Consider the following 119,107-nt stretch of genomic DNA (forward strand, 5'->3'; position numbering starts at 1 on the left):
GGTCCTTATACCTTGTTTAAGCTTGTCTAGGAAGAGGCTGTCATCCTGCGATACTGTCTTGCCTTCACTGGCATCCTTGAAATCCAATTCAAGAACACGAATAGCATCCGCAGGTGTTACTTGTGGGTGCTCTTTCACGGCAACTCTATGACACAAGCTAGTGGTGGCGGGGGAGTCAATGCATGATAAGGAGGGTCCTACAATGCTCCATCCTAAATCAGTACGAATAACATAGGGCTCTTCATCCCCACCTAAAATTACCTGCCTTGGTGCCAAGGCCCTTGGACAGTTGCATCCTATCAAAAGGCCAGCCTCACAGTCCTGTAGTGGAGGAATTTCATCTGCCATCATGTTGAGGTGAGCCCATTGCTTTGCTGTGTCACATGTGGGAATATGTGCACGATTTACCGGGATACAGTCTTTAGCGTATGCATGAGGGAGGTCAACCAGGACTGTGGAATTATGGCCTCTCACACGGAGTCCTGAAACCTTTTGGCTCTCCACAACTTTGTCCTTTCCTAACATAGTTTTGGTGCTGTGTCAGCATGAAGAATGTGGCTCAGTTCCTGATCGACGAAAGCAGTGTCACTCTGAGTATCCAGCAGAGCATAAACAAGCTTTTCAGTTCTTGGATTGTTACTTGAGGACACCCACACTGGCACGGTCATGGATGTGTTCACAGCTTGTCCGTCTCTTGCTACATTCAGTGAAAGTGCAGTTGACACATTTGTGTTAGCTGAGGGCGCCATTACCTGAGAGACAGGTTTTTCCCTTTTTGCATGGTTATCATCGTGAATACATGTTGGGTGCTTTCCTTGGCAAGTGACGCAGGAATGGCGATGACAGCAGTCCCTTGCATTGTGCCCGATTTTCATGCATCCATAGCACAGCCTTTTTTCTTTCACAAATTGTCGATGCTCCTCCAGAGACTTTCTCATGAAATCAGAACAGCAGTAGAGCTGATGGTTTTTACTCTGACAAAACATACATTGAGGCTTTGCCTTCCTCTTGCCAATTTTAGACTCTTACTTTGTGTGACTGTTTGAGTGTTAAGAACACTGGCCTTGTTCCTTTTCATGTCCCTTTGATTTAGTTTTTCTGTGGATGCATCAGATAAGTGTAGTGCATGGAATGATGTGATCGGGTTGCAGGCAACACTTCTTCTACTGACATAAAGTGCATAAAATGCAAAGTCTAGGAAGCTGGGGAATTCATTCCTGTCATTGTCAATGTCATTGTTTGTTTAACCTGGCGGTTCCAGCAAGACGCTAACCAATCAGGCAATTTTTGAACTAATTTTTGATTCTCCTCACAATCGTTGAATATTTGGAGACCTGACATGTGAGGTATGGCCTCTTGGCAGGCGTTCAAGAAGTCAGAGAAATTCCCTCTGGATGATAAATGGCTGTCCATACCTGTGATTCAGTTTGTTCCAGGCATCCCGATATGCTTCATCATCATTCCTGTAAAAATCTCCATCTAGAGTCTTGTGAGCCCTACCACCAAAATACTTCTTGAGGTAGAAAAGCTTATCAGCAGCAGAAATATTCCTCTGATCAATGAGTGACAAGAATGATGCCTTCCACCCAATAGAATTAATGGGGTTACCATTAAATACAGATGGCTATGGTGTCGGTAGTCTGTTAACTGCTATACTGTCTTGAACAGCTTGAGCAAGAAGAGCAACATCTGTATGTGGAGCTGGTGCCATGGCATTGAGAGGAGGAAGAGTAAGAGGGGGAGGAGGAGTGGCATGCGGAGAGGGCGCTGTGACACTGAGAGGAGGGGGTGGAGGAGTGGCATGTGGAGACATGTAATTTTGCCCTATGGAATTTGAGACCACAGGCTGGGTGTTAGACTCTCTTGTTGCCTCCTGTTAAGTAGGCCTTTAGCCTGGCCTGGGCTGCCCTCAAGTCTTTCTCTGCCTGAATCCGCCTCAACTCTCGCCTTTGAGTTTCTATTTTTTCCTTTTGTTTTTCCTCTTCAAGCAGCACTTCATACTCAGCCTCCTTAGCTGCAAGATCGGCTGCTGCATCTGCATGTTTGGCTGCAACCAATGAGGCTATGCTTTGATGACTGGAGTGGATACTTGTGTGTGAGGCAGAGGATCCATATATGGACTTAGCATAAGCCCTAGCCCTTACTATAGCATCCCCAGAAAGATGATGGTCGGACTCTTTGACTGATGTTTCATGAATTTATTAAAATCCATTCCACACCGTAAGAGCTGAGTGAAACACACAACAAACAATTAATTGAATATAAATTCACAAGGATACCTCTATCAAAGAAAAATAACAAACCATGAAATAAAACTTTAATCACATTCGTACCTTGTTCACTCTCCAACTGAGGTGCTAAATCCTTATAGTGTGGACATCGTCTTCACAGTAGATTGTCGTCAGTTATGAGCAGCAAAATTACCTAAGATTATTAATATTATAATTACCTCTTCATGCACTTTAAGACCAAAGTTGTCATAATAAAACAATTGCAACTGCATTTACCACATTATGTTAAGACATTTATCCTAGTGCAAAAAATTTCTGCTTCCTGTGACCAACATGTCTGTGCAGACTGTATAGAAACCGGAGCAACTATTTAGGCAAGTTGTTGACTTCCACTAATGGAGTTTCAAAAATAAAAGCTCAACTTTCAAAATAAAATCTCCTCTGTGTTTTACATGCAAAAAAGAAAACCATATTGTAATAAACTAAAACATGTGCAAATGTGTGCAGTGCTTACAAATACAAAATAAAACAAATGACACTAAAATACAGAGTCATTTACAAACCCAGTCCTTTTAGATATGCTTGAGCCACTCACCACAATCTCTCCCCCCATCAGCGCTACTCTGTTTAGTGTTGCGGCAGAATGGCATCATCCTGAATACTCCTATCCGTGGCATATTTCCTCAAGGGAGTTTCATCCATCTCTTGATCACTGCCACTTCTCCCAGTCTCTGAGACAGCAGTCACATCCTTCTCCCCATCCTGCTTTTTCATCATCACTCAATATAAAGCCCTTCCCGTCCTCTTCTCCAACATCATTTACACATCAGCATAAGCTGGAATAATGCCCTTTTTTCTAAAGTGAAAACATTTGAAATCAGAATGTTCTCTGAGCACATGTCCATGTTGGACACATAATCTGCAAACTCGAATTTGTCTATCATGTGTAACACGGAACTACTCAGCCCCAGCAACAGTTTCAAATTTCGTGGAATATGGAAGCGACCTGACAGTCTCTCAGCTCATCATTCTTAATTTCTTTTCCCATGACCCACAAATTTTTTAATTTTTACTACATCCAGCTTTCTTTTGATGTCTTCATCTAAAACTGTCAGTTCATATTGTTTTGGTGTTTTATTTTGACATGCAGGGCTGGACTGGGACCCGGGCTGGACTGGGACAAAAAATCGACCCAGGAAATTTTGGCCCGGACCGGCCCCCTTTCAAGTGGTTGAACACCACCTATAACACCTCCTTTACAGTCCCTTAAATATGCGCACTGTACTACAGCTGTTTTTTTGTGCCATGGACAAGTGTACCAGTATACTAGACTTGCTGTTGACTGCCTCAAAAAGGATCAGTGTACTCATTCACTCTTGACTGACTCCATGGCAATGACGTGGCTGTGATATGATAGGATATGATATGATATATGATATATATTCTAACAATGCCAAAAAGCTGATGCTACACTATTCATGTGGTAGCTATTGCACTATTAGTAACATTAGCTGATGATGGTCTCACTTTATGATATTATTTTTTTATGATTATTATTATCATTCACCTGGAATTAATGTTATTCAGCATCATCATCATCAACACGTCCATTTATTTACTTCAACTGTCTTTCCTATCAGGAAAGCCTTAGTATCGTGTTTTGTGTGTATACTATTGGCAGTTTGTACTGAAAAAGTTTATGCGCTCATCTTACTGCTTCTCCTATCTGCAACAGTCCATTCGGAGTCATACATAACGTTAACATCAATAATATCACTTTATGCCTTTTTTCACTTTGCCTATCTTTTTTAACAGGAAAGCCTCAGAATGGTGTTTTCCGTTTGTACTAGTTGCAAATATTGGTAAAGTTTGCCCTCCACCGCTGGTAGATGTGTGTGTATGAAAGTTAACGTTACAGTGTTTTGTGGTTTATATTTTGTATATTTTGTCATTAAGTCCCAATAGTTTTGTAATTTGTTATTTTCTAACTGTGCAGTTAGTTAACGGAATATAACAGCTACAGCACGAGCCGCAGCTGATTAACAGCACAGCAGTTTACTGTTGCTAGACAACCAGAAAGCCCCTCAGGCTGTGGTGCTGCAGAAATAGGAAAAGGGAGATGTTCTTATAGATACAGTGCTTTCTGAAAGGATTCACACCCCTTCACTTTCCCCACATTTTGTTATATTACAGCCTTATTCCAAAATGGATTAAATTCCTTTTTTTCTCATCAATCTAGACACAATATCCCATAATGACAAAGCGAAAAAGACTTTTTAGAAATTCTTGCAAATTTATTAAAAATAAAAAACTGAAATATCGCATGTACATAAGTATTCACACCCTTTGCTGTGACACTCAAAAGTGAGCTTAGGTGTATCCTGTTTCCACTGATCATCCTTGAGATGTTTCTACAACTTGATTGGAGTCTACCTGTAGTAAATTCAATTGATTGGACATGATTTGGAAAGGCACACACTCGTCTATATAAGGTCCCGCTGTTGACAAATAATGATCAAACACCTTAAAGTAATGTTAAAAAACCTGTAACAGCACAATCTAAGTACAATATTTAATGATTCAGATCAATTTTCTTACATTTTCAAAATATAATATACTGAAGAAATGCAAATGAAATTGTTAAGTCTCTCTATGCAGCCCTTCAACTTAAGTGGGGCTGGAAACTTAATAACTTAATTACAAATAACATACACACCACTATTGACTTTATAACACTTTTATTTAATATATTCAGATGTAAATTTACAATATCAACCAATTATTCACAAATAGTTCTTCAGAGCCCCCAAGAATGATTTGAAATACTAAAACTAGCATTTCTCCATTGGTATATCATGCCTGTTAGGGTTACTATAATGAGGAGTTCATGATTTCACCTCTGAAAGAGGGGTGCTGTGGAGCTGAGGGGGTTGTGGTCTGCTGTTTCTTAGCTTGTATTTTCCAATTCAGTTTTATCTTGTTTTCCACAATATTCTCGATATAGTTCCAACAACATATGTGGACAAACATTATACTATCTTTTATGTCAGAATCCCAACTATACAGTGTATTAAAAAGTAAAATCAAAACATAGCACAAAGGTCACTGAATCTATACCAGAAGTGACAGTGCAACAAAGCAGATGAAGAAAAATACACCTTCAAATTGCCAGTAATCAGCTGGATCCTTGGTGCATCTGGGGGAAAAAAGAAATAACAGACACTAAGATTCACTGTAAAGTCCTGATAAAGTATGATTTCATTTTTTTTCACATTACTTTAATACAGCTTAAACAAATGTTATATAAATTATCTGTACCGACAAGGAATGCTCTGACCTTCTGTGGGTGAATTCTAATGTTCCACCTGACTAAATATCAAACATCTGAAGCTCATTTTCAGAACATTCTGCTTGTGCTAAACAGGCACGCTGAGAACCCACCTATGTAGGTGCATATTGACAATGTGCCCTTAAAATAATGGCGAAATATTGTGCCATTTACTTAAGACCAGGTTTTTGTTGGTCAATTGAAACAACTGGTTATTTAAACAATGTGTGCACTGGAAGGAAAAATTTCAACTTTCAAACTAGCAAAGACACTTGAGTTGCGCTTTATGCCAGGTGAAAGATAGGGCTCATACACTCCCTAGTCAGCTGCTTGGAAAAAATTAACCACAGAGGACAGAAAACTTCATTCAGCTGAACGGGGAGAAAACAGCAACAGAGACCCCTGATCTGTGGATATCTGGAGTCCAGACCAGTCACAACAAGTCAACAGACCAATGGTGTAACTTCATGACTACCGTCACATGGTATTCAGCTGACCAAAGGTTTAATGGTAAAACTCAACTCTATCACTCGGTCAGTGTCAGTACTGCTACGGTCCAGCCAAAAATCTGACCACATGACTCTCTTCTCTAAAACCTTCCCTGGCTACTTGTTGTTTTTAGAATACAATTTTAAAAAATCCTCCTCCTGGTCTATGCACTTACTGGTCTGGCTTCACAGTACGTCCCAGACAGTTTACAATCCCAGCAGATCACAAGTTGGAAATCTCCATGTGCCTAGAGCATTTTCAAAGTGTAGGAGATGGCTTTTAGCATCTATGCACCTAAAACAGTTTACCTCCTGATCTTAGATTTGCCCCATTAATGTGTTCTTTTAAAACCAACTGGAGGACAGGGCTTTTAACCCAGAAACACTTAATTCTGTACCCTACCATTTGGTGATATATTGTCACTCCTGGTTCACTCAGCATTATCATGATCTTGCGGGTCCTTGGCTGTGTTAAATACAGTTTGACACACCAAAAAATATCTCAGAGCTATTACCTTTGAGTAATTGCCATGCTTCTTACTAATAACTTCCATGCTGTTGAGATCAGTAACTGCACACCATACTTCCTGGGGAGGATTCTAGTACAGTGATTGCCATCTAACCTACAAACATCAATGTTTACATTAACTTCAGATCAAACCAAAGATATTTAGCACCAGTTAGTAAATCAGTCTCTTTATATCAAGTGTAAAATGTGTGTTTTGAAGAGTGCTACCTGCAAAGCTGAAGAAGGCCTGAAGTGAAGTTGTTGATACTAAAAACCCCAAAATGCACATCACAGCATCTCACCCGGCAGTTCTTGATCTCAGCAGCCTGGACAAAGACAAGTATGTCATGTTTATGTTCTTAATAAATTGTCAACTGAGTGTACATTAATAATTGTCAGCTGAAAGAGCCTGACTGGAATTAATTAATTGCTGTTGGTGCTGTTTTCACCTGGGAACTGATACTGGCTCCCTGGCAGCCTAAATACTGTATGTGTTTAATACTTTTATCATATATTATTATTATTATTATTATCACCATATAAGACGTTACACCCCTTCTCTTCCCCTTTAAAAATGTGGCGCAGTAACACCTTTACACAGGGTACATTACCTTTCATTAACAGCAGTGAGTGACCATTTACATGCCCAGTGTAGTGTCTCATCGCCAGTCTCTGGAGTTTCTGTTACCGGTAGAGTTTATTGCTGCTCTATCTGAACATAGTTAATGTTGTTGATTTCTTCATTATAGTGACTAATTACCTGCTGTACATTTAAACTCACCAGTTCTGCTCTAGCACCTACAGCTCTCTGCTACTTTTAGCGAATTTCACTGAATCAGCATTTGTTTATGTAACCCACTCGGTAGGTAAGTATATACACCGGACCAGAATTTTCTAGATTCACAGGGAGGAGTAATGATTTGGACACCACAACGAGTAAGAGGAGACATAGAGGTGAGTTAAAGCAAACACACTGTATTAAACACACATGGAAAATTAGTTTACAAATACTGCCGGCTTTAAATATTGTTTCTTTCAAATGTCTTTTAACCGGGTGCACCCTTCATAAAATGATTGTCTCTCTTTGTCAAAAAATAAAAAATTGTTCGCTTCAATGGTTCCTTTAAGTCTATTCCAAAAGTCCTACCACACTGATAGGACAAATGATGAAGAATGAAGAAGGTCCTGTTCAATCCAGATGCTCACACGGTTGGCTCTCCATCCCCCTCGTCAGGGAGAGAATCCACCTCAATCCAGAATCCAGGGTATCAAAAAACCCAGCCTGTATAATATAACAGATTTAAATGAATCTATTCAACTTCTTTTTAACTGTACAGTTTGTATTTTCTAAATATCACTGTATTATACAGCCTTTTACTGTTAACTTATAAAAAGATAAGTGCTGTATTGCATTATACTGTTACCACATGAATTGTTAACCTTACTGTTTTTTTTAAATGAAAACAAAGTCATTAAATGGCTGATAAACAATCAGGAGCTCATATGTAAATGATCTGGAAAACCATTCACAGTTCAATAAATCCTCACTTACACTGGATTAAGGTAAGTAATATAATGTAAAATAAATTCTTTGTTGATTATTTGTGAGGTTCTCACAATACTGACATCGCGCCCTCATATGCACGTTACACAGTACTATACAAAATCAAGCAGTCTCAAAACCCATGAAACTCATAAATGATAACTCTTATGTTTTCACCATGTAAGTAAGATGCTCACATACTCTTTATATACACATACATTCCCGTTTTTGTCTTTTGTCCGTTTTTTAAAAGTAACACAAGACTGTGGGTTTATGCTTCAGGTCGGTGGCTAAAATGCCACAAGGCTAGGCTAATTCAAGGAGCTAACTGCTGCTGCATCACAGTACTCACCGAGAAAAGAAAAGATTAAACACAGGTAAGGTCCCCGGGGTCGCTCACAGTGGTTCACCAGACATTTGCCGACTCGAACTGCTTCTCTTTTTAATAATGTAACACAATATTAAATGTTTTAACAATTTTTATGCATCTCCGTGTCGTCCGTGTCTCTGCTCTCTTCATGCTATCGCTCTGTGTACTTCTCACAGCGCGTCTCCCTAACCTGCGCCAGGGGCGGGACATGAACTACTTTACACCAATCACGATTCAGCTACCTCAGTATGAACCAATGGCATTACATTTTCTTCACAGGACCACTCTCTTAAGCAACTTGGACCTCTGGGATGAAATTAATTACTAAATTGAATGCAAAATGAAATAAGGAATGTTGTTATGAATTAAATGTTATTTTCATTTAATGCTCAATGAAATAAAAAGTATGTCTACTCATTGTAACAGTTTGGTTCGTTTTTTTCCCCCAACAGATTACACATCTAAATACCTAACTGTGTATTTAGTTTCTCAATTTCTTAACAGGTTACACTCTCCCCCCTTAAATGTATGCACGTCCCATTGCATGATTAAAGGGCTTTTGGGTAACTACTGGCTCTGTTACTTCCAGAGGAAGCTTTATCAACCAATCTCTACTGGCACTATCATTAAGAGAATTGGTGAGGGCAGTACTCAAACCCTGAAAAAAGGAAGTAACAATAGAGACTAGGGGGTTTCCCAACTCAGGATAATGGAACCTACGTGATGGCTCACGTTGTCTGAGTGATCTTCTGACAGGAATATCTGGTTCTGTCTTTTCTTGGGTTGGTATCTCTGCCTCTGTATGATATTTAGTTTCTGATTTCATAGGACTTCCTTCCACAGGTTCAGAACTAGTGTCAAGCTCTCCAGGTAGGTTTTCAATTTCCGTCTCAGGTAAGTTTTGTGTTTCCTTTTCACGTACGATTTATGTTTCCTTTTCAGGTAGGTTTCCTGTTTCCTCATCAGATGACTGTTTCATTTCCTTTTCAGGTAAGTTTCTGATTTCTCCAGATGTTAAGGTCTCAGAGTAACCAACTTCTCCTTCCTCCTCATCAGATGAACATAACTCTCTTTCAGACTGAAGGGCATCACTTGGTCTTACAGCTGCTGGAACTGAATCCACAGTGATGTGTGGATGAAGGTTTCCAGGGTTTTGCCTATGCTTGCCTGGAGCAGGTGCAAGCCTGTGCCTTGGCATTTCATACGCCTTGACAAACCTATTCTCTTGAACATCTGGCAAGGTAGCAGTTGCATACCAGCCTTCATAGGCACCATCATCTGAAACAAGGGGCTCCTCATCTTGCTGGATAGTGTCACGCGGTGAGGTCAAGTTGGGGTTTTGTCCTGTCTCCATGTCTTGTCATTTCCTGTTTTATTTTGAAAAGTAACTTTCCTCTCGTTTCAGGTCACTTGCCCTTCCTCATGTGTCACTTGTCGGAGTGTCTTCCCTGATTCCTGATTGTGTCCACTTGTTTCCCATTGCCCTCATGTGTCTTATAGTCTGCGTCTCCCTTTGTCTTGTGCCAGAGTGTTTCGTTCCGTTCGTGCACCCCAGCCAGTCATCACAGATCTTGCCTTGCATTGTCTCTGCCTTGTTCTATGCATTCTTTACCTCCATGTGAGTGATTTTTTGTTGGTATTTTCATAGTTTAGAGCCATCTGTTTTGTCAAGTTTATAGCAGTTTTTGTAGCCCCCTTGGAGTGAATTTTTGTTCTATTTGTTTTTGCCTAGTTGTAATTGTAGAGCCTCTGTTTTTTGAGAGCGTTTTAGTTGGTCATAGTGTACAGCTTTTGTCTTCATCCTTGTGGAGTGATTTCCTGTTGGTTTTTTCCTTTTTGTTTCTGCAGTTTTGTTCCTCCATTTGGAGTGGTTTTTGTTTATTAGTTTTTTTCCCTGATAAGTTTAGTTTGTGTTGATAGTATAAATTCCATAGCTGGTTTATTTTGGTCACTCACAGCCGAGGTTAGAATATATTAATAAAGTCTGCCTATTGAACACTCTGCATCTGAGTCCTCTTTATAGTCCAGGCCTGACAGTACACTCTGGCCAGTATGGACTCAGCAGAGAATAAACAACTGACAGAGTACCTGCGTGCCCAAGAGGCCCGTCTCTCCCATCAGGAGGAGTTTCAGACGGCTTTGGCTCATCAGTTGAGTCTCCTCACGGCTCAAATTCAGGTCCTGCAGGATCGTCCCACTCAGACGACCACAGCTCCCGAGCCTCCGGCAGCTGCTGCTGCTCCCGCCCCGGCTGTGCCCATCGTCGGGGCTGGCAGTAAATTAGCCCAACCAGAGAAATTCTCTGGGGAACCGGGACTATGTAAGACTTTTCTCATTGACTGTTCACTTCATTATGAACCATCTCCCCATGCTTTCCCCACTGACTGGTCCAAGATAGCATTCATGATGTCCCATCTGACCGGACGAGCCAAAGCTTGGGCCTCAGCAGAGTGGGCTCGGGACTCTCCACTCTGCAGCTCCCTCACAGACTTTCAGGCGGCTTTGCAAAAGACTTTTGACCCGGTTACGACTGAAAAGGCGCAGGAACTGAGCAGACTAAAACAAGGCAGCGACTTTGTCTGTGACTACGCCAAGATGTAACTGTGGCCAACCTTGCCTCTGCTAATCCTGCAACAGACTCCGAGTACCCGGACCTGAGCTCCGTGCCTTCCTGCTACCACCGCCTTCGGGAGGTATTAAGTAAAAATAAAGCCATGTCACTCCCTCCACATCGGCCATATGACTGCGCTATTGAACTGATTCCAGGCTCCACCATACCCAAGGGCCGACTGTACTCGGTCTCTGGGCCAGAGAGGGTGGCCATGCAGGAGTACATCGAAACCTCACTGAAGGCAGGGTTGATCCGCCCTTCATCATCACCAGCAGGTGCCGGCTTCTTCTTTGTGGGCAAGAAGGATGGTTCCCTAAGACCTTGTATAGACGACAGCCCTCTTAATGACATTACAATTAAGAACCGTTACCCACTTCCTCTCATGTCTTCTGTGTTTGACCAGCTCCAGCAGGCCAGAGTGTTCACAAAGCTAGACCTTCGCAATGCTTACCATTTGGTCAGAATAAGAGAGGGTGACGAGTGGAAAACAGGTTTTAACACACCAAACGGTCATTACGAGTACCTGGTCATGCCGTTCGGGTTAACCAATGCGCCTGCTGTGTTCCAAGCTATGATTAATGAGGTACTCAGGGATTTTCTCGACCATTTTGTTTATGTTTACATTGATGACATTCTCATTTACTCCCCTGACCTTGACTCACACCAAGACCATGTAACCAGAGTACTAAAAAGATTGTTGGAAAATGATCTCTACGTCAAAGCGGAAAAGAGTGAGTTCCATGCCGACACCGTCTCCTTCCTGGGCTTCATTGTAGCCCCTGGAAGAGTGCAGATGGACCCGGCTAAAATTAGCGCTGTAGCCGAGTGGCCTACACCTGATAGCTGCAAGAAGGTTCAGCAGTTTCTCGGTTTCGCTAACTTTTACAGGCGGTTTATCAAGGGCTTTAGCGCAATAGCTGCCCCTCTCCATGCTCTTACTTCCTCTCAGGTGCGTTTCCACTTGTCCCCAGAGGAGGAGACAGCCTTCCAGACCCTCAAGCGTCGCATTACCTCGGCTCCCATCCTCACCATGCCAGACCCCCAGCGACAGTTTGTGGTCGAGGTAGACGCCTCCAACGAAGGGATCGGGGCAGTTCTCTCTCAACGGTCGGAGCAGGATGGTAAGATGCATCCCTGCGCCTTTTTGTCACGGCGGCTGTCCAAAGCTGAGCGGAACTATGATTTGGGAAACCACGAAAACTGCTGGCGGTCAAGGTAGCTATGGAGGAGTGGAGACATTGGCTTGAAGGGGCTAACCATCCATTTATTGTCTGGACTGATCACAAGAACCTTGAATATATCAGATAGGCCAAGAGACTTAATTCTCGCCAGGCCAGGTGGGCTCTTTATTTTAAACGGTTTTCTTTTTCCCTCTCTTACAGGCCGGGGTCCCGAAACGTCAAACCAGACGCCCTGTCTCGACTATTTGACCCCGAGCCTGTTGCCAAGGAACCAGAAACTATCCTCCCACTAACCTATGTGGTTGGAGGGGTGACTTGGCAGATAGAAAATGAGGTCAAGCAGGCTAATGGTGAGGCACCGCCACCTAGTGGGTGCCCAGAGAATCGTTTGTTTGTCCCGGTTGAGTTGTGCCCACAGGTGATCCACTGGGCCCACAGCTTGTTGCTTTCCTGCCATCCGGGAGTTCGGAGGACAATGTTCACCATCTCTCGGAGGTTCTGGTGGCCATCCATGGAGCCGGAGGTCCGGGAGTACATACAGGCATGTTCAGTCTGCACCCGAAACAAGACGTCCTCCGGTTCACGTATGGGGCTCTTGCAGCCGCTCCCCATCCCCTCCAGACCATGGTCCGACATTTCCATGGACTTCGTCACGGGGCTCCCGGTCTCTCAAGGTAACACCACTGTCCTCACAGTGGTGGATAGATTTTCCAAGATGGCTAGGTTCATTGCTCTGCCGAAACTGCCCTCCACCAAGGAAACGGCGGAGATCATGATGAACAATGTTTTCAGTATTCAGGGATTTCCCAAGGACATTGTCTCTGACCGGGGGCCCCAGTTTGCTTCCCGGTTCTGGAGGGAGTTCTGTCGACTCATCGGAGCTAAGGCCAGCCTGACCTCAGGATACCACCTGGAGGCCAACGGCCAGACCGAACGCCTCAACCAGCAACTGGAAACCGGCCCCCGGTGTCTGGTCACCCAGAATCCCTCTTCCTGGAGCAAGCACCTGGTCTGGGTCGAGTATGCCCACAATTCACTACCCACCTCTGCCACAGGATTCTCACCATTTGAATGTGTATTTGGTTACCTGCCCCCTGTTTTTGCAGACAACGAGCCTGAGGTGTCAGTGCCCTCCGCCCATGCCGTGATTCGTCGCTGTCGTTGTATTTGGGCAGCCACCCGGCAGGTGTTAATTCGCCAAGGGGACTGGGTCAAGAAAGCTGCGCAAGAGACGACCCACCCCAGCCCATCAGCCAGGTCAGAGGGTGTGGCTGTCCGCTAAAGATCTCCACCTCAGGGTCCCCTCCAGGAAGCTGGCGCCACGATTCGTTGGTCCGTTCCCCATCACCAAGATCATCGGTCCTGCGGAAGTCCGCCTTCGCCTGCCTCGATCCCTTCGTGTCCACCCTACCTTCCACGTGAGCAAGATCAAACCTGCAAAGGAGAATGCCACACCTCCGCTGCCACCTGAAGTGGTAGACGGCGGTCCAGTGTACAAGGTCAAGCAGTTGTTGGCGGTACGCAGCCGGGGCCAGGGTAGACAATACCTGGCAGACTGGGAGGGATATGGACCTGAGGAAAGACAATGGATCCCTTCCCGCTACATTGTAGACCTGAGCCTCATAGAGGACTTTCAAAGGGACCACCCTGAACAGCCTGGGCCGTAAGGGGGGTACTGTCACGTGGTGAGGTCAAGTTGGGCTTTTGTCCTGTCTCCATGTTTTGTCATTTCCTGTTTTATTTTGAAAAGTAACTCTCCTCTCGTTTCAGGTCACTTGCCCTTCCTCATGTGTCACTTGTCAGAGTGTCTTCCCTGATTCCTGATTGTGTCCACCTGTTTCCCATTGCCCTCATTTGTCTTATAGTCTGCGTCTCCCTTTGTCTTGTGCCAGAGTGTTTCGTTCCGTTCGTGCACCCCAGCCAGTCATCAAAGATTTTGCCTTGCCTTGCCTTGTCTATGCATTCTTTACCTCCATGTGAGTGATTTTTTGTTGGTATTTCATAGTTTAGAGCCATCTGTTTTGTCAAGCAGTTTTTGTAGCTTCCTTTGGAGTGAATTTTTGTTCCATTTGTTTTTGCCTAGTTGTAATTGTAGAGCCTCTGTTTTTTGAGAGCGTTTTAGTTGGTCTTTATAGTATAGAGTTCATAGTGTTTAGCTTTTGTCTTCCTCCTTAAGTGATTTTCTGTTGGTTTATTCCTTTTTGTTTCTGCAGTCCCTCCATTTGGAGTGGTTTTTGTTTATTAGTTTTTTTCCCTGATAAATTTAGTCTTGTGTTGATAGTATAAATTCCATAGCTGGTTTATCTTGGTCACTCACAGCCGAGGTTAGAATATATTAATAAAGTCTGCCTATTGAACACTCTGCATCTGAGTACTCTTTATAGTCCAGGCCTGACAGATAGCAGTTTGCTGCCTTGTTCGAGGTCTCTTTGAACTGCTCTTTGTGTTTTGTTCCTCACTCTCAGTTTCAGGAAGAAATCCACAAGGAAGTAAAAGATCCCTTTGTAATGTTCGTGGTGGTCCTTCCTCCTTTTCCAGTTTTACAGAGTAGACAGGTAAGTCTCCCATTTGCTTGGTAACCACATATATTGTGGGCTCCCAGCGACCTGCCAGCTTATGTTTGTTGCGGAGACGAAGGTTACGGACAAGGAATCGATCCCCGGCAGCCAGTGTGGACTCTCTGACAACTCTATCAAATCGCCTCTTGTTCTTTTCTGCGATCTTGTGAGAGGCTAAGTCTATGGGTAACCTTGGTTGTCTCCCAAACATTAACTCATATGGGGAGAACCCAGTAACGTCACTCCTTGTGCATTTGTAAGCATGAGTGAGAGGTTTGACATGGTCTCACCACTGAGTCTTCTCTTTGTCTTTGAGAGTTCCTAACATGCTGAGGAGTGTTCGGTTATACCGCTCCACAGGGTTTCCCCTGGGATGGTACGGACTTGTTCTCACCTTGCGAATACCTGCGAATACACATAGCTCTTTGATGGCATGAGACTCAAAGTCTCGGCCCTGATCGCTGTGCAGGCGTTCAGGGAACCCATAATGGACCAAGAAGTGTTCCCACAAGGTTTTAGCAACTGTACTAGCTTTCTGGTCTCTGGTAGGGATGGCTACAGCATATTTGGTAAAGTGATCCGTTATGACGAGGATGTCCTTAGTGTTGTGACTGTCTGGCTCTAGTGAAAGAAAGTCCATACAGACCAACTCCATTGGTCTTATAGATTGGATGTTTACTAGTGGAGCAGCCTTGTCAGGTTGAGTCTTTCGTCGAACACATCGCTTACATGTTTTCACTTTCCTCTCCACATCTCCAGCCATCTTTGGCCAGTAGAATCGCGATCTGGTGAGGTCAAGTGTTCGTTCAATCCCTAAATGCCCCATATTGTCATGGAGATTTCTGAGTACAGTGGCCCGTAGGACATCTGGGAGTACTAACTGGAAAAGAGTTTGTCCTTCACACTCCTGTGTCCGGTATAACAGGCCTGTGTTCAAATGAAGCCGCTTCCACTCTCTCAGGATCGTCCGCTCTTCAGGATAATCTGCTGTTTGATCTGCAGGTAAGTTGTCAGATTCAACCAACTTGATAACTCTGCTGATGACGGGATCTTCTCTTTGCAGCTTCATTAGGTCAGACTCATTGTATTGTACTGCTAGGATCCCATCCTGTGACTCACTTTCTTCAAAGACAGGAGGGATTGCATCTGCGTGAATGGTAAGCGATTCAACATAGCCGAAGAAGGGTGAGAGCTCTTGAACCTGCTTCATGGAATGTCTTTGACAAGCAGCTTTGACAGTCTCTGGAGTCACCAGCTCACATTTGTTCATGGATGTTAATAGCCGAGACGTGAACTGGTCAATCCTTTGGCTCTCTTCCTGCGATGTGGCATCATTTTCCAGCACACCATCTGCGTTTTGCTTACCAGCTCGATACTTGATATCAAAAGTGAATGTTGAGAGTGCAGCTAACCAACGGTAGCTCACAGCATCAAGCTTGGCTGTGGTAAGTAGGTATGCCAGTGGATCTGTGATAACGGTGAAGACGTTTCTATACAGATAGTCATGAAACTTCTCTGTGATGGCCCATTTAAGGGCCAAGAATTCAAGTTTGCGTGCTGGATATTTTGCCTCGCTGCAGGAGAGTCCTCTACTGGCATAAGTGATCACATGCAGTTTCCCATCCTGCTCCTGATACAGAGCCGCTCCCAAGCCTGTCGTTCTGGCATCTGTGTGGAGCACATAAGGACCCTTAGGATCTGCATAACCAAGGACTGGGGACGATGTTAGCTTGTGTATGATCTCCTCAAAGGCTTGTTGACGCTCTTTTGGGATAAGGTATTTTCCATCACTGAAGCCAACCTTGACTCCCTTCCGTCGCGGTGGGTAGCCTGCGGTAAGGTTGGTCAAAGGCTTGACTATCCTTGAGTAATGCTTCACGAACCTCCGATAGTAACCAGAGAATCCGAGGAAGGATTGGAGCTCCTTTAAGTTCTGTGGTCTCGGCCAGGTTTTCAAAGCTTGAACCTTTTCCGGGTCAGTTTTCACTCCATCACTGGACACAATGTGCCCCAAGTAATGCACCAAAGTCTGAAAGAACTTACATTTATCAAGTGAAAGTTTCAAGCCATATTCCCTGAGACGGCTGAGCACGTGGTTGAGCCTGGTCTCATGTTCTTCAAGAGTGTCCGAAAACACTATTAGGTCATCAAGAAAAACCAGGACTTCCTTTAGATGGATGTCACTCATGCATTTCTCCATGAGCCGTTGGAATGTGCTCGGTGCATTTGTGATTCCCTGGGGCATTCGGTTGAATCCAAAGGGGCACACAAAAGCGGTTTTATGCTTGTCACTTTCATTCATCTCAATCTGATAGTATCCAGACTTCAGGTCCATCACTGAAAACCACTTGGATCCAGTTAGAGCGGAAAACGACTCCTGCAGGTTTGGCAATGCATAAGAGTCTTTTATTGTTTGCAGATTCAATTTTCTATAGTCCACGCATAGGCGCACATCGCCATTCTTCTTTCTCACCACCACAATTGGTGATGAAAATGGGGACTCTGATTCTCGGATTACGCCTGTGTCAAGAAGGGTTTGGAGGTGCTTCTTGACAGCTTCATAATCCAGAGGATGAATAAGACAAGGTCTCTGTTTGATTGGTGTCTCGTCCTTCAGCTTGATGTGGTGCTGGATTCTGGTCGCATGCCCAAAGTCAAGGTCATGTTGTGCAAAGACGTCAGAGAAGGTACTGAGCTTCATTGTAACTCTTTCCTTCCACTCCTCAGGGAGCGAAGGGCCAAAGTCAAAGCTTTTCCCAGGACACTTTTCATCTGTTTGGTGAGTAGAGCACTCAACAACATGCTTCTGATCATTGAGGAGAACATCTGCGACAGTCAGGTCTGCGATGACACAATTGGTACGTAGAATGATGTCATGCTCTGTTTCATTTCTAAGGAGAACAGGCAGCTTGTTGGAGCCATGCTCTGGCAAGGAAATGAGACAACAGTCTTCAAACACACCGCCTGGCAAAGTTGATCTGGATGGTTGCTCTAACAGGCCATATTTCTCTGTGTTAACTGGGTTGACACACGGACAGCCTTCAAGCAGCACTTTTTCTTTCGCTGGGAGGACTTCTTGTTCTCTCCCTCTGAGCTTCACAAAGCCAAGTTCTCCACTTGTCGCTTGCTTTTGTCTCAGTTGAAGTGTGCGAAGGACATGTGTATAGCCATGACAAGGTGAGTTTTGGGGAAATGACAATCCATCACAACACTGATCATAAAGGGGGTCTAAAGTGTTGGTGCCAATTAACAGTGGGACACCACTGTTGAAACGCAGATCAGGAACGATCAAAGCCAAGGTTGACATTTCAGGCTCAGACTCAAGGAGAGCTTTAGGGAACTTGAGGTCAACCTCAACATATCCCAGGTAAGGAACAGGTTGGCCATTTGCTCCCTCTACTTCAAGGATATCACTGATGGGTTTAATAGGATGATCAGAGAGATGGGTCTGATACTTGGCTTCCATTTGCCCCTCAATGGAAGCCCGTTCTAGTTTAACTGGGGAGCCATTCTGGGCTTCCCAAGCGCGCTGCTTCTCCCTGAGCTCCGCTTTCTTGGCCTGTATAAGGGTGGGATTAGGCATGTTGCTGCATGTGGATGCAATGTGGCCCTCCTCACCACATTTGAAGCAATACCATGGCTTTGGTTTCACCGTTTCAGTCATTTGTTGAAGCTGTCCCTCCGGCTGGGTATTTTTAATCTTTTGTTTCTGTTTTGTACTTACTGTTACTTTCTTTTTCACAGGCTTCTCTGAGCTGCATATTCTGAGTTTTGGCCGTCTGAACTTGAAGTTCAGCGATCTGCTTTTGGATGTCTTTGGTCATAGCTAAGAAGGTTTGCTCAGTTTCCTGTGGCATGCTAATGTCCTCTGTGTAGGACACGTTTACATATTTGACATGGCTTTTGGCTTGATGAACCCGAGGTGCTGCTTCATTCTGCTAGCTTTATTAGCCTGTTTGTCTTCCTCAGTTCGCAGTAAGAGAAGAAGCTCTGCGAAAGATGGCGGCTTCCCCTTGAGCTGTTCAAGTTGAAGACAGGTGATCAGAATACTGTTCCAACATCCTTGACAAAATTGTTTGAGGAGTTGTTAGTCAGCATTGTGAGCAGCAATCCCACCTTTATTGATCACATGACTTAATGCTGTGTGTAACCGCTGCAAGTAATCTGATACTTTCTCCCCAGCATTTTGATTGTTGTTCAAGAATCGTGCAAAGAGCTCATCCCCATCCTCAACAGTGGCATAAACAGAATCAAGTAAAGTCAAGTACTGGTTTGGTGAGGCTTGGGACCCTAATGACTTGATCATGTTTGCTGCTGGGGTTGAAAGGCTTTCAACAATTTTCCTTACCACTTGGGAGTCAGGGATTGATGGATCATTCAAGCAGAACTTGACACTGTTGTGTTGTGTCGTAGTCGACCTCGAAGCATGGCTGAGGAAATTGCCCAGAAAACTGTTTCAGCTTACATGGAGAATGAAGGTGAGCTGCAAGTTCACTGCTCTCGACAATATGCTCAACCACAACACGTTGCACTTCTGGGGTGCTGAGTTGATCTGAAGGTAAGTGGAAAGTGCTGGTTCTTTTCCCTCTTGGAGAAAGGAGATCTCTTACCTCAGTGCCCATCTGGGGTCTATAGGAGGCCTGACTCACCTCAATGGGGGCCTTGACAAAGCTAAGGGCAGCAGCTTGAATATCACTTTGTGTAGGAGGTGGCTCACTTTCTACAGTGTCTTCACTGTTTTCAACTGGGGTCTCAGTTCTAATGGATTCACTAATCCTAGCCAGCTCCTCATGGAGGATATCTCCAAACTCCCTGCCGCTCAACTTGGCTAAGTCTCTCAACCCAGAAAGGTAAGTATTTGTTGTACTGGTGCCTACATCACTAGAGTAAACACTAGCAAGGCTCTGAACATGATGGATAATAACTTCAGGTTTGGTAGTACATGGTCTTCGATAAGGTAAGATATCGGTTTCAAGTGCTTTTACAGCAGCACTATACTCAAACTGTATGATTACCTGGGTGTCAGAATCTGTGGTAAGTACTTCAATTATTCTAGTAATTGACCCATATTCCCTGAGAAAGTGAAAGATCTCATTGTCAATCTCTGTGTTAGTTAAACCGCTAACTAAGTCAGCATTAGGAATATTGACACCTTTTTGTCACAACAATGTTCATGTTTAACCAAGGTAAGTATGAAATGTCAATGAACTTGAAAATGAAATGAATCAATAAAATCAAAATGTCATAAATGTTAAGTTATCTTTCAAATACACTCAATTACTCAAAAGGTGTCAATTTAATTTAATTACAAATGGAAATTTAGGAATCAAATTTCTCCCTCCTGGCTGGCTCTGTCATGATGGATGGAGGTCTGGACCCACAATGCAGACAAGACACTGATTTGCTGTAGAAAACACAATTGTTTATTACACAAAGGTAGGAGCGGCTGGAGCAGGGCAGGGGTTGCTGGATCTTGGAAGGGTAGCTGGGCTGCTGGGCCTTGGAAGGGTAGCTTGGCTGCTGGGGCTCGGAAGGGTAGCTTGGCTGCTGGGGCTTGGAAGGGTAGCTGGGCTGCTGAGGTTTGGAAGGGTGGTGGCAGAAGCAGGACCTGGAAACAAGGGGAAAAAACACAGTCAGGAACGGAGCTATAAAGCTAGCAAGAGAACTAAAGAATGAGACACTGACTATTCTCTGAGCCGATATACTATACCACTTAGGTAAGCTGACAATCTGGCGAAGAGCTGTGAACTGGACCAGGGTTTTATGCAGACTGGAGTGAAGGTGACTTGATTGCAGATGGCTGGCAGGTGGCTTGATTACTGACAGCTGGCAGGTGTGTGGTGACTTCAGCTCCGCACAGCTCCAGACAGACAAACACTAGGATCCTGACAGTACCCCCCCCTTAATGGGAGCCCCCTGGCGACCCCCAGGCTTGGCAGGATGAGCTCTATGAAACTCCCTCACCATATCAGGGTCCAATATGAGGGACCGAGAGATCCAAGACCGCTCCTCTGGTCCATACCCCTCCCAATCGACCAAGTATTGCAGCCCCCGGCCCCTGCGGCAAACATCCAGGAGCCTGCGCACCGTAAACACCACATGATCATCAATGAGCCGGGGGGAGGAGGGGGAATGGCTGGAGGGCAAAGGTCACTGCTGTGGACAGGCTTTAACTGGAAAACATGAAAAGTGGGGTGGATACGGAGGGATTTGGGGAGCTCAAGGCGGACAGCAGAGGGATTGATTATCCTTACAATCTTGAATGGACCAAGGTAATGAGGAGACAGCTTCCAGGAATCGGTCTTGAGTGGAATATTTCTAGAAGATAGCCAAACTGACTGACCTGTGTGATATTGGGGAGCTGGGACACGGTGTTGGTCAGCTGCTTGTTTGTTCTTGGCAGAGGTTTGGAGGAGAATGGTTCGGGTCTTCTTCCAGATGTTTTGGCAACGACAGAGATGATGCTGGATAGAGGGAACTGAAAGCTCCTCTTCTAGAGAGGGAAACAGAGGAGGTTGATATCCAAGGGAAGCTTCAAAAGGTGACATACCTGAGGCAGAGCTGACAAGGAATTATGAGCGTATTCGATCCATGGGAGGAATGAGGTCCAAGCAGAGGGGTTGGATGCGGTGATACAGCGAAGAGAGGTCTCCAAATCTTGGTTGGCCCATTCTGTTTGTCCGTTGGTCTGGGGGTGATAACCAGAGGTTAAACTGACAGTGGCACCCAGGCCCCGACAGAAAGCTTGCCATACCTGCGATGTGAACTGGGGCCCTTGGTCAGAAACAATGTCTGTAGGAATAGCATGCAGGCGAAATACATGGGTGGTAAGTAATTCTGCAGTCTCCTTAGCTGAGGGCAGTTTGGGGATGGCAATGAAGTGTGCAGCCTTGGAGAAGCGGTCAACTATAGTAAGTATGGCGGTATTACCATGGGAAGCTGGGAGGCCTGTGACAAAGTCAACAGCAATGTTGGACCATGGGCGACCAGGAACAGGTAGAGCACGGAGCAGGCCAGCAGGGGGTGAGTGTGCTGCTTTGTCCCGGGCACAGATGGAGCAGGCCTGGACATAGTCTTGGGTGTCCCTGTCCATTGTTGGCCACCAGAAATGGCGCTTGAGGAGGGATAGGGTTCAGTTGATTCCCGCATGACAAGAGAATTTACTGGCATGCACCCATTGAAGAGCGGAAGACCGGACAGAATCAGGGACGAATAGACGGTTAAGGGGACCTCCACCAGGGTCTGGTTGAGTGCGTTGTGCTTCCTGGATCTGGGACTCAATCTCCCAGGTAATGGGAGCCACCACCTGGGAGGCTGGCAGCATGTTCTCAGGTTCAGTGGGGGTCTCCTCAGCGCTAAACTGCCATGACAGGGCATCAGGCTTAATGTTGCGGGAGCCAGGACGGTAAGTTAGTGTGAGGTTGAAACGGCTGAAGAAGAGGGACCAGCGGGCGTTGAGACTCTTAGCCGACTGGATGTAGGCCAGGTTTTTGTGGTCAGTCCAGACCACAAACGGCAGTTTGGATCCCTCTAGCCAATGTCGCCATTCTTCCAGTGCCATCTTCACTGCCAGCAACTCCCGATTCCCCACATCGTAGTTCCTCTCTGCAGGGGTCAACCGTCTGGAGAAATAGGCACAGGGATGGAGCTGTCTGCTTACTGTCCGGCTCTCGTCTCTGGGACAAAACTGCCCCAACGCCAGTCTCCGACGCATCCACTTCGACGATGAATTGCAGTGCGGGATTGGGATGGACAAGGACTGATGCTGAGGTGAACAGCTGTTTCAGCTTGGAGAAGGCTGAGTCCGCTTTGGGGGTCCAACAGAACTGTACAGAAGGGGAGGTGAGGCAAGTTAGAGGAGCAACCACATGGCTGTAATCCCGGATGAATCGTCTATAGAAATTTGCAAACCCCAAAAACCTCTGACGCTGCTTCCTGTTTTCTGGAACTGGCCACTCTGCCACCACTCTCACCTTCTCCAGATCAGTCCTACGTTGTCCCTCCTCAATAATGAAGCCCAAAAAAACTGACCTTCTTGGCATGAAAGTCACACTTCTCCGCCTTGACGAATAACTTGTTCTCCAACAACCTTTGTAAAACGAGATGGACGTGATCCTGGTGTTCCTCTAGGGACTGAGAAAAAATGAGAATGTCATCCAAATAAACATACACAAATTGATTCAGAAAGTCTCTCAGAACATCATTAATGAGGGCTTGAAATACGGCTGGGGCGTTGGTAAGGCCGAAAGGCATTACTAAATACTCAAAGTGCCCTAAAGGGGTGTTAAAAGCCGTCTTCCACTCGTCCCCCTCCTTAATTCTCACCAAATGATAGGCATTACGGAGATCCAGCTTAGAGAAAACAGTGGCTCCTTGTAGGGGGGTGAAAGCTGCGTCAATCAGAGGTAGGGGGTATTTATTCTTTACAGTTATATTATTCAGGCCACCATAATCAATACAGGGTCTCAGACTAGCATCTTTCTTGGACACAAAGAAAAACCCAGCGGCCACCGGAGAAGAAGAAGGCCGAATTATCCCAGCTGCAAGGGAGTCTCTGATGTATGTTTCCATTGCGTCATGTTCAGGCTTAGACACGTTGTAGAGACGACTGGAGGGCAATGGAGCACCAGGGAGCAAGTCGATGGAACAGTCGTAGGGTCTGTGAGGTGGGAGGGAGAGTGCTTTGTCCTTACTGAATACCTCTCTCAGGTCATGGTAAACCTCTGGGACTTTGGAGAGGTCAGGCATATCAGGAGGAGGATCTAGAGAGAGGGGGACAAAGCAGATTGCAGACAGGTTGCATGACAGAATGAACTCCACTCAGAAACTCTCCCCTTGGCCCAATCAATGAGGGGGTTGTGTTTTGCTAACCAGGGGTGACCCAGAATTAATGCAGTGGAGGGAGCAGAAATGTTGTTAAACTGAATAATCTCTCTGTGGTTACCAGACAGGATGAGTGTGAGTGGTTCTGTCAAGTGAGTAACCCGAGCCAGCAGGCGTCTATCCACAGCCAGCGCTGTCCAGGGTTCTCACCAAAGGCTCCAACCTAATGCCCGCCTGCACTGCCCAGCTAGCATGTCCATGTGGGGCCCATATGGGTTAAATTTGGGCTGCAATTATGGGTGCCAAGTGGGTTTGTCCACGGTTTCCATGGTGGCCCCACCCGTGTTTGCCTATATGGGCTCGAAGTGGGATCAGAATAGACCTAAAATAGGGCCCAACTGGGCAATGTACCTGAGACCCATTTAGGCCCCACTTGTCTGATTTTGAGAGGGATCCGACTGGGCTTTAGGTGGGACTCAAGCAGGAGACTTTTATGAGACTTTTATGAGACCCGTGTAAGCCCCCCCTGTGTGCCCCCATATGGTCTTGAAGTGAGCTCTGGCTCTGGCAGGCATGACATTTTTACTTATCCTGTTGGCTGAAAATAATTCTGTAAAACTGTCATGTTTTTTCATATAGTTGCAACCCTACAACTGCCATTATACTACTACAAAACTGATAAAATATGCAAAATCTTACACATAAAATTCCACTGTGGACAGTAATAGGTTTAAGTACATATATATTACCTTCTCTGTCGCTTCTTTGGTTGTTCATTGTCTGTTTGAAGATCAGATGTAACCTCTGCTCGTTTAAGCTTATGTCGAGCACCTCCATATGTATCTTAAAAAGACATAAAAAAAAGTGTAGGTTAATCTTAATCACATACAGTTTCAGACTTATCCCACTCCCCCAAAATCAGTTTTTTACCTGAATTTCCAATTACACGCACACTGTATGTACGCCATGAAGCATCTGGCTGGAGTTGCTGCTTCACTGCCTTATTGATTGTGGTGTCAAAACCAGTCACAAAATGCACAGGCAGGTTCCCCAGCATCCATTCCAAACCTGCAGGGGGAATCCACACAATTTGGTGCACCCATGTGCACAGGAAGTGCTTCACAGGAAGCAAGTGGGAAGTTATAAATGTTTGGGGAGGAGCTCAAGTCACTTTTTCACCTGCTGCTGCTGCAGCTGAAGAACAATAGGCCAGCTACAGCTCATGTTCATCATTACAGACGCAACTGGTAGGACAAACCAAGTTATGTGCTTTTTTGTAGGTTTTTCAGTTTGTATTTGTATTTGAGAACATGCTTTCTAAGTTGAAACTTTTGTGTTAGGTGAATTGAATCATTAGTTGAAAAACTAACATTTATTCTTTGTCTTAGTCTTCAATATTCTTTAAGGAAATGTTATGTATGCATTTATTTGGAACTAATGCATATCTTTTTATTATCTTTAAGGTTTTCAACCTATTCTATTCTATTATTCCATCCTCCCCATCTGGAAGAAAATAAAAGATCAAAAGAATTGAGTTGTCCTTTGCATTCCTAAGATGAGCAAGCCATTTCTCAAGTTTGGGCAGAGTTGTGGTTAGCCAAAGAACTGAAAACAAACACACAAAACTTGACAGTTGAAAACCAGCATGGCAGTGAGGACAAGGATTAAAGGTCTGAAGTCAAGCTGTCGACGCAAAGGAGAAATTGAGTGAAGATTCTTCACCATGGCGAAGGAAACTCTCGGGAAAACAGTCAAGCAACTGAAGCAGGAGAGGACCTTAGCTAAAGCTGCTTTTACCAAGCAGGCAAATTACCTGAGCAGAAGCACAGATGACATGATCAAGCATGAACTACAAGAGGAGTTCAGCAAGCTCAGTTCCCTGGCAAGGAATGTCAGCAATGCAAATGAAGACTACAGGGCTGGCCTACTGGCAAACACTAAAGCAGGCTGAGATTGGAAGGACAATGGAGGAGTGTGACGCAAGACTGGCTGAAGTCCGTGAAGCAGTCCGATCCAAACTCTGGCCAAGGTATGGTAAAGAGGAGGTAGATTATGTGATCCGAGAAGCAGAAAAAGCCTGTGACAAAGCCCATGCAAACCCCACCACTGCTATCAATAGAGATGGGTTTGAACTGCAATTGGAAGGAGCAAAGAAGCTAATCCATGATGCAATTTCAAGCCTGAAGGACTGGGAAAAATGGATACAACATGATCAGGCAGCAGGCCTGGAAGGCAGGTTAAAAGACCTGAGAACATTCGGCAACAATCTCGAGGCCAGGAGAGCAGAATTCCTCACCGCACAAAGAATTGCAGAGGAGGAAAGAATAGGAAGAGAGGTTCAACCACCTCAACCGATGGTAACTCAACAACCAGTGGTGAGAATAAAGCCGACCAGTCTACCTAAATTCACTGGGTATAAGAGGAATTTCCACAGATGGAAGAGAGACTGGGAAAGCCTGCAAAAGCAGGGAGAGCCGACTGACTCAGTGGAGGTAAAGAAGTTCCAACTCCTTGACAGTGTGGACGAGAGAATATGCAGGGACCTGCGCCTGTCAACATACAACAGCGCTGAAGACATATTCAGAGTACTCCAGGCTTAGGCTTGATGGCCAAAAACTTCTTATACAGTCGTGTAGGTAGACGTCCTTGAAGAACCACAGGGCCTGTATACAACAGAAATTGTCTGAATTCAGTGGCCTTCCACTGAGTGTATTCCATAATTGACCGTGGTTTTCGAGAAAAATTCCTTGGGAGATGTTCTCTCATTGATTTCAAATGGCCAGAGATAATGGTGATGGTGGCTGCAGAAACCCGACACCTTAAAGGTCCTTTGATCCACAGGGTTACAAGTTTTCTCACATTTCCTAAGCAAACTAAATGCATGTAAACAAGTACAAAGCTCGACACCATCCCTATGCCAAGTTCTTGTAAGGGTGAAACACCATGATGATGTTCTTCATCCATCATATGTTTAAACTGTGCATCTGTTCTAAGTGGTGCTTTCAAATCAGGAAACACAACCTTATAGTCCATGCGAATCCCATGCTCTGTGCAGCGTTCACAGGAGTTGTAACCAGAATGACCCTTGGTACATTTCAAGAAGGCACGGGCAGGTGCATCACAGATGAAGGCATCCGGAAGTGCAATGTTGTAATGTTTTCCATTGTAATGCAAACCCTCATTAGTTATTACCTTCAGGTCCTCAATGAAATCCTTTAAGTAATCCTCAACAGAATTTGGCTTTGTTGGGCCTGCATACAAACCAATGATAACAACATTAGACTTGGGAAGTTCTTCGATCTTGGCCAAAATAGGCCATAACTCCATTTTGGAGCTTCTGAAGAGCGGTAATCTATCAATATTAACACGGAGAGTTAGAGTGTTTGTTGAAGGATATGATTCATGGGACAGCTGTGAAATAATTGCATTTGACAGTCCAAAATGATAGTAGCTACCATCTCCAATTTCTTGGACCTCACAGGTTTTTAAGGTTGACAACAGACTCCTTGGATCTCTGGGTAGATCCAGGCCACACTGCACTAAAATATGCAATAGTTCTGATAATGCACTGTGTGACATATTGTGTTTTGGGGCCCAATCAGCCAATTTCTTTTTCAGTTCATCACAAGGATTAGTTCCTTCAGTGTTGGCATCCAAATTTAATTCTTCACTGCTATCACTGTATAACAGCTCAGAATCGGATTCTTGGCCACTTTTGCTGTAAACAGTCTGAGCCTGAGAATTCAACTCACTAAACTGACTTTTCCACCGTTTGAGCTGCTGTACCAGTACATTTTTTTGCTCACACTTTTTATAAACAGACTGCATCCTATCCTCATGATATACACTCTGAAACACATTTAATTTCCTATCACTTTATCATAATAAAAAGCCTCCCGTTAGTTCGTCATTGGAAAACTTTTAATATGTAGCAGCAGCAGCAGGAAATGTTTTCTTCAGCAGTAACTTAACACAACTTTGATGTGGCTGAAAGCGATCAGGAAACAGTCAAATAAGGCTGATATCTGAAAGTACAAACTCACTCTCACTGTCCTCATTCATGTTTTAAGACCCTACAAATTAATTCCAGCTACAAACCCCCCGAAAAGCAGGCAGTTTGAAAGGGAGTATGGAGAGTCGTTGCTATGGAAACGGTTCACCGTCCAGCCTAGTCGCATAACTAGCAGGTTTGAGAAGTAGCCCAGCACATTGCAAGTAGTTGCAAGTTTCAACTCGTCTCGTCGTGAATCATTGGTCTGAACAGGGCTTTTGAGACGTGTTCACCCTGTTTGTGACATTTACTAGTACTGTTGCAGTATGATATCATTGAAAGAGACAGAGCCCAGCTCTGGTGGGTGCAGTCCAATAACTTACAGATTAATCTAGCCATCTTATTTTAACTTCATAACACGTTTAGAGTTTGTGGTGTAGGCCGACCTGAGTGGCCGTTTAGTAGGAAGCAGACACGGAGAATTTTGTCCAGGGATACCAAAGTGATTTATTTACAGTGCAGTCCATGTTCACACTTAACAAAAAACTCAAAATAATTAATCTAGGCCTAACTAATTAAAGTTAACTCATAGTAACTCAACTTAAACAAACATCATGTGTACACAGCTACACTGATGTGTCATTCCCCCCTCGACGACAAAAGCAACTGCTTTATATAGGCCCTTCCATCCAGACCTAATCTGGACCATACCATCGCTGCAGGTATACATTTTACTTTATTGACACAGGAATTAACTACAGTTATTCTACTATAACCACCTGATAAGGGGAAAACCCTTTCCTATAGTTTATCTACTAATAAACATGCCATATACATAAATAATTCAAAATCACAGTAAATAAACACAACCTAAATTACAATCACCCCTCCCCACATGAACTGACCTGGTGACATCACCAATGATGTCACTAAGGGTATAAATATGGGACATCATTGGCTGCTTCCTCCCTTTGTCTGTAACACATGGTAAGTATGGTGAGTAACAGAATGTTTGAATAATGAAAATAGAACTTAATCAATAAATAACTAAACTTAATACTTGTAGATGTTTTAATTTAACCAAAAATGTTGTTAAATGAACTGTAACTAAACATAATACAAACTACAAACAAACCCGGGATAGAATGTGTCTGCAAATGAAAAGTTACTGAACATAAGGTTAAATGGTGAACAAGCATGAGTAAATCTGTAAACTATGATGTTATGATGGATAAAAGTAGGGACAAGTGGTGTAATTCTTACCCACTTTGTCACAGAGTTGCAACAGGCAACACACAACGAAACAAAGCCCTAATACCACAACCACAGGTAGGAGCTCAGTGCCTGTGTGTCTAACGTTACACCTGCTCTCTGATCACAGTGCAGGGATCAGCGACCAACAAACATTAGCTGCAAGTTACTTGCCGAAAAAGAAACGTAGGCTACTACTCCTGACAGAGAGCACAACATTCCCTCCCTACTTCCAAGTATTCTCAACCGTTATCCTTCTTTTTTTTTTTTTTTTTTGTTCGAAATAAACTATTCATTCATTCAGTACACCACCTAGCCTGCCCAGGTAAGTTCAAACATTTTGCTAGCTAACGAAGTCGTGATTTTGATGTTTATTCCCTCCAAAGCTTTGTAAATTACATTATGTACACATTAAACAATCTGTAAAAACCCACTCGTTCTGACAAAAGATTAGTCTTACCTTTATTAAGCCAGAGAGTGATAGAGGAGACAAGACGAGAAGCAGACTGAGCGCCAAACGCCAAACGGTTGGTGCCGCCAGGGAACTGATTTTCAAATAGCATATCCATCCGCAGAGAACCCGCTTAAAACTCTTCCATCTGTAAAATCATGATATTTGCAACGGATCTGATGGTTATGGTTAAACTATAAATTGTCGGAAATAATGACATAACGAGTAAACAAATGAAATCTAACCATCACAAACTGAATTTGATGTAGGACTACTTTGTGAAACGGACGGTTACAGTGGGGTGAACCAAAATATGGTGGAAGGCGTTCTATTTTTACTTTTTCAAATAACTTTTCAAAATAAATCTAGTTATATATACGTGTGTGTGTGTGTGTGTGTGTGTGTGTGTGTGTGTGTGTGTGTGTGTATGATATTTATGATTTTAACATTCCATATACCATTGACATGCAAATTTGTTAGACACACGGTAATAAAAGATAAAAGAAATTGTGCTCTAAAGGTTTGTCTGCTGCATTTCAAAAGATACAGGTATCAATTTCAAATTGAAGCATTTCATTTTTTTCAGAAAATCTGGCAAACACTATAAATTATTTTATTTTATTTTTATTAAACTAAGCTTCTTTCACTTTGGCACACAGCTACAACAAAGGTTTATTTGTACAGCACCTTTCAAAACATAGTTGAGCTTCAAACAATTATGTGTGACAAATGGACAAAGACTCATATTATAGTTAGTTTTTAAAGTTAGTTTTTAGTTTTTTCTAATGCCTACTTTTTATTTTCACTTAATTTTAAGCTGCTATGAATGATTTTCACTGGGCAAAAACAGGGCTCAGTCTTGTTATGTTTTCTGTTGAAATAAATTGACATAATTCAGTGCAATTATTTTTCTCATGATCTCTTCAGGTTTGATCGTCAGAAAATTATTATAAATCCCAGAATTCTGTTTCACACTCACTAGGGATGGGTAATATGTTTCAAGTAACACATGAATAAATTTTTTTTAAACTTTTTAGTTAAAATTTATTTAGCCAAAGTTTTAGTTTTTTTTTTTAAAAGTTATTATATATTTCTATTCTTTACTCCAGTATACTTTTGAGCCTGTAATTTAAGTCATTACATTTGTCAACTCTGCCTTAGGACAGTCCATCCCAGCTGACATCCCAACTGGTTTTGAGGCATCATCTGAAAAATATTACATCTCATTACACTGCCTTTTCGAGGTGGGAACATTACTCCAATTTTCTGCCCTGTCATCTGTATAGATGACCCAAAGGGTAAAGGTGGAAAGGTGGTTCAGAATTGATCTGCCTCTGAGCCACCTACAGAGGTAGTATCAGAGGCAGAATGGTGTCCTGTATAAAAGCCACTAAGTTGGAAAATGCGTGAGTGAAGTTCTACTGCTACGGAGGATGAATATAGGCTGATGGTGTTGTTCACATGTCACGCAAGCACGTCTGCAAGCCTTTTGTTTACTGGAAGATGACTCACTATAATAAGCACACACTGAGGCAGCACTTTTCAAGCCTAGGTTGTTTCTGGGTAAGTTGACCAAGGCTGTAGACTTTCTTTACATAAATGTCATGCAAATTTTGTGTAAAATGGGCTTTGTATTCCTTATGAGCTTCAATTGTGGGGCCCACATTACTAAAACCATATGGGTCCCTCATAGTTTTGCCCAGTTCCATACTTTGCCCACTTAGCCCAGTTACATTCCCTGTAGGGCCCATGTAGCCAGCCCACATGGCCTCCCCATGTGGCACCCACGTAACTGAAACCATATGGGTCCCCCATACTGTTGCCCAGTTCCATACCATGCGCACTTAGCCCAGTTACATTCCCCACAGGGCCCATGTAGTCAGCCCACATGGGCTCCCCATGTGACACCCATGTAACTAAAACCATATGGGTCCCCCATAGTTTTGCCCAGTTCCATACCTTGCCCACTTAGCCCAGTTACATTACCTGTAGGGCCCATGTGGCCAGCCCACATGGGCTTCCCATGTGGCACCCATGTAAATGCAACCAAATGGCTCCCCCATGGTGCTACCCAGTTCTAGCCCAGATCTCTCTTCGCCCGCATGTATACCTTATGGGGCCCATTTAGCAAGCATACATGGGCTTCAAATGTGGAGCCCATGTTTCTGAAACAATATGGGGCCTATAAAATTTGCCCTGTTTATAACCATGCCCACTTGGTACCCATGTAACCCATTTATAACCCATGTGGGGCCCATATGGACATGCTGGCTGGGTGCCACCTGCTGGTCCAAAAAATTCTCTTCGGCCCCAGAATCCACCAGGGCCAACAAAGGCAAAGACAAAGTACGACAGCAAAGAGCAGCGGGGATCTGAAAACGGGACTGAGGAACAGAGGGGGATTTAGTTTTGCCCACCAGAACCCCCAAAGCTACTGATGAGCCCTGTCTTTTGGTCAAACCGGGCAGTGAAAAATGAAATGTCCCTTCTTGCCACAATATAGGCACTCAGCTGCCTGACGGCGCCGTAACCTCTCTTCTGGGGTGAGACAGGCCCGGCCAAGCTGCATAGGCTCCTCAGGAGGAAGTTGAGGGGAGCCTTGGATGGGGGTGCAGACGGGAGAGGCAGATGCAGTTTGTGGCTTGAAAACATGGGGCTGAACCGACTTCTCTCGACAGTGGTGTACTGCCTTATCAGTCAGTTAATTTTATTTGTTAAATAGCACCTCCTGCTGTTGGGTTTGTATAGCAGTCATTTAGGTCAGGTAATCCGTGTCTCTAGTTAATGACATCATCAGTAAGCGTCTAGGTAGTTGTCCATGTCAGAGCAGAGGGAAAGTTCATGCCTTTTTATCGGACATCATCCAGACGTTCAAGTCTTTGAAAGCATCGTCGGTATGTATAAATAATCCTTTAGTTTACCATTTATTGATGTGCATGTATATTTTTACAAAGCAGAGACATTATAACAGATTGTGGGCAGATAACTGTACAGATTCATGTCGGCCACATGTTCTGGCTTGCTTTAAGTTGAGAGAATATGCATACAGAGACAATGTATGTAGCATATACTTACCAGTAGCCTGTCTTTATGTTTTAGATATGTTTGTAGTTATTTTAAATGCAGTTATATTGCATTTATACATTTACATGTACATTTGGGCCTTATTTGGATATTGTGCATTATTAGTATAACGTATAACATAAGTGATATGTTTAATCTCACACACAATGGAAATCCGAACAGTTTTAACTGTATGTTTTTTCTTTCTGTCAATTTTACCCTACTGCCAGTTGCTGCATTAAAGAAGTCAACTTGAGCCTCTTTGTCTGTGTAGTAATTGGGGATGGAGTTTATCTACCTGTCAATTCATGCAAGGCATGTGAAGAGGACAGGACAGGTGGGAGCGTAAGCGGTTATCAACCCTGTTGACCAAAGAAATTAGAGACTCCAAGTTGGTGGGCTCCTCCCTAGAAATTAGCTCATCCTTCATTTGGCCACTTAACCCCTTCTTGAAAAGCAGTTTAAGGTCTCCTCGGTCCAATCCACCTCAGCAGCCAGTGTCCAGAACTCAATGGTGTAGTCAGAAATGGGGCGTTGTCCCTGAGAGAGAGTCATTAGATGCATGGATGCATCACACTGGTAATTGGGGTGGTCAAAAACTCCTCTAAACTCCTTTACAAAATCATCAAAACTGGTGCTATCGAATATGCGACAAGAAAACCTGGCTTCCGCCCAAGCCAAAGCCCTGCCTCTTAACAGTCCACAGATGTATTGAATCTTGGAGGTGTCTGACGTAAATGACCTAGGTTTTAACTGAAAAACAGAGCGGCACTGGAACAAAAAACCCCAACAAAGATTTGGCTGACCTGAGTATGGATCTGGAAGTGTGGGTCTGGAATCTTGCGGCATAGGAGTGGCCGGAGGAGGTGGAACAGCAGCAGCAGGAGGAGCAGATGTAGTGGAAGAGGCCGACGACGAAGTGGACAGTAGAGCCGCAACATGTGCAGTCAGTTCCGAGACTTGACGGGATAGAGCTTGACTGTGCTCAAACAGGGCGCAGGTACTCTGCTCGTGCTGACCAATAATTACTCCCTGATGGCCTACTGCTCGCTGGACTGGGTGCAATTCGGAGCTAGTGTCTGCAGGGTCCATTTCATGGCCAGATTATTCTGTCATGATGGATGGAGGTCTGGACCCACAATGCAGACAAGACACTGAATTGCTGTAGAAAACACAGGTGTTTATTACGCAAAGGTAGGAGCGGCTGGAGCGGGGCAGGGGTTGCTGGATCTTGGAAGGGTAGCTGGGCTGCTGGGACTTGGAAGGGTGGCGGCAGAAGCCGGACCTGGAAACAAGGGGAAAAAACACGGTCAGGAACTGAGCTATAAAGCTAGCAAGAGAACTAAAGAATGAGACACTGACGATTCTCTGAGCCAATATACGATACCACTTAGGTAAGCTGACAATCTGGCGAAGAGCTGTGAACTGGACCAGGGTTTTATGCAGACTGGAGTGAAGGTGACTTGATTGCAGATGGCTGGCAGGTGGCTTGATTACTGACAGCTGGCAGGTTTGTAGGTGAGTGGTGACTTTAGCTCCACCCAGCTCGAGACAGACATACACTCCCGTGCTGGGTGTGTGTGTATCGGACCAACAATTAACTTGTACATAAGAGTGTTGTGTTTTTGTAGCTTCAGAATATTGGATTGTGATGTTTATTACAACTTCAGCAATGTCTGCCGTCGTGCTGTCGACACGCAGCTCTGCTCGCTAACCGGAACTACAAACAAAATAACATGTTAGTTATTACTCACAAATCCCTGAGTTGTCATCTGGAACATGGGTGAACAATGAGGAAGTGGGTGATGCCCGGCGATGGGAACCATGAGTGGTAGACTGGAGACAACAGTCCAGACCAAGCGATGGCTGCGCAGGAGACTTCTGCTCCTTGATGTGTTTCCCTGTCCTCTCTGTCTAAGTGTACAAGTGTGTACAAGACAGTTTTCTCAGTCACTTTACTCATTCACTTCACTCATTTACTTCTCACGCCGAGCTCGTTTAAGCTTAAAATCATCTGACAACGTTAACACATACTAGCAACACAGAGTAAAATTAGTTACTTCTACATTGAAAAAAATACTAGCGCGCTAATCACGGTTAGCTTTTCACTTTAACACATGTTAATGAAGCATTATAAACATACATACTTAATGACATTTGTTCATTCGCCTATAGCATTATTTAATTCGAAATAAACTACATGAACACAACTTCTCAAAAATAATAGAGTAAATGTTTTCTTACCTTATATTTTCGCAGGATATAAATTTCTTAGGTGGCCAAACAGATTCTTTACGATCTTTCCTATTGTTCTCCGTTATCATCCTTAGATTCGCTCAAAATAAGAATTTTGCAGATATAAAATAATGGTATGAAGTGGGACACAGTTCCAGTCTCCTAAGTGGGCGTTGTCCCTCAGCCCCTCCCTCAAGCGAAGGCAACTGGCATGAAATGTGACAGTAGCTAATATTAAAATCTATCCCTGTTTAGACTTAACTCTCTGCATTGTGTTCATTTTGTTGGCTGCTGGTGATTGCACCCCTGGAGTTTCACCCCACTTCCACTCCCTCACCAATGAGAACCATGAAATTTAGAAGAAATCCCTTAGCTGAGAAGGATTCACTGTCATTTAGTGTCATTATGTCATTATGTGTAATATGAAAATGTAAACCCTCATGGCTGTGGTGTGTGTGTGTGTGTGTGTGTGTGTGTGTGTGTGTGTGTGTGTGTGTGTGTGTGTGTGTGTGTGTGTGTGTGTGTGTGTTTGTTTGAGTGGGAGAGGGAGTCTCCATTGCTAATTCTCCAGTGTTATTTAGATGAGGTCTTTGTTAGAACAGTCTTGTAAAAACCCTTATGTTGTCTTTTGAGATGTCTTGGGGGGCATGTGGGGAAGAGCAAGGGGTGGTGGCTGTGCTAGATTTTTAAGCAAGAAGAATCTTTGCCCAGGAAAAAACAGCTTGTGGCAGCTTTGTTTCACATCAGTTTTGTTCTTCCAATGATTCTTCTTGCTTAAAATCCTTTGTTGCGTAGCAAGTCTACAATAGTAGTCTTCTGTCAAGATATTGTTGAGATACTGAGTCATAATTATGAAATAGTTAAGTCATTATGGTTAAAGTCATATGAGATTTGAAGTAATAATTGTGAGATACTACATGACTGTTTTTTTTAAGTAGCGGAAATGGGCTTCCATAGGTACTGTACTCTAAACAATAAATTAGTTGTTTGCAAAGACAAACTTGCAATTAATTGTATATATCTGCAGAGACATGTTGCTGAAGACATTTGCAGCTGACACAGTGAGTGACTAAGATTTCCTTAAAAATAATAGAATTACTTTATGGTTTTCTAGGTTCTTCTCACGTGATGTCATGACAACAGTCAATAAAGACCTAATATGCTGGGCCTAGATTAGGAAGTGTGTGTGTGTTCTGTTTGAGCAATAAGCTAGGTTTACAGAGATTTTAGAACAGCTATGGGGGTGCTGTTAGGAATGACATGTTCATGTGCATGGATGATGAGTCATTTACAGTGAGCTGCTTTCTCCGGGGCTCAACTGGTCTCAGGTCCTTTCTCAGTCTTTAGAGAGAGGTGGAAGAAGAAAGAAATTCATGTACCTCCATTTTGTAAAAGTAATAATAGGCAGTCATTGAGAATCCGTGGTTTACAGCAAGTAAGACAGACCAGCCAACTGGTGGCCTAGATCATTTGTATCAAACTGACCACAAATGACAGAATTTACATTGAATCTTTGCTGTCTTTGCTTAAGTAATTTTTCTATTTACTCCATCTTTCTTTTTCAGTCTTAAGGGACAAGTGGAAAATGCATGATCACTATGATATTAGATAAAAGCATACCACCTTACCTTACCAATCATGGTAAAAACATAGAGCAATTAGGAGCATTGCGATTTATTAACAGGAAGTACTACGAATTTGGTAACAGAACAAGCCGCCTACTGGCCTTCCAGCTGCGTAAAGCTCAATCTAACAGAGTAGTGCATAAAATAAAATGCCCAAATAATAACCAGATGTTAACCCAACCAAAAGATATCTCAGAGGCATTTGCTACTTATTACCAAAAGCTGTATACAGGTGAAGATCAGCCTCATAAAAAAGAAAAGATTGAATCCTTCCTTAATTCAATTAATTTAACCAGATTAACAGTAGAGGAGGCAGATACAATGACACGTCCAATTACAGAAGAAGAAATCAAGGAAAATATTCTCAGACTTAAAAATAACAAATCTCCAGGGGTAGATGGCCTTCCTGGAGAATATTATAAAACCCTGATAAATGAGTTAACTCCAGTTTTGTGTAGAGAAAGGACACCCCCCTGGGTCATGGTCATATGCAGTGATAAGTGTTATTCATAAAGACAATAAAGACTCGACTCTATGTACATCTTACCGCCCTATCAGTCTCCTATGTGTAGATCTTAAAATCTTGACTTCCATTATAGCAAATAGAATACAAAAATACATTAGAAAACTTATAAAGCCAGACCAGACGGGTTTTATTAACAATAGACAGGGAACTGATGATGTAAGAAGAGCCTTGAATTTACAGTCACTTGCAGCCAAGAGGGACAACCCGTCAAGGCATTCGACAGGGTCGACTGGACCTTCTTAGAACAGACTCTCAGCAAAATGGGCTTCAATGATATCTTTGTGAGGTGGATCAAAACTTTTTTATAAAAACCCAAGATCCAGAGTTAGAGTAAACGGGCATTGCTCAGAATTCTTCCCGCTGGGACGTGGCACACGTCAAGGAGATGCTTTGTCACCCTCTTTGTTTGCTCTCAGCATTGAACCGCTAGCCGAACTGATAAGATCTGATCCTCTCATACAGGGAATACTTGATGAGGGAAATAACCAGCATAAACTGGCACTTTTCGCAGATGATATATTAATATTTTTGGAAAATCCTATTACCTCTGTCCCCGCTCTCCTACATGACCTTAATGAGTACAGTAAAGTGTCGGGCTATAAAGTTAATACGAACAAATCTGAAGCCATGATGATCATTGGGGACTGGCCCTCCCAGTTAGATGACCTGGTCTCTTTCAGAATATCCAATCAGGGATTCAGATATCTTGGTGTTTTTCTCACACCTAAAACCACACAATTATTTTCCTCTAATTACAATAAACTGATCAAAGAAATTAAAAAGGATTTAAATAGATGGGATTTGCTCCCCTTGTCACTCTTTGGCAGAATAGAGTCTGTGAGAATGAATATCCTACCAAGACTACTATTTTTGTTTCAGTCCCTCCCTATTTTAGTACCACAATCTATATTTAATTTATTAGAAAAATTTATATCAAAATTCATTTGGCAAAACCAAAGACCAAGAATACGGTTGAAAGTACTGATGTCAGCAAAGGAGAAAGGAGGCTTGAACCTACCCAATCTAAAATTTTACTACTGGGCAGCTCAGCTGCAAGCAGTGGTGGCATGGGTGGTTGGGGACTTAGAGAATGGATGAGTATTGAACAAAACTCCATTCCAGGGGTACCGTTGTCTAGTCTTCCATTTCTTAGCCAGCAATCTCAGAAAAAACTTAAAATCAATGATTTATGAATTGTACACACATTGAAGGTCTGGAATTTAGCTCAAAAACAACTTAAGGGAGCTGTAAACCTGTCACGGGCTATGCCTATAGCAGGGAGTTTTTACCATCTATGTATGATAGGGCTTATAAAAGATGGGCAGAGACTGGTCTGATAATAATAAATCAACACCTGGATGGACAGGTATTTAAATCTTTTTCACAACTTAGAGACAAATTTGACTTACCTTCAAGTGATCTTTATATATAATTACAAATCAGACATTATGTCACAAAAAATACAGATTGGGAAAATATACAAAAGGAACCTACAAATATAGAAAGCTATTTCATATATCTTGTTGAACACCATTCTTTAACAAAAAAACTAATATCCCACATGTACAAAAAATCAATGATGGATATGTCAGACAATACACTACACATCAAGCAACAATGGGAACTGGAGCAATAATAGATGATGACTCTTGGGAAAAAAATATGTTCCAGATGCCATAGGGGGGTTGGAAGCCAACTATACAAAGAATTTGACTGTAAGGTCAAAATTAGGTTCTTCAGAACACCACTAACAACTCTTGTTTCCAAGGACAATCCCAGCAACAAATGCTGGAGGAACTGTGGTATGGTCGGCGACCATACTCATATATTTTGGGACTGCCCGAAATTACAAACATTTTGGAAAAATGTCAAAGAAGAACTGGAAAAAATTGTGGCAGTGGACCTTCCTATGGACTCTTTGTTATTTCTATTAGATGTGTTTCCTGATCATCTGTTTACCACTGAACAATGTTATATATTACATATTTTGTTGATGATTGCAAGAAAAAGGATTACTATCAATTGGATGAAGACTGACCCTCCCATGATCAGTCAGTGGTTACAGAAAGTAAAACATGTCTACATGATGGAATATATGGCTGCCCAATTACAGCTAAAAGTACCTGCTTTTATGAGAAGGTGGATCCCAGTTACTAACTATCTCGCTTAGGACTTTTATATTCTCTTATATATCTCTTATATCTCTTTTATTATCTAAAATATCCCTTTTTTGGAGTACAGAACTAGATAAAATGTGTGCTATACCCTTTACAGTGCTATCTCTGTGTGACAGTTGAGACCCAATCTCAAGATGATTTTTTTTAAAAATCTTTAAAAAAAAATTTAATTAATTAATTAATTAATTAATTTATTTATTTTCTTTTTGCATTCCTTGGCGATGTTAATTGCCTGTTAATGTACATTTAAGGCAATAAAGTTTTAAAAAAAACAGAAGGAATGGTGGATGGGTTTCTTTTTCCACCTCCCTCTGCCACACTCCTTATTGGTGTCAGTGCCCTTGAACTCTTCTATCGAATTGATTATTTTACATATAGAACATGGTTTGAATTGAAAGTTCTTAGCAAATGTTGAGATTTTAAAAAACTAAAATCCAGGTAGGGAATGAGGTATCTAGCAAACGAATAACGCTACAGACAACCAACCATTCATGCATTAGCGATATAGTGATAAGTCAACTTAGCAAACAATAACGTGCGTGTCATCGAAGGCTATTGACCTGTTGCTAAAATTACAAACACCACAAGCTGTAATTTCAAGCCTTTCATGTATGTCAATAATGCTTTCATAGCACCTGTTTGAAAGTTGCAATAAAACTAGCTGTGACGTGACCACTAATTAACTCTATCTAGTGCACGTTTTCATAGGTCAAATTGCCAGTAAAGGATGATAAATGAAATTTCAATCCTGATATTTCCAATATTTTGGCTGGATAAAGATGCTTTCCCCACTGCACCAACACCTCTGTATCCACATCCCTGTCTTTTGGGTTCAGTGTATTGGCAGACAATCCTGTACTGCTTGAATTAACTTAATTTAGGGGTCCAACGCCCAATGTGTTCTCTTCAAAAAACTCAAACATTACAGACATACATGACATCATTTTTTAGCACCTGTAGCGTTAAGCCATATTTTAGGATTTACTCTTGTTGAAATGGGGCACCAGTCCTCTAGGAGGACACCAATGAATTACTTCATTGCCAAATTTATCAATCTCATATCGGAAGCCATGACTTCTCGATTCAATGGATCTCCAGTCTCTACGTCAAAAGAATACAACAGGACAACAACTGGGTGTAAATAAAGGAGTTTATTTAACTAAACTACTATCTAGAGAGTAAATGCAAGGTGTAATCATAAATCATGATTACACCTAATCATAAAGATGAAAATAATAATGAAATGAGCAGTGTGATGAGTTGGCAATGGTGGGAGAGGATATGTTATGGCTATACACTATGGCTATACAGCTAATGACACTACATCTACGAATTAGGTTTGATGATTAAATATTGCTATATTTCGACATCAACCCAGTCATGAGCAGAGTGTTAAGACCGGCCTACTGTGAGTTGCGCTGTAGCTGAGGATCCTCGGCTGGAACCCAGGTGGCTGTGGTTGCCGTGGTAACCCTGGAGACACGGGATCTAGGTGGATTCTCTTGGAGGCCGTGTCCCGTTATCACGATGAGGGATTCTGCCGGTGTCTCAGCGGTTCAGCTACGGTGGAGTTTGCCAGGAGACTTTCTGTCTCGGGTACTCTTGATTTCTGCTCGGCTTCTCTGCAGGCGGTCGTGTAGGTGTTATCTGCTGGTGTCTCTTGCGGGTTGATGCGAAATAAACTCTAATGCTCTTCACTTTGGTTGGATACCTTTAGAGGAGACTGGCGTTGACCAGATGACTCTAAAGTTGTCAAAATCTTCAAAAAGGAAAACTTGATGATGATTAAAAGATACAAAATTACTCTGAGGCACTTCTGTTGTTTTGGTTCAGTTGGTCTTGACTTGGCTTATAAAAATAAAAGATTGCGCATGTAGACAAAAGTCATGTTACTTGTAGCTTGTGGTAAAGAAAAATAAAAGACGCGAAAAGTGCAAAAATGACTTAGAGCCATGAGTTTGTGGCTAGCAGCTTAGAACTAAGAGTTTACATGGCTACAGAGCCGGGACTCTGAGCTTTGAGCAAAGATCTCAGCTTCTAGTTTCTGCATCGTTTCTCGCTTCTCACATCTTCTTGTCATCTGGGTTTCTCTGACTTTTCTTTCTCTTCTGGACAGTTCGTGGTGGAGGTGGACGCCTCTGATGTCGGGGTGGGGGCTGTCCTGTCTCAGCAGGCTATCGATGACCAGAAGCTCCACCCCTGCGCATTTCTCTCTTGGTGTCTGAACCCTGCAGAAAAGAACTATGACATTAGCAATCGGAGTTCCTGGCGGTCAAAATGGCACTGGAGGAGTGGCGTCACTGGCTGGAGGGTCCAAACAACCGTTCCTTGTGTGGACGGATCACAAGAACCTGGAGTACATCAGCCAAAAGACTGAACTCCAGGCAGGCCCGCTGGTCCCTCTTCCTCACCAGGTTCAATTTCACTCTCTCCTATCGCCCAGGGACCCGCAACGTAAAGCCTGACGCACTCTCCCATCAGTTCCTGAAGGGAGAGGAGGTTTCCAGGGCAGCAGACACCATCCTTCCCTCTGCTCGTCTGGCCACCGCCATTGCATGGGGAATTGAGGAGAGAGTTAGAGTGGCCCTGGAGGAGCAACCAGATCCCAGCACCTGTCCTCCCAACTGGCTCTTTGTCCTGGCCCACCTCCGTTCCGAGGTGCTCCAGCGGGCCCACAGCCTGCCATCCAGGGATCCAGACCAAGGAGGTTCTTCAGCGTCGGTTCTGGTGGGACTCCCTGGACCAGGACACCAAGGGGTTTGTCAAGACCTGCCCCGTTTGTAACCAGAACAAAGCCTTTTACTCACTATCTGGGGGACAACGGCTCCCCTGTGCGGATGATCATCAGGCTTTCGTGTGATGATCCTGAGGTGTTGCCTGTCTGCTTCGCTCGGAAACCCAGTGAGTATATACTTGCTGTGATTGCTGCAAGTGTGAGTTGAGTGAGTGGCTGATTAACAGATGGGCTGCAGGTGAGACCACTGCCATGTGCCCAGTGGCTGCAAAACACTCACTGAATAGAACACTCCCTCTACCACCTCCCCTAACCTGAGCCTGGGCCTCCACCCCCAGGGCAGGACAGGCTGTGTTGTTTCCTCTGGTTTGCCACAAGAGTTCTGCTCCCTCATTGCGGCCACGGCCAGCCTGTGATCCGGTTTCCATCCACAATCCAACAGCCAGACGGAGCGGAGGAACCAGGAAATGGAGGTGGCTCTCCAGTGCATGGTCTCCAGTCACCCCACGTCCTGGTCGCAGCAGTTGTTGTGGGTGGAATACGCCCACAACACACTCATCAGCTCCTCCACTTGCTTCTCCCGTTCCAGTGTGCTTATGGTTACCAGCCACCCCTGTTCCCGGCCCAGGAGAGGGAGGTCTCTTGTCCTTTTGTACAGGCTTTCATCCACCGATGTCGTAGCACTTGGTCCCGGGCCAGATCCACTCTTCTGCGGTCGATGGGCCATTACACAGCTTCGGCCAACCGCTGACACACCATGGCACCCACCTACCAAGTGGGACAGAAGGTGTGGTTGTCGACCCGGGACCTACCGCTCCGGGTCAACTCAAAGAAACTGGCACCCAAGTTCATCGGCCTCTTCAAGATTCAGAAGGTCATCAACCCTGCTGCGCCTCAAGCTTCCCCGGTCTATGCGAGTTCACCCCACATTTCACATCTCTAAAATCAAGCCAGTTCTCGAGAGCCCCTTGATTCTTGCTACCCCGACTCCTCCGCCACCTCACCTTATCGATGGAGACCCGGCTTACACAGTACGACGGCTCATCCGCTCTCGTTGCCATGGGAGGGGCATCCAGTACCTGGTCGACTGGGAGGGTTATGGTCCAGAGGAGAGATGCTGGGTCCCCGCCAGTTACATCCTCGACCCTCGGCTCATTACTGACTTCCACCAGCAGCACCCGGACCAGCCCTCCAGGACCCTCCCGTCGACCGGGAACCCCCGCCCGAGCACCTCTGCCGCTCCTCCCATCCCCGGCCTGCTTGTCTGTCTCAGCCCTGGTAATCACCTCAGCCTTTCATCCCCGACCACGAGTTCTGACTGTTCCCTGGCTGTTCGGTGATTCCCCCTGGTGATCTGTTTCCCTGCCCCTGCTCACCTGCCTCCAGATCTACTCAGCATTCCTCCACGCTTCCTGCTGGTATCCGCTCGCCTGCCATCCTGAGCATTACCACAGCTGTGAGTACCTGGCATTTCATTCTGAACGGTGCTGTTCCCTGGTCCCGGTTCTCTCTTTATTTTTCAAAACAGCTGTGTCGGCGCGCGGCTGCAGGAGGGCGCACTGCAGAGCCAAAGTCATCTCCTTGGTAAGTAACTACCCTAGATAAATGGCATTAACTAAACAAGGTGTCAGATAATTAACATTTTGGTATGCTTCTTCTAGGTGACAAGGGTTATCCTCTCACAGAATACCTTATAACCACGCTGGCTAACCCTGCTACAGAGCAGGAACGCAGATTCAATAGTGCGCACACATGCACACGGGTCACTGTGGAGCGCTGCTTCAGGTTGCTGAAGGGCAGGTGGGTCTGTCTCGGACCAGCAGGAGGAAGGCTGTTGTATACCCCAGAAAAAGTGTGCGACATTATTTTGGCCTGTTCAGTTTTGCACAACATTGCATTAGTGAATGGTGTGCCTCTTGATGTGCTGGTGCAGCCAGATGAGCCCATGCCCATGGAACCATGGCCAGTACAGCCTCCACTGGGGGCTATACGGAGGAGACAGGACCTCATTCATCGCTTTTAAAACGTAAAGTATACCTTAAAGTCTTGCAAATGCTCTGCAGTATTTAATCAGTAATGTGAAGTATTCTAGGTGAAATTGGCTAAAGGCATACTAAACACAGACAATGGACAACATTTAGTCATTTAAACATTTTATTATGGCTTTATTAGAGTGTCATTCATTTCTTTTAATGTGTTATTTATTGCCTTGAGTGCGCCGACAACTGAGGTCAATAAACTGCATATTTATTTTTGTCTCTCCAGGACCTCTGCCGTGACGATGTTTGGTCTTGGCGCAGCACGGGGGCAGAGGGCACGCGCTCACTCTGGGGGGACCAGTCTGGGGAGGAGACCTGGCCGACATACTGCTGGTGCCTGGCTCTGAAACATTTTAAAATACAATAAACATGTATGTACAAATAATAAGGCTTACGCATGTTACATGGGTATGTAACATGCGTAAGCCTTATTATTTGTAAGAAGTGGTGTACAGTCAGAGTTCGATAGATTTTACAATGCAAGCAAAAGGGGGTAGTTACCATTCTGCCCTGGCTCTGGCTCTGGCTCTGACGCGAGTGCGTCTGTGTCTCCTACACCACTTATGCCCGAGATCGACTCGGACCCAATCGATGAGGCAATTTTCTCCTCTGTCCCCCGTCAAGATCAGGCTGGAGTCTGGTTGGCCTCCTCCAGTCTGCCTGATGTTGCGCTTTAGTGCAGCAACCCTTTTTGGTGGCCAGCTTTAAATCAGACCACTTTTTCTTGACCTAAATGTAAAGAATTACCTTAATCAATTAGCAAGCATAAGCTTTTAGGCTGCAGATGAATAAAAGATTCATTTAAATCGTTAGGCATAGGTTAAATTATTGACTTGTATTCAAACCTCAGCCGGAGTCCGTTCCTACAGCACGTTCCAGAATTATTATGCAAATGTTCTATTTCTCAGATTTTCCTAAATAGTCGATGCAAATGACACTCAGTATAATTTTCAAGCCATCAACCGTTTGAGTATAATTAAAATTTTATTGAACAAACCTCCCAATGATAACAGTATTTTTTTCAAAAATAAGAAAGTCAAAATGCACTGTTCCAAATTATTATGCACAATGGAGTTTCAAAACATTTTATAGGTTGTAAAGAACCAAAAATGGTAATTTGTTGAATTTGCAGCATTAGGAGGTCATATTTACTGAAATCAAAAGCTATTTAAAGCAAAAACATCTTAACAGGCCAAGTAACATGTTAACATAGGACCCCATTCTTTGATATCGGTTCTTTTCATACCACGGAAGAAAGGGGTCAGTCAGAAACTCTACATACTTTGCCGAAGTCATTTTCACACCTTCAGGGACCCTAAAGGGGCCTACCAGCTCTCTCCCAATGATTTCGGCCCAAAACATTACTCCGCCACCTCCTTGCTGACGTCGCAGCCTTGTTGGGACATGGTGGCCATCCAGCAACCATCCACCTGGACCATCCAGGAGCCCACTGCAACCGTTTCTGCTTGTGAGCGTTGTTTAGGGGTGGCCGAATAGCAGGTTTATGCACAACTGCAAAATTTCTGGAGCATCCTACACCTTGAGGTTCGCGGGACTCCAGAGGCACCAGCGGTTTCAAATACTTGTTTGCTGCTTTGTAATCGCATTTTAGCAGCTGCTCTCCTAATCCGATGAATTTGTCTGGCAGAAACCTTCCTCATTATGCCTTTATCTGCACGGACCCGTCTGTGCTCTGAATCAGCCATAAATCTCTTTACAGTACGATGATCACGCTTACCTTGTCCCAGGTATTGCACTATTGGTCGCTTTTCGGCAGCAGAGATCCTTTTTCTTTCCCATATTGCTGGAAACCTGTGCCCTGCTTAATAATGTGGAACGTCCTTCTTAAGTAGTTTTCTTTTGATTTGGGTCACCTGGCAAACTAATTATCAGAGGTGTCTGAGATTGATTTCAATGATCCAAAGTGCCCTGAGACACAATACTATCCATGAGTTTAATTGAAAGACAAAAAATTAAATGTTTATGACACTTAAATCCATATTGCATAATAATTTGGAACGCGGTGTATATGGCAACGCTGTTGACTGCCTCCGTTACCCTCTTCCACACAGCGGTTTTATGAGCTCCTTTGATCCCACTCTTCAGACTGCCAAAAAGCACATCCTTATTTTGCGCCACCTTGGATGTCAGGATGTCGATCTCCATCTCTGAAAAGTTTTGTTTTTTGCCAGTAACTCTTCTCTCCATGTTTGACCTTAGTGGGCGAGGCCTCCGAACCAGGAATATTTAAGGGCGTAACATGTTAATGACGATCGAATTCAGCCACCACATTTATCAAGATCCGATCATTCGTACACTGGGATTGGTCAGATACGAATGTTTCATGAATCACACGTGTATCCTATCGCAAGACCAATTCTGCGCTCAGATCTGCACCTGTTTTCACGCAAGATTGATAAATGAGGGCCAGTGTGTTTTTATATTACTTTAGAATCTCACAGTGTGGTTGGTTTGAGACTTTTCTTAATGTCTTCCTATGGGTTTTGCAGTCTGAATCAAACCACTTCTCCTTGTTCATTTTCTGTGGTTGTTTTGTTTTACATTTTAAATTTGATAATAAAGTCAAATGACCAAATATGTGGTTAATGTTTACCAGGCACATCTCTAGACCTTCTGGATTCTTGGTGTAGATCTGGAACAAAGAGGAGTCTAGAAGAGACTGGATTTCTTCACTGATCATTGCTTCCTGGTATTGCTGCAGACTGTTTGATGCCCATCCATATGTCTCATTTATGTTGTACTATGTTTACAGGGCTGAGAACATATATTATCTGGGTTTGTTCCTTTCAGATACAAAATGATCTGACAGTGATCTGATACTGTTGATTATAGCATAATCAACAGTATAGCATAATCAACAGTTGATTATAGCTGTTGATTATAGCATAATCAACAGTACTGCTGCCAAGGTTTTAACAATATGTATAACATCCAAAGGAGTCCCCTCACAGCCTTCCACTAACAATGTGCAGACCCAGGGCTCTGCAAAGCTATAAGACTTGTTTTCCACTAATTAATGTTTTTGTCACAGTTCTTCCTCTTGGGAAGGTTAGGGAAGTTAAGGTTAGCCACAGTGATGTAATTGCCACCTTCAGTACTTGTAAAGTCTAGTTCCTCCCCAGTTCTAGCATTTAAATCTCCAGTCATCAGCACAGATTCCTGGGCCTGGAAATGACTGATCTCTTCTTCTATGGAGGAGAAAATCTCCACAATGAAATATGGAGATTCTGTTGGTGGAATATAAATTGCATAGACCACCAATTACATAGACCATAAATTTAAAGTTTGTAACTTGTGTGTACATCCAGTGTTTAGTTTGGTTAGTGGAAGAAGAACAATTACCTGCTCATTATCACTGACCATGACTATCACCCATAAGATGAGAGCATCATGTACCCAGCATGTTCTGATGTCTCTCAGTTCACTGTGGGCAGGGCCTGCTGTTCCTTTCAAAAACTCGGAATAGGACATTCTGCCTCGCTGGATCTGCTGCTGCTGTTGTGGTGGTGGTGGAGGTGGTGGAAATGTCTGGGAGGTGGTGAGGTCCTGGGTCTAGGGTTGGTTTTTGCAGACTGGGTATGTCTGATGTTCTCATGAGGTCTGCATTGTGGTGGTGGTTGTGGGTGCTGCTGCTTGGGCCTGGCTTGGTAGGCTCTGCTTTCTGCTGTTTTAATGTTGGGGGTTCCTGTGTTGCTCTGCCTCTTAATTCTTCCTCCTTGGTTCACCGTGACATCTTTCACTGTCTTAGTGAACAGTGGGAACTGCTTCCTTGAGGAGGTGTACGTGATCATAAAGATCATACAGTGATTTGGCCATGGTTCACAGTCTCTGGTGATGCTGACTTTCAGTAGTGGATCAGTAACACAACATCTGCTTTTGCAGTGTGACTATCTGCACTGGTAGGACTCTGGCTGGATGATTTCTCTGAGCTGCACCAGGTCTACTTCTCACTGGGTAAAGTGGTCCTTCAGGTCTGATGTGGAGGTGATGTGGAAGAATCAGGGTACGTTCTCTGTCATCATGATGCTCCTTCTCATTTGGGATGCTACAGACAGTTGGAGAGCATGTCTTACTGGCATGAGGCTGGAGTTCCCAAGGGGAGGTGTTTACTCTCTCTACCAGAGATTTCAGTGCCTGGAAACTGCCCTTCCCCCCTAATTCAAATTCAAATATCTTAATCAATAAATAGCTTTATTGGCATTAACAAAAACATGTTATTGCCTAAGCAGTTTACAAATCATTTTCTCTCTCGTTGTCTCAGGGAGCATCTCCCTCAGGAGGGTGGAGGGAGGAAGCTGACCTGTAGATAGTGCTACACTTGTGATTTACTTTTTTGAGAGGGAGGCAAAAGAGTTGACCATTTTATATATACAGTTGTGTGGAAAAAGTGTTTGCCCCCTTCCTCATTTTTTGCATGTTTGTCATTTCAATGTTTCAGATCAAACAAATTTAAATATTACACAAAGATAACACAAGTAAACACAAAATGCAGTTTTTAAATGAAGGTTTTTATTATTAAGGGAAAAAAAAAAATCATGGCCCTGTGTGAAAAAGTGATTGCCCCCTAAACCTAATAACTGGTTGGGCCACCCTTAGCATCAACAACTGCAATCAAGCGTTTGCGATAACTGGCAATGAGTCTTTTACAGCGCTGTGGAGGAATTTTTGCCCACTCATCTTTGCAGAATTGTTGTAATTCAGCCACCTTGGAAGGTTTTCGAGCATGAACCGCCTTCTTAAAAAGGTCATGCCACAGCATCTCAAATCGGATTCAGGTCGGGACTTTGAGTAGGCCACACCAATGTCTTCATTTTGTTTTTCTTAAGCCATTCAGAGGTGGACTTGCTGGTGTGTTTTGGATCATTGTCCTGCTGCAGAACCCAAGTGCGCTTCAGGTCACGAACAGATGGCCAGACATTCTCCTTCAGGATTTTGGTTTTTTTTTAAATTCATGGTTCCATTTACCACAGCAAGTCTTCCAGGTCCTGAAGCAGCAAAACAGCCCCAGACCATCACACTACCACCACCATATTTTACTGTTGGTATGATGTTCCTTTTCTGAAATGCTGTGTTACTTTTACGCCAGATGTAATGGGACATACACCTTCCAAAAAGTTTTGTCTCATCAGTCCACAGAGTATTTTCCCAAAGGTCTTGGGGGTCATCAAGATGTTTTCTGGCAAAACTGATACAAGCCTTTATGTTCTTTTTGAAACAAGTTTCTTGGGGTAACAATTGATGATAAAATAAACTGGAAGTCTCACATAAAACATGTACAAAGCAAACTGTCAAGAAGCATTTCAGTTCTGAGCAAAGCAAAATACATTCTGGACCACAAATCACTCCACATTCTCCATTGTTCACTGATTTTACAATACAATCTCTATCCATACTGCAGAAAAGAGCCATAAGAATAATTCATAATACCAGTTATAGAGATCACACAAATTCACTATTCTTAAAATCAAAAACATTAAAATTCACTGACCTGGTTCATTTCCAAACAGCACAAATTATGTACAAAGCAATAAACAATCTACTTCCTGAAAATATTCAAAAATTGTTTTTTTTTACAGAGTTGGGGGTTATAATCTGAGGGCTAAATTCAACTTAAAATATCAGTGGGCACGTACAACACTAAAAGGTTTTTGTCTGTCAGTTTGTGGAGTGAGGCTGTGGAACAGACTGGGTGTGGAGCTCAAGCAATGTCCAAACATGATCCAGTTTAAAAAGCGGTACAAACACATGGTTTTCACGAGGTACAGGGAGGAAAAAGGGCTTTAATAATCGGGTGTTTTCATAAATGATAAATGATTTATGTATTTGTTTATTAAATCTATTTATTTTCTACTTTTTTTTTTGTAAATATATATGTTTGGGGAGAAAGATTGATAATTGAGTAGTGGAGAAGGGGTAGGTTTAAATAAGCATATGCTTCATCCTACTCCTTTTTGGACATGTTGGGTTCACATTATTATTTTTGTTTTGACTATTGTTATTGGATTTGTTTGTTTTTCAGTTTACTTTGTTGTGTTACTCGCACATGTTCGCAATAAATTAAACTGAACTGCTCAGCAGTGGTTTTCGTCATGGAACTCTGCCATACAGGCCATTTTTGCCCAGTCTCTTTCTTATGGTGGAGTCATGAACACTGACCTTAATTGAGGCACGTGCAGTTCTTTGGATGTTGTTCTGGGTTCTTCTGTGACCTCTTGGATGAGTCATTGCTGCGCTCTTGGGGTAATTTTGGTCGGCCGGCCACTCCTGGGAAGGTTCACCACTGTTCCATGTTTTCGCCATTTGTGGATAATGGCTCTCACTGTGGTTCGCTGGAGTGCCAAAGCTTTAGTAATGGCTTTGTAACCTTTTCCAGACTGATAGATCTCAATTACTTTGTTTCTCATTTGTTCCTGAATTTCTTTGGATCGCAGCATGATGTCTAGCTTTTGAGGATCTTTGGTCTACTTCACTTTGTCAGGCAGGTCCTATTTAAGTGATTTCTTGATTGAGAACAGGTGTGGCAGTAATCAGGCCTGGGTGTGGCTAGAGAAATTGAACTCAGCTTTCCAAAGATGTGATAAACCACAGTTAATTTATGTTTTAACAGGGGGTGGCAATCACTTTTTCACACAGGGCCATGTAGATTTGGATTCCCCCCCCCTTAATAATAAAAACCTTTATTTAAAAACTGCATTTTGTGTTTACTTGTGTTATCTTTGTCTAATATTTACATTTGTTTGATGATCTGAAACATTTAAGTGTGACAAACATGCAAAAAAATAAGAAATCAGGAAGGGGGCAAATACTTTTTCACACAACTGTATATATTTTTTTGGGGCTTTTCATGCCTTTATGATAACACAGTACAGAGAGACAGGAAATGGGGAGGCAGAGAGAGGGGGAATGACATGCAATAAAGGGCCGTCCGATGCGGGATTCGAACCGGGCCGACTGCAGTGAGGACTGTAGCCTCTACATACGGGTGCCTGCTCAACCCCCTGCGCCACTCGACACCCCTTGATTTGACCATTTTAGAAAAAGTCAAGGCTGATCTTCATCTTCTGCAATGGGCAGGGGAACCACCTACTGGAGGGGTGTGGGACAACAGCTATGATGATCCATGGAGTACTCACAAAATGAATTACAACGGCTGGGCCGAATGCTCCATGGCTCAGAAGCTTTGCTTGTTTCAGCTAGGTGTGTCACTTTGTTTTAAAGATCAGAGGAATGGGGTTGGGGTAAGATATGGACTGTCAAGGCAGCAGTTTGAACGTTGTTGTTCTAACACTCCATGAAGCCCATGTCTTTAATGTTTTACAAACATTCATCATACATTATAATTGGCTTATAGCATTGAGTAATTATACTACAAGCACTCATAAACAGTCATAATACTTTCTTACAATAATCATAACATGTAGTAGGCTCACTAAATGACTTACAAGGTAAACTGTCATTACACTTAACTGCTGGGCATCACATTTCTCATAGCTATAATAAATTATAATCCTATTATAATATGATAAACTGCAGAATTGTTTCAGGTATTTCCAATAATGTCAGTCAATTCAGTGTTAAGAGTGAATAATTTGAGGGAAAATGACATTAATGAAAAGTAAATGTCCATCATTCAGTTAAAAAATTGTAGTACTGTTATGACCCATACACAACTTATGGTGTCCCCTGATCTACTTTTATCTTCTCACAAGCATCCACTAAGTTTGGAGAAAATTTACAGCTTTTGTATTTACTCACTAAAGTACCACAAGCCTCATTCACTGGTCCCCAACTCACATTCTTTGTGACTGACAGAGGTGCTTTTCAATCATTACAATCATTTAATATACCAGTCTGTTAAATGGGATCTTTTATTTTCCAAATCTGAATCTACTTACCTAAAAGTACAGTGCAACAGTCTGGGCTTGTCTCTCAGACATGAATATTGGGTACTATATAAAGCAAAGGTCAGCTGAAGCACTCTTATCATTTCTATTTACATGAGGGTCAAACTTTGAACACAAACTTCAACATTAACTGAACAACAATATTAAACTAGTGCCTCATTTTTATTATTTGATACAAAAACATCACTGTATTGACGAACCCTTCCCACCAGCTGTGATGATCGATCACCTACTCATCCACACACACCTTCACTACAACAGCTCAAACACAAGTTTCACACAAACACAGAAGTATGCAGATGACACTGGAGCTATACAACTACAAATTAAACAAGTAGAAAACAATCCCAGGCTTTTTACAAAACGGGTGAGCCGACAGATAATACTGACAGGAATGCTTATATTCTCTTAATGGCATCATCGATTTCTGAAATCTGGTCCTTCAGTTGGTTCCACTGTTCAGGATTCAGGGAGATACCTGCAAGAGATTTAAGACAGAGCTTCACCACATACCACTAACAATATCAGACATCCATATGTATGTCAATGAAACAAATTTAAAGATTACTGATGTGATCACCTTTCTTCCCCGGCTTCATCTCCCCATCCTGGTTCATCCAGTACTCTCTGATGTCAATCAGGACTTTACCTTTGAAGTCCCTGACGCTGACATATCTCATCTTTCCAATCTGTAAGAAACAAACTCTTATCTGTTGTTCTTCCTAGTTTTTTTAATATATTTTATTGAACAAAGTGGTCAACAGGTAGTGCAGATGCAGCCTGACATCATTTTCATTTTTCTTTATGATCTCCCACATCTATGTTCCATCCCAACCCACTCCCCTACAGCAGCCAGATGAACAAATAAGTAAATAAATACATAAGTAAATGAGGAAATAGGGAAGAGTGGGTCCTTGCAACATCACGTAGCTGAAAATATCTAAGGAAATCTGAGCTATTAATGTTCAAGTTTGCACGCAACTGTTCAAAAATATAGCAAATAACTTATCTATATACAGTGCATTCGGAAAGTATTCACACCCCTTCACTTTCCCCACATTTTGTTATGTTACAGCCTTATTCCAAAAAAGGATTAAATTCCTTTTTTTCTCATCAATCTACACACAATACCCCATAATGACAAGGTTTTTTAAGAAATTTTTGCAAATTTATTAAAAATAAAAAACATTGCATGTACATAAGTATTCACACCCTTTACTCAGTACTTTGTTGAGGCACCCTTGGCAGCGATTACAGCCTCAAGTCTGAAGCTACAAGCTTGGCACACCTGTATTTGGGGTATTTCTCCCATTCTTCTCTTCAGATCCTCTCAAGCTCTGTCAGGTTAGATGGAGAGCGTCAGCACAGCTATTTTCAGGTCTTTCCAGAGATGTTCAATCGGGTTCAAGTCTGGGCTCTGGCTGGGCCACTCAAGGACATTCACAGACTTGTCTCAAAGCCACTCCTTGTCTTGGCTGTGTGCTTAGGGTCGTTGTCCTGTTGGAAGGTAAACCTTTGCCCCAGTCTGAGGTCCTGAGCGCTCTAGAGCAGGTTTTCATCAAGGACCTCTGTACTTTGCTCCGTTCATATTTCCTCCATCCATCTAGTCTCCCAGTTCCTGCCGCTGAAAAACATCCCCACAGCATGATGCTGCCACCACCATGCTTCACTGTAGGGATGGTATTAGCCAGGTGATGAGAGGTGCCTGGTTTCCTCCAGACGTCACTCTTGGCATTCAGGCCAAAGAGTTCAATCTTGGTTTCATCAGACCAGAGATTGTTGTTTCTCATGGTCTGAGAGTCCTTTAGGTGCCTTCTGGCAAACTCCAAGCGGGCTGTCATGTGCATTTTACTGAGAAGAGGCTTCCGTCTGGCCACTCTACCATAATGACCATAATCATAATTGGTGGAGTGCTGCAGAGATGGTTGTCCTTCTGGAAGGTTCTTCCATCTCCACAGAGGAAAGCTGGAGCTCTGTCAGAGTGACCATTGGGTTCTTGTTCACCTCCCTGACCAAGGCCCTTCTCCCCCAATTGCTCAGTTTGGCTGGGCTGCCAGCTCTAGGAAGAGCCCTGGTGGTTCCAAACTTCTTCCTTTTATGAATGATGAAGACCACTGTGCTCTTCGGGACCTTCAATGCTGCAGAAATTTTTTGTACCCTTCCCCAGATCTGGATGGCTTGGTTTCTGCTCTGACATGCACTGTCAACAGTCGGACCTTATAAAGACAGGTGTGTGCCTTTCCAAATCATGTCCAATCAATTGAATTTACTACAGGTGGACTCCAATCAAGTTGTAGAAACATCTCAAGGATGATCAGTGGAAACAGGATGCACCAGAGCTCACTTTGAGTGTCATAGCAAAGGGAGTGAATACTTACGTACATGCGATATTTCAGTTTTTTATTATTAATAAATTTGCAAGAATTTCTAAAAAACCTTTTTCGCATTGTCATTTGGGGGTATTGTGTGTAGATTGATGAGAAAAAAAAGGAATTTAATCCATTTTGGAATAAGGCTGTAACATAACAAAATGTGGGGGAAGTGAAAGGTTGTGAATACTTTCCGGATGCACTGTACATGTCTTTCAGATAGTAGAGGCCGCTCCACTCAAAGGACATAATCAAGGGTCAATTTTAGCAGGCAAGAATAAATGATTATTACAATAATGTCTTGGGGAGAGTGAGCCAATTGAGGTGGCGCCTAATTTGTACCCAGATTTTCAGTGTGCAGAGGAGCATGACTTAGCTTCGATCTGGCACCAGTTGCTCTTAGCTGAGGTACACCAAAGCATAATCTTGTGGGCATTAGCTGCCCAGTAGTAGCCGATGAGACTAGGAAGGCCAAGTCCTCCAAGGGACCTGCTCCTTTGTAATAATGATCTACCAACTCTTGCATGCTTACCAGCCTAAATATGCTCTTCCTAGTTTTTCCTGAGTTTTTTGTGAATCCAAATGAGCCGTTTCATAAGATGTGCTGTCCGACAACAATGGAGACCTTCTACGCTGCAAAGACTGAATTCCCTGGAGCCAAAGTTGTAATTTGTGATATTGGCCTATACAAGTAAAACTGACAGGACTTCTCCACAGAACATTTTTAATACGCCATCCACACTAAATCTTTAAGTTATGAACCTAAAATATTCTCAGCAGTGATAAAATACAGCCCAGCTGAACTTGGTGCCGTGTATTTACTGTAAGAGCAGTTTGTGTAAGAGTGAATACAACCAAATTATCAAATTATTACTATTATTTCATCTTCTGTAATAGTAAAGTAGAAGTAATTAAACTTCATGAATGTAAAATTTAACATGCTAATAGCTAGTTCCTACATTTAGAATTAATCTTTTTTTTCTAAAATTACTTAACAAATCACTGAAATGGCTTGAAACTAAATGTGATTCCTTGAAAGTTTAAATTTTTCTATCTAAAAAGCTGAAACTACCTCTGATACCCACCTGGAACATGTTGTCATCAGCATTACTGCTCCCCTTGGATGAGCCACCTGGCTTGGAGCTCTCTCCACTCTTTGGTTTCTTGGCTGCTTTCTCTGGTGCACTTGACTTCTTTCTCTTTGCCTAAAAAAGACATTTTTTATTTCGAAGTATTCCAGCGCCTTACTGTGTCCTGTGTAATTAGATTTATACAGAGTGTAACTTCAGCTAACTCCTGTAACAGTGTTTTAAACAAACAGCTGCTCGTCCTTTGGACCATCCATCTTTGAAATGAGTACCAGTCAGTCACCAAACATCATCTATCTCAAAATAAGATCTGCTTACAGTGCTTCATCTCTGATGCTAAGACACATTCAAAGTATATGGATAAAGTACAAAAACATTTGAAGTAATAAAACACAAACCTTGGTCTCCACTTCACTGTCTGAGTCACTTCCAGATGTGGAAGACAGCACTTCCTTTGATTTTGGCATTCTGCTGAGACAGGGGTTAAAAGTCAGATCAGACACCACCCTCAGGTGTTCATTTAAAAGACAGTTTACTCTAGTCACTCACTGTGGAGATGATGTCTTTGCGTTGAACTGCACATGAAACCTCTCATTCAAATGAGAGGGTCCTTAAAGAATCATTTGTCTCTCTGCACTTTGAGGGTGTCTCTTTAAAGTCTGTGAGGACTGTGACCAATAACTGTCAAGGTACATGTAAATATTGTATTAAGATAGACTTACGAATAACAGAAAGGCAGGCAGATAAAAATATATATATTTGCATTGCTTTCTGGCAATAAAAATGTAATTCAGTACAGAATTGTAGCCATTGAAAAATTAAAGAAGCTGCGACATAACAGGATCATTTGTGGGAACATCAGGAGTTGGTTTCACACAGACAGATTGTGTCTTAGATCTAACTTCAGATCAGGGATGGGTATTGAACGGGCCCTGGGGCTACATTATTCAAGACCGCAGTATCAATAAGCTCTGACCTTAACTTCTGCTATCGGTACTGGAGTAGTCGCATTTGTTTGGGGTTTTTTCTTCGCTAGATTATCTTGCACATATATTTCACCAACTCCGTTATATATCCGTCTATGTATGCATATTTTCGCTATTCTGATAGAAGACAAGAGATCTGTCTATCTCTCTCTCTGCCTGCTGTTTGTGTGAGCAGAGGGCAGGGTTGTTGTTCCAGTGAGTGAGAGAGAGAGAGAGAGACACACACACACACACACACACACACACACACACACACACACACACACACACACACACACACACGAAAGCTTGTAGCCTACCTTTAGCTAGATAATGATGGTGGAGACCACCAAAGTATCGATAACAGTTAAAGTACCGGATCAATAAGCAGTATTGGTAAGAGTAGTAGTAGTATCGTTAAAATTTTAACGATACCTATTCCCTACTTCAGATAGACTGAGTCTGAATTCATCTGTTCGACAAAGCAGAAAACATCTTTGTGTTTCATCATAAAAGTATTTATTTGTCATATGGGTTTCATTGATTTGATGACATTTTTAACACATTACTGGGTGACCCTGGGTAAAATTGTTTACTATACTTAAAATTCACCTTAACTAAAATCAGATAGACTGGTAATCAGAGGAATTATGTGTGCTGATCACAGCAGGTTGCTGGGGCTGCAATTTTTACTGGGTTATGGGGGAAAAGAAACACACATAATGTGCTGCCTGATTAGTGCATGTAATATTTCTATCATCCAACCTCCTGTAAAGAAATAACCTGTGTACAAACGGCTCTGTGGCAGACTGGATTTATACACACTAAAAACTCTTCTCGGACTGAAAGATCTGAAGCCAGTGAGCTGTGGTCAGTCTGTTCCTCTCTAGATAAATAACCACGCCAGAAGCTGCTTTCTAATCGAAACTAAAAAAAGTGTTTACACCGTGCAGTGGCTGATCATTTCTCATCCAGATGTTCAGAGAAGTGTGTGAGGATTATAGGAGTGAGGCCGACTTCAGAGGAGAGCTAATGGCTGCTAATCGACGCCGGAAGATCTGCAAACATCGCTAAGAAAAATGGCCTCAGTTGAAAAGCAACGGTTCCCTTGTCGTGCACAGCTGGAGCCAGTGTTTAGTACAACAGTAGGTCCGTACCTGTCGAGGCTGGTAAGGTGTTCAGGTCTAGAACTGGACAATACAAACAACATTCTCATTTTCTACGTTTGATGCTTCAACTGCGTTTCACTGACTTCAGACAGTTTCAGCTTGGAGTCATATGGCCTCTAGTAACCTCACTAACACTGTCACACATACCAAGGAGAGGCGCCAGCTGATCGACCAGGTGGTCCTCTAATAACACCGCACCTGTCTCCATCACGGACGTTAACTAGCTAAACTAGCTAAACGCTATCTGTAGTTTAGCCGCGGGAGCTAACGTTAGCACATGTACGCTGTGTCCTTAGGAGCAGGACAATAGCTCTCTCTAACTACTGTACAATGACAGCTGTGCAGTAAAACATCGACGTCTTCTTCCATTAAACACCAGACCGTAACAAACAGGTTTGAAGTTGTTCTTTTTAAACTGTTAATGCTTACATGATGAGGTGAAGTGGTGCGGGTCTCTGGACAGGAATCGGAAAGATGGCAGAGTTTCCGGTGATAGTACTGCCTTTTTTCCCTAAACTTTATTGAAAACAAAAGTTCAAGCATGAAGCTGTACGATATGACATGACGTCATTACAACACATCTGAGCACATGAACTGTAGAAATATTGATGAACCAAAGAAATACCTTCAATTAAGAAATAAATAAAAGTAAATTACAATAAAAATTATATTGAGTTAAAGTTATACTCCTTGACTTCTCCACATTTAAATGTCTAAAAACAATTAGACCTTCTATACATTGCTGAGTTGTGTTCTTACAGTATCACATATGTTTCCATCAATTCTCAAACCAGAGAAATCTGTGATTTTAATCATGGCAATGTTTCATTGGTGGCCTTTCAATGTCATCATATCCTCTATAATCACGAGTCAGTGTTGTGTTTGTCTGACAGAAGTTCATCATTTACTTTTATCTAGTATTAAGCCACATACACTTTTTACACCTTGGTGGTTTTCAACTCCATATATTAACCAGATGAAGGATTTTAGTCATCGGACGTCTGGATCTGAAGTTATCGGAGAAACAAGCTGAGTAAATGTTAGACAACTCAGCTCCCAGCCGCTGGAGACATCCTGTCCTGTGTCCACTGAAGAGTGTCGCTGAATCGCTAATTTTTAAAGATAAACTGCTTTAAGGGGTTCTACTGGTTTGAATTCCCTGGTCTGTTTGTTGTAGAGAGGAGGACACTTCCGTGCGTAATTCAAAGAAACAATCAAAACAAAGGTTAGCATCAATCTCAAGTTCAACTCTTCCCTGACGTCTCTGTCCTCCGTACAGCGGCGGTCAAACACTGACTTTAAATGTGAAACTGCTTTATTCATTGTTTTTAACAGTTAGAATCAGCGGGTCTGTTTGATTTCCTGAACCACTGGCACTGAAGGAATCCGGGAGGAGCTTACGGTAATGGTGGTGTAAACAACAACTCCTATTATCGCACACTATTTCATGACGTCACCCAACGCTGTCTTTTGTTATTGTTTTGATAGAGGGGCCCCTACAGGGAGAAGTTACTGTCTTTGCTTTTAAAAAAGAAAGATAAAGTGTGACAGAGGGGATTACTTAAAATACCATTTAGGTGTCAAGAAGAAAGAAAAGAAGAAAACAGAAAGTTCCAGTGTTTGAAAAATACAATTATGTTCAACTAAATCAAATCCAAGTTCAGAAACATAATACACCCCTTATCTTCGAAAGCAAAGCAACACATTTGTGGGAATTGTCTGGTCAAAAAGGCTGGGTCTGTGCTTGGCAGGAGTCTGGACTCACTCAAGACTGTTGTGGAGAGATGCATGCAATGTAAGATGGAGGCCATCTCAGACGATACCAACCATCCTCTCCGCATCATTCTGGGAAGACAGTGAAGCAGCTAAGGAAGCAAACATCTCATCTCACTGTGCTGCATAGCAGACAGGTTCAGGAGATACTTTGTTCCCACTGCCATCAGGCTATTATTACTATCAACAATGAGCTAATGGACACATGAATTTCCCCTGGGGGATAAATAAAGTACCTATCTATCTATCTATCTATCTATCTACTTATCAGTAAGGACCAACTATCTGAGCAATGTTTGATCAATCAGAATCAGCTGCTAGAAAAGTCAAACATTTAGATTAAACTTAGTTCAACAAGATTATTAGAAGATTTTAATCGTTATGTTTGTTCAATGCTTTAATTTCAGAAACAAGAGTTTCGAATATTTTGATTATTGTTTTGCTTGATTTCAGTGTATCACAGTTTTTGCGACACTTTACGTCATGAGTTGGTGCCAAGGTGCGTCATGTTTTCGTTCTTGTGACGTTGAGCTGCGAGCTCCAGTTATGCCGCACCGTGGAGAATAAAGTTGCCAAACAGAGATGGAGTCCTTTCTATTTAAGAGGGCAACATTCACACAAATAAAAACTAACACAATGGTTGCAGAGCTGCCATACAAGGAATTTAACAAACCATCTGAGCAATTTGGGGTTAAGTGTCCTTCTCTTCTCACTGAGCCACAGCTGAACCCCCTTAAGCCATGACATCCACTGCAACCATGTGGCTCAATGTGTTTTTACTGGTTAGTAATAGAATTTTATAGACACACAGTACTACACTTGGCAGGACACATTCATGTTTTAGTCTTTTTATGGGATTTGGAGGAAATAAAAAATACAATAAAAATCACCTGTCTTTAAACCTCATGTGTGAACACTGTTCATAACCTGATCATCACTGAGCTTCCAATAAAACTGAAAAGATGTGTTTGGGTTGAGAGAACAATCTTAACATTCAGTGGCAAATTATTCACATAAATGCAGACATTAAAGCTGCAAGTTAGACAAAAAATAATAATGTCCATCTTTATTTAAACAGGTCGTAGGCCTGAATGCCAGCGGTAATCAATAAATGAAAATCAGTCTATTTCCCAGATCCTCCGATTCTTCTTGCGATGTTGTCATTAGTCTCAGCTGCTTCCTTCAGCACCTGCATCACCAGAGCATTCCTCCTTCTCGTCTCTTCCATTCGGACCGGGTTTGACTCAGGCAGATTCTGACGAGTAGCACAGCAACAGGAAGACACATGTCATTAATTACTAAATTAAACCAAATAAAGAAAACGCTGACCTCATGGTTTCTCAAGCAAATTACAGGACTTAATGAACTTAAGAAATTTACATTTTCCTGTCAGTTGTAAAAATAGCCTTTGTACATAACTGTAATATGTAAGACTTCATGATGATGACCAACTTCTTGATTTACAGATTTATAGAGGGATAGAAAGTACCACCAGACTCTGACCTTGTGAATTTGTTATTAACTTACAAAGATGAGCTCAAGATGACTGAGTCATGATGGACAAAAAGCTCAAACTAAAATCTAAACCAGCAGACTGCAACAAACTCAATGTGCTGTGTCAATAGACCCTATGTCCCTTTTACAGATATCGTTATGAAAATGAATAGAAGTTAATATCTGTTGAACCTCCTTTGTTAATACAACTTCAGGTACATACTGTATTACTATTTTCTATTTTTATATATATTTTCTATATAGTAGGTTTTTTATCTCTTCTGATCCCTTCAATATTATGCTAAAATCACTTTTTCAATTTTCAATCAATTTCCCTCATCAATCTACACTCAATAACACACAATGACAAAGTGAAAACAGAATTTTTGCAAATGTATTACATATGAAAACTGCAATATCACTTTGACCTGCACATCTTGTATACAGAAGCTTATATACAGCATCTTTGATACAGCGTGTTATTTACAGTGTCTTGTATACGTCTTGTATACAGCAGCTTGTGTACAGCAGCTTGTGTACAGTGTGTTGTGTACAGCAGATTTTATACAGTGTCTTGAATACAGCATGTTGCTTACAGCGATTTGTTTACAGCGATTTGTATATAGCAGCTTGAATAAAGCGTGTTGTATAGTGTGTTGTTTACAGCGATTTGTATACAGCAGCTTGAATACAGCAACTTGTACACAGCATGTTGTATACAGTACCTTGTATGCAACAGCTTGTTTACAGTGTCTTGTACAGTATTTTGCATAAAGTGTCTTGTTTACAACATCTTGTATACAGTATCTTGTATACAGCAGCTTATATAAAGCGTCTTTTATACATCTTGTATACAGCGTCTTGTATACAGCGTCTTGTATACAGCATGTTGTATAAAGCATCTTGTATATAGTATCTTTTATACAACATCTTTTATACATCTTGTATAAAGTATCTCTTATACAGCATCTTGTATATAGCAGCTTGTATACTGTAAAACATCTTGTATACAGCAGCTTGTATAAAGCGTCTTGTATACAGTAGCTTGTATACAGCAACTTCTATACAGCGTCTTGTATACAGCGTATAGTATACAGCGTTTTGTATAGAATGTATTGTATACAGCGTGTTATTTACACCGATTTTTATACAGCAGCTTGTATACATTGTCTTGTATACAGCACATATCTAATGGGATGTTTAACACCTGCAAAGACAAAAATGTAGAGGTAAACCCAGCATCAGAAATGTATGAGTAAAAAAATCTTAATTGCAATTCTCATCATTTCATGAACTACTGAAAACACTCAGAAAAAAATGACTAATGGACAGAGAGAATTAACGTCATAGTTGGAGGGTAGGGGTGGAACATGTGGCAGCATTGCCTTTAATCTATTCAGTTCGGACTTGCTGGTGAAGCCTGCTGTTTTTTCAGATTATGAATTCAATGATAGTTTATAAATGAAGCTGAACTGTGTTAATGTCACACTTTTCTGTATTGTTTGATATATAATGCTCTTGCAAGGACACGCTTTCAATAAAACATTTTTTTAAAATGTGCTGCACTTTTCACTCAGTGAAACTCAATGTCTCAAAATGCTACAGTAACATAGAACACGTAGTGTTGTAAGTGCGACAAACAACAGGAGGGGGATCCAACACCTTTGAACTAAAAATGTAGAAAGGTAAAACATGGAATCAATAGTCAAGCCAAACGGTCCGAACTACTTTCTCACATCAGTTTGGCTCTCTTTTTATCAACAATTGCCTGCCAATGATCTGATGCATTTATAGAGACTGTAGCTTACATTTCAAACAGGTCATTACAGCTCGAATATGAACATTTCACCCAACGTTCGACTGAATGTTCGAATTTCGAATAAAAAGTGACAGCCTAACCAGGTCTAAACCTAGTACCTTTGGTCAAATCCTTATTTTAAACTGTGATGTCATCAAAATCACCAAACACATAAATGAAAGACAAAGACTGAGTTGTGATTTTAGCTGGATTTACTGTAACATGATCAGAGAAAAAAAGTTAGAAGAGAAAAGACTATCTTTCTTATTTTGTCTCTGACACAGAGCACAGCCTCCGCCTGGATCCACAATAGTTTAGTCTTTATTTACTTCAATTCCAGAACATCACAGACTTTTATTAGAGGCAGGTCTTTATGTTTAACTCCCTATGGTTGGTCATTGTTGTTAGTACGAAGCTTCGTTACCGATGCTTTCTCTCGCCCTCCCTAGTGGTGGGTATCTTTTTTTTGGGGGGCTTTTGTGCCTTTATTGGACAGGATAGTAGATAGTAGAGAGAGACAGGAAATGGAAATGAGACAGAGAGAGGGGGAATGACATGCAGCAAGGGCCGTCCGATGCGGGACTCGAACCGGGACCAACTGCAGCGAGGAGTGCAGTTAGACCACTTACCACACCAGTGGTGGGTATCTTTAAGATTTTAATTGTACTACTACTTTTATCGACCCCTCCCATCCATCCTCCATGTGACCTGAAAGTGAATTTCTGCATATAAATGATTATGCATAGGAATATAATATGACTTTACCCATAAAGATCAGCTGACTAATGTTCATCATTAACCCATGTTCATACAATGTTGTTAACTCTGTGCTCCAGGCTGCCGCATACAAAACACACCCGATGCAACAACAGATGAACTACGCACTAGTCAGCCAACAACTGTAATATTTCTTCATCTGTATATGACAGACTTTCACTGGAGGTTTCCAGAAGTCGCCTGTGTTTCCACCCTTACCTGCAAAAGACTGAACCACAAATTGAACGGTTAATTCTCTCTGCCATAGACACTAAAAGCAGGGCCTGTGTGTCTGTGCTGCACTGTGCTTCAGCGTATGACACAGAGCTGCCCCCGCCCCTCATACACACAGGGTCTAAGGAAAAGAGAGAGAGAGAGAGAGAGAGCAGCTCTCTCTGCTTGGTGTGTCTTATGTTTAGTTATTACTCTGCCTCCTTTAGTAATTATGATACATGGAATCAAAGTAGTGTATTTGCTATAAAGGAGGCGAGGATCAGTGTATTGAAAGTGCTCCTCCTCTTCCTGCCGTTCCTGAGCAGTGGGGAAACCAGAGCAGTGTCAGTCAGTCAGTCAGTGAGGGCTTACCCGGCTGTTGCAGTCCAGCCAAAGAATTTTTATTGATTTTAAAATTATTTCATTTTAAAACATTTAAAACCATTACTACACACCATATATATAATCTAAATACAGTGCTGTGAAAAAGTATTTGCCCAATTAGAGATTTCGTTTGTTTTTACTTTTTTGTCACACTTTAATGTTTCAGATCATCAAACAAATTTTAATATCAGACAAGTATCAGAAAATACAAAAAGCCATTTTTAAATGATGATTTCATTTATTAAGGGAAAAATGCTATCCAAACCAACCTGGCCCTATGTGAAAAAGTAATTGCCCCCCCTTTGTTAAATCATGAATGAACTGTTATTAACCACATTTTTTGGAAAGCTGAGTTCAATTTCACTAGCTCCACCCAGGCCTGATTACTGCCAGACCTGTAGAATCAAGAAATCACTTAAATAGAACCTGTCTGACAACATGAAGTAAGCTAAAAGATGTCAAAAAGAAACACATCATGCCCGGATCCAAAGAAATTCAAGAACAGATGAGTAACAAAGTCATTGACATCTATCAGTCTGGAAAGGGTTACAAGTCATTTCTAAGGCTTTGGGACTCAAGCGAACCACAGTGATAGCCATTATCCACAAATGGAGAAAACATGGAACAGTGGTAAACCTTCCCAAGATTGGCTGGCCTACCAAAATTACTCCAAGAGCGCATCCACAACTAATCCAGGAGCTCACAAAAGAACCCAGACCAATATCTAAAGTACTGCAGGTCTCACTTGCCTCAGTTAAGGTCACTGTTCATGATTCAACAATAAGAAAGAGATTGGGCAAAAATGGCATCCATGGGAGAGTTCCAAGGCGAAAACGACTGCTGACCAAAAAGAACACAAAGGCCCGTCTCACATTTGCCATAAAACATCTTGATGATCCCCAAGACTTTTAGGAAAATATTCTGTGGACTGACGAGACATAAGTGGAACTTTTTGGAAGGTGTATGTCCCGTTACATCTGGCGTAAAACTAACACAGAGTTTCAGAAAAACATCATACCAACAGTCAAACATGGTGGTGGTAGTGTGATGGTCTGGGGTTTAGTGTGATTTGCTGCTTCAGGAACTGGACGACTTGCCATTATTGATGGAACCATGAATTCTGCTCTCTACCAGAAAATCCTGAAGGAGAATGTCTGGCCATCAGTTCGTGACCTTAAACTCAAGTGCACTTGGGTTATGCAGCAGGAAAATGATCCGAAGCACACTAACAAGTCCACCTCTGAATGGCTCAAAAAAAACAAAATGAAAGTTTTGTAGTGGCCTAGTCAAAGTCCGGACTTAAATCCGATTTGAGATGCTGTGGCATGACCTTAAACAGGCCGTTCATGCTTGAAAACCCTCCAATGTGGCTGAATTAAAACAATTCTGCAAAGAAGAGTGGGCCAAAACTCCTCCACAGCTATGTGAAAGACTCATTGCCAGTTATCGCAAATGCTTGATTGCAGTTGTTGCACAACCAGTTATTTGGTTTAGGGGGCAATTACTTTTTCACATAGGGCCAGGTTGGTTTGGATAGCTTTTTTCCCTTAATAAATGAAATCATCATTTAAAAACTGCATTTTGTATTATCTCAGGTTATCTTTGTCTGATATTAAAATTTGTTTGATGATCTGAAACATTTAAGTGTGACAAACAAGCAAAAACAAAAGAAATTTGTAAGGGGGAAAAAAAAAACTTTTTCACAGCACTGTATATATAATCTTTTCCCCAAAATTTTAGTGGTTTGTAAATGATTTATCAGCCCACTTGAAAACCCTTCCTGGCCCACAGGTTAGGAACCACTGACTATAGACAAGGAGCATGTGGACAACCCCACAGCTGAATAAAGCTGAACTTTGTTAATGTCAAACTTTGATATATTGTTGGATAAATGATGTTCACAGTTTATGTCCCTGTCAGTTTGTTTATACCATGTAGTGGTATTGTACAAATAGAATAGGATTGGCCTAAAGATCCTGTGGCTGTGTGGTTATACTGCTTTAAGACAATCAGATGTGTTTAAGTGTCTGTGTTCCTTCACTAATGCTTTTAAAAAGCTATTAAAAACTAAAAACACACAGTAACACAGACTGTACAGTAACACACACAGAGTACAGTAACACACAGACTGAGAGTAGAGTAACAAAGACAGAGTACAGTAACACAGACTGTACAGTAACACACAGTCTGTAAACCAACACAGTTTACATGGAGCCATTCAGCTGAATCACCTTGAGCAGCTCTCTCCTCCTGTCTTCTCCTGGAGCGATCAAGGACCACATCCCAAAGCCGACCCCCATCACGACCACCACCCCAACGGTACTCAGGATGGTCCGTATGCCGCTCATCCTGTGGAGGGTGACTGCAGTCTGTCTGATTTCTGTCTGATTCACGGCGAAGTCCTCTCCAGCAGCAGCCGATGTGTTTGGTTTGGTAACAGCGGGCACTCCTTCTTCTTCTATTATGTTTTAATGGCGAGTTTTACCCTGATCGAGCACTATCGCCACCTAGTGTTGTATATCAGAGTCTTGTTATCAGTCCAGTGTCCTGTGGGTGAAGATATGTATGTTTTTTAATAATTCTCAGGGTCTTCTGTGTAGATGGTTTTAAAATGTTTTTTTCAACCAATTTAGGCCATTTAGCTTTCAACTGACCTGTTTTTCTGTTTTTTATATTTTGTATATTTTGTACAGTTTCGTTTTGTTTATTACACTTTACATCAAAAATTCAGGTCTTTTTCAACCATTTCAGGACATTCAACCTCCAGTTTACAAGTTCTGCTTTTACTCTTAAGCCATTGCTTCAGCAGTTGCTTCAGGTACCTCAGCATTGCTTCAGCAATCTCATTCAGCTCTCAGCATTCACATGCATTTTCAGCACAGTTTTTGATTTATCGCAGTTTACATTTATTTTATGCTGTTTTTCTGATTATTTTTGAGTTTATTATGGGTGTGTATTGCATGAAACGTTCAGGGCTAGAGTGGATGACATCAGCGCTAGAGTGGGAGAAGGGATTAAACTGCTCCAAAGAAATCAAACGAACATTTTATGTGACTGCGATCAGCACTTCTCATCTCTCACAAAATCTAAATGTTCATGTGATAACAATTTCACTGAAAAGCCTCAGTTCGAGAGGCATATTTAGACTGATTCTCTGTCCCACTCTAAGCAGTTAAAATCACCAGAAAAACCTCTGAGTGCAGGGAGGGGGCACACAGGTGGATCAAATGACCTGATTAGAGACTACTCTGGTATTTGTGGTGTTTATCAACCACTTTAGTGACATAAGTTTGTCAAAGTCCAGTTAAAGACTGCTCAAACACTAAATAAAGACAATGGTTTACACACATTTCCACACAGTTTGTCATTCTAACTGACTCCACATTACATATATTGTAATTGGTATATTACTTGGGAGCTATTTTTGACACCATATAAGTACTTTATATCACTGCATTCAACAGAGTCTCCTTTCTCAGAAAACACAAGGCTTTAGCTGACAGGAGTTAATAGTCTGACAGGTTGAGAGGTGTGTCTCAACTGAGTCCATGTCTCATTCAGTAGGAACTGAGTACTTAGGATCACCATGGCAACCTCTGAGTGCAGATGGACAGACACATCTGATTCAGATCAGACAATTAGATGAATTCTGTGATGTCTGTGGTGATTATCAAGCATTTGACTAACATTTGTCAGTTATTATGCCTCAGCGCTGGCGACAGCCAGAGCCGGAGACATATTGGTTTCAGGATATCCGTCCATCCATAAGGACAAACGTCCCATTCTTGTGGACATGATATCTCAGTGACATCTTTACAGAACTTCTTCAAATTTGGCACAAATGATCACTTGGACTGGAGGATGAATTGATTCGATTTTGGGGGTCAAAGGTCAAAGTTGAAGGATGTGGTGAACTCACAATTCACGATTTGACAGAGTTAGTTGCAGCTCCATTTAAAATATTAGATAAATAGATAGATACTTTATTTATCCCCTAGGGTAAAATTCATGTAAGTTGCTGACAAAAAAACAATGAAGCTCAACTTCAGATTTTTCTCAGCAGGCAGCAACGCAGTTTAGCTTCAGCGTGGGCAGAAGCAGCAATCCCATCGCAATTTCTCGGGAAATTGCATTGTTTAGTTAACTTTAGCCTTTAAGTCAGGTATGAGAGCAACTGTAAGGTAAATCAACATGGTGTATTTGCATAAATATATGTGTGTGTTGATGTGTAGTTCTATGTAGGGCTGCCGCGATTAGTCGCTATAATCGATTACATCAACAATGAAAATGCATCGATGTCAATATTTTGCATCGACGAAACACTTTTCATACGTACATTGATTTATTTTTGGCGGCAAGTCACTAATAACCGCCATTTATTATCTATTTGTCTTTTATTGTCACACTGCTTCTCTGTCCTCTGGCCTGCTCTCCCTGCTATCCGGGAGATGCAAGGCTGCAGGTACACAGCGTGCACACACACACACATAGACACACACATGTAGCAAATAGCACAGCAGAGGCTGCGCCGGACACAGAACCAGGTGAAGTAAAGGTAAAAGTAAAACTGAAGATTACTAGAGTTGACAACTATCACTGAACTTTACTGTGAGTGCAATAAAATGTAAAAGGCCAATAAGAACTTTATCCAATCACCTGTTCAACAAACAACAAACAGAAAAGAGATAATTTCATCTGTTTCCTCCGCCGACTTCTTATACTCCTTTACACAACATTGCGCTAATAAAAGCTAATAACGAACTGTTAGAAAGCGCTGCAACTTAAGCTGTCTGTAACTTATTATCTTACTTCACCATGAATCTTAAAAAATGGCAGATTGTTATAAACTGAGCAACTGGCTGAAACAAACCAGAACAATCTATTCAAATCCTGTTCTGAATTTATTATTTTAAAAAAATAAAAGAACTGGTGATAGTCAAGGATATGGATAAGATAAAGAAAAAATCCTAACGATACCCATCCCTACAGCTGGTTAATGTCTGACTTTGGGAGGATGAGCACATCACAGTTCAAATCACTTCACACTAAGTCTTGTTTAACCAGTGTTATTTTGTGATTATTATTTTTTATGGCACACAGAGACACATAGACACATAGTCCCGTTTTTTTCCTAATTATCTGGCTGGAAGGCAGGCAGGTAGGGCACAAATCGGCACAACATCGGACCGCACCCGACGACACATCGTCCCTTTATACGCAGGCGCCGAGACGGTATTTCCGGGTACGACATGTAATATAAATAGGCTGCCGTAGTACTCGGGCGTCGGTAGAAAATACGAAACCAATGATTCCCATATGTCCTGTAGTCTCCTTCACCTATGGTAAGTACCGTTAAACGTGTGGAGATTATTTCACAGTCAGATAGAAAATACATGAGCTGCTCTCTCAGCGTAGAAGTAACAGTAAGACAGTGAGGTTAATGGACAGTCCTAAGACCGCTGCTTTTAGCCCTCTGCTAATGGTTAGCTTAGCCTTATCCTGTATGTCTGTCCTCTGCAGTGCCCAGCCGGCTTGGTGAAGATGCCAAAATGGCTACGGGCAATTACTTTGGATTTACCCACGGCGCTGCCGCCCAGTACAGGTAAGTGGACCCCTATGTACTCGACTCTTTAGCCACAGCATGCTGCATAATGTTGTCGAGCTCAGACGTCAGCTGAGCTTGTAGGTTGTGCAGGTTATCCAGGCTGCCTCCATTGTTCAGGCTGGGGGAGGGGGCGGTTATCTTTCTGCTGCGGCAGTTGGGTGTCAACGGGAGTAGAATGAAAATGGCCTTGCGTTTATAAACGATATAGGCTGCGTTGGTTCATCTTAGTTGTCAGAAAACACAGTGATCTTTATATATCTGAAGATTACGTTAAAAGCTGCAGCGTCACTGTAGGTCTGAACTCTGGCTAACATACAGCTCTGCTACGAGTAAATGCTAGGTGATACTACTGAGAGGTTTATATGTAGTGTAGTGCACTAACCCTCGACCAGGACAGAAGGCAAAGAGCAACCATGCTTGAAGGTAGGGTGGAAAACGACAAGTTATCGTGTGTGTGTGTGTGTGTGTGTGTGTGTGTGTGTGTGTGTGTGTGTGTGTGTGTGTGTGTGAGTGAGAGACATATGGGGATAACTGTGTTCACATTTAAATTGTTGCGTTCATTCACAAACAGACAAACAGTTTTGTGAAGAATGGAAAACCATTAAGTTAAGTCCTGTTTACTTTCTGAACTCCGCATGCTTGTCCAATTACTGTGCTGATGCTCTCAGTTTCGGCCTGTGACATCATCAGCACAATTTCTGCAACCAGGCAGTCAAACACCTGGTATTCAATGGCTGTTTCTAGTTTAGTCTAAAATAGTTTACAATAATATTTAATAAGCAGCAACATATATTTTTATAGCAAATATACAGAATTTACCTGCAGGTATTGGCGTTTCTTCTCATATCATATTAAATACTTCATTCATGGTTCAGATTATGTTGCGTATAATTGTGTTTAACTCTGCCTCTTTCACATCAACATGCCCGTAGCCGGATGGGTAAACCCAGAGTTAACTGAGCCAGTTGATAACCAGCTTTGTGATGCAGGTTACCCAGGACGGGCTGTGTTAGGATCGGTAAAGCCATATAATGAATAGATAGCCTGGGTATGTTTATTTTTAACTTGATGGTAATTTAGATGGTAGTTGACTACATTAGTTCTCTTGATTCATGACAGTTCCGTAAGCTGTGATCTGATTAGTTACTATATTGCACACCTGTCCCAGTTCATAGGACTGTGGTGACTCCATGACTCCAGGTGTGTCTCTCCCTCTCCAAGCAGCTTCCTGGTTCTTACTGGGCTGCAGAAGTTTTCTTCTGTAGAAGTGTTTTTTAAAACCTGTGTAATTCAGGGAAGGCCCAGCTCTTTTTCACAGACACCCTGACCACACTCGCACAGTTACACACATTTCAGCTCTCCCTAGTTACATTTAACTCTGTAAGCAAACCTACAGACCAAAATGTAATTCAGCTGTTGTGTAGTTTGTGTGCTTTCAGCAAGGCTGTTGTGTTTGTGTGCTCTCTGCAAGCCAGGGTTTGTACTTTGCCAAACAAAAGAAATTACCGTAACATCACTGTACTGTAATTGTGACTGGACTAAGTCTTCACACTGCTCCAGTTCAACTATCATTCATTTCAGGTACGCAACATAATAGTTTTGACCAGCATCTCCAATAAGAATAATTTCTTGAAGAATACGAGACAATTTGTCAGATAAATATTCAATCAATATTACCGGTACATGTCTTTTTGCTCCTTTTTGTAATTTATTTTTTACTGTGTGCACTGAACATCTCTCTCATTAATTTTGGATCCCCTCTTCCTAGGGTCCTTGTTTGCATTGTTAAATTAACTCACAATTCTCGAATACACACAGACTCTTTTTTTGTCAATCATAGGACTGTGTGTGTGTGTGTGTGTGTGTGTGTGTGTGTGTGTGTGTGTGTGTGTGTGTGTATGTGTGTGTAAATAAATAAAAGGCACAAGTAGCCGTTCAGGCTGAAAACAGCTGTGCATTAAAAAAAAGTTATAGGTACAGGTGAGATACTGAAATACTCAAACTGGACTTTCAGTATTGTAAGTGATCCACAAGTTTGAAGGCTTATAAGACAGTAAAACGGTGCAAAGTGGTTTGTAGTATTATGGAACAGGACTTAAATTAACTCTGGAAAGTTGTGTTGGCACTCCTTTTTATCCTCTTTTTTTTTTTTTTTTTTTTTTTTTTTTTTTTTTTTTAAGAATTCAAGTTAAAAACCAAGTTCAGAGTATTAATCATTTTGTGTGGCGGTGGCATGTTCCACGTAGCACAAGTACTGTAGGTGAGACCATGAGAAAGAGCTGGTACATAAACGCAGCTGGATGTTCACTGTGAGCTACAGCTGGTCAGAAGACAACTCCCCCCTTAAGCATCAAAGGTTCTTGTTTCCCAAGCGGTTCAATATTGTTGTGGAGTTTATCAGAGGTTGACTACAACTCACCCCTAGAACTGTATAGGACTCTCCACTGTGCTTCCCCACCACAATAAAAGGCCCCTGAAGCAGTAACCCTGCTGTACCCTAAAAGTGATAGTTCAGGTTATTAGATGTGGGGTTGTGAGTTCTGTTTAAATGTAGCTTCATGTAGAATATTTTCAGCCTTTATCTTGTCAACAAAGTGAAATTCAGCTCTTTCTGTTTCACTCAGCTGACCTGTGGCTGCGGTGTGATTCCGTTTGCGCTTGTGTGTAGGAATATGGTTCAGAAAAATGTACTGCCAAAGGAAGGAGCTGTGCTGAAGATAAAGAGCTGAAAATATTCTACATGAAGCTACATTTAAACAGATTAGGTTTTTTCAGTGGGCATTTCAGCACATCACTCTGATTACGGCTGGGTGTTAAAACGATAAAGATAATTATCGCAAAATAACTTTTCCTCGATAGAAATATAACACATGGTCGATACGTCGATATAACTCATTCATCCTTGTTTTGATAGACAACACGAACAACCACTGATAATGAGAATAGCGCTGCGCCAAACAAATCAAGTGGCTGGAATAGAGTTATTCCAGGTTAGGTTGATGCACAGAGCATTGGTGGAGTAGCAGCCGGTGCTGGCACACGCGCTAATGTTTAGGCTATTGCACCCGTGCCCACCAGTATGTCAGGAGTGGGAGAGACATAAAAGAGAAAATGACGGCAGAAAATGTTAATGAAAACTCAGGAGACAGCGTTACCGAAGAGGACACCCCAAAGGACACAGCCCAAGGCTCAAAAGACGAGGACATCGTTGAAAAGAAGGGTCAGAGGAATTTGGTAGTGTGGAGATACTTTGGCTACTTAAAGTCCAAAGAAAAGCAGAGTAGCGTGCACTGCAAATTGTGTCAAAAGCATGTTTCCACAAAGACAGGTAATACCACTAATCTTTTTACCATCTGAGGCAGTGCCATCCTCTAGCGTACGCACAATGCAAGACTTTACAGTCCCAGATGAAGCTTTGCGGATGGTCAGTTAAGATTTTAGTTTATGAGATATATATATACCCCTATTTTAATTATTTGATATGCAGTTGTATAATGTTCTTCAGTATATTTGTATTTATGTTCAACTTCTGACAGAAAAAAAAATATTTAAACCAAAATTAACCTTATATCTTCAAATCTGAATTAGAAGTAAAAAGGAACCTTAAAGCTTGACAGAAATAGTGATTATATTGTGATTTTATATATATATATATATATATATATATATATATATATATATATATATATATACACACACATACACACACACACACACACACACACACACACACACACACACACACACACACACACAGGAAAATTGCAATGGTAAGAAGCTGGAGATCCACCCTCTCTCCCTTGTGGCAGCCTAAACAGACAATACCTATAGTGTATTAAACATGACCAAGTAGTAAACCTGCCATGTATTTGCGCTCACATGTACTTTCTGCTGCACAACATGTTAAAGTGAGGTTGCAAGCTTGTGTGAAAGTGCGCACACTTGCAAAACAGAGTTTGCAGGTAGAAAACAGTCTACAAGACTGAATGTACAGATACAAACTTTAATGCACACAATTGCAAAACAACAGATAAAACTTCATGTTTCTGAATGATATAATACTTCATTGTGGTTCAGCCCAGTTGATTTTCTGTGCCACATGACGGAAAAATAAAAAAAACGTAATAATGACCTTTTTAAAATATGAATTGCTAGGTGGGTAACGTTGGACGAGCGGCGTTAGAGCTCCATGAATTTGGTGCCTCAAGGTCACGGTTGGTTGACTCTTGGGGGACTCCTAGAGTTGTTTGTTTGTTTGTTTGTTTTTCTTTTTCTTTTTTTTTTTTTCTTTCCTGTGTCTGTTTATTATGTGTTGTTTGCTACCTCGTGTTCTCTTGCTTGTTTTCTCCCTTTGACTGTGTTCTTGTGTCCTACAACTTAAAACCATTCTTCAATAAAAATACTTGACAAAAATGTTAGCACTTTGGAGCAGTTTAGATTTAATAACAAAATAATTTGCTTTGTAAGTCAAAGGGGAAGTGTGAGTACTGTGTATGCCTCCAGCCAAGGACTACATTATGCGTGCTGAGCTTCACTAGTAAACAAGCCGATCAGTCAACACACACTGCATCACTTTGTTGTTCCAAACAACTCTGCTCAGGTTGAGAAAATGAATATCCATGGTCTGTTTGATTTCATTAGCTCTGTGTCTATAAAGTATTGCAGGTTGATGAGTTTCACTGGTACTAAGGTTGAATCATTAAGTGATGTTGGTCTTCAAATGGGTTTCATTTGCACTGTGTGTCTCTAGGACACAAGCAATAGAAATGACAACAGGTTGTGAACAGCTTTGACATTTCTCTTCTGTTTTGCTCTACCAGTCAGCAGCCAGCTGCCGGGGTAGCGTACACACATCCCACCACAGTGGCCAGTTACACAGTTCATCAAGCTCCTGTGGCGGCACACACTGTGGCAGCAGCCTACGCTCCCACTGCAGCCACTGTGGCTGTAGCTAGGCCGGCACCTGTTGCTGTGGCGGCTGCTACTGCTGCAGCTTATGGAGGGTACCAGCCAACCCACGCTGCCACTGAGTACGGCTACCCTCAACGGCAGCCTGAAGTCCCTCCACCGCCACCGCCGGTCACGTCACAGAACTACCAGGTAGAGAAACTTTTAACTGGATTTGTATATTGTCTTTATAAACTCTGGAGGACCACAATGTTTATACAGATTTTAACCATTTATAATTGGATTTTCTTGAATGAATCTTGTTCATTAATTGATATTTGAATTGGATAATACAAGTAAAATATTTGAAAATGGGCTCTATACCTAAAAGAAAAAAAAATTCTTTAAGTCAGTTGAAAAGGTTATTCATTTTTTCACTTGTATTTCCATCTGTCATCTGCCTTTTCATTTTCTGCCTTAATATGAAATTTACACCAGTCTCGACCTGTGAAGACTGATCTGCATCGCTTTAATTTGTTTTACCAGCGCGAGGCTCGAAGGGTCGTTCAAATAAGCATACAAAACGCACCTGACACAACTGATGAGCTACAAGCTAGTTGGTTGACATCTGTACATTTCTTTGTATGTGACAGACTTTCACTGCAAGTGTCCAGAGATCGCTCATGTTTCCACCCTTACATGAAAAAGACTGAACCACACTTCAAAACGTTTAGCTCTCTCTAGAGAGGTGTGTGTGTCTGTGTGTGAAATTGATTTTTAAAAGTCTATTAATTGCTTGGGTATTCATTAATTAATCTCCTTAATTCACCTATTAACTTGACTTTTTGCCTATTGATAGATAAGTATATTTCTTTGTAAATATAATAACAATTTTTACATGTCTAATGTTGCAGTTTATTTACTATTTAAATATGATTTAATGAAATGCGTAGTAATTTAGTCTATTTGGATTTATTAATTTGTAAAATCTTTTATTTATTCCCCTTATTGTTTAATCTATCAATTAATCAATTGTTCTGTAACCATTTACATGACACCTCCGGTGCTCCATATAAGGTCAGCTGTTGTTTGAGTCAGTGTTCAGATCAGCACTGTTCCTGTAGCCTCCTCAGTGATGGAAATTAGAGCACAGCTTAACCTCTTAAGCCCGACAGACTAGGTACCAGGTCAGACAGAATGGTGCGATACATGATTGAAAGAATCGATAAAACACTGTGGGGGTCTTTTTTTTTTTAATTTTTTTTTTTTAACTTTTTTTTTTAAAAAAGCTTCGAAAGACAAGGCTTTAACGCTACTGTTGTACTCTGTAAAACATGGACAAATGACCACACAGTGATTTGGTGTTTCCTTGATTAGAGCTTTACTAGGAGTCAGTCAAAATAAAATACATGACAGCAACTCTGCTGAACTCGAACACATTTGCACATACTGTATTGAATGTTCACATCCCAAATTAATTAACTAAACAAGATATAACTGTGCTACAAACGTAAACAATGAAGACGCTTAGCTTATCGTATTTATACAAGATGGCGGCAGCCTCGCTCGCCCACCTCCACCTTCAACTACTCGGAAAAACATAGTTTCATCCTACTCAAACATCACACAACTCCTCTCCTGACAGTCAACATGTCCCACAAAAACTATCGGAACAATGTCATTGCTCGCCCCTTCAACCACATACCTGTAAAACATGGACAAATGACCACACAGTGATTTGGTGTTTCCTTGACCAGAGCTTTACTAGGAGTGAGGAAAACCCCGCGAACAATCTCCTGTCTGTGGGCGTAGACCCAACCAATCGATCCCCGATCCCGCCAGATCACGACCCACTCTGCCTTTTAAATGAATTATTCCTTTTAACTATGAGCTTTTAAACTCAATTGCACTTTTAACCTCTTCAGAATAATATCATCTTTTTTTAACCTATTACACTACCACAACACTACCACAACACTACAACAGTCCAAGTGTATTTAGTCCAAAGAATATTTGATTGGCAATAATTTTAATATTTCTGTTTCAAAATAAGACCCCTATCGATGTAAATGGACAGTCTAAATGAAACGCGACAGTACATGTAATCCGCTTGCTCCATCTGACCATTCTGGGTGTCGTATGAAACTAGAAAAAGCTACTCTTTCCATTTACAGCAAGCATAGCGTAGCCTAAGCTAACCAGCTCATGTCAGCCCCAAAGCAAACATGGGGCCATGGTCATTTTACATTTCACATGTCAAATAATGGGTTCATGACTAAATATTCCATCAAATCCCAACGCGGTTCTAATGTAAAGCAACCAATATTGTTTCCTTACCCAATCGTGGTATTTTGAGTCTATCCATACGATTTTCCAGTCAGTTGGCTGAGATGGGGGCCTGGATAGCAGAGACTGAGCCCCAAACCTCAATTTTATACAGTCTTTGTTGCCATCTAGCGCACAATTGGTGGTACTGCTGTTTTTAAAATCACAGCACTGTTGTTTTCTACATCTCAGGAGGTTTCGAACGGTATGTCACACTCCTGTGAGACTTGCTTCCTTGCAATACTAGACCCATGTAACACAAGGCCAATTCAACTTTTATTGTATTTTGAACTTTGTTTAAAGTATGTTTTATGTTTTCACTTTTACAATGTCTATGAAGTAGAATCATCATAATATAGCAATTTAGATGCCCTAGAAGAGATTCAGAGGCAAAATGGAAACAAAATTATACTTTTTTTTTTTTTTACACACACTGGTTGTGCACAATCTAGAATCTGATGATGCACAGGGTAAATGAAGTGACTTGGGCTTGTATTGTGTCTACATAGCCTCCTGTAGTGGAAATCATCAGTATTTTGTAATCAGATTTCCTTTTTCAAGAGGTAAAAAAAAAAAAAACCCTTTGGCACACATTGGCTATCCAAGTGTCCAAATGGAGAGTCAGCCTGGCCCCATCCCTACTTAAACCTTTGTAGAATTTGTGTGCTTTATGGTATTTCTACCTACATTGTTACAGTTGTTGTCATGAAGTTGATGAATGAAATCAGTGGCATCCCAGTGCATGGGACCATTGCGTTCATGGTGTTATCCACTGTCTGATTTAAAATAAATTCTAGGCGAGGAAATTCCTTTTTTTAATTTTTTCTTTGGTCTATCACAATTTACTCAGCTATAGTAACAGTCACAATGTTACTGACACATGGAATAAATTATCTCAGGTCTTACCTATCCATAGTGACCAAGCTCTTACATATGGATGTGATAGTTGTGGAGCTATTCTTGATCTATTTTGGGTATGTCTGTCTAGATGAGGCATACTCCCAACATCCTTAGGGCTTAACAGGTTCAAACTTTACTCACACTCCTTACTTGTCTCAGTAAGTGTAACTCTTTGGTTAAAAAATAATGAATCGGGAAAAACATGTGTAGGTGACGGAATAATTACTTGTACTCTGAAGGTCACATGATCTTCAGCATAATAACATTTCAATAACATTTGAGCTGTGAGCCAATGTATTTAAAACAAATACTGGTCAATGGATGGAATTTATCTACTTTACAGGTTCCTTTGATTTAAAACTGATATGTTTGGGGTGCGTCTTTTCCCAAGCTTTTAACATGTGGACAGTCGGAGCCGGGGATTGAACTGCCGACCCTGTAACTGTACCACTTTTGTCCTTTGCAGGACTCCTACTCCTATGTCCGGTCCACAGCTCCAGCTGTTGCCTATGACAGTAAGCAGTATTACCAACAGCCTACTGCTACAGCCGCTGTCGCTGCCGCACAGCCACAACCCAGCGTGGCAGACTCCTACTACCAGACAGGTAAGTACACTCAGCTAATGGTTCTCCTAATAATAAACTGACCGCTGAAAGTAATGCAGTTTAATACAACAGTCCCCCCATGAAGGTTATAATGTTCAGTTTTTGTTGAAACTGTGTCAGAAGTTTATTCAACTGGAGGTTATTATGCAAGGTGTATTAACAGGTTTTCAAGAAATGGTTTAATAACTTTGAGGGACATTAATCACTGTTATCATATTCACTGCAGTCCTATTGGACACAGTATTCCAGGATTGGAAATGAAAACGATGATTGAGATTACAGCACTGACTTTTCACTTTAATTTCAGGTAGTTAACATCCACATCACATAAATGTGTTACAGTTCTCAAAAAAGAGGGGTCCAAAGTAAGGCTGAACAATAAATTAAAAAAATGTCCTATTATCAATCTGGCCAGTGCTATATCCAAATCGCAGGAGCTGCCTTTTTTCTTTTCTTTTTCTTAAAAGGTAAAATGTCAAAACACATCATTATCAATGATGTATGTCACTTTGTGTCTTGTAGCCCCCAAACCAGGATATAGCCAGGGGGTAACATCATACACTCAGAGCCAGCAGACTCGACAGGTGACCGTGATAAAACCAGCTGCTCCCAGTCCAGCGTCATCCACCTTCTCCATCTACCCGGTGACCTCCACGGTCCAGCCTGTGGCTGCTGCCGCCTCTGTGGTCCCCTCCTACTCCCAAAGTCCAACGTACAGCACAAACGCTGTCACCTACTCTGGTGAGTTGCATTTGAACTGCCCGTCGATATTCTGTTTTCTTGAGAGTGTAGCCAGATCAGTACATCTACCATGAATTTTCTTTAATTATTTTTTTTTTTATTTTTTTTTAGGAGTTTGAAGTTGTATTTTCTAATTAACAAAGGTAAGACAACAGTGAGTAGATTTTAGGTATCCATTCATTTATCCTTCTTGTCAGGAACTTCATACTCGGGCTACGAAGCAGCTGTTTACTCAGCAGCCTCCAGCTACTACCAGCAGCAGCAGCAGCAAAAACAGGCCGTGGCAGCTGTAGCAGCGACGGCAGCATGGACGGGGAACTCCTTCACCAAGAAACCCCCTTTTCAGAGTAAACAGCTTAGACCCAAGCAGCCACCCAAACCCCCCCAGATCCACTATTGCGACGTCTGTAAGATCAGCTGTGCCGGCCCCCAGGTGAGTCCAGAGTGCTCAGCAGGAAGCACAAATGTTTTTCATGTGAAAGGTTTGACATTGTGAGATGAACTGTGGCTTTAACATGTCCATGCAGACTGACTGTGAAGATGATCCTCTCACGTCTAACACACAAACCTCATCATCCTCTCAAATACTGACTGATCCACTGGATCCGTCCCATCTTATTGCTTCAATTGCTGTTGGTCAATACATTCATTCATGTCCCAAATGGATATTATCAGTCACTGCAGCTACTCTCTGTCTCCCTCTGAACACTGAAGACTTACAAGGAGCATCTGGAAGGACAGAAGCACAAGAAGAAGGAGGCAGCACTGAAGGTTTCCCAGAGCAGCAGCAACAGTGGTACTGCTGGAGGGGTGTTAGCCCGCAATGCTCAGAACCAGCTCCGCTGTGAACTGTGCGATGTTTCCTGCACTGGTGCCGACGCTTATGCTGCCCATATCCGTGGAGCCAAGCACCAGAAGGTATGGGCATGAGTTAGGGGCTCAGGGTGGTGCTAACCTAAATCACTTTGAATCTAACATGCAGTACAACAAGATTTCATTCTTTTTGTGTCTGTGCCAAAAACTACTTTATAATATTAATTGTTGCCAAAATTTCTCAGTTGCAAAACATGGGGTGCAGCTCCATCCACTATAACACTTACAGACTGGTATACGTTGCTCACTAACTGAACCTGCATGTTTGGTCTTTAGAGGGAAACTGGAACACCCACAGAAACCGACACAGATGTCTTAAAGTGTTAGTTGTGGTTATTTGACGTGGGGGTGTGTGAGGAACTGATGTATACTTTAGTGCGTTATCTGCAGTAGATTCAGATCAGTATGCTATGTGCAAAAAAACATGCCCACAGTAAAAGTGTGGCTTAATTTTAATATTTTCACCACTTCATCTTCAAACAGCCCTTCACTTTGGAATGCATAAAGCACACCTACAGCGTACACTGTATTACTCCACAAATCAGCAGTTTGAGTGAGACAGATGAGCGTGCACAGGAACATGTACCATTCAACGGTTTAGAAAAAGCAGTTCCACAGTATAAGACTGTTTGACATCAGATAAAGATGTGAAAATATTAGAAATAATTTGTACGCTTCAACTGATGAAAAACTGAGCTTTTTTTTTTTTTTTTTTTTTTCCTGATGTCCCTGTCCACAGCAGCTCATCACTCAGCTTTTCTGAATCTACTGCAGCTAACTGATAGATCAGTACCTCACACAACCCATGTAAATAACATGAATTATCACACTCTACAGAAGAGGGGTTAAACTGATTTTTTTTTTTTTTTTTTTTTTTTTTTTTTTTTTTTTTTATGAAATAATTTAAAAATAAGGAAAGAAACTTTCCTTTTGAAGAGGTAAATAAATGAAATTGTTGGGAATCATTAGTCTGTGTTGTCAATGTTACATGGAAACCTCAGACCTACTACATACTTGCTCTTTGCTCTGAACTTTCCCTCCAGGTTGTGAAGCTTCATACCAAACTTGGTAAACCCATTCCGTCTACTGAGCCAAGCATGATCACTCAGGCATCGTCCTCCACCACAGCTGCCACCAGCAAAACCACCACAGCCACCCCAAGCAGCTCCAGCACCACCAGTTCCCTCTGCGCGGCCACCTCCTCCTCCCCTGCCAACAGCTCCAGCCCCCCCTACCTGAAACCTGTCAACATTGTCAGCAGTGGTGCTGTGGGCGGCAAAAACCCGTTAGCCAGTAACCTCTCTGCTGCCAGCTCCGGCTCAGCTGGGAAGAAAGTCAACACGCCCAAGATCAATTTTGTTGGTTAGTAAACACGTGTTGCAAGTGCAGCACATTTGAGTCATTGTTACACACACACACACACACACACACACACACACACACACACACACACACACACACACACCCTGTGTGTGAGGGGCGGGTCAGCGCTGTCACACACACTGGAGCACTGCAAAAAACACACACATCCAGTGAAAGTTTGTCACACACAGATGGAGAAATGTTCAGTTGTCGACCGACTAGCTTGTAGCTCATCCATCAGGTGTGTCTTGTAGCTGCAGCCTGGAGCACAGAGTTAACTACATTATAGAATGTGGGTTAATGATGAAAACTGCCCATTATTCTGCTGATTGTTCTAGTTGTGTTGTTAAATTCAATCTGACCAGTCCAGTTTACTGTCCAGCTGCACACCTAGGTATTTAAAAGTATGCACTACCTCGATGACCTGCCCTCTGGCTGAAGGGTGGGCGTAGAACTTTGAAAGTTGATGACCATCTCCTTGGTCTTGGAGGTGTTCAGAAGGAGGCAGTTCTTGTCGCTCCATTCACTGAAGGCCCCAGTGCTGCTCATCACTGTCCCTGAGACATATTTACCCAGCCTGCCGTACTGTGGTCGTCTTGTCAGGTAATCCACCCCCATCCCTTCCAGCTTGCCTTTAAGAGTGCGGGGTTGGATGGTGTTAAATGCACTTGAAAAATCAAAGAACATAATTCTCATTTAACTACCTGGCTCATCCAAGTAAGAATGGGCCTGTAGGAGCATGTAAAGGGCTGCATCATTCACTCCAATATGTTCTTTGTAGGTGAACTGTAGGGGGTCAAGTGCATGTTCAACCTGTGGCCTCAAAAGGTGGAGAAGCAGCTGCTCCAGGGTCTTAATGATGTGTGATGTGAGGGCCACCAGTCTGTAGTCATTTATCTCAGCTGGTCACCCTACTTTAGGTACTGGAACAAGACATGATTTTTTTCCACAGGACCGGGACCCTCCCTATTTGTAGGCTTAAGTTAAAGATCATCTGGAGAGGCTCAACCAGCTGGGCTGCACAGTCCTTTAACAGCCTCTGACACACACCATCCGGACCTGTTGCCTTTCCAGGACATAGCCTCTTGAGCTCGGCCCTCACATCCTCTGCTGTAAGGGACAGGAGACTTGACCCCAGTTTGGAGGGAGTTGCAGCTGCAGTGTCAGGTTGTAAAGGAGATGCTGTAGGAGAAGCTGTAGCTGAAGCAGTGGGAGAGAGAACAGGTGAAGCTGTGTCAAACCTGTTGTAGAACAGGTTGAACTCATTGTCCACATCACCTGATGTTGCCTGGCTGTTCTTCTCTTTATAGCCAGTGATGGTCCTCATCCCCTTCCCCACCTCTCTGGTATTGTTGTGTTGCAGCTACTTTCCTTTTGTAGTCCTCCTTTGCCTGCTTTAATCTCCTCTTCAACTCATGTTACACACACCTGAGCTTCTCCCTGTCTAGGCCCCCATTTTCTGGTTGAAGTGGGTGTTGATGTTACTGGTGATCCAGGGTTTGTTGTTTGGAAAGCAGTGTACACTCCTTGCTGGTATTACAGAAGTTAATGTAGTCCATGGTACATTCAACCATTCAAGGTTAGGGTCCTTGCTGTTATCATTTCCCTGTGACTCCAACAGTACATTCCAATCTGTGCACTCAAAACGGCCTTTTAGAGTCTCACTGGCCTCTGGGGTCCAGTTCCTGAATCAGCAGGTGGTTGCAGCCTGCCTCAGTACACAGGACTTTTAGCAAGGCTGAAGAAAAATCTGATTATGATTTGATCTGCCAAGTGGTGGTAGAGCTGAAGCTGTGTAGGCCTCCTTGACATTTGCATACAACAGATCAAGTGTCTTATTTTCCCTTGTGGGACAGTCAACATACTGAGTGAAGCCAGTCAGGTGAGTGTGACATAGTTAAAATCCCCCAATATAACAATGAATGCATCAGGGTGCTGGGTCTGTACTCTTACAACAGTCTTGTGAATGATGTCACACATGACTGCAGGCTCTGATTCTGTTTGAATGTAAACAACAATGGTGACAATGTTTGAGAACTCCCTCTGTACTGCCAACAGTTCAATATTCCAACAGTAGATCTTCTCCTTCACTGTGATATGACCAGGGTTGCATCATCTATTGTTCACAAGCAGAACCAGTGCACCTTTTATTATTCCAACTTGCTCTGGTGTCTGTCCACTCATACTGCAGTGAAGCCAGGTAAATCCACACAGCGGTTGGGAGTGTTGTCGTTTAACCAGGTCTCTGTGAAACATATGAGACTACACTCACGATATACGAGTGTGTGTGTCACATTGTGACATTTTTACTCCCTAATATCCACATCGGACCCAAAAATCCAATATCGGTCGGGCTCTAGCTCTGTCTCTCTACATAGTTTACAGGTTACTGAATGTTGGATTTCTTTTCATAATTAATTTCTGATTTATTTTTGACAGAAAACGTCTCAAATGTTTCTGTCTCCACATGCTGTGGTTAAATTTATTTATGTTTATGTCTATCATATTCAGATTCAGACATTGAAACTATAGTGGAAGGCATTTTTTTACGTAATGTTGCTGGTATGATGCCAGTATGACATCAACGGGTCTTTTCTGTGTCCATTTTTACTGAAAGACGGCAAATCTCTAGGTCACACGACACAGCTGTGCGTGTGTTCACTCTAACCCGTTAACATGGACAGTGAAATGAAAACGAAGACATCCACAGCTGCCATGCACCACCATGCGGCCAGTGTGTTCCTGGCATATGATACTTGTCATGTCAGACATATTAACCACGATGAAAATTCCTCCTCACAGAGCCATCTTAAAGCAGTTAGTCTTTTTGTTATCAAGGACCAGTCGGACCAGTGTTTAACAGTCACAGTATGAATAATCTACATTGTTATTTCTGAAATGCAGGTGGAAATAAATTACAGACCACAGTGAAGATGGAAGACACCAGAGTGGAGACCAAAGTGGAGACTTCTAAACCTGCGACACCTTCTTCAGTTACTCAGGACTCCAAGGCTGAAGTGTCAGATTCTCTGTCCACATCGGCCCTGGCTGGACTGCAGAGTGACGTCCAGCCTGTCGGTCATGACTATGTTGAGGAAGTAAGTTCTCACAGACCCTAAGCATGGGCTTGAGCCTACCTAAACCTCTGAAATAGAAACACATTTAGATCTTGAGAGTAATATGTGAATTTTATTTTAGGTCAGAAACGACGAAGGCAAAGTCATCCGCTTCCACTGCAAGCTGTGTGAATGTAGTTTCAATGATCCAAACGCAAAGGAAATGCATCTTAAAGGTCGAAGGCATCGCCTGCAATACAAGGTTTGTAGCTTGAGTTGAGTTGCACTGCTCCACCATAGTGTATTCATCAGGTGTCTCAGAGCATGAAATGTAGCAGCAGTTATATATGAAGAAGCTCTGAGAGTGTTGCAACTTTGACTGGTTGGCGGAGTAATACAACTTCAAGGCTGTAATTCTAGTTTTTATGCGTTTTGTTCTATAGAAAAAGGTGAACCCAGATCTGCAGGTGGAGGTGAAGCCCAGCATCCGAGCCAGAAAGATTCAAGAGGAGAAGATGAGAAAGCAGATGCAGAAAGAGGAGTACTGGAGAAGAAGAGAGGAGGAGGAGCGCTGGAGGATGGAGATGCGGTATGGTTACAGTCATTTCTCATCAATGGTTAAGGTAATGATGTATCTGAAAAAGTTGAACGTGGAGAGGAGCTGTGGTTTATGTTTTCAGGCGTTACGAAGAAGACATGTACTGGAGACGTATGGAAGAGGAGCAGCATCACTGGGACGACCGCCGTCGTTTGCCAGATGGAGGGTATCCACAGGGGCCTCCTGGCCCACCTGGTCTACTGGGAGTCCGGCCTGGAATGCCTGGCTTGCAGCCTCAGGGTCCTGTGGTAGGTCTTGATGATGATACCAATACGGATATGTGGGGACCTTAAGTTTGTATCACTTCACATTTAACTTGAGGAAATTGTTTGGGTTTTCTAAGTCTTGCCCCCTTGTAACCCCACAAACTATTACTTTCCTACCAATCTTCATTACTTTCCTGGTTGATGATTTGTAAACCACACATCAGTGTCAATGTCATCAGAGGAGTTTGGCTTTGGCTTTGGTCATTTTTCTTTACTTTTTACTTTTTAGTTTACTTTAGTGAGTAGTCTGACATGAAATAGAGATGTCAGAATATGAGTCTGTCATAATGTGTGTTTCTGCCACTTCTCTATCAAGGATTTATCTTCCTCATGCTCACAACAGAAACTATCTCTGTTTTGAGATACATAGATGCAAAATAAACATCAAACCTTGTCACCCAGCTCTCTCATACCTGCATGTAGAAATGTGATTCAAACTATAAAACGGAGGAAAACTTCTGCTCTCTCAAAAAGACAGGAACTTTTTTTACATAACATATAAACTTTTCACACTGTGAGCACTCAAAGGAGGAGTGCAAATCACGTTTTCTTCCAAGTTAGAGTGAAAGCGTCAGTTGGCTAGAGTGCGTGAAGCAGTAAAAAATAACCTTTATTTTTATTTTTAACTCGAGCTCGTGGCCAAACCGTAAAAAGGAGACAAATAATTCTTTCTGAAAATGCAGACATAGTTGTTGGGATTCATAAAATGTAACTTTGACAGGCAGGGTCTGCACAAAATTTAAACGGGGGGGTGCCGAGTCCGGCAGCAATACCTGTCTCACTCTCATTGACACCTAATGTAATCGTCTTTTTTTTTTTTTTTTTTTTTTTTTTCAAAAGAATATCTCTCTGTCTTCGCACTGAGCTTACTCACTCATTTTAAGGAATATCTAAATAAAATAGAGACTGTAGAAACTTCTGGCTTCAGTGTCTGGCACGGTCTTTTCGGTTTATGAAAAGAAGTAACGGTTTTCTCATAATTTGCAGTTGTTTGAAGCCATGTAGAAGCCAAATTCTGAGCAGACTTTCACATTGCCATGGCAACGGCAGCTCCTGACCTGTGTGTGCGTGCGTGCGTGCGCCTAGCAACCAGATAACCAACTCTCCAAGCTCTGCTAGCTTTACATTAGCCGCATGTTGGGTCTTAAATTACATTTAGTTAGGTCTTAAATATGTAAGTCCATTTACTGCTTCCTTCGTTGCTTTTTTTTTTGTTGTTGTTAAAAGAGTGAATGAAGTTGTGACGGTCTCCGCTGAGACAGAGGAGAGGAGAAGCTACTAGCCCTCTCTCGCTGTCACTTCTAGTCGCGTTGCTCTCCTCCCCAGTAATGTTAAATTTAGCACAGAAAAAAACATAATAGTGGTAATTTAAATAGCGGTTCATGGGATTTATTAACCCTCAGGGGTCCCTCTGTCCTATTTTGGACATTTTCTTCACTTTTCTTTTTTGATTTGCTGATCATTTTGGCTGTGTTACAGCTGAAGGTTTGGATTTCTGCAAGAAAGTGTCTTTTTTGACATATTTTTAAAATCTAATGTCAGTTACTGTTACAGGTCTATTATACACTGGTAACACATTTTGTACCCTCTGGGGTTCCTCACGTCCAAAAAAGGACACACAAAGAAAATGCTATAAAATTATCATATATCAATATTTTTTTTTCTGCTTTTATTGCATAGATCTCTTAAACCACTTCAGTTCTGCTCAAACCTACCAAATGTTTATTAGTTTTCAGGATTTTAACCCTTTAAATGCCAGTTTGAAGACATGTCGCCTCTTGTTTTATTAAAAAAAAAAAAACAACACAGAATATGAGCTATTTCCCACATAATACATGATGGAGGGATGTGACATTGTTTTATATCAGAGTCTTTTATATTAAGACATTTCTCAAAACCAGAGTATGATCAGGGTGACTTTTGAACACTGGAAATAAATCATGTACTCATCCCGGCAGTAGCCCCCGTGGCACTCAAAATTTCCCTGGAATTTTCTAATTAAATTAATAATGTTCGTTTTAAGCTTTAGTTGTGATGCACTTTATATCAACAAGATGTGTGGCGTGTAAATTATATCATTATCTTTGAGAAGTGTCGGAAACATCATAATCCATAACTCTGTCTTTCAGCCCCCCCGTCGGCCTGACTCTTCAGATGATCGCTACGTCATGACCAAGCATGCAGCCATCTACCCCTCAGAAGACGAGCTCCAGTCTATCCAGAAGATTGTGTCGATCACAGAACGAGCCCTCAAACTGGTTTCGGACATAATCACAGATCAGGACAAGGCCAATGAAGAGGACAAAGAGAAAAAGGAATCCTGTAAAGACAGGTGTTACATCTGGGCTGCTCTTACATTTCAAGTTGTCTACTGAACAGTTAGCGTTAGAACTGTTAGCAGTGATGTTAGAACTGTTAGCAGTGATGTTAGAACTTTTATCAGTGATGTTGGAACAGTTAGCAGTGTCATAAAAACTGTTAGCAGTGATGTTAGGACAGTTAACAGGAACGTTCGGACAGTTAGCCTCTCTTTGCACAGAAATACACTTTCTTGTCCTCAAGCAAATACTGTACTCTGAAACAGAGTCCTGCAAAGATCCCGTTTTGCAAACCTTTCCTTGCCAGGTTAACTGCACAGCTGAGTACAGAGCTGAGTACAGAACTGACCCATTACTGCCAGAACTGTAAAAACATGTTAACAAAAGAACCAGCTCTGCATAAACAAACACATCTGCAACTAGGAAGAAATAGGACATTCAGTGTTTCTCATGCCTGTGTACATCATGAGTCACTAAATGCTCCATGATAGCAAATACAATCTCAACAGTACACTTTAGCAAGACAAGCTACGGTAGAGCCCAGTGTCACACACAAACATCTCCCAATCCGTAGATTTACACACAAAAATAAAAATATAGCTTCTTCAAAACAGTTTACACATTTACATTACCTGTGTTTTTAACTCAACCCCACATTTATGACCAAACACAGTGCAGAGTGAGTGCAAACCCTCCTGAGAAATATTCTGAAACGAAAAAGGAGTAAACGCACTGGAGGTGCAGCAAGTGCAGTTTGGAAAATAAAATGCTTCCAGCGATAAACTCCAGCATTTACCTTATTAGGTAGGTGTCAGATCATTTAGAAAATGACACACCTCCATGTAAAATCAGCTCCTGCATTGTTTCCCTTTTTGCTGTAGTTTCTGTGGTTGCCATGGTTACATGTAAGCTGCAGCAGAGTTGTTGAAAAGGTTCAATCATAATGAGCTCCTTCTCCAGCTTCTATTTATGCAGCCATAGAGAGCGGGGAATGACAAGCAGCGGCAGTTGCTAGGTAGTACACTAAATTGGTTACTGTTGTACCTGTTTTTTATACCTTTTACAGACACAGGATTGGACATAAACAGGAAGAAAACAGAAAAGCAGTAGAAGGAAACAAATTAGGTTTTATTTGACTCTATGAAAGTCTAAATGAGAAGGGCGTTTTCACAAAAGCCAGGACAATTCGTGTCCCGGGAAAGAATACAGTTGCTCAAAAAAGAATAATACCAGGAAAACCAGGAGGGGTGGTGGACCTACACAAGCTTAATCACTCGATCAAAATTGGACCAAAATGGAGACTTGAGACTTATTTGGAAGACAATTCAATGAATATGATGAGTAATATTTACAAAATTTACAGCCATTTATAAAGGTTTAGGCAGAACAATAATTTCATGATTTACATTTGTTATACTGTTAATTGTAAATTTTTTCTGTCTTCTGGTATCAGTATTTTTTTTTTTTTTTTTTTAAATCATGGTCTCAGTTTCAGAATCATTAAACCCATTACTCATAGGTCTAATTCTTCTTTTTTCAAGTAGGAATATACATTTTTTTTTAATTTATTTCAATAACGCAATGAAATTTTGTATTTGAATGTATTTAACGGTTCAGTATGATGGCATTTTAATTTTTCTTTTACATATTTCCTCATCTTCCCTGTAACCGTGTAGAGCCCTGAAGGGAGTGATGAGGGTCGGAGTCCTAGCCAAAGGCCTCCTTCTTCGTGGAGACAAAAATGTCAACCTGGTCCTGCTCTGCTTGGAGAAGCCAACCAAGGGCCTCCTCACACGCATTGTGGAGCACCTCCCCAAACAACTATCAGTACTATCTTTACTACTGTCACACCACAATTCATTTCTCCAGTGGCCACTTTAATTGGTAATGCCTCAGGCTCTCTCGGACCTCTCTGCCTTTGATTGGTTCATGTGGAAAGTGGTCCACCACTTTCCACATAAACTAATAACTGTTCCTATCAAAGTGCCCACTGAGTGTAGATGACAACAACTGGGTGTGCACCATTCACTTTGAGAAAAGATTGCCAACTACTTGTATGTACAGTGAACTTTGAAAAAAATTTTCTTCCAGATCGTAACACCAGAAAAATATGAGGTGAAGGGATCTGTCCAGGAAGCAGCCATCATTCTGACGTCCTGTACCGAGCCCAAGATGCAAGTGACAATCACACTGACTTCACCTGTCATCAGAGAGGAAAATGGCCGGGATGGAGGTTGGGAAATCCATCACAGCCATTCCCATTGCACCTCTTTTCTTGTCTTTCTGCTCTCTCTCTATGAAATCAGTTTCAATATGTTGGTTGATACCCTGAAGAGCACTGTGCTGCTGGCACACCACAGAGATCCTTATGTTGGGCTTTGAATCAAAATCACTCTGGCACCTTGCACTTCATGTTCGATTCATTTCGGATTCATAAAATCAGAAATGACGGGGCAGCCAAGAAGTGCAAGCTCATTATATTTAATAACTTCAGTTGTGGTCTCTTTTTTTTTTTTTTTTTTTTTTTTTTTTTTTTTTTTTTTAATGAGACATTAGACTTGGATAATCTGCTGTTATTGGTCTAAAGTGGGAGCCCATGAGAGACCCCCAACTTAGCTTTTTTTCTCGGTGAATGCTCTTTCTAGTTATGTACACAAGTTGACTTTTAGTGTAAAATGAAAGAGGTTTGTGCCAGCAGTATTGCTCTCACGCTTTTTGCTCTGTAACTCTTACCTCTCAAATGCTATCTTTATCCTCTTAAACAAGCATGATCAGTGTTTGCATTGTGTTAAGTCTAGTTATTCCCAGGTGAGATTCTATTTTGTTTCCTGTGTTACAGGGGATTTTGTTTCCATTTTACTGTTGGCCACAATCAATGGGAGACTGCAATACAGTATCTTCTGTCCAAATTTTCTTTGAGATGAGGTGTCAAAATAAAAGACGACTCCTGCAGAGGAGGAACAACAGGATACACTTCTGTTCCTCAAATTTAATTTGGAATTAATTGTGCTAAGACAGTTTGAATTTTGCAACACTCTCTAAACCAAGATTTGGCTGAAGGCAGAGGAAATTGGATGTTATTTTCCCACAGGAAACAAATCTTCCTTTTGTGTCCTGGTGAACAGTTCACCATGCTGAGGTCCCCTGTTCTGAAGTGCTCCCCTGAGTTGATTGACACCTTCTTTTATGCACATAGGACTCAAAATTGGCCTCTACAGGAGACATTTACTCTGATTCAGCCTTTGGCAAGTTTTTGTCATTTTGATTTCACTGACAGTAGAAAGATGGTGTCAGGCAATTTGAAGACTTTTCTCTTTTGAATTAATTGACAAGAGAAAGATGAAGGTGAATCATATTGTGTAATATTGTTTTGAAATCTGATTATTTCAAATGATTCTTAGGGGAGTATTGTTTAGTGTTTGGGTAAGAAGGCTATGACAGAGGAATCTATGGTTGGACCTGAGTACAGCCTTTGGTACAATGATTGTTGGGGTCTTATTCCAACCTACTGATGTTAGGTATGCATGCAGTGATATCCTAACCCCTTTTGTTTGCTGGTAGTTCTCATGTTTTTTTTTTCTCTTCTTCAGCACCCATTGCTTCTTCCTTTTTTTTTTATATACGTAGTAATATAAGTCCAACACAAAGATGCCTTTTATTTCTCTGAACAAAATTTCCAGTACACTGTCCCATCAGAGGTTTAGTAAGGCCCAACAGCTTCGGAAGGATTTTTGACCAAGGTTTTCTCACATCCCAAAAACTTTGCCACACCTACTATTGCCATGCCACTTTTTTATCAGGTCACTCACTATTAGCCATTTGCCCTTTCTTTCTCTGCACCAAGTTCATACCAATCATCATTTGTCACAGATTCCTGCCTCTGTTTTTAGTTGTTTGAGTGAAGAAAATCTACTAAAATCCCAAATTGCCATGGTACTCACCAAGGAAACACAATTACCTGATAAAATGGTATTGGCTTCAAAACATTTGTGATCCTAAACTCATGTTGCTTTCAAAACACATTAGTTTATCTTCAATGTTGAGTCAGTAAATTCATATTTCTTTTAGAGAGTATAATGACTTAACATATTGCACGTTGTCAATCTGTACCTCTCGACTTAGTGTGACAATGCGTTGAGTTGTGTAGTCAGGTTGTTTTTTTTTTTGTTTGTTTTTGTTTGTATTTTTTTTTTTTTTTTTTTTTTTTTTTTTTTTTTTAGTGTCGGTAACCTTTTACAAAGAAGCAACCAATTGTAGGTTGTCAAGGAAAAGAACATTGGTATGTGTGGCATTGTGTTTGTTTTTTGCCAGCCTCGCTGACCTGGTCAAACACCCATTCCTCATCACCATTTTGACACTTCAAATCCATTTTTAGATGTAACCTCGGGTATGGTGAAAGACCCAGCGGACGTCTTGGACAGGCAAAAATGCCTTGACGCTCTGGCTGCTCTGCGCCACGCTAAGTGGTTCCAGGTTCGGAACATCATTTTACTTTCTTTTTGTAGCCTTATGAGATGCATTATTTATTTGTTTATTTGTATTTTACACATTTGGTTTTTGTTTTATGATAATGAGGAAAAATATTACTATCTGAAGCAAAAAAACATTCAAGGATGCCACTTATTACAAGGATCTGGTCAATGTTCATCACATGTATTGATTATAAATATAAGTTGATCTGAAGCTCTCACATGGAAAGAAAATTCTCTAGCAAAGAACTGGCATCCTTGTATTCCTTTTTTCAATTTTCCAAGTACTGCATTATGGTTACATGTGATTCCATAAGGCTGCACAATAACTTTGCACAAAGTTGTGCCATCAAGAAGTGCTTTCATGTTCAACATTTGTATTGTTTTTATTCTATATATTTTTGTAGAATGGGGATTGAGAGAAAAAGGAATATCTGAGTAGTTTCCTGTGATTCTGCTACCTGAGCAAAAGCACAGGCAAAATAAAGTAGATTTCCTTGGCTCTTTCAGTCCCTATACTCTCCTCCCAGGTGGCCTCTTGTACTTTTTAAGTACCTGTTTGTGAGATACCTGGATAAACCTGGGGTCAGGGTTTAGAAGATGGCAAGAAAGGTCCTCATTTCTTGTGCATCTTGCAAACTTTGAACTCCCTTACTAACTGTGAGGTTCAAAACTACTGGGAATGGCAGCTGGTTGAAAATTCATACACACTTCAAACCATACTCAAGCTTCCATTATGCACAGTAGTGTTTGGACCTCTAAGACAGAACTGATTCACTTGTTTGGTCCATGTTTTGCCACTCTTTGTCACTCCATAAACCTAACTTTTATTACATCAAGGCTAGAGCTAATGGACTTCAGTCCTGTGTGATCATCATCCGAATCCTGCGAGACCTCTGTCAGCGAGTTCCTACGTGGTCGCCCTTCCCTGGATGGGTTAGTATATGTTATTTAAATATGCTAACAAAACATTTAAAGTCCACTATAAACTGTAATGGGCTGTCCCTGACAAGAGTTCACATAACTGAGAGTAATGAAATCTTAATTCAAAGTGGTGGTCCTAGGTTGAGCTTTAGTGACCAAAGACAGCCTGTATCAAAATTGTGACAGGTTCAGGACAAAAAAATTTAAAAGATATTTCACCTGGAATCTTTTCAACCACAGTACAAGTTCGGGTTTCTGAGCCATATTTTTTTGCCTCTAAATGTGGCCCTTCTTTCTGATGACCCTGAAACTATTTAGGTGGAAGTCTAAGAACTTTACGACATGAAACTTCTGGCTCAATATAGGCCTGGGGCCTTGGGCCGAGTCTGGCCTATATACTTCCACATCTGGGCAAATTGCAGCTATTTTCCAGTATTGGCTGACGGTCAGAAGACCTTCTGTGCACACCAGAATTGAACCAGATGTGGAAGTAGCATGTGACAATCATGCTATATATGGGCCAGATTTGGGCTTTGGAACCAGGCATATACTGAGCCAGAAGAGCATGTGGCCGAGGTATGGGCTGGATTTGTTTTGCTATCTGAGTGAGGGGTGGGGTTCCTGTTGGGGGTTGGGCCACCCCTCAAGCCAATGGTATGGAAATACTAGTATCTACATCTCTGCAGACCCTGGTGAAGGTTAGCCCAAAAAAACACTGAAATGTACAGAGACTTGAGTGTTCACAAAAATTGAATTAAGTTCTACTTCGTTTTTGCGCCACCTTCTACCAAGCTTTATTATTGGTTAACCCCTTTGAGGGGTCCGTTTCGTCAACCTCGTCAACTTCCTCAAAACTTCCTCAGAGCAGGAAACCACATGGAGCTGGTGATCCACCTGACTGCGCTGTTACAGCTGACTTATTTGATGGAAACAGCATTTAAGGTAATGGCAGGGAGGTTCATGTCACTGTTGTGAATGATGGCGGCGACAGTTGTGCACCTGGGATTGCTACACATGAGAAACCGACTGGTGGTTTGTGTGTCCGCCAGGCTCGGAGTGATGTGGTCCGCAGGCCTGCTGTCTTTCCAGCCTTTAGGCTATGGTGCTGTTGCTTCACAGAACCTGGATGCAGTGGTTATCGGTCATTGTGTTGGCACTAGAGGGTCTGGATGTCAGATGGTTCCCAGACTTGAGGGAGCTGTGCCTGCCAGCTATAGTGATCTCCATGATTCTCTACATCCAGGGTTTATGGATCACCTTGGCATGTTTTTGCTGAGTGGTGTGAGTTCAGGGCCATCAACCTAAATTATTGCATGCTTCAAGGTGTGTTTGAGTTTCTGCAAGGATTGGTTGGGGCAGTTTCATGGCCAGGAGCCATCCACTGGTCAAGTGTTTCATGCAAGGGGTCTGCAGGGTGAGCTCCATCCTTGTTTGTCTTGAACTGCTGGGTAGGCAGACCTTAAGTTGGTGTCAGTTAAGACTGAGCCCCTCCCGATGCTTTCTTCTGCTAAGAGTGCAGGGGACCCCTGTGTTCTACGGGTCGTCCCTCCTGCATGTTTGTCTGTGATTATGGGTGCAGTAGAACTGCGACCTAACCCATCCTGTAAGCCCAAGGTCATCACTTCCTTCTGGTTGAGGCTCATTCAACTTCTTCTCCTTTACCTCACAGTAGTGAGGAGGAGAGGCGCTTTTACAACACTCTGCTGATACATGGACCGCACAGCTGGCCTGAGGAAGTCCAGTCAGCTGTTTGTCAGCTGTGGCACGTGGTGGAGTGTCTTAGCGAATTGCTCATTGGATGTGCGGTGCAATCCACAGAAGCTATAAAGTCATGGCTCATACTCCCCCGGTGGGCCTCGGTGTGCATTCCACTAGGGCTGAGGACACTAATAGGTGGGTCAGGTCCAGATGCTGTCCTATCCAGAATCAGACCTAGAAATTATTGAGTGTTATTTAATTTTGATGGTGCATTTCTCTTTTAACTGGTGTGCCTTTATGGCACTGGTCACAACGCCCCAGCTCCACCCCCACACCCTAGCCATTGCCTTCTGTGTTAGGTAATGGCAAGGCCTGTTGCCTGAGGGTGGAGCACTATGAGATAGAAATACTAGTTACTGGACATGACTCCAGACGAGCTCTAACTGTAGACTCAGCTGGCCCCCATTTGGTTTACATTGCTGAGTTTCAAAGGGAGACGAGCAGTTTTATCGGGGACTGGGTTAGGGACACCAGCACCAGCAGTTACACCAGTAGACTGTCGCTGGTTCCTTGGAGCCACAGCACATCTGAGCTTTAACCCCAGTCAAAAACAAGCTTAATAAAACCAAAGAAAGGTAGTCATGTTACATCAGGGATATGGAAATGATTTGCTGTAACTTCTGTTAATAAGTGGGGACCAGAGGCTTCTCTGTGCGCAGCTGGCCAGTTAGCGTCTACCAGTAGTCTGCATGTGAGGCATTTATGGGAAATCTGTAAATTGTAACTATATAAAACTAAACTGCATGACTCTCTGCATATACATTGGTCACACAATGCACCGGCCACCACCACAATCCTCACCCTGTGAGAAACGCTGCTCTGTTGGGTACTAACAGTTACATCACAGCAAACCTGATCCAGCACCTGAAACAAAAGCATGTGGGGGAGTGGGAGCAATGCGTCTTTGAGATTCTGATCCTAGTTCCCAAAACTACAGGTACAAAGCAGCAAACTATAGCTGGTTAATTTTCCAGTGTCATCATGTATGATGAGACAGGTTATTGTGTTATTTGTTGATTTTTGCATATATGGCGTATCATTTAAATAAACTGTTTTTAAATGTTAAACGGTTACTGTTATCACAGTGTAATCCTGGTTTAAAAACTGAATAGTAATGAGATGTGAGTGTTGCCAGGTGTCTGAACTATCCTCAATGTTCACTGTGTTCAGGCCATGGAGCTGCTTGTTGAAAAGGCCATCAGTAGCGCCTCTGCCCCACTCAGCCCAGGTGATGCACTGAGACGGGTCTTTGAATGTATTTCGTCTGGGATTTTACTCCCCGGTAAGTTATCATTCACTGCTACACTTATGTTGTATTACTGGGCTCTTGTCATGTCTTTCAGGCAAAAAAATGCAGTTCTGTTTGTGGACAAAATAATAACTGAAAGGTTAGCTGTCCTGTCTTTTGGCAGTAACGAGAACATAACATAATATTTAATATAATTCTCTTCAAGAAATCCTGTGCTTTGACAGAAATGGCTCAATTTTGGTTTTGCTAATGAGCCCTGGTGATCTAATGTGTCCATTTAATATGTAGGTACAGCCATAACACATTAGCTTAGCTTAGCACAAAAACTGGAAACAGGGAAATTGCTAACCTTGCTTTGTCCAAAGGTAACGGAATGTGCTGACCTGCTGGGTTATATTAGAAAAGATGTGCATCTGCACCTCAGAGCTCACTAAAAACGTATCCTGTTTGCTGAATCGGTGTGAAAAGTTCGTTGTTGTGCAGGTTGTGTGCTGGACTGTTCCGTTTTCTACCCCCGGCAGTTTGCTTTAGGTAACCATGTTTATCACTGGTTTGGATGAGGGGCACACCTACTTGCTGGTTTTACACATAGCAGTTTGTGTTGCGTTGAAGGGAAGGTGGAACTGTCTAGTCTACAGCAGCTCACTTGTATACAGCACTGATACAAATATCAATACAGCAGAGTTGTGTCAGACTCTTTCTGAGTTTCTCTATTTTAACATCATTTAATTCCAGTGATTATGTTTTATGGTTGATGGAAGTAGGTAGTTTAGAATCAAAAACTACATTTAAAAACTTGAGAGTTCAGTCTTACTGTAACCTATAAGTTATGAAATCCATCACTGTAGGGTTTTCAAAATGTGCAACGTCAATGACCACCTTAAAATTCTTAAAGTAAGTGTTGCAATGACAAGAAATGCTTCAGTGTGATATGTATATATTCAAACTTCCTTTAATTCTCAAGGAGCACATAATGAGATGAAGGGTTTTCCTTTAACAGGTGGACCAGGACTGGTGGATCCCTGTGAAAAGAAGCCTGTTGACACTCTGACGTCTATGGGAGAGCAACAGAGAGAGGACATCACCTCAAGTGCCCAAGTACAAGCTCTTACATTTATACATCAACTCTCCAGTCTAATTTCTTCATGTCTCAATTAGCATAACAGGCTTCAGGTGGTTTTAACAGGGAGAAATGAGGTTTCCACTTTGTGTTTCAGTTTGCTCTGAGGTTGCTGGCATTCCGTCAGATCCACAAAGTGTTGGGCATGGATCCTCTGCCGCAGATAAACCCTCGCTTCAACATCCGCAACAGTCGCAAGCGTCGCCGTGACAACAGTGATGGAACAGACAGCTTCGAGGGTGAAGGCAAAAAAGACAAGAAAGACTATGACAGTTTCTAAGCTCCCCCATTATTAATTTAAAGTAATCTACATACAAAAATGTACTAACGTGTTGTATGCGCTGTCTGCTGTGTAATGGCTTTTTTTTTTTTTTTTTTTTTTCTCCCCCCTTTTTAAGCTACAGATGTACCAGTGTAACTGCAGCCTCACTCTGTATTACACAAACAAAAATGTCAACTTGTAGTTTAGTTGTAGATTTCTGTGCGAAGCTGAGGTTCACACCTCTTTGTACTAGATGAAGCAGTTTTTACCTGATGTGCTTCTTAAATAGAAGTTTTGATGAATGCCGCTTTTCCCCTCTAAACTGTGTTTGTTTGATTTTAATTTGCAGGGGAAGGTAAAATCATAGCATCAAAACTGCAGCCACACTTCTGTGTTATGGATCAGGAGGAAAAGTAATGATTAATGTCAAAGCCTTCATTTATCTGTATAGTTGCTTTCAGAGGTGGACTGTTTTGTTGTTACTATTGTGAAGCATTATTTGGCCAACTGAATTTAAAGGGTCTACTTTTGAATATGTATTACTGTACCTGATGCCGTGTTCTTGTTATGTCCCAGTGCTACACTTGAGATGAAAGGTGGAAACATGAGGGGGATCAATGACTTCATTAGGATTCATCCTCTGGGGTACATGAGTGGCTGCACAGAGCTTGTTCCAATGCTACACTTCAGCTTGAAGACCTCTGGGGCATTGCACAAAGATTCAGAGGAACTTTAACTGCTGATGGATCTTTGTTCGTAGTGAAGTTGTCAGCCCTAAATGTAGTTTTGTCTTTTCATTTTCACATATATATGAAAGTATTTGTATATTGTTTAGATAAAAGAGCTTTGATTTGTGGAAAACATGACCATGTTCACATTGTGTACTGTTATGGCTTTTTAATTTTATTTTCCTGGTTTAACAAGGATCTTTATTGGCTTGCTTGCCTTTTAACTAGGTTGGGTGCTAAATTTAATTCAATATTGGGGGAAAAAAGAACAAAAATCACAACTGGCCATGGAGGGGAACAAGATGTAACTCCCTTCAGCGTAGTTCCTGTGGTGAAAGACTGCCGTGCTCTGCCTTCTGCTTTGCACTTCCAATACTAGAATAAATACATTTCCAGATTGAACAATTGTGTATCCTGGTTTCTCATGGTGTACAGTGTAAACACAATGATCAAGGCTACTTTACCAACTAGTATTTTAAAAGTTTTCAGCTTCCTCTGTGTTGCAGCTCACAGATTTGTAACCAGCCTTAGTCGGCTGCATTCAAACCAGGACTTTGATGACCCCTAATGACCCTGCTACTTGTACAGCAGCTGGGATGTGAGTCAGTACCACATGGTTCATGTGCTGCACACTAGTTGCAGATTGACATTTTTGCCAGCTGGTAAGAATCAAAAATAGAGTAACAAACTCTGTTAATACAGCAGCTTCTGCTGTGGCCCCAACCTTCTCGACAGGTTTATTTCAGCGTATCTGGAGCTTCAGTGTCTCCTGCTGAGCCTGAAGGAGTCGTTGGATAGGTCGTTCCCTTTTCTTCACATAACGGTATCAAAGCTCAGGTCTGTGTGTGGAAGCTGATTAAAACACTTCCCATTTTCTCAGTACACAGCGACATGTTTATTCCAAAATAAAATGTAACCTCTGATTTAGTTGTGTGTAGAAAATAGTGTTTGTTTGCCCATCTGGTTCCCGGACTCAAAGCGATGCTGCACTTGTCTGAAAGTGTGGTTTGTAAACCTTCATTGATGCAGACTATGTTGGAGGCTTCTCAACTCATTCCCACTTAAGGGTCATCAGTTAAGACGACTCAACTGGTTCATGCTTCACACCAACGCACAAACGGAGTGAGTGGGTAGGGCGACGGGGTAGTGTGTAATATCTCAGAAACCATTTGTGGTATCTTCCAATTTTGCACAAACATTCATTTTGACTCAATAATGAGCCACTTAGATTTTTGTGATCAAAGGTCTCTGTGACCTCATGTCTGTCCCTGTCTATGTGTGAATGCAAATAATCAGGACCACCTGGGGGGAATTTCAGTACATTTGACACAAATGTCCACTTGGACTTAAGGATGAACTGATTAGAATTTGGTGGTCAATGTCAAGGTGACCTCACAAAAAGTTTTTGGCCATAACTCAACTCATATACTAATTACAACACAAATGTCTAATAGGATAAAATGATAAAGTGATGACATTTATATCTCAAAGGTCAACTTTACTGCGACATCATTGTAGTGCCTCAAACTTCTCAAAATAGTCGCTGAGACCGCATGCTGTTTTGTAGCAAAGTCAAAATAGGACCGTTGAACTCAGATTCCCAGGATCTTTCACCTTTTCACACCCAGGCGTGACTAAAGAAAACATTAAAATGTAAGTATAAACACAGCTCACTGGTGATTAGGAGCCATGTAGCCTACCAGGCCTGGCATCAGTCACAAGCCATTAAAGAAGTTCATTGGAAGGACATGGAGAGTTATGGACCCAGAATTGACACTTTGTTACACTTCCCACCATAAAACTATCAAATTGATATGAAACAGAGCCAAAGGATCCTTCTCTCACAAACAGACCATGCTTTTAGCATGTCAGAGGGAGGTACAACCAGATCACGTAGACTTTAAGACAATGTCTTTCATGATTATTCATTTAATGTTTTATGGTCATGGTGGAAGACGGATATGTGACTTTATAAGTGAACTCTAGAATTAAACTATTCAAAGTTCAGTGGAAAATAACCCTCTTCTCCAAGTTGAAACACAGGAGAAAATGGGTTAAGTCCTTGAAACGTGCGCCAGCCCCCAGGAGTTAAAAACCTTGCGATAAACTCACACATTGCTCTAAACTCTAAGCTCTTAGCCACAAGCTTTTAGCCACGGCTCTTAGCTATTTTGCACTTTATCGTTTTGTCTGTGTCCTTTGTTTTTTCTTTGCCAAGTGCTCCAATTAACATTCTTTTTGTCTACATGCGCAATCTTTCATTTTTATAAACCAAGTCAAGACCAACTGAACCAAAACAGCAGAAGTGGCTCAGAGTAATTTTCGTAACTTTTTAATTATAATCACGTTTTCATTTCTGAAGATTTTTGACAGTTTTAGAGTCATCTGGTCAACCTCAGTCTCCTCTAAAGTTATCCAGCCAAAGTTAAGTGCATTAGAGTTTATTTTGCATCAACCCGCAAGAGCGCTAGCAGATAACACATCTGCCCATGACCGCCTGCAGAGAAGGCTACCAGAAATCACCAGAAGCCATCTGGGTTCCAGCCAAGGGTCTCTAGCTACAGCGCAACTCACAGTAGGCCAGTCTTAACATTCTGCTCATGACTGGGTTGATGTCGGTATATAATATCTAAACATCAAATCTCATCTGTAGACATAACTATATAGCCACGGTGTATAGCCATAACATATTCATTCCCATCATTTCCAACTCATTACAGAACTCATTTCATTATTATTTTCATCTTTATGATTATTGATGTCACATTTACTCTGTGATAGTTTTCTTTTGAGGTAGAGACTGGCGATCCATTGAATCAAGAAATTACGGTTTCTGATATGAGATTGATAACATTAATCAATGAAATAATTCATTGTTGTCCTACCTGAGAACTGGTGCCAGTTTTGAGCGAGAGCAAATTCTAAATTGTGGTGTTCACGCTACAGCAAGAACTGTCGTTATTTGACCTATGATGGCATGATGATGAATTCCAGGTCTGTTTTCATCAGATCTGATCCAACACAACTGTTTTATTTACCATCATGGATGGAATAGAAAAATGTAAAATCACGTTCCAAACTCACAATATGATGAAAATGTTTTGGCATTATCAAGGTAACGTGATATGTCCCAAAGTGCTGTCCCATTCCTCTTTACACCATTTTTAGCCCTTGCAGATACTCAGATAGACTGAGTAAATGTAAAATGAGTTCAGGAGTTAAAATGAAGCCTTTTGATAGAATTTTTTGAACATGACCATGAAAACGGGGGCTGCACGGTGGTGCAGTGGTTAGCGCTGTCGCCTCACAGCAAGAAGGTACCGGGTTCGAGTCCCGGCTCGGCCGTGGGATCTTTCTGTGTGGAGTATGCATGTTCTCCCCGTGCCAGTGTGGGTTCTCTCCGGGTACTCCGGCTTCCTCCCACAGTCCAAAGACATGCGAAATGGGGACTAGGCTAATTGGATACTCTAAATTGACCATAGGTGTGGCTGTGAGTGTGAATGGTTGTCTGTCTCTATGTGTTTGCCCTGCGATGGACTGGCGACCTGTCCAGGGCGTACCCCGCCTCTCGCCCGAAAAAGATGCTGGGATAGGCTCCAGCCCCCCCGCGACCCTACTAGAGGATAAGCGGTAGAAAATGAATGAATGAATGAATGACCATAAAAATTCCCAAACCCTACAGGCATGGGCCAACAACACAGGATTGCAGAGTGACTCACCTGGAGGCAAGAGGATAACTGAAGAAGCCCTTTGGAGAGAGGTGAAAAAGTTCTACAACCAAGTCCAGTTGTGCTTGTTTCAACTTCTTTTGGATAACGATGACTTAGATTACTGAGAATCTTCACAGACATTAATCAGGCATTCGTCTTTATTAATCATGTTGTTGCTGAGGAAACCAAACAAAACATTTTCCCATTTCAGAGTGAAAACAATGAATTCTGGGAATAACAAAGGCAGACGAATCCTTCTAAAAATGAGCAGTATTAATGATTTTAACATATCTTATGAGATAATGGCTAGAGGGGTAAAATATCTGAATCTTTTTTTAGATGTTTCTTTTATTTTAGTATTGATCACGTTTGTTGGGTGATGACCAGACTTTTTGTAGCAAATGTTGGGGACAAGATTACAGAGGACATCCTGATTTGACTACTACGCCTAAATCGTTTGACAGCACCATCTGTTGGGGGGCTATATTGAGAACACATGAGGTAATGTCTGCCTGGGCTGTAGAAGTGTGGACTTGTGAAAGACAAAGTTTGCATTTCTCACCAATGTAATTAAAAAATTATATTTTGCACTTTGTATGGTCTGGCTTTGTATAGCCTTGGACATGACTCTGTCCTCACATTGATAATCCTTATTTGGTACTATGAATCTGTCTTCACATGTAAACTCCTTATCTGGTACTATCCGTTACAAACTTTGGGATCCTTGTCCCAAAGCACGCAGCAGCTCCTTTATGACAGTTAGACAGTTTTGATGTATCAAAGATAGATATCAGTCTGTGTGAGTGAACCTTTGCAAAGCTCTTATTAAATTATATCAAGACAACTTGATCATTCTGTCAACTTTTCATTTTCAGATTTCCATCACACCAACCAACAGCGATATCGACTTTGAGCCTGGCTGAAAGACCTTATAAATTCCTAGGAATGTTATCAGGTCACTTTATGATTTTTTCTGGCTCATATACAGCAGGATTGTCAGATGCTACTTCCACATCTGGCTCAATTCTGGCACGCACAGAACATTGCACTGTTCAATGTTACAGCAGCATTGAATATAAATGATACAGCTTTTTTAAGCACAGGCAAAATGAAGAGATCATCTGGCCAACCTTAGGTGTTACATTAGTGGAAAAAGTTAAAGGGGACATATTATGCAAAATGCACTTTTCCATGGTTTTCTATCAGTAGTATGTGTCCCTGGCATGTCTATGAACCCCCCAAACATGAGAAAAGTCCATCCTCTCCGTCTTTTACTTTCTCCACCTTTCAGGAAATGTGTGCTCAGACAGGCGAATTGGAGATTTTCCCTTGATGTCGTCAAGAAGGGAGATGCCACCTCCCCCCGGGTGGGTGATGCTCCCCGAGCTAGGTGTGTGTTCCGCCCACTGAGTCCGCCTTGCTGACGCTATCGTTACTTCCCTCGCGAACACTAGCTTTCGGTAGAACAATGTCGAAGGTACGAGCGAAACACAGTAGTTGCTTTGTTGTTGGCTGCACAAACCAACACAGAAGTCTTTTTTTAACCCTTACGCCCAAGGATCTGAAGACCCAGTGGATTAATTTTATTTTTGATGGAAATGTACCCACTCCAACTCGGAAAGTGTTGTACGTGTGTGCTAACCATTTCACCTGGGACTGCTTTCTCAACGAGGGCCAGTACAATGCAGGATTTTCTAAAAGTCTCAAGATAAAGCTTGGATCAGTACTGACTGTCCGTGACCCAACTTTGAACTTGGGAGCTGTAAGTTTAACCATTTTATGTTGTTTTACTGTATGTTCATGAGAGCCTGTTGCGTGTATTGTTAGCATGGCAACTAATGTGGCTAACGTTTTGCCTCGTCGACGCGCAGCTGGGTACAGATTGTATGCAATTCTTCTGCTTGGTATCGCCGTGTGCATGGGCATAACCAGGCATCCTTTGGGGGGGTCGTGTCCCCCCCAATACTGGGAAAATACCAATCTGTCCTCTCCAATATTATGTATAAATATGTTAAATATTTCCTCCTTTTATGAACCCTGGCTGCTCTCTTGTTATTTCCGATTTATTTTCAATTTATTTCCATTTGTTAAGGAAAACAAAACTGTGTGACCACCCCCCTCCCGATTGGCTCCGTTTGAAGCGCCGGCTCCGACCGCCACACGACTGAGGGAGAAATTCAAATTTCAAAAAAAAAAATTCTGGGGGAGGGCTCTCATTTGGACCCCCCCAATGTCTATACCATGGTTACGCTTTTGGCCGTGTGACATTGATTAGAGCCACCCTGCTAAATGTATTATACTTTAAAGGCGTTTTAGCTGTCTGTAAAGTCAAGCCGGTAAAATTCGGACTAAAAATAGGCTCTGTAGTGATTAGCATAGGTGTCCGGGCTTGTTTATTAGTGCTGTGAAAGTTATTATTGAGAGTCATGCCTTATGATGGCTGTTTTAACGTTTATATCATGTTTACAGATACAGTGCCTGTAGGGAATATCTTGATAAGCGCAGAGTTAAGGGGATATGTCCAACGGGAAAGTCTATAATATACATTTTTTGCATTTTACACATATAGTGAGCTATTTGCAGTATTATCAAGCTATTGACAACCCAATTTACACATAATTGAGTGCATTTGTTGTTATCATTTTTGCACTGCTTGCAGCTGTTGCCATAACTACACATTTGAGGAGATGTTGGTGTAACCTCTGTTTCCTCTGTTCAGGCCAGCACATCAAGTGCATCTATATGGCGCCGCATGAGTGGCAGACTGCCACAGCAGCTCTGTACTCTTTTACTCTTTTTTACTCTTTAGTGTGATTTCTTTTCTTTTACTACTTAGTGTGATTTCTTCTCGTACTGCATCGCCACTTTAAGCAAGTGCAGCTATGGGTGTTTATACTTTTACAGTCGTGTTTTGCCTCTCGCTATTTTTTGAACTTTTTGATGCAACGTTGGGAGACTCACTCTACCACGGACCCATTGTTTACACTCGGGACCAGCTGTTAGCTATATCCCACACACCCCTTCACTATGCTGGGCGGCCAGCGATCCCTGCGGAGATCCGGAGAAGGAGGAGAGGCTGTAGAGCTGGAGTGAAGCACAGACAGCGGATAAAACGGTATAAACCATGTTTACCGTCTGTCATCATGGGGAACGTAAGATCACTCCCAAACAAGATGGAAGAGCTTACTGCGCTAACCCGGCTTCAGAGAGAGTTTCGCGAGTGTAGCATCATGTGCTTCACGGAGACGTGGCTGAGTGAACTTTCTCCCGACTCACATGTCACACTGGACGGATTTCAACTGGTACGGGCGGACAGGAAAACCACGGAGTGCGGTAAGAAGAAGGGAGGAGGGATTGCTGTGTTCGTTAATGAGAGATGGTGCCACTCTGGACACATCAGTGTCAAGGAACAACTCTGCACTAGAGACTTGGAGCTGTTAGCAGTTAGCATGCGGCCATACTATGTCCCGAGAGAGTTTTCACATGTCATTGCGGTGACTGTGTACATCCCCCCCTCGGCCGTCGCCGCTGCAGCCACAGACCAGATCCATAGTGTTGTCTCTCAACTCCTAAACCAGCACCCCCATTCCCTCCTCCTCATCTCTGGGGACTTCAACCACACGTCCCTGTCCTCGGCTCTTCCTACCTTCACCCAGTATGTTGATTGTCACACCAGGGACAATAAAACTTTGGACTTGTTGTATGCTAATATCAGGAATGCATACACCTCATCCCCCCGCTGGGACGCTCAGATCACAACCATGTCCATCTGATCACAGACTACACCCCTCTGGTGAATAAACAACCACCTGATAAGAGGTCTGTGAAGGTGTGGTCCGAGGAGACCAGTGCCAGACTCAGAGATTGCTTTGAAATAACAGACTGGGAAGCACTCTGCAGCCCCCACGATGGCGACATCGACACCATGACTCACTGCATCACAGACTATATTAACTTCTGTGTGGAGAACACTGTGCCCTCCAAGTCAGTACGCTGTTTCGCCAACAATAAACCCTGCGTGACCTCCGAGATTAAGGCCCTACTGAACGAGAAGAGGAGGGTCTTTAGATCGGGGGACAAGGAGGAGCTGCGCAGAGTCCAGAAGGAACTCAAACAGAAAATCAGGAAAGGTAAGGACTGTTACAGACTAGGACTGGGACGATTATCTGACGTAATCGACGTTGTCGATTATAAAAATTATTCGACGTGGAATTTTAGTGTCGACGCGTCGTGTAAAACCACACAGGGTAAATGTTCATAGAACAAAACCGGACCTTTCTAATGGGACCGTTTATGTCCATCGTCTTTGGTTTAACCGGATACAAGCGCAGCGCACGGACTGGGACAACGCGGTGACGTAATTGAAGTCATTGACTATGTGAATGATTTGCGTCTGTGTAATCTATTTGAACAACACGGCGGCGTCTACCAGCAGTACGACGGAGCGTGTGGAGCAACACGCGGCAAAAAAGGCTCGCAGGCGGTCCTCCAAAGTTTGGGAATACTTTAATCTTGACACCAACGGTGCGGTAGTCTGCAGACTCTGCAAAATGCATCTGGCATATCACTCTAGCACGACAGTCATGCACGAGCACATAAAGAGGAAACACCATGGTGCAGCGAGTCAAGATGTTGGACGGGGCAAATTGTTATATTAAATGACTAACTTGAAAATAATTGCAATAAAATTACTGTTAGGTTAATAAAAAAAATAATCGTTAGATTAGTCGAATAATTGAAAAAATAATCGCTAGATTAATCGTTTGGGACAGCCCTATTACAGACAGAAACTGGAAGAGCGGCTAGTGCAGAATAACACCAGAGATGACTGGAGTGGACTGCAGAACATCTCTGGCCACGGAAAAGGAGTAAGGAGAGACCTGAGCTGTGGCGACAAGAACTGGGCCAATGAACTGAATCTGTTGTTCAACAGATTTGATTCTGCCCTCTCCCCCCTTACCTGCCCTGCACCCTCTTCACACCTCCCTGGGCCAGCTCCCCCTCCTCTCCTCAACCCGCTACTTTCAACTCCCATTCACCTCCAGCCCCCCCCTCCCCACCAGTACAACTGCCCCCTCTCACCCCCCACCACCCCCATATCCTCACCTCAGTCATCTTCCACCCCCTTCTCCATAACGGTTGATCAGGTGAAGTGTCAACTGAAGAAGATCAAGACAAGGAAGGCCCCAGGCCCGGATGGCATCAGCCCCAGATTACTGACTGTGCAGATCAGCTCTGTGGTGTGCTCATGCACTTGTTTAATCTGAGCCTGAGCCTGGAGAAAGTACCGGCCCTGTGGAAGACCTCCTGTGTGGTCCCGGTACCTAAAACCCAGCGCCCCAAGGAGTCTAACCATTTCAGGCCTGTTGTCTTGACCTCTCACCTGATGAAGACTTTGGAGAGGATCATCCTTAGTCATGTGAGACCACTGGTGAGCACACAGCTGGACCCCCTGCAGTTTGCTTACCGGCCTAGTGTTGGGGTGGACGATGCAGTGATCTACCTACTGCATCGATCACTGCTACACCTGGAGGACAGTGGGAGCACTGTGAGGGTCATGTTTTTTGACTTTTCTAGAGCTTTCAACACGATCCTGCCGCCACTGCTCAGAGTGAAGTTGGAAGGTGTGGGAGTGGACCATTACCTGGCTGCATGGATGATAGACTACCTCACCAACAGACCACAGTACGTGAGGCTTCGTCAAAGTGTGTCTGATGTGGTGCTCTGCAGTACAGGTGCCCCCCAGGGTACGGTGCTCTCCCCTTTTCTCTTCACCCTGTATACCTCGGACTTCACACACAACACCACACACTGCCACGTCCAGAAGTTCTCTGACGACACAGCCATTGTTGGGTGTGTTTCGTAGGGAAATGAACTGGAATACAGGACAGTCATCAGGGACTTTGTCAGCTGGAGCAAGATCAACCTGCTTCAGCTTAATGCCAGCAAAACAAAGGAGATGATTGTGAACTCCAGGCGGAAGACATCCCACTTCACACCAGTGAACATCCAGGGACTGGACATCGAGGTGGTGGAGAACTACAAGTTCCTGGGGGTTCACCTAAACAACAAACTGGAATGGTCCACCAACACCCACGCTCTCTACAAGAAGGGTCAGAGTCGCCTTCACCTGCTGAGGAGACTGAGGTCCTTTGGCGTGTGTGGGGCTCTCCTCAGGACCTTCTATGACTCTGTGGTGGCCTCAGCCATGTACTTCGCTGTGGTCTGCTGGAGAGGGGGCAGCATTGACAGGGATATGCAGAGGCTCAACAAACTGATCCGGAAAGCGAGCTCTGTCCTGGGCTGCCCCCTAGACTCCATTGAGGAAGTAGGTGACAGGAGGATGTTAGCTAAGCTGACATCCATCATGAACAATAACTCTCACCCTCTGCATGACACTGTAGGGTCTCTGAGTAGCTTCTTCAGGAGCAGACTTTTACATCCTCGCTGTAAAAAGGAGAGGTTCCGCAGGTCCTTCATTCCAGCAGCTGTCAGACTCCACAACTCCTGCTCTTCCTGACCATGTGCAAACTTGCACTTTTTCATGTACATATCGTGTGTATTATGTATATTGTATTTATTAGTGTATATTTGGTGTATATTTGGTATATTTTTGTTGTATATTTCCATAGATGTTTATTCTATAGATGTTTATTTTTCTGCTGTGGTAAATGAGTTTCCCAGTTGTGGGATAAATAAAGTTAATCTAATCTAATCTATACAGCTTCCTGCAACAAGGGATGTTGCATGCCAGACTGACCCACTGTAGGCACACAGTTATCCTTGAAGACTCTTCAGCCTCACATCAGATGTACAGGTCTGTAGCCATCTGAAGGGCATCTACTTTTGATAAACCTAACAGTCATTTATCAGTCTTGGAATGCTGTGCAGGTAAATTAAGCTGTGGTTACTTAGAACTTGTGAGAGGGTGTAGGCTAAGGTTTCTGTCAACATTATCATCTTTGATTTTCTCTTTACTGTACCTCCAGACTCTACCTGGCTGCCACGTACTACTAATGAAACTACTAACTACTAATGAAAATGCTGACCGACCACAAGCCCAAACAAAAGAAGGTGAACTGTTCAAGGTCCAATTTCCAAAGGTATGTTATAATTGTTCTCCATGGCAACAAGAGTGAACGCTGCACTGCAAAAACAGCCCTTCTAGAAAGAAGTAAAATATTCTTATATTCAATCAAATTATCTTGTATCAAGCAAAAAAATCTGCCAATGGGGTAAGCTTTTTTTGCTTGACATAAGCCCGAATTTCTTAGCTCCAAAAGACTAAAATGAGACTTTAAACTAGACAGAAAATCTTAAATTAATCCAAGTTCTTCTAAAACAAGCAATGAAAAAACACTAATTTAAGATTAAATTACTCAAAATTTGAATTTAAGTCTCTTCACTAAATTAAATTTAAGAAATTACACCTTAATCTGGGATTGATAATGAACATAAAAGTAGTTAAAATAAGAAATAATTTCTTAAAACAGCATAACAAATATAAGTGATTTCTTAAATCAAGATACCAAAACTTTCTCATTTAATTTTTTTTTTATTAACTTTGCAATACAAATGTTCACAATCAACATCCAAAAAAGGAGCACTTACATGTTCCAGATCCATCATAATCAAACAGATTGAAAAGTCAGTTTTGATTTGAACCTCACTATCAAAATAATAATACATCAGCTATTGTAGCAGCATATCATAGCAACTAAACATGTTGCATCTGCTTTGCAGCATAATATCCCACAGGGAAGGTTTTCAATCTCACCAACAATGTATCTAACTGTGATGAACATTTTTTTAAACAGAACATCAACTTTCTTTGAAATTGTTACATCAGAGTGGGGCAGAGGGACAAACACAGGTACTCACTCAATGAATGACTTCCATTCACCAATCGCTTTTTTGTAATGGGGGGTCAAATCCTGCTCATGAATTGAATCTTGAAGTACCTCTGTCTGCAGTACTGACAGTAGTGTAGAAATGCACTTTGGGTAGGTCATGTGCAGGGCATAGTAATATGCCATGAGGTAGAGAAGTCCCTCATTAAGTCTGTCCATGGCGAAGGTGGTCACTGGTGTGTTTCCAATGGCGATCATGCAGTTGTCCTCAGAAACTAGCAGAACCGGAGAAGACAGGGGTCGCTGCCGCATGAAACCATCAGGATCCTCAGAAGTCTAGATGACACAAATCAATGAAGAAGATTAGAAAAACATTACAAATAACATAAACTTTGACCTGGACAAGAACATTAGTGAAATCACATTGCACTTTAAAACACTTAGTCACAGTAATCTCTCAGCATTCAGCACTGCAAAGGCTGAATGCACCACAGCTAGTTCCAATAAAGTTAGTACTAAATTAAGTAGGCTACACACTTCCCCTTTAGACCTTTTGAAATGATAAAAGTTTATCTAAAAGTTACTAAACCTAGTATAAAATTTATGCCTGAAAAACTGGAACATATATTATGAAATGTTTCAGTAAGTCTGTAAATCTCACCGCAAGGATATGGAAAAGAGCCTCGCTGCTTGAGCCCAGTTTCTTCGGTGGCATAGTGCTGGATGGAAAGAGAAGTGGCAGGGCCCTGAAGACAGCTGTGATATGCTCCACTGGTTTAATGAAAAAAGCACAAAACAAGGTGATACCATAAATAACTGTAACATAACATTCAGTGTTTCCTCTACATTCATTTATCAGTGGCGGGCCGCCACGCCTTCAAATTTCTTTTATTTTTAATTTTTTTTATTGTCGCAAATGCACCACCGCCACATCTCTCCACCTTCACAGCACAGCCTGTGTGATGATGAGCGCAACAGCGGGGGGAGGGGAGGAGAGGGGAGGGAGGGAGTTAATTACTCGCGAGAGCGCGGCCTTGAAAGTGACGTCACGTCAGGCACCAGGTGAGAGTCAGAGAAGTGAAGTCGTGAGGAATAAGGCAGCGAATTACCGGAGAAAAGGTAGACTTATTAGCCAACTCAGTGACGCTAACTTGGGTAAACTAACTGATAGCATTAAGCTAATATCTACACGTCATAATGTATTAACTGCTGACGGCATTTTCAGATGAGTTTGTTCAGATACTTCTCTAAGAAGAGAAAGACAACAGATGAAGAAGACGCTAGTCAGGTAGCATCATAAGCCTTTTACTGACTCGTAAATGATGATGGTTAGGTAAAAAATAGTATTTTAATGTTCACACTTGTAATCAGATGTGATGTGAGTGTAAATTATATAACGCTGTTAGCGTTACGTTACTCACATTTCTAATGTAATCTTATTAGACAAGTAATATTAGACAGGGAGGAGTTGTTAAACAAAGTGGAGGAGAGCAGAGCAGAGAGCTGGGTGAAGGTGCAGGGGAGAGAGATAAGCCTGGGTGCAAACTTTGCCACTGACACTCCCCCCCGGTAGCATGCCCCCACTGCTGAAAAAAATCCTAGAGGAAACACTGACATTACATAAATGATTACAAGACATTATTATATAAAATTAACAAGTCAATGTATTGTGACTTCACCTCCATTCAAAGTTTTAGGAGGCTTCATGGCCCTCTTCATCATTCCATAAAATTGGACCTTGGAATAGAAAGTTTTCCATCTGTTCTGCACCTCTGAGATGTACTGGGAGTTGGTTGGTTGGAGGATTCGCTGCAGCTCATCCAGCACCTGAAAAATAGTAAAATTCAGATAAAGAAAGAAAAATTACTGAAAAATAAGTTCTTGTCATACATTCTGATGACTAATATTTTTCAAAAAAAATCTATAATGTGTAAGATACATGAACATTATGTTAATTATGTCATGCTAAACTGAGTCCTTGGAAGGGCTGAAATTGTGAACTAAGTGGGACCAACATTACTTACATGATCCGGTTCTCTGAAACAAGGGTAAGCTTCTAGAATCTTTGCTGCTCTGTCTTGCTCCTTTAAAACATCAGAGGTGATGAAGCATCTTCGAGAGTCAAATTCCAGGTTCAGCAAATGAGTCACCGCAGATTTGTTTGGCTTTTTTGACTTGTACATTTCTTGGAGGGTCTTGTAGTGTCTTGCTTGGATTTTCTGGCTGTCCATGACATCAACTGAAAAAGCTGAAGACATTACACGTTATGGTGGAAAGGGGGCATGAGATTTCCAAACTAACAAGTAAAACTTACAAATTATATTTAACACAATACATACATTCTTCATTACTGCTGTCCCGGTTCTGTGCTGGGGTGCTGGTTCTGGGTGACAGATCTACTGACATGCCCATGGGACTAACAGCTGACTGTTCCAGAATAATGGTGGGTGCACTGGAATCTCCATCATAGTCAGTAGTTGAAACATCTGAACTGACTTCTTGTAGTGGTTTCTTTGAAGGAGGACCTTTGGCCTTCCTTGGACTTCTGACATTTGAGAGTCTCTTCCTGAGCTTTTTGGCAACATGCTCCTGCAAGGCATACATAGCAAACATTCAAAAAAGATGTTAGGGGCTCAAGCTTTCTTATTGTAATTATAGCTTTCAGCAATGTCTAGCTCCATTTGAACTTTCTGTCTGATTTAGCACTGTATGAATAGAAATGATCTAAATCTCAGTATTAACATAATGCAAAAGTGACAAAAATCTACTCACCCACTCACTGTTTGATGACCTGTCTTTTATCATTGGATAGTACTCCACCAATCGCTTTGCCATGGCATTCACCTCATGTGTGGTGGGGTATCTGGAGTCCTCTGTGGCTCTTGCGATGGAGATCATATTAGTCATAGTGTTTCTTATGAGTCGGCAGAAGAGCTCCTTGGATAAGGTCACATTGTGCTCAGTCCCCAGCCGTTTCTGCTCAAAGTAGGAGCGTCGCACCTGGTCAAGCTCACTGTCTGTGAAGACTATGTATTCTGGGTTGGACATAGCCACAAATTTAGAAGTATTGGCCTCCTCTTTTGAAAGGTCACTGCCTCCAGTGGGGGGTGATTGCTGAATTTCAGGAGCAGTATCCACCTTAAACACATTAACACAAACATTTATTGAATAACTTGAATAACTAACTATTAGCAGCTGGAATATAGAAAAGTGACAGTCAGGGCCAAGAAACAGAGGTTATCATTGAATTCCTTCATATTTGCACATAGTAGGTAAGGATATTTTGCCAACACCCCTTGTACAATAAGTACTGTTTGGACATTTTACTAATTCTTGCTACTTTTACTTCAAGAGCCGTGAGTGAATTTCACAGCATTTATAAATGAGATATACTGAAACCATGCAGTGCCACTACAGAGTGAGAACAGAGCATTGCTAGATAAAATGCATTCACATTTCATGTCAGTTTTGTAAAGCTTGATAGATGGGGGGCCTACAATGAACGCCTCCGGCTCCTGCCTGGGCATGTGCAAACTACCAGGTGTTTTTGTATTTTCAGCATTTACAGCCCTTGATATAAAAAAAAATACTGGTCCCAAAGCTTAATTCGGCTAAACCTATTTCTAGATGGGAATCATAATGCAACACCAGCCTGTTTTTTTAAATGTAGTTTAGCGGCTAAACTTTAGCCCATTAGCCGCGAATCCACAACTCGTTTAGCTAGGTTAACTAACTAAATTAAGCGCGAAAGGGTGGATTGTACCATCTTCCAAGAGCGAGCGGGGGTGGACGCTCAGGCTTAATACATTTATACAAACTATATTTATCTAAATAAGTTCATATGACTTTGTAATTATTAAAACCGAGTCACATTTATGGGATAATTGATAAATGGCAAGTCGTTTCTGCCGTTATAAGACACGGAATTATACGTACCTTTATCACGTGATGTATCACCAGGTCATCTTCGTTCAGATGCAAAGTCGGTCGGACTCGGTAGCTAGCTAATGCAGGCAAAAACCGGAAAGATGATTTGGCGCTGTGTTATTTGCTTTGTGTTTGTGGTTCTCACTCTCAAGTCTTTATTGAGTCATATTAATACTGCTCACAGTCGTAGTCCAGATTTTCGCGTTGTTTGTGGAATTGATGGATGCACCAAAGAGTATCGAGTCTACAACTCACTATGGTATCACATTCAAAGAAACCACCACGAACACCTGGAAAGTGGCGGCAGCAACTCGCGGAGAGAGGGGACAACAGCGACCTCAAGCCGGGAAGCCTCACCAGTAGTGGACCGAAATGTGTGGGCATACAGGCCAGCTGATGCGACGGTGGAAAACAGAGAGCATCCAACGGACGAAGCAGTGGTGGAAAACAGGGTGCAAGATGTAATGACTGTTGTGTCATGTCCTGCTGTAGACTCTTCTGCATGTCAGTCAGAGGTAAGTTTGTTGTTTCCTTCAGTACACAACTACAACCAGCTAAGTCCTATCATCATCCTTATGTCTCACCATTCCAAAATAAATCTCAACTAGATTGTCATAAAATGCTATTTTTTATGACAGCATATCAGTGTTTGTGACAAAACAATGTGTTTTATTATACGTTAAATTTTCTTTTCTTTTTTTTAAAAGGATGACATGAGGTGTAACACTCTGAGCAGACAAGCTACTGCTATTATGTTGACTGCAAGAGAAAAACACCATCTTTCACAGGTTTGTCTACATACAACATTATTACATTTATTACATCTGTGGCTCTGTTGATTATCTGTATTTCAAGTCCAAATGAGGTCAAAGGTGGTAATGTTGAGTGCTCTTGTTGTGAACTGTACTATGCATAGGCCAACCTCTCACTCACTGAATATTGCACATCTGGAGCACAACCTAATCCGGCGGGGGAGAGTTTAGCTCAAAAAGACTTCTCTCCTTGACTCTGCCTCCTTCAAAATGGCCGCCACTTTCTCCAACTGTTTAGGGGAGTTTGTTTGCTGAATCTGCTAGTGTGTTTTGTCAGAGTTGATGATGGTGTTGTTTGTGGTAGCATAGGCAAGATAAAGAAAATGGTGGTGTGAGGAGCAGTGATGGCTGGCATTAGGGGAGTGACTCTGGGACGCCAGTGATCACTGTCTAGCCTCCTGGAGGTGTCGTGGGACCAACTAGACGAAACACTGGTGAAAGGAGGTTCCCACCTGATGACCCCAAAGACATGTTAGTTATCACTGCTCATTAGTCTGTACAGCTAAATTAATAGTTATCATAGGACATGTTAAGCTTAGGGAGCTATTCACTGAGTCTGGTCCATTTTCTGTAGCACAAGCTTTGTGTTTATCTTAAATTCGTATTCTTTATAAAAGAGATTGTATGCTAATAATTTTAAAACTAGACTGTTTGGATTTAATTTCTCTTCTTTCTTGCCTGTTTTTCAGAGAGGTGTGAATGATGTCTTGGCAGCAATGCAGCAATACCAAGCTCTGTTGGTGACTAATCTGAGGAGTCAGCTACAAACTGTATTCCAGCAACATCAAGGAAGTGAATTTGAAAAGGAAGCGATGGCAGTATTTGATCGAATTGAGGATCCATTTTCCTCTGTTGCAACAACATACAGGCAGGACAATGTGATAAAGGAAAATTTCAATTTTGTGGAGTCAGAGGAGGTTTCTGTTGGGTATACGGCCTGCTTGCGGAAAAAAGGGACAAAAAGGGTCCTCTCCACATTAACCAAATGTTTTCATTATATACCTCTGATTAAAAGTTTAGAACAGTTATTGTCCCATCCAAAAGTTTTAGAAATGATAGATCAGCCGCAAAAATTCAGAAGTGGTTATCTGTATGACATTATAGATGGAGAGCTCATGAAATCACACCCTTTATTTTCAGCCCGGCCCTCTGCTTTACAGATAATCATTTACTCTGATGAAATTGAAATCTGCAACCCACTTGGTTCTCATGCCTCCAAGAATACGTTGCTAATGTTTTACTATACATTAGGAAACATTAATCCAAAATATAGATCAAAACTCGCTGCAATCCGTCTACTTGCTATTGCAAAGAAGAGGGAGTTGTCTGAATGTGGTGGATGGAATTTTGGGCAGATTGTATGAGGACTTGGAAATGCTATATGATGGTGTTAATATTCAAACTGCGAATGGTGAACGTAAAATATTTGGAGCATTAGTTTCGATATGTGGAGACACCTTAGCACAACATGAGCTTTGTGGATTTAAAGAGGGTGTTGGTTTCGCCTATAGTAAGTGCCGGCAGTGTGAATGTTCGTTTGAGGACATGCAAATGTATTTTGACGAAGAAAACTTTGAGCTAAGGACACTAGAAAGACATGTTCGACAGTGTAATGACATTGAGAGGGCAAATACTGAGTATCTTAGAAACAGTTTAAAGACTACATTTGGCATTAACAGAAGGAGCAAGCTGGTAGAATTTCCAGCCTCTAACTTGATCGAACAAACACCTCAGGATATGATGCATATAATTCTTGAAGGCATTGCTCCATTAGAAATAAAGTGTGCGTTAAAACAGTTAGTTCTTTTAGGTCAGCTAGATTTGGATGTCGTCAATAGTGCCTTAACTAGATTTCCCTACTCTCCACTTGATGTCAGAGACAAACCAAGCCCTATAGCTTACTGCACATTAGCTTCAAGTGATAGTAAATTGAAGCAATCCTCAGGCCAAATGATTGTTCTACTTAAAATATTGCCATTTCTTATTGATACAGCTAAAGATACTGAATACTACAAAATAATTCTTGAACTCATAGAAATTGTTAAAATTTTGCTTGCTCCTGTCATTGGTCTACAGACAATTAACAAGTTGAAAAGACTAATTGAACAGCATTTAAAACATATGAAAAGTGTTTTCCCTGATAACAACATTACCCTTAAACAACATTATTTGATTCATGTTTCATCGCAGATAAAACTCCTGGGACCAATGGTCCGTCACATGTGCATGAGATTTGAATCAAAACATTGTTTTTTCAAACAGTGGGCCTCAAAACTAAATTTTCGAAACGTTTGCAAGTCTTTAATAAGGCATAATCAAATGTATGAATGTTGTCAAAATGTAAGTCAATCTGAACACCCAATTTTTTCTAACGAGTGTGCATTGGGACCAACTTCCGAAATACGCAACATGTCGTATTTGAAAGAAAAAACCAGGGCTTTCCTTGGGAATGATGACATAAACAATGCAGTGTCTGTTAAATGGATAAATCTAAATGGTAATAAATATATATGGGAGAAGACATTACTTGTAACTGCTGTTAATTCCAATGATTTACCTGAGTTTGGACTTGTGAGCAATATCTATGTAATTAACTCATCGTTATATTGTTTTGAGTTGCAGCAACATACGACTGTTTGCTATGATAGAAATTACATGGCATACACAATAGAGATTCCAAACATGGCACAAGCAACTGACCTCATAACATCTGATAATCTGGTAGATTTCACTCCATATTACAGTTATACTCACAAGGATGTGACATATGTCCCTACAAAATATTATCTGGGAGATGTGCTTGGGCTACACAGAGCCTCGTCTGATAGACTGTAAAAGGCACACTTGATATGTTGGCCTTTCATAGACAAACAGTGCTTCTTGACCATTGTTTTTGTTTTTGTTGTTTCATGATTCTTTCTTCTTCAAAAGAACAATTAATTAGCAGTCAAATGCTGATGCTGCATAAGCATGCTCTTTGCTATCATTGTGATGCAGGATACAGTTGAGTCAAGGGTCATTTCATTTTGACCGTTTTTGGTCATTTTGTTTTGTTTGCCATGCAGTTTTCATCCAGCTTGGTTATTTTGTATTATGTTGTAGGTTGTGTGTTGTATAGACCAGTCTTCTGTCATTTTAATATGTTAGATATGAAGCAGCAGGTTCTGTCCTGCAATGAAAATAATAATAATAAAAAACCTTTATTTGTCCTTGTTTCATGGCATTCTTGAGACGTTGTGCAAATGGTCTTACTCTTAAAATAAGGCAAATAATCTTGTTGCCCCACTGGGTTTTATTGTAAAACATTTTTATACTCTGTTTCTGGTTCATTCTAGCTCAAAATTAGCTGGAATATCTTAACAAGAAAAAGTAAGGTATACTTTCTTAAAATGAGATATTTTTTCCAGTGCAAAACATGCTTGACAAGATTAATATTCTTTTTGGACAAAAAATAAGACTTATTTTCTTGATACAAGGCTTTTTTTACTTTCTTGAAATTCCTTTTTTGCAGTGTGGCAACTTGCTGCCGCTGCTCGCCGGGATCCTAACTTTTTAACTTTTAATATATTTTTTTCAACTTTTCAGACCTTCTGACTTTGATTTTATATATGATTTTTATATTTGATTTTATAGTTTTTATAAACCTAATCGGACCTTGTAATTGCCTTCATTTGGAATATTTCTACGATTTACTGGCACTACGTCCGTGTGAGTCTTAACTAGCCTACCGTTAGCTCACCTGTTCTGTCCCGGCTTGAGCCTCACTTGGCGTTTATCTGGCCAACGCTGCCTGAGTTCTCGTCCACAATGTGGACAGTAGGACATACATCTTGTCCGTATGTGTCTGGCTCTTTCTACTGCCCGTCCACCTGCCAGTGCTGGTGATGCTTCAGTACTCGGCCACTGACCTGCTCCGGCTGCGCTGTCACCTGCCTGGACCTGCGCCTGAGGCACTCCACCTTCACCCGGACATCACCATCCAGCCCCGCCGGAGATACATTCACCGAGGGTCCCGCCGGAATTTCCACTATAACAGCTCAACAACAATTAAGTCCATATGGTCCAGCTTTCGACGCCCTCCACGCTCCACCAGCCGGGTTGTCGACCACAGTGTGTTGACCCGCCTAGACTCGTCGGCTAACACCACCACCAGCTGCGACCACACCTCACTCAACTTCGCTCTGCTAAACATCCGCTCACTGACAAGCAAGGGACATCTCATCCAGGACATCATCACAGACCGTAAGCTAGACTTTCTTTGTTTAACCGAGACATGGCAACAGCCCAACGACTTCTCCCAGCTGATTGAATCCACTCCTAGTGGATTTGTTTACGTCTGTCAACCCCGTGGCTCCGGTCGGGGAGGAGGTCTCACGATAATTTACCGCGACAAGTGGAAAGTCTCGCTGGTGTCTGTGCCCGTCTCCAGCTCGTTTGAATCCACTGTTTGCGAGTTGTTTGGACCCACTCCAACCATCATTGCTACTGTCTACCGCCCCCCCCCCCCCCCCCCCCCCCCCCCCCCCCAAACCGAATAGTGACTTTTTAAATGACTTTGCTGCTTTCCTCTCCCATTTATCCTCTCTCTCACCAAATATAATACTGCTGGGTGATTTCAATATCCACATGGACATAATCAATCTACCTCTCACCAAAGACTTCACATCCTGTTTAGAGAGTTTTGGATGTCAGCAGCATACCACTATTCCCACACACTCCAAAGGACACATTCTGGATCTAATCTGCTGCTCTGGTGTCACCCCCCTTGAACTTACAGCTGATGAACTCCCCATAACTGACCACTTTCTCCTCTCATTTACAGTGAAACTCACTCTTTCCATTTCTAAAACATCACGCCTCATTTCATTCCGGAATATAAAGAACATCAACCCTGCCACTCTCACATCAAGTATCCACTCCTTCTGCCTCCCTGACATCCACAACCTGTCCACCCCTGATGATCTGGTTTCTCACTACAATACTGGACTTCTTAATATTCTTAATTCTCTTGCTCCGTTAAAAACCAGATCTGTGTCTTTTTCCGTCTCCGCCCCTTGGTTCACCTCTGATCTTCGTCTCATGAAAGCCAAAGGTC

General features: G+C 42.1%; 4 protein-coding genes and 1 long non-coding RNA gene across 9 annotated transcripts; 1 reads left to right on the forward strand and 4 right to left on the reverse strand.

Moving 5' to 3' along the window:
* Nucleotides 1–4,958: 4,958 nt before the first annotated feature.
* Nucleotides 4,959–8,735, reverse strand: LOC130169820 (uncharacterized). 3 transcript variants are annotated; one of them, XR_008827896.1, is made up of 5 exons: nt 8,451–8,735; nt 7,703–7,837; nt 6,784–6,881; nt 6,563–6,670; nt 4,959–5,427 (listed from the first exon to the last, which is right to left on the reverse strand). It is a non-coding gene; the product is annotated as an uncharacterized LOC130169820 (long non-coding RNA). The 3 variants fall into 3 exon arrangements; XR_008827895.1 differs by lacking the exon at nt 6,563–6,670; XR_008827894.1 differs by having other exon boundaries at nt 4,959–6,670.
* A 42,869-nt stretch (nt 8,736–51,604) lies between these two features.
* Nucleotides 51,605–57,815, reverse strand: LOC130169668 (activated RNA polymerase II transcriptional coactivator p15-like). Of its 2 annotated transcripts, none has more exons than XM_056376574.1 (5): nt 57,679–57,815; nt 55,514–55,583; nt 55,113–55,232; nt 52,239–52,347; nt 51,605–52,136 (listed from the first exon to the last, which is right to left on the reverse strand). In XM_056376574.1, exons 2-5 carry the CDS (start codon nt 55,580–55,582, stop codon nt 52,057–52,059), a joined length of 378 nt encoding a protein of 125 aa, XP_056232549.1. In that variant the 5' UTR covers nt 55,583; nt 57,679–57,815; the 3' UTR covers nt 51,605–52,056. The 2 variants fall into 2 exon arrangements, with proteins under 2 accessions (XP_056232549.1, XP_056232550.1); XM_056376575.1 differs by having other exon boundaries at nt 55,514–55,586; nt 57,679–57,748.
* A 2,039-nt stretch (nt 57,816–59,854) lies between these two features.
* Nucleotides 59,855–66,123, reverse strand: LOC130169669 (ubiquinol-cytochrome-c reductase complex assembly factor 3). The gene is made up of 2 exons (XM_056376576.1): nt 65,899–66,123; nt 59,855–60,277 (listed from the first exon to the last, which is right to left on the reverse strand). Exons 1-2 carry the CDS (start codon nt 66,013–66,015, stop codon nt 60,146–60,148), a joined length of 249 nt encoding a protein of 82 aa, XP_056232551.1. The 5' UTR covers nt 66,016–66,123; the 3' UTR covers nt 59,855–60,145.
* Nucleotides 66,124–68,885: 2,762 nt separating this feature from the next.
* Nucleotides 68,886–98,640, forward strand: zfr (zinc finger RNA binding protein). 2 transcript variants are annotated; one of them, XM_056376012.1, is made up of 20 exons: nt 68,886–69,009; nt 69,188–69,269; nt 74,093–74,372; nt 77,851–77,989; nt 78,512–78,730; nt 78,928–79,163; nt 79,445–79,648; nt 80,647–80,965; nt 83,870–84,063; nt 84,164–84,283; nt 84,465–84,610; nt 84,702–84,867; nt 87,015–87,217; nt 88,880–89,030; nt 89,295–89,436; nt 91,579–91,676; nt 92,513–92,608; nt 95,525–95,636; nt 96,604–96,701; nt 96,821–98,640. In XM_056376012.1, the coding sequence occupies exons 1-20, from the start codon at nt 68,973–68,975 to the stop codon at nt 97,001–97,003; spliced, it is 3,225 nt and encodes a 1,074-aa protein (XP_056231987.1). In that variant the 5' UTR covers nt 68,886–68,972; the 3' UTR covers nt 97,004–98,640. The 2 variants fall into 2 exon arrangements, 1 of the variants encoding a protein (XP_056231987.1); XR_008827817.1 differs by lacking the exons at nt 91,579–91,676; nt 96,604–96,701; nt 96,821–98,640 and having other exon boundaries at nt 95,525–95,568.
* A 10,335-nt stretch (nt 98,641–108,975) lies between these two features.
* On the reverse strand, nt 108,976–112,226 carry LOC130169474 (uncharacterized). Its single transcript, XM_056376265.1, has 6 exons — nt 112,046–112,226; nt 111,613–111,862; nt 111,298–111,521; nt 110,953–111,100; nt 109,935–110,044; nt 108,976–109,609 (listed from the first exon to the last, which is right to left on the reverse strand). The coding sequence occupies exons 1-6, from the start codon at nt 112,178–112,180 to the stop codon at nt 109,301–109,303; spliced, it is 1,176 nt and encodes a 391-aa protein (XP_056232240.1). The 5' UTR covers nt 112,181–112,226; the 3' UTR covers nt 108,976–109,300.
* Nucleotides 112,227–119,107: the final 6,881 nt, after the last annotated feature.

This window comes from Seriola aureovittata, chromosome 5 (genome assembly GCF_021018895.1).
Source record: "Seriola aureovittata isolate HTS-2021-v1 ecotype China chromosome 5, ASM2101889v1, whole genome shotgun sequence".
Classification (NCBI taxonomy): domain Eukaryota; kingdom Metazoa; phylum Chordata; class Actinopteri; order Carangiformes; family Carangidae; genus Seriola; species Seriola aureovittata.

Coding starts and splice junctions, on each gene's coding strand:
- LOC130169668 (XM_056376574.1), bottom strand. CDS start 55,582: ATGCCAAAATCAAAGGAAGTGCTGTCTTCCACATCTGGAAGTGACTCA. Junction 52,348..55,112: donor CTGATGACAACATGTTCCAG/GTGGGTATCAGA, acceptor TGTTTCTTACAG/ATTGGAAAGATGAGATATGT. Junction 52,137..52,238: donor GATGAAGCCGGGGAAGAAAG/GTGATCACATCA, acceptor AATCTCTTGCAG/GTATCTCCCTGAATCCTGAA.
- LOC130169669 (XM_056376576.1), bottom strand. CDS start 66,015: ATGAGCGGCATACGGACCATCCTGAGTACCGTTGGGGTGGTGGTCGTG. Junction 60,278..65,898: donor GGAGGAGAGAGCTGCTCAAG/GTGATTCAGCTG, acceptor GCTACTCGTCAG/AATCTGCCTGAGTCAAACCC.
- zfr (XM_056376012.1), top strand. CDS start 68,973: ATGATTCCCATATGTCCTGTAGTCTCCTTCACCTATG. Junction 84,064..84,163: donor GTCATGACTATGTTGAGGAA/GTAAGTTCTCAC, acceptor ATTTTATTTTAG/GTCAGAAACGACGAAGGCAA. Junction 84,284..84,464: donor GGCATCGCCTGCAATACAAG/GTTTGTAGCTTG, acceptor TTTGTTCTATAG/AAAAAGGTGAACCCAGATCT.
- LOC130169474 (XM_056376265.1), bottom strand. CDS start 112,180: ATGACTAATATGATCTCCATCGCAAGAGCCACAGAGGACTCCAGATAC. Junction 111,522..111,612: donor GGACAGCAGTAATGAAGAAT/GTATGTATTGTG, acceptor TAATGTCTTCAG/CTTTTTCAGTTGATGTCATG. Junction 109,610..109,934: donor CTCTTTTCCATATCCTTGCG/GTGAGATTTACA, acceptor TGTGTCATCTAG/ACTTCTGAGGATCCTGATGG.